The sequence below is a fragment of the Anolis carolinensis genome, chromosome 2 (assembly GCF_035594765.1).
Source record: "Anolis carolinensis isolate JA03-04 chromosome 2, rAnoCar3.1.pri, whole genome shotgun sequence".
In the NCBI taxonomy this organism is placed as follows: domain Eukaryota; kingdom Metazoa; phylum Chordata; class Lepidosauria; order Squamata; family Dactyloidae; genus Anolis; species Anolis carolinensis.
Window position 1 is genome coordinate 88,351,135 of NC_085842.1, and position 144,179 is coordinate 88,495,313.

General features: G+C 41.7%; 1 protein-coding gene across 12 annotated transcripts; it reads right to left on the reverse strand.

Annotated features, from left to right (window-relative positions):
* Positions 1–383: 383 nt before the first annotated feature.
* nsd1 (nuclear receptor binding SET domain protein 1) lies at positions 384–71,463 on the reverse strand. Of its 12 annotated transcripts, none has more exons than XM_062970184.1 (24): positions 69,557–69,894; positions 67,961–68,880; positions 45,030–45,165; positions 43,854–44,026; positions 41,611–43,222; positions 34,181–34,290; positions 32,817–33,162; positions 31,529–31,635; positions 30,088–30,163; positions 26,414–26,535; positions 19,573–19,716; positions 18,576–18,699; positions 18,102–18,302; positions 17,740–17,919; positions 16,817–16,973; positions 16,330–16,535; positions 14,563–14,675; positions 13,234–13,503; positions 12,091–12,207; positions 11,859–12,000; positions 10,808–10,914; positions 9,725–9,926; positions 7,881–8,072; positions 384–4,529 (listed from the first exon to the last, which is right to left on the reverse strand). In XM_062970184.1, exons 2-24 carry the CDS (start codon positions 68,858–68,860, stop codon positions 4,456–4,458), a joined length of 5,811 nt encoding a protein of 1,936 aa, XP_062826254.1. In that variant the 5' UTR covers positions 68,861–68,880; positions 69,557–69,894; the 3' UTR covers positions 384–4,455. The 12 variants fall into 12 exon arrangements, with proteins under 12 accessions (XP_062826254.1, XP_008103151.3, XP_016847031.2 ...); XM_008104944.3 differs by having other exon boundaries at positions 384–8,072; positions 67,961–68,530; positions 68,750–68,880; positions 69,557–69,890; XM_016991542.2 differs by having other exon boundaries at positions 384–8,072; positions 67,976–68,530; positions 68,750–68,880; positions 69,557–69,889.
* Between the last annotated feature and the right edge of the window lie 72,716 nt (positions 71,464–144,179).

The window sequence follows — 144,179 nt, forward strand, 5'->3', positions numbered from 1 at the left end:
TCAAACATCCTCCTACGTTTGCTGTGAGAGTTCCTTGTGTTGAGAGGAGTAGAGGAGTTGGAATAAAAGCAAAAAAGGGGGCGAGAAAGAGAAGGCACTCAGAGCAAGAGAAACAGAGAAAGACAGAGTCAGAAACACAGGCGTGTCTACAGCTACTTGAAGACACACAACCACAGCAAATAGATTTCCCCCCCAAATCGGGATCCAATCCACTGAATTCAAGGACTCAAAGTAAAATACTTTGAGCACCATTACCCCTTTAACTATTTGAAGAACTTTGTACTAATTTTTGCACAGGGACCATCTTTAACCCTTTGCCATGCGGGAATTCACCATCAAATGAGAACATGGTCTGCCTGGCTTCAGTGAGACAACAGACACAATCAAGAGTAAAGTTAAACTTTACTTTACAGTAATTGCTTTCTTTTATATACAAAGAATTACAGTACATAATCTGGGAACACTTGGGTAGGACCACCTTTTTTCCATTATTAAATCACTTTCACATACACAGTTTCATGTGTAAGGGGAACAAAAAGAAAATAATCCAAGCTCCAGAACTTCTCTTTTTCCAATGTAGTTATTGTAAACATTTCACTTGCTGATTACACAGTACATATTATGTTGACTTTTTTTTCATTATTGATGAAGAAACACAGCAATTAGGCACTGGAGAGTCAACTGTCAAACAAGAATTTTGTCTAGGATTTTTCATGTAACAGCTGTCAGTCACAACTCCCAATGAGGAACCATCACACTTGAAAAGAATATAGAAAAATGGGGAACTATAATCTTCCTCCTCTAGCACCTGTTAGCACTGACTCAGTGCTTATGTTCTCACCTGCCCCCCCCCTTTATTCTCAATTCGTATTCTTCTCCATTCTAAAGGAAAGCAAGAATTCTCCATTTCAAGCCCCTTTCCAATACCCTTCTGAACACACACAGGGTGAGACTACTAGCTTCTACAGAAATGCTTTTCTCCAAAGTATCATAGACTTCACAAATTTAAAAGCATCACACCACAAAATGTTTTGGTAAAATGTGATATACTTTTCAGACCTACTTTCTAGCTGCCTCTTTCCTTTTTGCTTGAACAGGTATAGAACAGGCCCAAAATATCTTGCTGCTTGAGGTAGAGCAACAAATGGCATCTCACATGATACAGAAAATCCTGCAAGTGCTTTTATCCTATCCTGGCAATAAAAACAAATAAAACAAAAAAGCAAAACAAAAGCCAGATATTAATAAAAACTACTCATTGTAGTGACAGCCCAAATATGCTGCCCTCTGACAGCTGCCCAATTATAGAAATGGTCTTGAGCAAGAGAGTGTATTTTGTGTTGCTGCCCAGATAGTGGTAAAAGAAAGCCAGAAGGAAATACAACTGCTTTCCCTCTAGAACTCACTTGTAAACTGCCTAAGGAAAAGTGGAACACCATCAGCTTTCATTTGCTAGGATGCCAGGCATTTCCAATATTGTGCTTCATGCAACTACAGAACCCTTATATGTGTAACTATGCAGAAGTTGACTTAGGTCTATATGTGTGAACACATGCTTTCAAAAAAACACCACTTCTTGAACTGTAAGAGTGCAATAAAAGCACTTTTGGAAAAGGACTGAAAATTCAAGAGATGAAAGTATGGCCACTACTAACATACATTTCTTTTTCTTACTCCTCTCAGTGGTCAAAATGTGTATTTTGAAATCTCTTGCTGTGAAATAGGAAGCTAAGCAGAGCCGATATCATGCAATGCTTGGTAAAATACTACTATATATTTCCAGGGTATTGCCTCTGACTGAGAAGAAATTCATTCTGCTGGTGAAATATGAAGGCATAAGTCAGACTTTTGCCATCACAACTCATTTTTGTCATTGCAGAAGCCAGAATTCACAACTGACTGCACAACCATCAAAATCTGTCCCCTCTTCTGACATTTTCTGAGCGGCTGCTTCCTCAATTTCCTGGTTGGTGAATAGTGAAGATAGCAGTAGATTGTTGTTTAACTGGTCTGCTAGTTACTCAAGGGGCAACAACATTATCTGCATGAATTCCAGAAGATCTCTGAAGTTCTTGAAAATACTTGTACCTGTGTGTCCAATTACAGAAAAATTGTGGCATGCTTGTATACTGCTCCCTGCAGCTCCCTAACAGGAAATATATGGGTGTTTGGGGATGAAGCTGAGAAAAAGTCAGTTTTGTGGGTTGGGTTGGACAGAAGATCGGCATAGCTACATCTCATAGCTGTGTCTTCTGATGAAGGATCATAACCAGCAATGTATCACATACTTAGCTTGGTACCAAATTCTGGTCATTATAAATGTCTGGCAGTAGCTAACAGATTATCCCCCAAACTATGGTCTTACATCAAGAGTTCAAGGACATTATCTGGTTCTGCTATATCCAGGGCTAAATACGTATCTTTCATAAGTCTGAAAAGTGTGAGACGTGGTATTGAAAAAAAACATTCGATATTCTGAGTTTCTCGATGTCAGTTTTTAAAAAGGTCATGACTACAGAGTGGAAGAGAATTACTGAACCAAGTGTTCAGCAGTTACAAGTTTCTCTTCCCTTTCCATAATTAAAAGCAAACAAACAAGAGAAACAGAGCAAGTTACAAAATCAATAGAATCATGCAAAACTATTTTTTTGCATGATTCTCGGGTCACACAAATCAGCTACTCTTGCAACAGAATTTGGCCTATCTTGGCAAAGACTTCCAAGCCCAGAAAGAACAAAGAAGAAAAATAGTACTAGGCACTAGGAGTAGAGCAGCCCATTTTCTGCACAAGATACAGAAATGGGATAGGAATTGCACACAAGAAGCTCATTACTGCACTCACAATCCTAGCAAAGTACCACATTAGCAGAAACGGTGTATATCAAAATGCCAAATACAATTCCAAGGCAAACCCAAATTTAGTTGCTGGTAGCCCAGCTCTTATTGTAATTCAGACTAGAGAAAAGGCAAACAACAGAAACACACTGTCTTCAAATACTACTTTGCTATCTTTCTACCCTGTGTTATTTTCATACTTGGGACTTCCCAAGAGCATCACAGATTCTGCTTGGTCAAAAGTCCTCCTAATGATATGGGTGTTCTGCCACACATGAAAGCAACCCTGCTCATTTCTCGAAAAGAAAGAACTCCTGGCTGGGGATGAGCAAAGGGCAAGGAATGTTTTGTTTCTCTGTAATACTTCTTGCCTTTATACCTTGTTTTTCTTAGTTACCTTAGTAAACTAAACACCCTCTCTCCAGACTTTGAGATATGCTTTCTGTCTTGGATAAAGTTGTGGAAAAGGATGGATGGGGAATCTTTGGCCACTGGCCAGATACAGTCCCAGCCCAGGTTTCCTGTTAAGTCTTGCAACTACAGCGTTTTAATGTACAGACTTACATGAACTTCTGTAATTTTTCCTGTTTGAATGCTTAGTTAAATCTGTGGGCTTCTTGTTCCCATGAAGTAAGTCCTTCAAGGAATGAATATAGAGGGGTTCTCATGGGAAAAAATAAGGACAGAGCAAGTTGCCAAGTAATCTATCTGAAATGCCATGCAATTTCTTTATTAAAAACTTGCTTCAACCAGGAGTTCCTCTCAGAAGTTCAGAAGTTGCTGTTTCATGAATCCCTTACTTACACAGTGCCATATACTTGCTCCCTAGAACCTGCTCTTCAGAGAATTCACCCAAAACAAAAATCCTTTGTTTCAAAGATTTAAAAACCTCCACCAAAAATATTCACAGTTTATTATTTTTTTCCATGAACAAACAGCTAGTTAAAACACATGACATTGCAGGAACAAAGTTGGACAAAGCAGTGCAGGAATCTTTCTTGTTACAGGTACAGCTGGCTGAGGGAGGCTGGCACAAAGGCAGTCCTAAACACACATTCTACATGATGAAGTCCAGCTCACGGGGAGGCCTAAACAGGTAAAATTTAGGGCTTTTTGTTTTCCACGCATGAGAAATACTTAATATGCTGAGCCTCATGAATGGGTTGGTTCGCTTACTTAAAAAGATGGCGGGTTTTTTTGTTCCATTAGAAATGTTTTAGTAAAATGCCTTCTGGCTTAGTGTTTATGTCTCAATCATTCAGAAGAACTGTCCTGTTTTCCCTTTGTTCAGGAGTCATAAAATATGTTTGCATTTCCCCATTTTCAGCAAAGAGCGGTGCTTGGCTTGCAGGTCTTCCAGGAAAACCAACATTAAGCACTAAGATTCCGTTTGCCACAACACTTTGCAAAGTCACTAGCTGCACTTGGAGGGGGCAAAATGGTTGAGAGGAGAAGATGAGATGCACAACTGTGTAGGGAATGTTGCGTAGTGCCGAGCAGGTACCGTCATTGTGGAAAGCCAACATCAGAAAAAAATAACAGATCAGAATCTGAACTGCCACTGTGTGGTACAAACTGCAATACTGGCAAATTTTCTACAGAACCTGAGTGACCCCAGTGTTATCTGTTCCAAGGTGAGAGGATCTGAGTTGGGATAGGACTAGAACTGCTGCTCTGCGCAGAAACCTGGAAATCTAAAAAGGACAAAATGGGAGCTGGTAAAAAGATTTAAGTTCTGTTTAAAGCTGCATGAACCCAATTGCCCAGACAAGTAAGAACATAAATGGAAGCAAACATTAGCCGTGAGTGAGGATGGGGTGTGTGTGTGGTCAAGCTGCTTCCTGACATCCTAGTGCTGAATTGAAATTACCACGTGAAGTACTTGCATGTGATGGGTTGCCTCTCTCCTACATCCAAGTTTAGCAGAAACACAGCCATATTTAGGCTCTGACAGGAATTTCTCTGATCTCCCAACTACAGTTCTACAGTGATCAGTACCATAGCAAATTTCATTTCTGTCTAAAAGAAACATTTCTACAATACATGTTTCCATCAGGTATAAAATGCTGCAGTGATTGGAGAATGGAGTTATAGGAAAAAATAGAGAGCCTTTCACATTCCAGTGTGAGAACTATGACTTTAACTATCACTTAAGAGATAGTTTAATTCAAGTCTCTTTTAGCATCATGTGCATACATATAATGTAATATGAGATATGTATTAAGCCAGAAGCCAGTCAGGGTAAGATTATTAAGATAATTTCCATCATGGATACAAGAATTCTCATAGGGGCTACCTTTTGAACTAGACTGTACTTTACACTTTGAAAAGGTTACTTTTTGGGATTACAATGGTGGACATGAAACCTGAAGGATTCCAAGTTGTATTCCAATAAAGAAACACTTCCAAGTTCTGCTTCAGCAGAGGCATAAAATGCTAAGCACGTTTGCTGTGTAAGAGATCAAAATCAGTTTCATTTGTCCACAATAGCCACAATTGTGACTTCAGAGACCAGAATAGTGAACAGCCATAATGCACTGCAGAACCTAGAGGAGAGTTTTATTGATTTTTCTGTTTTGAATTGCTCTTAGTGCTCAAAATTCTGTTTGTAGTGGGATTTTTGGCTACAATGCACTGAAGATGTTAAGCAAAAATGCTCCTAGACATTAACTTTACATTACTTTTCACCAGACCTCCCACTGCAGAACCTATGAGGGAACCTAGAGTGTTCACAGTGGAGTAAACTGTCCTGTCTAGAGCAACTGACATCTTAATAACATATCTTCTTCAAGAAAGGACCTATATTTGATAAATTTTGACCTGAAAGTGTATCTTCAAGCAACAAGCCCTAAAACAGAAGTGTGAGCGGGAAAAACAGGATGAAAAAGTTGTCAAATCTCTTACTTTCACTCCTTCCAATAACAGGTATATGTAAGGTACCAATGCTGGCTAACATATAAAGGAAACAGATTGAAGGAAACCTACTTCTTTGGAACTATGGAGGAATCTTCTGGGAAATACATCATTATTACAAGCCTATCACTCAGACATGCATGATCAGTAACTGGATTATTTCCATGGAATCAGAGATGTTATCCACAGTGGATTCCTGTATTCCAGATTTATTGTTTGCAAAAGGAAGAAGGAACAGACCATCTACATTCTTGCTCCTTGGCTGGGCATTGCTGAAATTTGGTAAATGTACCTGTATATGTTTGATGGGATGCTGTTGAAGATTAAGGATGAGGGGAGGTGATTTTTTTTTTTAAAAAAAACAAACAAACCAAAAAACAAAAACAAAATACCCCTCCCCTGTATAATTAAAAAACAAAACAGAGCAAATACATTGACCCGCCTGGACTCAAACTGGCTTCAGTTATGTTTTGACTCAGTAGGTTCATGGCCAGGAGTGTCCTGGTTCAGTACTAGCACCGCATTTTGTTCAGACAAAGGCAAAACATCCTGCCCCACAGGTGTTTGTGCTTTCCCAGAGAGCCAAGAGATCTGCTCAAATGTCTGAATGTTTCTGGGCAGCCATGAAGTTTGGCCAGAAGATAGTGGAGCTTCCCTTCCAGGCCAAGGGGGTTGTTCAAATGAACACAATCTTTCTGATGACCAAAATGTCTGCTCCATGGAGGGTGCAGATGCCCCTTCTTGACCCGAACAAAGACTTTGCTCAGGTGACTGCAGTTTTTCTGCTGTCCAAAGTGATTGTTCCATTGATGGCAATACTTTTGTACTAAGCCAAGGAGTCTTTTCATGGATTTGCAAGTTTTCTAGGGGGCATGTTGTCTGTCCCACGAATGGAGAAAATTTCCCTGTAGGCCTGCAAGATTGCTCCTCAGACACAGATGTCCGTTCTTTTTGCTGAGTATTCTGCTCCAGTGTCACAGAGGGTCTTTCTTTTGGCTGAGCATTCTGGTCAACAGGCCGGAGGGCCTTCTCTGAAAGCAAAGGTCTTGAATTTACTGGGGCAGGAAGCCTGTCGGACAGCTGAGATCTCAGGCCTGTAGTAGTAGAATCTTTATCTGATAGAACAGGCCAAGAATCCACCACAGCAGAAAGCCTATTTGGTGTCTGAGGCTGAGCTCCCTCAGGCGTGGCTGACTTTTCTGTTGGCTTAGACCTCAGAGCTATGGGGGTGACTGGCTTGACCACTGGCTGAGGTCTGAGGCTCAGTGAAGGAACAGGTCTGCCTGAACTCTGAGGCAGTGGGCCAACAGGAATGGCTCTATCCAGTGGCTGAGGCCGTGGAGACTCAGCTGCTACCACCTTCTCTAACATATGAACCTTTGGTATCTCTGTGGCAGGTGACTTCTCTAATATCGGAGATGTAGGTCTGTTAGCAGAAGGTGACACGTCTGATCGCTCAGGCCCTGGGTTTTCTGCTGTAGAATGTTTGTCTGTTGTCTGAGGTCCCGATGCCTCTGCAGCAAATGGTTCATCCTGAGATCCCGATGCCTCCATGGTGGTTGACTTCTCTGAGGGCTGTAATTCGTGAACCTCAGTGGAGGATAGCTTTTCTGAGGGCTGCAACTTCTGAGCAACAGTGGAGTCTACTTTTTCAGAGGGCTGTAACTTCAGGGCCACAGTGGAGGGCGATTTTTCTGAGGGATGCAACCTAAGAGCCACAGCAGAGAGTGGCTTGTCTGATGACTGCAACCTAAGGGCAAGGGCTGAGGATAATTTGTCTGAGGGTTTTAACCTCAGGGACAGAGTGGAGGGCAATTTGTCTGAGGGTTTTAAACTCAGGGCCAGGGTGGAAGGTAGTTTGTCTGATGGTTGTAGCTTCAATGCCATTGTGGAGGGTGATTTATCTGAGGACTGCAGCTTCAGAGCAACAGAGGAAGGAGGCTTATCTGAGGACTTTAGTCTCAGAGCCAAAGAGGAGGAAGGTGATTTATCTGAGGGTTGCAGCCTCAGAGCCACGGTCAGAGGTAACCTCTCTGATGGCTGTGATTTCAGGCCTGTAGCTGCAGGCTGCTGGTCTGATGGCTGAGTGTTTTGGCAGTCAGCTGCTGACTCTGTGGAAGGCGCATACTCACGAATCTCTCCTGGTTCTAGAGGGTTAGGTCCACAGGGATCATGTTCTGTACATGACAGGCGTCCGTCCAATTTAGAGATGAACAGCATGCCTTCTCGATGCTGCTTGCAGAAGGATCTGGGACACATCTCACAGAACGAAGCTGCTTCTTTCCTACAGACATCACACTGATGCCAAGGACATTCCCATTTCCCTGGAAAAAAGAAAAAGGGACAGCTAGAAAGTGTAAAGACAGGCTGGCTCTCTTCTCAGAGAAGTAAAGCACTAAAAAGATGGTTGATGCAAGGCTGATGAGGGAAATTTTACTAATTCCGTCTCAATTCTGTAGATGTCTAGTTGCTACTTGCTAGTAATAACAGTATGAAATAGCTATTTAAAATGTAGTACTGATATTGGTTTCATGAAGTTCTGGTCCCTACATTCAAACTGTTTTAGTTCAAGCTATGAAAATAGTAGAGTTGGCCCTTCATGTCCATGGATTCAACAATCCATGGCTTAAAAATATTTTTTTTAAATCCTCCCCCAAAAAATTCCTGAACTTTGATTTTGTTATTTTGTAGAAGGGACACCGTTTTACTACACCAGTGTATATAATGGGTCTTAAGCATCTATAGACTTTGGTATCCACAGAGCCAAATCCATACCAACACTACAAGCTCACGTTACTAATTCCAGTTCAATTTTCAAAGGCACTATATATGCATGTCTAAAAAAATTTTGCTATTTCCTGCACTGTATTTTGCCTTTTCTCCAAGTTTTAAAAATGATCTTCAAACTATGGTAGGAAACTGTAAATATGGAAAAGATAAGGATGCCTAAGCAAATAGAAGGAAATAATCACTAAAAGCATGTGAACAGGAGAAGATTTTGACATATCACATTAGGGGCGAGAACATGTCCATGATTGGCAGGCAAATTCAGCCCTTTCAGGTTGCATGCATCCCACAGGCTGCATGATTCCCATCCCAGCCCCAGAATAATCCAAGCTCAAGAAGAAGCAACTGGTATACACAGCTTCAGAAATGTGCTAGAGCTAGTCTAAAGACAAGGATCAGTGTTATTTCATATTGTATTGTTTGTCTCCCAGAGACTCTCTAGGCCTCCATTTCTCAATGCCACTGCTTGTGATATGTAATTTCCTAAATTCTCAATTCCCACATCTTTGGCTCTTCTTTTCAATCTGGTTCATTCTGAAAGCACACACAACTTTCAGTAGCAACTGTATGTCCATAGATCACAGTTAATTCATATCTAAAGAGACACTTAACAGGGATTCCTAAAATTGTATTTATCAACTGAATCACCATGAAATTGGGCAATTTGTATTATAAAGTACATTATACCTCTAACCTTTTAGTATTTAATCAAAGACAAAAGTGTGAACCCAAGGGACCTTCTACTTGCCCTAGTTTCATCTTTCTTGGGCCCTTATTAGGAGAAAGCTGGGAATCAATTCAATCAATTCAACAATAGATATTCATCTTTAAATTTAGTTTGTAAAGACAGGAGCTACATTTCTAGAAAGCTATCTTATGTTTCAGCCAATAAACCAAAACATAGCTATGAGGAAAAAATAGCATCAAGTAAACACAATAGAAGTTAAAGACAGTTATGGGAGGTTGACATGTAGGTGACAAAATACACTTGCAATATTAAAAATCAACCCCAGACCAACTGGTAATTATCTGGTCTCCTGTCTCTCTCACCAAGTATGTATTCCTTGAGTAAGTTACCTAGTACAGAAAACCCTCCTAGCTTAGGACAGCATCTTTTCTTTCTCAAAATGCAGTTCCATCAGCAGAGCTCTTATACTTTCTGTCTACAAATAGTAAATACATTACTGACCTGCGGGTCGCCTGGTCAAACTGAGGCAGTCAGCATGATACACTTTGGGACAGCCTGGCCTCTTGCAGGAAACCAGCTGTCCACCATCCCCACAACTGAAACATTCATCCTCTCGTTCCTTCAAGATTCCTGCTTGTGACTTGCGCTTCCCATGTCGTCTCTTGAACTTCTTGGATTTATCTTCTGAGGCAGGGGGCTGATTCTGGGTAAAAAAACAATCCCAACCAACAGCTATTCCAAAGGAAAGGCTCTTTGAAAAATATCTTTAGCTGACTTGAAGTACCACGAGGATAATGGCTAGTGACCACTTCAGATAGAAAGCAATCAAATCCTGACTAACCAATATACTGAGATCACATTTTCTTCACATCACAAACTAAAAGAAAGAGAGGTCTCATTTGATGTGAACTGCATTTCTATTATTGATCTACCAAAACTAGATTTGTGTTGGCTTACAGAAGGTAATGAAATAAAAGCATTACAGGAAAGCAGGCAAGAGCCATTATGGTTTCCCTTCTCTCCAGATTCTGTATTTTCGGTGGTTTAGTAAATGCAGGCTGAGCAATAACTTTTAAAAGTGTTACTTTTATTAACAACAGCAAGCTTTGCTAGCATCAGTAGTATCCTACAAAATATGATTACACCAACCTAACAAAAAACATACATTGAATAATAAGTGAGGACACTGCAACTAAACCAAGAACCAAAGAATTATAGAATCAGAGAGCTGGTCGGGGGGTCTAATAGATCATTGAGTCCAACCCTTTGCTCAGTGCAGGATCTCCAGCGAAAACATCCCCAACAGATAGCTGCCCGACCTCTTTTGAAGATGTCTACAGAAAGAGACCTCAGTACTTCTCTAGGTAAGTTTTCTGTAATGTTCAACTGAAATCTACTCTTCTATAACTTATAACCAATAGACATGCTCCTGCCCATGGGGCAACGGAAACATGGCTGCCCCTTCCCTTTGTGACAGCCCTTGAAATAGTGCAATGCCACCCCTTCACAGGGTTAAACATGTATTGCTCCTTAAACCTCTCCTCATATGTTTTGTTCTAAAAACCAAAGAGGGATTTGTTATACCTTTGGTCGTACACCAAGGAATCCACTGCAATTTGGAGCACCACACTTGCAAACTGTCTTCCCGTTCCCCAAACACTCCAGGTTATAGTTGAACGTCAACTCGGTCCCTGGTAATGGGAGAAATCAATCAGATCCAACTAGATTTCAACAGAGCTTTAAGCATGAAGCTCAAACTCTAGTTATGGAATAAAAAATAAAAATATTCAAGAGATTTGAAGGGAACCTGCTTTTTACTTTCCATTTGTTGAATGTGCACATACAAAATTTATTAGATTTATATTCCATCTGATTCTGCCTCTCAATGACATGTCAAGCAATAATGATAAAATCAAAGCAAAAGAAATACAATTGAAACATACAGATGAAAATGTGTTTTTCCTGATGATTATATAATCTAGTCCAGATTCGAGTGGAAGACAGCATTTAGACCTAGTATGGACACTATGAATATATGGTCATGTCCTTTGGGCTATGCAAAGCATCTGCAGTCAAGGTGCTTTCTGAACCATCTGACTTCAGAGAATCAGTTATGATAAACTTTAATTGTACCAGAAAATTGTACCCTGCTATCAGCTTCAGCCAACATCCTGGATGCAGCAGGCTAACCCTATTGATGTTTCTGAACACTTTAAAAAGGTGTCCATAAAATTCTAAGCCAGGACAGCATCAATGGCCCATGACTTACTGTAGTTTCATAACCCTGTTTTTTAAAGCCTCTTTGTAGAATGTGAAATTTCAACATGCAGAATGAAATTTGTGAATCTATTATGTATTTTCCTCAATGTGGCATTCACCATTTGCCTATGTGCCTGAGGGGATAGAAAGGTGCTGGCAGTCACATGGGATGAAATTAGGTTCCTGTAAATTAGTTCTTTGCAGGAAGTGCTGTATTAGTGGTTTCTGGGCAATATCAGCTTAATACTAGAGCTTCACATTGCAAACTATTTTGCTTCTTATCTACAGTGTGCTTTTAACCAATGTCTGTTTATAAGGCTTTATCAGCCAATACTCTCAAGTACATGGGACCAAAGCATCTAAGAGCACTACTTACCAGCTTTAACATTTGTAATGGCAAAAAGCCCAACCCGAGTATCACCATTCACTGACCACTTTTGAGTCTCACAGTTTGGCTGGCAACAATGGTTCATAAATCGAGCATAATTGCCTTTTGGTCCAGCATCAATTATTCGATCCTAAAACCAAAGGAAAGAACCTTTTCTCAGCTACATTCAGATACCCATACCAAGTGCCACAGGAAACTATATAAAACCTTTTTCACATACCTTATCTAAAGTTAGCATGTAAAAGTTAGTGATATCATGCTCTTGAGCATGGCGGATCCTGGCTCGGCATTCCTCCTCATCTATCAGTTCTCCCACATATTCATTCACAAATTCACCCTGAAAGTGTTTGATTAGGCAAAGGTGAAACAACAAGTACTTTAACATGAAAGTATCAACTGAAACAAATGCTTGGTAGGGAAAGAGAGAACTATAGAATAAAAGAAAAAAATATTCATAACTGAAAGGCATACTTTTCATGGAAGACAACATCTTAAGCACCCTGGAGGATAAATATGGGTGCACCTACTTTATTTTATGTTTAGATGTATTACTGAAAAATATTGTAGGGACATGACTATGGCCGTGGCTACACGAGGGTTTGAGCACTCTAAGTTTTCTACTGAAGGTTCAGTGGGTGCAGCATATAGGCAAAGGACTACCTGAGGACCCGGGCAGTTTGTACACATTGCAAACTCTGCACTGTTCACACTTGTTACCTATTCCCCTCAAGGGTTCGTCTTGAAGTGATCTGAAAATGTATACAATGGATCCTTGATTTAGGTTCCAGGATCCCATGTGGATACCAAAATCCATAGATGCTCAAATCCCATTATGTACAATGATATAATAATATAGCATTCCTTACATAAAATGGCAAAATAAAGTTTTGCTTCTTTTTGTGTGTGTGGCAGAGGACATTTTCAAATTCTGGATGGCTGAACACAGGGAAGTAGAATCCAGAGGGATTACTGTATTTGTTTCAGCTCCATATTTGTTTAAAGGTACACTCCAGCCTTTGAATACATGGATTCTTATAAACATATGAACTTATTTAACTGTGGGCATCAGAGGCTTCTGCTTTCTAGACTGATATTCAGAAGTTGATTCTGGTGGGGAACAAAGACAGGATGCCAGTAGTGGTGGTCCAGCATCTGCAGAACCCCCTCTCCTAAGAAATCCAGCAGATTAGGCATCGAAGGTAGACTTGTACTATAAAATGGTATAGTAAAGGCTGACATTTTCTTGAGGGGACTTTTAATAATCAACTCAAACTTAATTATATTTGAGATACCTTACTTAGAAAAACAAATTCTCAATTTAAAAAAATCAGTTTAAGAATATTTACAGCAAAGCAGGTCACACCTTTTTAATGTCTCTTTTGGCCTGCAGGCCCCAGCCTCGTGCAAGTGTACGGAAGATTTCTACTTCGGGATACTGCCTCTTGGTAAAACACTGGTTTTGGCAGCGATTTCCAGCTGGACAGACTGCAGGATGACACTCATACAGCAGCATGCGATTGATACATTCTGAGTCTAGGCCACAGGGGTTTTCATCTGCTGGCTTGCAGTTGCAACGTGGTATCTCAGACAAGTCTGCTGTGAAGATCTGCACTTTGCCAATAGGCCGGTTTACCTTTAAAACACAAATATATGATACAACAAGTCAATCAGTTGGTTTCAGGGGACCATTCAGGAATACTCTGAAACCTAACCTATGTACAAATAAATTAAACTATTTTACTACACCAATGGATGAGAAAACCCTGTTGGAATTGGTCAATATTGCATACCACAATATCTATACTGTTGATAACAGCTTCAGCTGAAACTCTTCTACCACCATCAGCACAAAGAGTATGTTGAGGATTGTAGAAATAAATAAATAAATAGAAGTAAATACAGTAGAGTCTCACTTATCCAACACTCGCTTATCCAACGTTCTGGATTATCCAACGCATTTTTGTAGTCAATGTTTTCAATATATCATGATATTTTGGTGCTAAATTCATAAATACTGTAATTACTACATAGCATTACTGCGTATTGAACTACTTTTTCTGCCAAATTTGTTGTCTAACATGATGGTTTGGTGCTTCATTTGTAAAATCAAAACCTAATTTGATGTTTAATAGACTTTTCCTTAATGCCTCCTTATTATCCAACATATTCGCTTATCCAACATTCTGCCGGCCCGTTTATGTTGGATAAATGAGACTCTACTGTAGAAGTAAATAGATTTCTGCAGTATAATAAAATGTCACTGAGGCTTGTGAAATAAGTAACAGTATCTTCACTTCAGTTCAAAAGTTCAAACAAGGCAACAATATATATAACAGTCTTTCTGAATTCACACAGAGAACATAGGAAATAATGGCTCTCAAAAGATGCAGACAGATGCCAGAAATAACATGCTCTTTTCCTCTGAAAAATTTCATATACCACAACATTACTGTGGGTCAACACTGACCTGAATTTAACTTACTCAACAAACTGTTTAAGAATCCTCTTAGATGGTTTAGCTAATGTAACTTGAATGAGATAAAATATACCACTGAATCAATTATAAAGTGTCAATTTCAGTGATACAGTTAGGTATGGAAACATTAAAGAGAGATGGCTCATCCATGTTGAAGGTCACTGGGAACAATGCACCAACTCAAACCCACCACTGGATGTCACTTGGCTTTCTCACCTTAATATGTTTATAAGGAGGGGGCTTTTTATCATTCCTTTTGTCCTCCTGAAGCTGTCTCAGTTCCTTCTGTGCCTTCAACTCTTCAAATCTTGTAGCAGCTTCCTGGAGAGCTATGTTAAGAACATGTTTACATTTTAATAGAACAGAAATCCAGCTATTTGCATATACCTCACTCGCAAGTAGTATTGTGGTCAGCAGATGTCTGCTGACCACAATACTACAAGTTTTACTACAAGTTTTATGTGAAGCTGCATATTTGGAAGCAGTAAGGGCAACAGTAGCCACACAGAATGTCATCTTTCTTCCCCAACCAAATCTGTGTTTCTAACAGTGGCAATAGAGAAGAGTTAAAAGTGGGAAGTTTGGTGAATGGTGTATGTTACTTGATTTCAGGAGAAAAAGACAAAAATATAAACAATGCCAATGAATACACTTACAGGTTTTTCTTTTTTAAAAGATACACTTAGCTGCTCCTGCTGCTTCACAATGAAGTTATACATAAGAAAAAAAAATCCAAAATCCACGTCCATACAATATCTTTAATAAAAGCATCCAATAAAGTGACTCTGAAGTGACTTATTGATATGTGTTTTAAACTGTTATATTTTGTCTCTGTTTGCGCTGTGCTCCATATTAGCCACCCTGAGTCCCTTCGGGGAGATGACAGCGGGATAGAAAAATAAAGTATTATTTTAAACTATTATTATTATTATTATTATTATTATTATTATTATTATTATTATTACATTTTATACATTATTGTGAAACAGCTGGAGTAGCTAAGCATATGTCTGTTTTTTTTAAAAAAAATCTGCTATCACAAAGGCAACATATAGAACAAGAGCATGTTCTAGTATACAACATGAAACATTGTATACTCTGTGGCAAAACTACAAATACTCTTGAGATTTCCACAGTCCTCTGCATACTTTTGTTCTAAGCTTGCAAAAGGTAAAATAAATGTTCTGAGCAATAGAAACAACTTAAAATTACTTGTACACTCTTCAGACACCTTTCTCTACAAAGGACAGGTTACTATTGTTGATTTACTGTCCCAAATAAGGTCTCATTTCAGAAAACACTTTAAACAATACAATGAATCAGAGCTGATATCACACCAAATAGTAGTCAGGCAAATCAAAACGAAGGGCTGCTTTACACTTCTCCTGTCTCTAGGTCCAGGAGCTTATGAAGCTGGAGAATCAGCTGTAACAGTTTTATAATACAACAAAAAATGATTTGCAAACTCACTTCAAACCATTCCTAATTCTTGTTTGTCTGCCAATCCCCTACTACGGTTTATTATTTTAGATCTTGTGCCAAGCCACAATAAAGCTTTGCCATTCACAATTTGTTTTGGTATGTGGATTTAGTCACTTTCTCTCTTATAATCTTCTCTAAAACAGGGTTTCCATTGTGATTTGATTTTCTTAGGGTGAAAAGGAAGCAATGTCTTTTTAATTTAAATTTTGATTCAAATCCAAATCAAAAGCAGATAAAATACTGTATTTTTCATTTATTCATCCACTCATCCATTCATTCCACTATATTCCACCTTTCCCCCAATATTGGATCCATACTGGAAGAACATTCAAACTAATACTTTAAATGAGGCCAAAATGACTACAGAATTCTAGTCTGGACTACTGCTGAAGTATAAGAACACTGAAAACTTTATTTAAAAACAGTATCTTGAGACTGCATAGATACAAGGCAATGACTGTTCCCTAATGGATCTAGTTGTTAGAACAGAAGGAAATTTACCTTTCTTGTATATGCCATCAACCCCCTTTGCCATTTTGTCTTTGCTGCTTACATCTCCTTCCATATAGGGAAAGACTCGAGCCTGATGGGTCCAAAGGTAATCATTTGATCCAAAAAACAGCACAGGGAATTCACCAATGACATGCTTCATTTTCTGAATGTTGACAGGGATGGTTTTTGGGTGGCATATCTCAGCTGGCCACCACCTGGTGAGCAAGAAAGCCTAGATTAGGTCTTCTGGAAGCGTACCATGTCTTTGGCTAACACAAATATGTCCTAACAGATCTTTCAGTGGCAGAGTATTTTACACCGGAATGGCAGCCATGACAGGAAGCACATATAAAGAATTAGGTGTGCTATTCGCATTCATTAAAATGTTATTTCAAACAGATATTATCACAGCACAAATGAGCAGGCTCAAGTTTTCATAAAGGGCTATGGCTGGAACCTGAAGTAAAATAGAGAATTGGCTTTCCTTCATGCTCACCTGTAACGTCCCACTTTCACCCAGACCACTTCTTTATAGTGTGGTTTCTTGCCAGCCTTACAGTCATTACAGTACCAGCTCCCCTCAGGCATGTCAATGTTCAGGCATTCCCGGTGGAACGCAGCAGGGCAGGATTCACAGCACAAAAGGCTTCCGCCTGCAAAAAAACAAAGACAATGTTGCAAACATAGGGCAATGGAGTAGCAATTCTCACCCCTTCACTCTGTATCTTATCTCACATTTATTTATTTTTATTCCACATTTTTCCCAACATGGGATCTAGGTTGGCTTGCAAAAAAGTAAAACAAAGTACAGCTGGAATCTTATTGGTGAAGAGGTTTAAAAAACAAATACAAGGCAATTAAAACATGAAATTACAAGTGTTTAAAACACACTGAAAATGTAGTAAAGATGGTAACAGCATAGCACAGCACACTGAAAGACCCTTAAAGCTTTATTGCTAGTGATTAGCTTTATTACAGTCACCATTTCTCAACCTAACTTAATTCACAAGTGTTTGGAATGATTTTTAAAGGCTGTGACCTGAGCTCTATGCAAAAAGAGAAAAATGTTATAGTTCTGTCAACAAGAAAACATCTGATTGTGGCAAACTCTAACAAGTTGAATGTATTATATGTTAAGATTTACTTATAGCATGTTTCAAGTATGGATAGGATTTAATATACTTTTGCTCTGATTTTGGAAAAGTGATTCTTTTGGTCTACAATTCACTGCCCACTCCTAGAGTCATAGCCCAGGGAAGCAATTTTTCCATGCTCTGCCTTTGCTGTTGTTTTTCTTGTATTGAGAAACTCAAACACCTTCTGAAATCACTCTCTTCTAAATGAACGTTCCCATTACTCATACACATTTAGTAGTATGATATTACCTAATTGTACACTGGCTGTGTGTAGATACCTTACCTTCTGAACAGACGAAGCACCAGCTGACATTTACATGTTCATGGTTTCTACAGCCCCTTCGAGCAGTAAAGTGATTAGGGCAGATCATGCTGTTGGAAGCAAGGATCACTGTCCCAGCAGCAAGGCAAAAATCATTGGAGTGGTAAGCCACAGGACATCGGACGCAACGCATCAAGCGGCCTAGGAGCAAAACAAATTAGAATTGCCTTGGAAAGCCATTTATGGAGACTCACGTTATAATGGGAAATGGTGGTGTCAACTCTGCCTTTTAAAATATCTAAAAGAAATCCCAAAGAAGACTGGTAAAGTTCAACTGAATGCAGAAGTTAAAGTTCCCTTATGGGCATATTAAATGATCTCACCTTTAGATGCAGAGACATTTGTTGGGTTAGCTGCATGGCAAGTCATACAGATGTGCAGTGAGCATCTGAAGCCCTTGTTCTGTATGACTGTGGGGGGATACTTCTGTATACACTCTTCATGATAGTACTTCCCACATAATGGAAGCAAGCAACGTTTCACGTTTTCTCCGCTATTCTTGCATACAAAGCATGTGTGGACCCCTAGAAAAGAGGGCATCTAATCAACAAAAGTAACAAGGAAAGTATGGGGAGCAGGGGGGAGGAAGAAGAGCCCTGTAAAGTACAGAAGGAACAAGTTGTAACAAGTGGCCACTCTGGCAAATGTCAGCAGTGACATACAAGATCTGGATAATTCTAAATTGGCTGAGAGCAGGGCCTCCTGCTTCACTTGCCCTTCAACAAGCGCAAGATGCTTCAAAGCAACAGAGCACAATCCCAGTGAGTGAGCTTTATCTACCCATCCCAGTATGGTACCTGTGGAGCACTCGGTGCAGATAAACTTGCCCTTGGGCATTTCGGAGAGCCCAAGACACTCCAGGTGGAAAGCACCACAGCACTGAGCTTCACACAGCAATAATTCACCTGGCTTTTCACAGATCTGGGGTGGGATAGGAGGAAAGAATGCAATACAGCATTATCAAAGAACAAAAGTTAATGTATTTCATATATTTAGAGTATTTCTACCCCTATCACCAAACACAGGGCCAAGACATGATGGAGTTGTGCCTGGCTGCTTTTCTGTTCCTCAGAAGCCACAGTTGTGGCAGATGGAATAATAAAGCAATGAGTACAACAAAAAGCCCCTATTGCACATACATAGAAAACCCCAGCCAAAACATTTCCCTCAACAACTCCTTTTTTAAAAAATGAAACCTTTTTCTAGAGACATTATGAGGTATTTTGGATATTATTTTAGGTTTAATGAGCATTTTTATTTACATTTTATTTATATGGCTGCCATGGAAATATAACTTGCAGAATATCCCAGACAGCAGGGCCACTGAATGGGGAGAATCCTGGAAGTTGCAGTCTGCAAAGTAACTTTTTCAAATTTTGGTTCTTTCCTAAGTACATAGGTAAAATTTCTATAGGGCTCAAACTATTACAGCCCCTCAAGCCTTTCAGAATCCCCACCCATGTCTCCCCTGTGAGTCATCTTTAAGTACTATAAGCTCATCCATCCCACTTCCTATCTACCCAAAATGCAGCAGGATAAAATAAATAATAACTAATGCAGACAGAAAATATTAGCAACCATGTTAATAAAACATGGGAAGTCCTGTTTATGCAAGTTCATTTCAAGGGAAAAGATGAAGACAAGGCAAAAGATCATTGCAAGTAGGTACTACAAGAGTTGGAGTAAATGTACACCGGCTTTTGTTAGGATAACTCCCATCCCCAGGTATTCCAGTTGCTTTGAGCCATTTTCACCAGTCATCAACATGCAGAAAAAAGCCTCCCAGAGACCTACCTGACACACATTTTCTTTGAGGGCAGCTCCTCCTCCTCGTTCCCCCTGCATCCTTTTTGATGAAGGCACTCCAGGGTAATTTTCAGATCCTTCCTCAGTAATCTCCTTGGGACTTCCAGTTGTTCCATTAGCTGCCCTATCCCTCTTTAAAAGGGGGGGGGATTACATATTTGGACATTTAGATTCTGTCCATAATTGACCACCCTTTCCTGGGCTGCAGTTAGTTTGGCTATAAAGCCTTCAGATATTCCTCCAACCTGCTTGCTGAGCTGCATGCAACGCCTCTAACCCTAATCACACTGCCTGCAGAAGATGCCTCATGCTGTGCTGCTAACTCTTTTCACACTCCTCCACTTTAAGTTTTCACTGAGAAAAAGAAAATTCTGGACTTTAATATAGCAAAAGATATATCCTGTCATTTTGCAGTAAACCTTAATAAAACAGTTATGCTGGAGATACTCATAATAAACAGTGGCATACCTTGGTATTTTGCCACACAATACAAATCTATAGAAAAGAAGCCTATTCCAAGAAATGGGGTATGTTCTTACATTTGTATTAGCACTTTGATCTAAGAACTCCCAGAGAAAGAAAGGCAGGGTATGAATGTGACCACAAAATAAATACTTGAAACCTTGACTTACAGCAGAGATTTGCAACTGTGTTTGGCCAATCCCCCAAAAGATCATTTCCCATAACCTATACCTCCACAGCATATCTAAATATTTGATTTTCATTTTTTCCTCAAAAAATCACAGTCATATACCTGGTCTTGAGAATTAATTGTCAGAACCCTGCTACTAGAGCCTGGATGTGGCTCTGAGTTTCAGGGTCACTGACATTGATAAGACACCTGCGTCTCAGGACTCGGAGAAGAAACGGCTGCTGGACTTGGCGGGGAATCTGTGCAGGGTTTTGCTGAGCGGGAAGAGACTTTTCAAATGAGGGGGAGGGTATATAAAGGATGGTTGGCCGGAGCCTCCCATTCTTGGCTTTTCTGATGTCTATGTTTCCTGCAGTAAAGTTTCTGGTGATACCACAGAGAGTCTCGTGTGTTCATTCAGGAGCGGCTGTAGTGAGCTGACACTAAGCCAAGAATACGGACACCATCCCGCTGTAGCGGTGAGGTGCAACATGCAAGTGGAGGATGAAGAGCTCTTGGGCGCAGGAGGAGGAAGGTCGGGAAGGGCCACTCCCGAGCCGGACGCTGAGTTCCACCAGCTGGCGGCCCTGGCGTCATCCACTGCTTATGCCCAGCCGAATGGGGTAACCCAGAGGGAGCAGGGAGACAGCACCGGAGGAGAGGAAGATTTACCTTCCCCAGCCCCACAAAGGATGGTGTTTCTGGAGGAGAGGATGTCGGCGATGGAGACCACCCTGGCAGTAATGTCGAGGGCGATGGAGCGCCTGGCGTTTTTGGCAGAACCAGAGAGAGGAAGGGAACTTCGGGCTGGCTCAATGTGGGACATGAGCGTGGGAAGCAGCCAGGGCTTTGCAGACCTCCCAGCACCGAAGGGAAGGGGAATGCGAAAGGAGCCCGGCGCCCGACCCAAGACCCAAACAAGCCTGACGCGGGTGGAGGAGAGTGACGACGAAGGGGAAAAGCCTCCGAGAATCCCGGCTACGCTCCCAGCTGAGACCCTAGTGCCCCTGGCGAATGCCGGGCGTGGCACAGGGCCAAGAGAAACAGCAGCGGGGCCCACTGGTCCGCAAGGGGGCTTGCGACGGGCGGAGGATTGGGGATTGCCACCACAGGGACTCCTACCGAGACAAGAGGAACTAAGGATCGAGTTTGGGGGAGAGTCCTCTGAACTGGATTTTTTCCTTACCACGGTGAGGGGCTATATGGAGGACAATGCTCACACTTTTAGAACGGAATCCAGCCGGATCCGGGCCATTGGTGCAGTGTTGAAGAGGGGAGCGGCTAGCTGGTACGTTCAGCTGCACGCGCGGCGCAACCCATGTCTGGGGTCAGTCCGACGCTTTATGGGGGCCCTGGAGACCCGTTTCTGAGATCCATTGGAGCAAATCCGGGCGAGGGAGAAGTTGAAGACCGTCTCCCAGGGGCAGAGGTCGGTATCTGAGTATGCGGAGGAATTCCAATGCCTCGCCGAAAAGGTGCCGGAATGGTCTGCAGTGACAAAGATGGAACTCTTCAAAGAGGGGCTCAGGCGGGAGATCCTCTCCTGGGCGGTGCACCGTGATGAGCCTGACACACTGCACGGATGGATTCAGCTGGCGGGGCGCGTAGAGACATCGCTGGCCCAGGCGAGGAGGCACTGAGGAGGGCTACAGCAACGGCCGCAGATGAAAGAGGGGAGCCGGAAGGAGGGATCAACCCCAGCCGGGAGGAGAGCGGAGCCGAGAGGGAACGTGAGCGCCAGCAGGAGTGGCTGCTTCGTGTGCGGCCGGTTGGGCCACAGGGCTGCCGAGTGCTGGCAGAGAAAAGGGGAAGGCGGAGGCCCGCCCAAACCAAGAGCCGTGGCAGGAAAACGCGCTGAGGAAGAACCACCGATGAGGGACCATTCGGGGGGGTTGGTAAGTCAGGACAAAGCTATGATAGTGGTCCCCATTCAGCTTGAAAATGGCAGCAAACAAGCAACATGCAAAGCGTTTGTGGATTGTGGATGTTCCAGGAACATCATTTCCCCTGAATTAGCCGGGGGATTGGGATGCGAAAGAACGAGCCTAGAATCCCCAATAGCATTTTCGCAGTTGGACGGATCCACAGCATCAGGATCGTTAGCTAGGCACAGTGCCGAAGATGTAAAGTGTAAGATAGGGAGTTGGGAAGGAAAGGTGTCATTTGTGATATCACAAATAGCCAACTATAATGTTATACTAGGCATGCCGTGGCCGGGGCAGGCCAACCCGCAAATCAACTGGGAGGATAAGAGCATGATTTTCGGGATGAGTTTGGAAGAAGGGAGCCAGGAAGTCGAGAGGGAGCCAGGGAAAAGGGGGGAGGAAGACTATCAGAATAGCAGAACTGGCAGATAAATTACCCCCAGAGTATCATGATTTTGTGGACGTGTTTGACGAGAAGGAAGCAGACAATTTCCCACCGAAGCGGAGGGTTGAAGTGAAAATAGAGCTAGTCCCAGGAGCAGAGCTTCCCAAGGCAAAGATATACCCGACGTCGGCTAGGGAAAAGGAGGAACTGAGAAAGTACATTGATAAAAACCTAGCGAGGGGTTTCATAGAACCTTCGAATTCCCCTTTAGGGGCACCTGTGTTGTTTAGGCGGAAAAAGGACCAAACGCTGAGGCTCTGCATTGACTACAGAGGCCTGAATGCAATCAGTACTGTAAATAAATACCCTCTACCCTTAGTGAAGGACTTGATCGCCCAGTTATCGGAGGGGCAGATATTCACTAAATTGGATTTAATTGAGGCTTACCATAAATTGCAGATCAACCCAGAGGACAGGTGGAAGACGGCCTTCTCCTCCGCCTTCGGATTATTCAATTATTGTGTGCTCCCATTCGGTTTATGCGGGGGAGGGGCCGCGTTCATGCAATTAATCAACGAAGTGTTGCATCCATTATTGTACAAGGGAGTTTTTATTTTTTTAGATGATATATTGATAATGTCTCGGACCAAGGAGCAACACGTAGAACTAGTCAGGGAAGTCCTACAAAAGTTGAGGGAAGCGAAACTGTATGCGAAACTTGCCAAGTGCGAGTTCAATAAAGACCAGATAGACTTTCTGGGGTATAGGATTTCCTCCCAGGGAGTGGCGATGGACCCTGCGAAGGTGGAAGACGTAAGGGGGTGGGAAGCCCCCAGAACACGGAAGCAGCTGCAATCCTTCCTGGGGTTCGCAAACTTCTATAGAACATTTATCAAGGACTTTGCGCGCCTCACTTTGCCATTAACTGATTTGTTAAAGACTAAAGGCAGGGGAGAAACAGCCAAAGTGAAGGCCCCTGGGGCCAAACTGACCTGGACAATAGAATGCCAGGAAGCTTTCGAAGCCCTAAAAAAGCGTTTTACTGAGGAGCCTGTCCTACAGCACCCTGATATGTCTAAGACCTTTGTAATACATTGCGATGCGTCAGACCGGGCATATGGGGCAGTCCTGCTGCAGAAAGACGAGGGGGGGAACCTGAAGCCATGTGGCTATCTGTCGAAAAGGTTTAGCGATACAGAAAAAAACTGGCCGATTTGGGTGAGGGAAGCCTTAGCGATTCTGAAAGCACTAGAGTGCTAGAGACACTTTCTGGAAGGGAGTGGAATACCGTTTGAGGTGTGGTCTATTCATAAAAATTTACAATATCTGAGATCCCCTCGCAAACTATCAGCGAAGCAGATTAGATGGGCCCAATATTTCAGCCGTTTTGATTTCAGACTCAAGTTCTTCCAGGGGAAACACAACATACTCGCTGACGCTCTCTCTCGGATGCCTCAGCACGGGGGAGGAATTCAGGAATCTGAGGGGAGCCTTTTCCTAGATAAGCAATGGGGCCTGGCAGTACTGACTCGAGCACAAGCGGCCAAAGAAAACAAACGTACTGCCATTTCCACGGGGGGAGGAGAAATATGGGAGGAAGAGTTGAAGCGAGCATATGGAATGGACGAATGGTTACAAACGAACAAAGAACAGGGAGAACTGTGTGGGGATTTGGTGTTTGTTAATAAGAAATTGTATATTCCTGAATGTTTGAGACAAGAAATGTTAAGGAAATGCCATGATAACAAGGGTGCAGGTCATCTAGGCCCTACCAGGACTATTAAACTGTTGGCCAAACAATGCTGGTGGCCCGGAATGAGGAAAGACGCCAGGGGGTACGTCACGCAGTGTGAATTATGTGCAGAGGGCAAAACACCACCTGGGAAGCCCCAGGGGCTATTGCAGAAGGTGGTGGAGCCCATGAGGCCATGGGAATGCGTGGCAATGGATTTTGTAGGCGAACTACCCCCCAGCAGAGGCCACAGATACATTTGGACAATATTGGACCTATTCTCAAAACAGGCGCACTTTGTGGCCCTGCCAAAACTCCCCTCGGCTGAAAAGCTCGCGGATTTGTATGTAAAGCATGTATATCGCCTACATGGGTACCCCAACAAAATAATTAGCGACCGGGGAGTCCAATTCACTGCAAAATTTTGGGGAAAATTCTTACAGCTGTTAGGAGCAGAAAGGAACCTGAGCTCGGCCTTTCATCCCGCGACCAACGGGGGGGGGGGGGGGTCGAACGTACCCAACAAACACTGTGCCAATTCTTGAGGATGTACACCAATTATAGACAGGACGATTGGTCAGACCTTCTGCCGTTTGCTGAGATGGCATTTAACGGGGCCATACATCCGGCCACAGGTCGTGCCCCATTCGAAATAGTATACGGAAAGGAGGTGGCACCTTTCCCCAGGCTACCCGAGTGGAAGGAAGGAGAGGGCCAGACCGACAAGGAATGGCCGGCTAAAATTAAGCGAGGGTGGCAGAACGTGGTGGAGGCATTGCGGGAAACGCAAAAGAAGTACAAGCTCTTTGCAGATCGTAGGCGCCGAGAGGGAGACAAATTGGGCGAAGGAGATCTGGTTTGGCTGAGCACAAAAAACCCGAAATTGGGGTTTCCATCTAAGAAATTGGCTCCACGCTATATAGGGCCGTTCAGGGTGGCGAAAAGAATAAACGAAGTGACCTATCAGCTGAGGCTACCCAAGGACCTAGGAAAGGTACACCCGGTATTCCATTGCAGCCTGTTAAAAAAGTATAAAGGAACTCTGGACAGCGGAGAACAATAGTTGTGTTAAATCTTTTCCTTCCAGGACGAAGGGGAGGAGGACGCCATGTCAGAACCCTGCTACTAGAGCCTGGATGTGGCTCTGAGTTTCAGGGTCACTGACATTGATAAGACACCTGCGTCTCAGGACTCGGAGAAGAAACGGCTGCTGGACTTGGCGGGGAATCTGCGTGGGGTTTTGCTGAGCGGGAAGAGACTTTTCAAATGAGGGGGAGGGTATATAAAGGATGGTTGGCCGGAGCCTCCCATTCTTGGCTTTTCTGATGTCTATGTTTCCTGCAGTAAAGTTTCTGGTGATACCACAGAGAGTCTCGTGTGTTCATTCAGGAGCGGCTGTAGTGAGCTGACATTAATATCTTATTCAACCAAGTACATCATTCCATATTCTAGCATGAGACATTGGGGCTTGTCATCTTGGGTTTGTTGACTAATCAGAATAGAAAATCTAGTCTATACTTCTGGAGAAACAAATACCTGTGTGTAAATAGGGACAGGGAGAATAAAAGATATCTGCTTTTCAGGCTAAATGCAACATTGTGCTGGCATTGTCGCATCAGTGGCATTCTTTCTCTCCCCACCCAGGCCTCAGGTCTGCAGAAAACCCGATTCCTGAGGGTTTCTTTCCCTCTCATGTGGTTTTCTGAGATGCAAAGGATGCTGCAAAAGGAAGGGGAAATCATCCCCTCCACACACACAGACACATACCTACTGGATTCTGTTTTACTACCAGCAGAAGTCTAGTACTGACTCCACTCTTTCCACATCAAAATGGAATAGTACACAAGAGTTAAAAGACATATCCTTACATCCTTTCCAACATCTCAAATGAAGTTCGGCATACTGAGGTCTAAATGGGAGTTTAAGAGTGATAATGGTGCAATAATATCCCTAGCGATCAAGCTTATAGCACTCTTTTAAAAAAGAGCAACCAGTTTAGACAATACCCCTTATCAAAAATCTCCCATATTTGCTGTGCTGTCTCTTATATTTTGCGTTTGTTGCTGAAACATTGTCAACTATTTCAGACCTTCTGAAAATAAAAGTAGCAAAATATACCATTTTATACAGAAAAAAATCCCAAGGTTTAGCAGTACCTGAAAACTGTGTGTTTCGCCCACTACGCCTTTACTCCTTTCTTTTTTATGTGGTGCTGCAGTAAAGGGGCGCCGCTGACGCTTTCGCCTTCGTTGTTTCACAGGAACTTTCTCAGGAGCTGCTGTGGAAAGAGCAAAGTCCATGACAGTCCTGGCATCTCTGTCCCTCAGGCTTCAAACTCCAGAATTCAACAGTTTTCACCTTGCACAATACAGCAAAGTAACTACAGTCAACTTTATTTCTTTGTTCCACTCAGAGTAAATGGCTGCAATCCTTTCACAGGAACGTAAAGCGTATATAATGAATTCATGTTGTATTCATCATATTTGTACTCAAGCAAAGCACTTCTTGTTCTTACTATCTTCCAAATAGCAACAGTTGGAAGAAAAGACCATTTTATTTATATGAACAGGACAGATCAGAAATTTGTATTAATGTCACTCAGTGAAAGAGCTGGTGTTTAAAAAACCACCTACATTAATAGGAAGTTTCATCAGCATGATCATGAAAAAAAGATCTAGACAGCATCAGCTGAAAATTCAGAAAGTCAAGTCAGAGGACATGCTGGGGTTTTGTATAGTAACATGTTCCTCTCCTATTGTTTGACCTGTCTTTTTGCCAGTCCATCCCTTGGAAATGCTCGAATCCATCACTATCATTGGAATTCCAGTAGTAATGTTGGCAAGACTTTGTTCAAACTAATAAGACAAAGACACAGCTCCTTCTTTTTGATTTGGACCTAGATAATTAAGGATGTGTTTTATACCAACTTATTTTATAGAATTACAGAAGTGGAAGGAATCACAAGAGCCATGTGGTCCAACTTTCTGCCATGTAGGAATATTTACATCTTACTTATTATCATACTAGCTTTGCCCAGCCACGCGTTGCTGTGGCTTATGAGAATCCTTTGTTGGCCAGGTGTAATAAAAAGCCTGGCTGTTTTCTTCTTATGGGAATCCTTGTTTGGTGAGCTGGAATGCAACGGAATAGGCTTGCTGCTTGGAAGGCTGGGTACTTGCATTCTAAGGGAATGGTTTTTTGGGCTGCTAGAATTGCAACGAATAGCCTCACTGCTTCAAAGCCTGGTTGCTTGCTACCTAGCAGAATCTTTGGTTGGCCACCTTCAATAGTACAGAGTAGTATCACTGCTTCAAAGCCTGGCCGCTTTCTACCAAGGTTAATCCTTTGTTGGTCTGGTCGAATTGCACTGAATAGCCTTGCAGCTTCAATGCCTGGCTGTGTTATAACTACTGGAATCCCTGTTTGGCGTGTTGGAGGAACACCTTCAATCAAAGAGCCGCTTTGAAGCCTGGCTTCTTCCTTTGTAGGGGAATCATTGTTTGGCCAGCTTGAATTACACTGAATAGTCTTGCAGCTTAAAAGCCTGGCTGCTTTCTACATAGGACATCCTTGTAAGTAAAGTAAGTAACTTTATTTTTCTACCCCACCACCATTTCCCAGCAGGAACTTGGGCCGGCTACACGGGACACAGGCCCGAAGATACGGAACAAGTAGATCAGTTAAAACATATTGCAATAAAAACACAGTAAAAACAGCATTTATACAAAACAGTTACTTTAAATAAAACAATACATTAAACCATCAAACTCAGTTAACATATAAATCAGTTAAAAATAAAGTAGGATAAAATGGACCACCAGGTGGTGGAGGAAATGGCATGGAGGGGCCACTTAAACTAAGGTGCAATAATACAGTTCTAAACTGCTTTGGGGCCAAAGGACAAAGTGTAAACATTTCTGGACTGAAGGGGTGGGAGACGGGCAGCTAATTTGTTATGAGAAGAGGGACCTGTGCGAAAGAAGGTGTATTAATCTGACTTTTGGTCATGGGGACTCAGTTATTCAAATGCGCAGCGAAAAAGCCAAGTTTTTAGCTACTTTTTAAAAGAAGCATGGGTGGAGGCCTGCCTGATCTCCCCCGGGAGGGAGTTCCAGATCCGCGGGGCGACTACTGAGAAGGCCCCCTCCCTTGTCCCCACCAACTAAGCCAGCAATGGTGGTGGGAGCGAGAGAAGGGCCTCTCTGGATGAAGGAAGAGATCGTGCAGGTTCATAGGGGGAAATCTGGTCACAAAGGTAGGCAGGTCCCAAACCATTTAGGGCTTTATAGGTAAGAACCTGCACCTTGAATTGGGACCAGAAAATAATCGGCAGCCAGTGGAGCTCCTTAAGCAGGGGAGTAGATCTCTCCCTGTAATTTGCTCCCGTTAACAACTTGGCTGCCGAATGTTGGACTAATTGTAGTTTCCAGGTCGTCTTCAAGGGCAACCCCACATAGAGTGCATTGCAATAATCCAATCTAGAGGTGACCACCGTGGCCAAGTCAGACTTCATGAGGTACGGTCGCAGCTGGTGCACAAGTTTTAGTTGTGCAAAGGCCCTCCCAGCCACCAATGACACCTGAGCATCAAGTGTCAGCGCCGAATCCAGGAGGACCCCCAAGCCTTCAGAGGGAGTGCGACCCCGTCAAGCACAGGTTGCCACCTTATGCCCCAATCCTTGCTAGGCCAGGTTGAATGGGATGGAGTCGCCTCGTGGCTTCAAAGCCTGGGGGTTTCTCACCTAGGGGAAATCTTGGTTGGCAGGTTGAATAGCACTGAACAGCCTTGCTGGTTGCAAGCCTAGCCACTTTCTACCTTGCGGAATCCTTGGTTGAACAGCAATTAATAGTCTCAGTGTGGCAGGTATGAATGCTGCAATTAATAAAGGCATTTAATGGCCTTGCAGTTTCAAAGCCTGTCTGCTTCCTGCCTGGGGGAATGCTTTGTTGGGAGAGTTAGCTGGCCCTGATTGTTTCCTTTCTGGAATTCCCAATTTCCCTGCTTTCAGAGTGTTGCTCTTTATTTACTGTCCTGGTTTTAGAGATTATATTGTTCTGTATTATTATACCACAGTAATTATTACATATTATATTTATCATCTTATATTATTTGCTTAGAACTGGATTATATGAGGCCCCTCCTACACAGCTGTATAAAATCCACACTGAACTGGACTATATGGCAGTGTGAACTCTAGATAATCCAGTTCAAAGGAGATACTGTGGATTATCCTGCCTTGGCAATCTGGGTTAGATAGCTGTGTGGAAGGGCCTTGAGTTTACACTGCCATATAATCCAGTTCAAATCAGATAATCTGTATTTTATAGGCTGTGTCGAAGAGGCCTAACTGCCTGTGACCTGGGTGTCATCTTGGCTGAGGGAGTTGCTAGGACATGAAGAGGGCGGGGCCTAAAGGCAGCGCCGGGGGGGGGGGGGGGTAAAGGCAGCAGAACCTACTTTTCTAACTGGCATTTAAGGGGGGAAAAGCTCTTCCTCATCCTCTGTAATTTAGACTATTTTTCTAGGTTTTTTTTTTTAATTGAAAGACATATTTGGAAGACTATGTCTTTTGTGGCCAAATTTGGTGTGATTGGGTTCAGTGGTTTTGTTGTTTACTCCATAATAAATTTAGACTATTTTTCTAGTTTTTTTTTTAATTGAAAGACATATTTTGGAAGACTATGTCTTTTGTGGCCAAATTTGGTGTGATTGGGTTCAGTGGTTTTGTTGTTTACTCCATAGTAAAATGAATATTACATTTATATATATTGTATATAAATTTAGTAGCAAAACAGAATAGTACATTCTAAAGCACACAAGCACTTCCTACCTTCAGCAACATCCAGAACTTGAGTTGTGGGGTAAAACTCAGGTATTTCAGTATCCAAAGGACCAGCCTCAGAACACTGTGAACAAGCAATATGCACAATTTACCAAACAAATTCAAATACCTACAAGAAGGTTCATTTCCTTGAATTAATCTCAACTGCAATTAATCTCAACTGCAAAAAATAACAATTACAAGTAACGTATGTTTCAAACAATAACAATTTAAAATAGCTATTATTAGGATAGCAAAGGAAGCTCCCAATATCTCCCACTAGATGGCAACAATTCTGAGAAGGATCATATTTGCTTAACCACTAATCATAAAAAACTCGCTTATCCAACGTAAACGGGATAAGCAAATATGTTGGATAATAAGGAGAGATTAAGGAAAAGCCTATTAAACATCAAATTAGGTTATGATTTTACAAATTAAGCACCAAAACATCATGTTATATAAAAAAAATTGACAGAAAAAGTAGTTCAATATGCAGTAATGCTATGTAGTAATTACTGTATTTACGAATTTAGCACCAAAATATCAAGATGTATTGAAAACATTGACTACAAAAATGCGTTGGATAATCCAGAATGTTGGATAAGCGAGTGTTGGATAAGTGAGACTCTACTGTAATTAAATAAGCTTTCTTTCTAGCTGAAGAAGACAAAAACATTAATAAACAATAAGATACTAATTAATTGGGAAGAGATCTTCAACTAATGCAATAGAAATATTACGCTGTCTCAAATCTAGTGTCTTAAACATATGGCATTTTAAAACTTTATAAAATATAATACTGAGAACAAACACTGAACAAAAGGGTAAGCAAGTCTGCCATTCCAAGTGTTTTGGGACTATAGCTTCCATGGTTCCAGTTTAGGGTCAATGGAAGTGGCAGTCAGCAAAAACTAGATGGCCACAGCAGCTTACCCTTGCTACAAAATGTAACTGAAGGGAAACTGCTTGGGATTAAGGTATCCCAAGGGCCACCTTTCTGTATTATTATTATTATTATTATTATTATTATTATTATTATTATTATTATTATTTTGCTCAGGTAGATCCCTTTGACACCTGGGCCCTGTAGCAAGCCCCCTCTTATCTGAAGTAGTCAAGAGGCATGCAAGGCAGTCACTGTGGCACAGCAATATTTTTGGAAATAATTCTGCTTTTAAGTTCTGAGGATATTATTACTATTACAGATTTTATATGTCACAGGTTTTACCTCTACATAAAAACCAAATTGTTTGCATTTATAAGGAAAATGTACTGGGAACTTGATTTATCATGTTCCATGTTATTTTCGCATAATTTGACTGATTACCATGCTTTCATCAAATGAATACTATTAAAAGATCCCCAAATATGTAATTATTTTACTTACAGGGGCTTATTAAATCTTTATATTCTAGGTAACATTTTGACCCTGCAGGAAGGAGCATACCTTCTTTATGGAAGTCCATTCTCTCTTTGGTATAAAGGTGGTATCCAAATCATTGGATTCCAGGAGCTTTTTAGTTGGTTTCCTTTTGCGCTTAGTCCCAAAACGCCCTGCAACAAAGATGTACATGCAGCATTTTCTTCCATTACATGCAAACTACTAGTAAGAAATGACAATCTGAATACTAACTGTGACATCATTTGTTAAATCTTCACTTTACAAAGTCATCTGCAATTTATAAAGTATAGGCCGTGCCTCCTGAAAGGCCCTTGCTTTCTACAGATTTGCAATGTGTGCAACTTCATATCCAGTTGCAACCTTTAGATAATAAATGTCTGCCCAAAGTCTGAGCATTCAATGTCTCAAATACTGACTACAATATTTAACTGTACTTATGAAATTAAACCTGGGGCAAGCAGAAATTGGTATGGCATTGTGTGTGCCATCTATGTCTTAAAAATGCATGGCTCTATTTAGAGATGCAAATGGGTAAACAGCCAGTATGGATATTTTTAACAAGAAACTATCTTCTTTTAAATCTTTCTAGTTCTTTATTCGTTCTCTTAAATCTCATATAAAAATATTCAGAAAGCAAATCTTAGGAAACATTTGGAGATTTGCCTTACGAATGGTACTTAAAAGGGGCTGAATACATACCTGAAAATAAATGCATTCAAAAGCAAGAAAATTATGAACAGGTTAATATGCAAATTGATTTTATAGCACCTTTGAGAGTCAGAGAAAGATGTTGGTAGCATAAGCTTTCATAGACATAAATCTACCTCATCAGCGCATGAAGTGCCTAGGAACAGATATTTAGACTTATGAATGAGCAGGTTGCGTGAATGAATGACAACAGAAATGCAGATATGGTGATGAAGTGACAGGTTGTTTTAATAATGGTCACTGGAGAAAAAAGTTGGAGGAAAGCTACAAGTTGAGTATCCCCTACCCAAAATGCCTGCGACTAGAAGGGCTTTGGTTTTGAAATACCTGTATTTGCATATACGAGTATGTGAATAAAGATTTATAAAGGGTCTTCCCCAACAATCAGTCTCTTTGCATCACTCTTTGGTGACATCGCTGCCACCGGTCCTTCCACATCTAGTTAACAGTCTACAAATGCTTATGCTATCTTCTTTCTCCCAGTTTCAAATGCTCTAAAAATCCCCTTGCATACTGATCCAGACTAACATCTTTGAATTATGCAAAAATTAAGTCAGATATGCATAATATGTTGACAAATATCTGCAGTTATTTCAAATGATGGTGCAAATAATATGCTTCTTACCTGACTTCATTAACTGTCCCCCTGTCTGTGGATGAAGAACAGGGAGAAGAACTGGAGGAGCAGCAGAAGTTTCTTCTTCTCCCTCTTCATCTTCTTTCTCCAAAGCGTTTGGTGAAGACAACGTCAAAACTGGCATTTCAGATCTTGGTTCCATAGAATGGGAATCAGGTTCATCTGAGAGAGAACGCTCAGCCTCCAGGACTGGAGGAGACTCTTTAGATGAAGAAGCAGATGGTGAAGAAGCAGATGAAACTGAATCCAAGGGCTTCTTTTCTAGATGCTTTTTACGAGCCTTCTTGCCAGTGCTGTCCTTCTGTTTGCCCTCAGATCTCTCTAGAGAACTTGCCTATTAGCGGTCATATACAAAAAAAAACAAACATTTAAAACACTGGTCAAAACTGTATGGACAACGAACACTAGCAAGGACTATAATGAGTCAGAAATAAGGGTAACGTTTCTGCTGCAGCTGAAAATCTAAGGAAATAAAACTTTGGAAATATTTAATGGTTTGTTATTGTTTTATATACTTATTCCAACAAATTATCTCCACCTCAAAGTATTAAATTACTGCCAAATTTCTTCACTTTCTTGACACATTAATGATAGTACCAGCCTAAACGTGTGATATTAAAGAAGCGTTCCTCTTTCTGTCTCTCCATATTAACTGATATTCATACCAAATAATACTGGTACCAAATGACAACTCTGAACAGATGTTTCATTTAGCCCAGTGATTCTCAACCTGTGGGTCCCCAGATGTTTTGGATTTAAACTCTTAGAAATCCTAACAGCTGGCAAACTGGCTGGGATTTCTGGGAGTTGTAGGTCAAAACACCTGGGGACCCACAGGCTGAGAAGCACTTAGCCATAACACATATGACCTTTCCCCAATAATATGGTTAAACATTTTCCAAAACTGCCTAGCAGGGGATATAAGTGATTTCCCTCCCTTCCCTGGGGATGTTTCTCTATTCCTATATGGTTGAATGGTTCCCATGTTAGACAATCACAGTAGTACTTAACCATTCTAATCAGACATTTTTTTCTTGAATATACAATATTGATTTGTCAATTTATACAAAGCCAACTTTCCATTCTTTAAGATAGAAATACTGATGCCACCTTTGTCCAACTTCACTAAAGAAAAGGAAAAGAATCCACATACATACAGGAAAAGGAATTTTCTTTTCCTCCTCACTATAATTTTCTGAATAAAAGAGACAACATGAGGGTGGGGAAAGAAGGTAAATGTAAATCAGGATCCTGGGCAGCCTTTCTTGTTTGTAACAATCTTAAAAAGACAAATGTTTCCCCAATTTTTCACAAGTTTCAAATCCAAGTCAACAGTGCATGGTGACACCCACCTTCCGAAATGGTTCCCGGCTCCTCTTTTTTTTCTTAGGTGGAAATATATGATCATATTCTTCTGCATATTCCAGAAGCCTCTTACTTGGCTTCCTAAGGCGTTTCTTCTCTGAATGTGCAGTAGAGAAAAACAAGGAACAGCCATGGTTAGTCTTCTTAGAACAGAAAAAAGGGCTGGGATGAAAATATCTGTTATGATCTAGTTCAACAGTAGTTTTATCAATAGCATTTTAGAATTTTCACCAACATTATAAAGTTTTCTTATACTGACTCAAGAATAAGCTTTTATTAGGTTTAAGCAGGTATCCACCAGCATATAAACTAATATTTCGAACGTACATATCTTTTACTCCCAAATTTGTAATTCTCTTTCTCTTCTAAAGGTAGATTTTGCCTTTCTTAAGTGGAAATTATGAAGGGATTCTAACTCAGATCTGTAACAGTATAACTAATGCATCGGGTGCAATGTAACCACCTCTGCTTTCAATAATTGTAATTCTCACCATAGTTAATACATTCTAGTGTTTTTTTTTTCTTATGTGGGAAGTGAAGACAATATATATTTTGCCAGGTTTTCCGTAGGTTTAATTTGTTTGTTAATTGCGTTCTCTTTTGTTTGTTTGTATGATCTCATTTTTCTTTCTTGTATTTTGTGTTAATGTCATATAAGCCACCTTGACTGCACTTAAGGAAAAGGTGCTCAAAGGCAGTATGTAAATGTCTTTATAAATAAAAACGGAAATAAGAAGCCCAATTTAAAACATATACTAAAAGATAAAACACAGTTTAAAAACAGTTAAATAAACATAGCAAAGCACCCTGTAAAGCCCTCTCTTTAAAAAATGAATTAAATATCACCTGTAAAAAAAGAAAGAGGCCTTTATTATTTTGGGGGGGGGGGGGAAGGGATTCAAATCTTCTGAAAACATTTTGCCTCTCTCCCTGCATTATTCAACAGAAATTCACCTAATATGGAACACCACAATTCCCACCTCACTCAGGAGATGAGTTTATGCTGATCTCATCGCTACTCAAATCTAGAAGAAATGGAACTGAAGTGAATGCTGACTGCAAATAACTAAGCCTCAATACTGCAAATCAAATACTGTGACACATTTTCCAATTCCAATCCCAGGTCCCTCCTGTATTACTGAAGCTGGCAGAAGGAGAACTGCTTTACTTTTCAACAAATGCCAAGATTGTAAAAGGATTACCTATACAAGGGTGAGACAACAGGAAGTGAGAGAAATCTACCCATCGGAAAAGAAATTTACTCTCAAAATAGTTATCATGGCAAAAAGGTGGCTCCACTGAAGCTTTATCACCAATCCTGGTTTCCACAAGCAAAATTTTTCGAAATCCAATAATGACAGGGACAGAAAGTGAGGTGAAATCTTCTGAACAGATAGCAAAACAAATACCATAGAGGAGTTAACCTTTCTGTATGTTATCCAAAGCTAATATCTATATATTTTTGGCAGGGGTTACACTTAAAAATATACCTGTTTCAACTTACAAACTAATTCAACTTAAAAACAAACCTACAGTTCTTAACTTGTCTGTATTTACTGGAGGATAATGCACTATCAATAATGTGCACCTCAATTTTGAAGGTGCGCATAGCAAAAAATAAAAATAAATCTGCTGTTGAATATAATATGTGGCTTCCTCTTTCCTGTTTCCTGCCCTGGAACGGCCAACAGGCAAGAGGAAGCGGTGCCCCTCCATCAGGCTGCACCAGTATCACCCTAATGGCACTTCCCAACTAAGGCCTCATTTATGCGGCCTTCAAAACTGATGGGAGGCTTTTAAGTCCTTGCGAATGAGGCCAGTTAGAACACTGTGCCACTCTGTTAGGCTGAGGCTGCAAGTTCACAAATCTCGGCCTGACAGATGGGCGTAGGGTGCTTATGTGTGTTATTCTAATGCACCATTGAACCAAGTGTGCGCCTCACTTTTGGCTATGTAATAGCGGAGTATACATAACCAACAACAAAACAACAACAAAAACAGATTTGAGTAATTATGGTAATATGCTAAAGTGCAGGCTTATCTATGGCCTTCAGCCATTATCATGGAGAAATCTAATAAACTTATAATTTATTAACACAAACAATTCTAGCAATGTCAAACAGAGGTGGACTAGGGCATGAAGTGTCCACATTTCAAGAGAAAAAGCTCAGAAACCTTTTAAATGTACCACAATGTGATTTGTGTGCTTTAAAAGTAAAACATACACATCATGGTTTGGATTCAGAATGCCCTCCCCGCAATGTTTGTAGTAGATGATATTCTGCTGGTGCTTCAGGGGGAAAAGAATATTTTGAACCATTTCCCCTTCAGCAACCAGTAGCATCTTCCGCATCATTCCAGGGGATCCCTCAACCCTCCAAAGTAGATTTTAGGGCAGGGGTCCCCAAACTAAGGCCCATGGGCCAGATGCAGCCCTCCATGGACATTTACCTGGACCCCACCTAAACTTTAGATTTAGGGTAACCTTAAGTCTGGAACAACTTGAGGGCATGCAACAACAATCCTTATTAATTTGACTATCTCATCAGCCAAAAGCAGGCCCACACTTCTCATCGAAATACTTGCAAGTTTATGTTGGCTAAGACTGTAATTAATTTAAGTATTGTATTGTTATTGCATGGTTTTTTGCACTACAAATAAGATATGTGCAGAAATCTATTCATATTTTTTTTTCAAACAATAGTCTGGCCCCACAAGTCTGAGGAACCGGCCTTCGGCTTAAAAAGTTTAAGGACTCCCTGGTTTAGGGGGTATCAAGGACTACAGGTAGAAGTATAATTAAGGTCATTTTCTCCTTCTTCCAGTAGGAGCATCCCAAAGCTCTGGAGCCAAGCCAAGATGCAGAATGCAGGAGTGTAATTTTATAAGGTAATATATCAAACCTAATGTGTTACCACATATACTCATGTATAAGCCAAGTTTCCGTCCCTTTTTAGGGCTGAAAAGGCCCCTTTCGGCTTATACTCGAGTGAGGGTCTTGGCCAGTTTATATTCAGGTTAGCTTATACTCGAGTATATATGCAATCAGAGTTGGACAGTCTTATCTTATAAAAGTCTTATTATCTTAAATTACAGTTTTATCTAAATATTCAAAAGCATTTAACCTACTGATGCCTTAATTAATGTAATTTTGTTGGTATCTATTTTTATTTTTTAAATTTACCAATAACTGCTGCATTTCCCTCTCTCATCTTATACTCAAGTCAATAAGTTATCCCAATTTTAAAATTAGGTGCCTCAGCTAATATTTGGGTCAGCTTATACTTGAGTATATATGGTATCTGCACCAACCCCCCTCCCCACAAAGCCAAACAAAAAAGGGATGGAAATGCAACACATACAGGAGATGATTTATTGGAATGGAGATATCATGGCCAGACTATGTTATGTTCTTATATTGGGAAGTAGGGCAGCTCTCCCTTTGTCAGCTTTCGTAATACAGGAGGGACCTGGTGCTGGAATTGGAATGTGTCCCAGTATCTGATTTGCAGTATTGAGGTTTAGTTATTTTCAGTAAGCATTGGTTTACAGTTCCATTTCTTCCAGAAGTGAATGGCTATGAGGGCAGCATGAACAAATTTCCTGAGTGAGGTGGGAATTATTAAGTGAATTTCTGTTGAAGTAGTCACAGAAATCGTGGCATACCAAGTTTTACTCTTATACCACTGCTTTGCTCAAGCCAGAGCAAACTATTTTCGAATTAGAGTTTTCGAGCAACAACAGAGCGGGTAAATTTCAACAAATTTGGATTCAACACATGTAAATCTCAATCCAGAAAAATCCATTTGGGTCCATGGAAAAAGTTACAAATGATTGCAAATAAGTAGAAGGAAACCCTTGACATTTATCTGAATAAGTCACAAATACATTAAGATACAAACATGGGGTGCAATATTCCAACCTAAAGTGTCAATAACACAAAGCAGTAGTTAACTGTTGAAAGGGAAGCTGTTAATGACATAAACCAACAGAAAAAATACAGGAAGTGCCCTAAACAACGTCCTCTCTAAAAACACAGGAAGTAACTTCCAAAAAATACAGGAAGTACCCACAAGATATTACATGTGAAGTGACTTGATACAACACTAACAGTGCTTTTTCTACCAATTAGGAAGTGAAGTGGCAACTAAGTATCAGATTTTTCAACTTTAGGTTGGAGAGGAGTATTGCACAAAATAACCACAATAAAAAAGCAGCAGCATCTCAACATGCCAGCATTTTGGGATAGGAAGCTTGTTTCAGCATATTACAAGTAGCCTCTATCTCTACTTTTTAACTGTGAAATTAGGAGGAGCCGCAAGATGGGAATTTAGCTGCAGGGAACCTAGCATATGAGTTAGATGTGAGAATGCCTGCTGTTGAATTCCCATCCCAAAATTCTGTGGAACTTCACAGATTGACACTGTCAGATGCCCCCACCTTTAGAACAGCTACTGGGGATGAAGGACACCTTTCATGTATGCATGGCTGATCGCACAGCACTTTGGACCCCAGCACAAAATGGTGTCTTTTCCAAAGCAATCTTCTACCCCCTTATTTTTCTCATACAATATTGAATTAAGAAGTACACTATAATTCTCAGTTTGCGACATTCCTTATGCTTAGTACAATATACTAATTTTATCAAAGACCTTGATCAAATATGCCTATTCTCCAAAGCATGCTACTAAGTCTTACTTCCACATTACTATACAGACTAGTAGATGTCAAATCCAGGAAACAATTTACTATGAGTGTGATTGAGTTACATTTCACAAGGGGCTATCACCCTGTATTTCAAAATACAGTAGAGTCTCATTTATCCAACATAAACGGGCCGGCAGAACGTTGGATAAGCGAATACGTTGGATAACAAGGAGAGATCAAGGAGAAGCCTACTAAACATCAAATTAGGTTATGATTTTACAAATTAAGCACCAAAACATAATGCTATACAACAAATTTGACAGAAAAAGTAGTTCAATAGGCAGAAATGTTACGTAGTAATTACTGTATTTATGAATTTAGCACCAAAATATCATGATGTATTGAAAACATTGACTACAAAAATGCGTTGGATAATCCAGAACGTTGGATAAGCGAATGTTGGATAAGTGAGACTCTACTGTAGTAGACCCATATAGTGTGAACCAAACCTCCCCCTTTTGCAAGACAGTGAAAATTGCAACCCAAACTACACAATCTGTGTAAAGTGTGATTCGTGTTTTATGAGAGTAAACTCCTGTACCCAAATTATCTTATTCATGTCTTCAATTTAACGTACTAGCTATTTCCCATCAGGAGAAACCAATTAACATTTCCAGCACTACTGAACTCTATCTACCCTTCAGCTTGTAATTTTGCAGAAATAGGCCTGGTCTGCACATACTACAAAATGACAATAAAAACCTGAGATGTAAACATGAATTGTACAATTACAGACTTCTGAGTTAGATGTCATTTTTGAATACTCCTCCAAATAAAAACAAGAACAAATCAATACATGAAGGGAAACCCGTCACACCCCATTATTCTGTATTTCTTTAACTGTAAGACTGAATTGATTGTAAGACGTGCCCAAATTACAGTAACAGTACCACCAAAAATACATAAGATATATCGGAAAACTAAGATACACGTCATTTTTAGAGATGTTTATATAGGGAAAAATGTATCTTAAAATTGAAGAAATACAACAGTTCTCTACATACTTTTTCACATAAGCAAGTATAGAATGACCCTCATATCTATGGAGGGTATGTTACAAGATGTCATATGGATACATGAAACTACAGGTTAATCCTATTGAATGACTTCCAGGAGAAACCTACCATAGTTGCACTGGAGAATCTAGGAAATGCCTACACTTCACACTACAACTGTAGACCCGTACTCTAGTGAATATTCCTTTATAACAGTAAATACGGTTAATACCCTAAATATCAGAATCCCGTTGTCAGGAAGCTGAGTTCTAACCCAGCCTTCTCCAGTTTTCTGTTCTAGAATCTTTCCTTTTTTTTAAATGGAGAGTATCTTCAGATGAATTTGACCCTACAATCTGATGATGTATTACACTCTAGAGACCCCTTAGTTCATACAGATAGTTCAAATTTGAAAGATTGCTAAATTCCGATTCATTCTCTGTTTCATGTGTTCTACACAAAGAAAAGCCAAATAAAATGTGTGATGCTTATAGTTCTAGCATTCTAGAGCCCCTCTGAATGCCTTTGAAAGACCTCACTTAGTTTCAATCAATAGTGATCAAAGGAACCAGAACTGTTCTGTTTCTCTAGCGCTGTTGATATGCTTACCAGCTTTAAACTGTTTTGATTTAAATACTCCCATTTCTTTTGGGATGTTACGAGGGTTACATCATCCAAACAGCATTCTCTATTCAGTTTTGAACAGTGACTCAAGGCATTCTCCAATTTCAGAGGATCGGCAACTCTCATGATTTTTATCAGATTGTGACTTCATTCCCACATGAACTAAACTGATATCACAGGGCTTTTCATAACTTTTACCAGGAGAATGTCCCACCAGATTTTTTCCTCACAGTACTGTAATTTACATCATGATAGTTGTGCCCCCCCCCTTTTGCCCTCCCCATCAGTATTTTTGCTTTCATCACATAATGGTTGCAGCCTTGCAGTTGCATCGCCACAATGTCTTGCTGGCAGATGACCAGTATACATTGTAGGTAGCAGAGGAAGGCAGCCTCCCCACTGTAAACTGTCCAGTTAGGCCTCCCTCTTCACATGTCTTGCTGCACTACACAAGCAACAGCTTCTCCCATCTGCCTCCTTTCAGCTACAGCACTTCATTTTATTGAGTCTAAAAGCTCTGGCTTAGAGAGAGTGACAATACCAGCTCTCTTCAATCTAGTGATTTCGGGCTCAGTTAAGGCCCTTTCCACACAACGGAATAAAATCCCACATTTTTTGCTTTGAACTGGAATATATGGAAGTGTGCACTCAGATAACCCAGTTCAAAGCAGATATTGTGGGATTTTATGCCTTGATATTCTTATATCAAGGGTTATATGACTGTATGGAAGGGCCCTGAGTGAAGCCCACCAGCTGAAAGAAGGAACATTCATTTTCATGGTATAATAGTTGCACACTTCTTTTTTCCACTTCAAAAAAGGGATAAAAACTACATGGTGAAATATGGTATCTTTCTTTGCATTGCCTAGCAAGCTAGCAATGATACTTGGATAGATCTATGTTGGTGGGCCAAACTCTTTTGCTGCAGTGAAAAACTGGTTTAGTAATTTGTCCTTTAATGCTGCACAAACTACTAATGTGTTCAGTTTTGAACAGCGGCATCCTGCTTTACAATTTGTATTGGAGAGTTCCCTTTTAGTAGCACCAGGATCAATAGATTTGATTGTGATACTGTGTGAAAGAGGACTGACCTTCTTTGGGTTTCTGACACTCTGCTTCTTGCTTTTTTTCTAATTTAGGAGCAGTTCCTGTTGTAGGCAAAGATGTCAAATCACTCAGAGTGTTATTTCCAGAACTACCACTGCCGTTAGGACTCCTGTAGGCGACTATGTTCTGAGTAGTCATTAGCTGCTTTTCTTTTGTCTTACTGTCATGTATATCTTTCAACATCATTAATAAGGTGCTGAATTTATAATCAGGCTCAACAGGCAGATGATTCTGCCCAGGGATAGATGAAAAGAGTAAGGGCACTGTGGTCTTAGGTGGCCCACTATCTTTAGCTTCATCATTCAAGGACCTATATGACAGCTCCTTCAGTTCTGAAAGCACGTGTTTCACAACTGCCGTCTCTATTTCAGCAGAATCACGGGAATTCTCATGTGCGCTGTTCAGCGGCTTGGGGCCATCCACGTTCCCACTTTTGGTAGAGGCATCTAAGTGAGACCCAAGAGAACCTTTGGTAGCAGAAAAGCAGCTGTCAGAGCTACATTCATCTTCCTTAAGAAAGGATTCTGTCCTGGCAGTAGCTCCTTTATGTTTGCATTTGATATTTCTGAACTGAAGCTGCTTTGTATCCATTTGACTTGTGAACCCCTTACTTTGGAGTGTAGTGTGCTTATCTGCAAAGGTAAGATTGTCATTCCTGTAAGCCAAAGCCACCTCCTCTGCAAAAGATGGCTCATGGAATTCCACCCTTCCTGCTTCCATGTGGGCATTTCTATCAAGAGATCCTTGGAGAGTTTTGCGACGTCTGCTGTTGCTTTTTGGGACACGTGCAGAATATTTATTTTTTTGCCTTGAAGACCGTTCCTTTCTTTTTTTATTTACAGAGTCACCATTTTTCAGGACACTATATGTGGATGCTGCTGCTATGCTTTGGTCAAGGGAGAGGAAATTGAAGGTGTCTGATGAATCAGAGTCTACCTGTTTTCTCTCAACTCCAGCATCTGTTGTAGAATAATGCTGCTGTAGTTTTGAAGTGTATATTAAACCTGTCAGATTTTTCTTTTTCTTCACACTGACTTTGGGTCTCTCCTGCTGGCTGTTTCTATGAGAGAACTCATGCTCTGGTTTCTTAGTTTTATTTTCAAATTGTCTTTCTCCAAAAGAAGAGAGCAAATAATTTTCCACAGTTCCTTTGGACCCCATCAGGCTCTTTGCTATTCTGCAAAGTTCATGAGATGCCTGCTTATCTGGCACATTTGTAGCAACCATGTCTTTAACATTGTCCACTGGTACTTTCTCACCATACTCTTTCTTGGATGTCTCAAGTTTGGTACTACTTTTTCTTACTCTGTTCCTCTTCCTGGTGTCAGAACTCTTCTTTGTTCGTGATTTAGTGACAATCTTCTCCTTATCATGGGCAAAATGTTTGGAATCCAGTGCAAATGATTTCAAACATCCATTCAGTTGCATGTTCTGTTCATTCAATGAGACCTTTTCATGAGATCCCATTAAACGTGTTTCCTTCTCACTGTCCATTTTGCTAGAAGTCTGGATGCATTTCTGGGTACCATTCTGTTTAAGATATTCACTTGTAAGACCAACACTGATCTCCCACTTAGCCATAAACCTCTTGGGAACCTTAGGTAAAAGAAAGGACAAGAAGAAATTAAGATAATAATTGTTTTATGTGCAAAAGGGACCTATCACAAAGGTTTATCAGTGCACATTCCTTAAAAGATGGGAACCAACATGTCCTTTAAGTATGTGGTGGGAGGAAGGGGGGGACAAGAAAGGAATTTGTAAGTGTTCAGCTCTAAAATTTGTGTGATGCAAAAAGAACATAATGATGGACAGACTCCTTATGATGACAGCCATTAAGGTTAGGACAATCTTAAAAGAACAGTTCATATTTTATGATAGTAATCTGGAACTGGAAATATTAATGTAGAGTTAGGATCTAAAAATAACATTGAATACTGGCTCCAACAAAAATTCTAACTATTTTCCAACTGATTCTCCAATCTAAGATATATGTATAAGGTAATGCATAAGGCATTATTTTATTAGCAAGCTCAGAGTGCCAAATGCCATTAATCATTCTTAGAACTTTAAAATCCAACCCAAACTACATGTTTTGATACCACACTGATTTCAGTAGGATAATAACTTATGTCCTTAAATTTCTTTGAGTAGACTGTGCCTTATCATTATATTTTGTACTTGGATAAGGCTAACAATGGAACAAAATATGCAAGAACAAAAACTGTACCTTGTGCCTGTAGTCCTTCTCTTTTTGCTTCCCTTTTCTCCGAAGGACAGGGAGTTCTTCAAACTGATGTCTTCCTTCAAAAACTACAATAGCTTTTCCTACAACCCAGGCCCTTTCAGATGGGTCTCCCAAGGTTTCCACACAGTACTGCCGATGTGGTCTGCGATTGGAAACTATTGCAATAAGATTTAATGTAATTAGCCTTTGGGTATCAAACTGTAGGAACAAAAGTACATCATTTCAGCTTACACTATAAATATAAACATTCTTGTAATTATAACTCAATAAATGGGAACTGCAAAATAACTTTAGAATTTCATTCCTGTTTCCTAAAAAGAAGGGGCTTGGTTCAGGGATCAATCCAGCCCTCCTCTGAGACATTATAAGTTCTAAAGAGCCTTGCACACTCGTTTGATGTTTTGAATGTTATAGTTTTGTTTGAAAAAAAATATTCTGTTTTTACACATCTCAAGATCCCTCAAACTATTCTAATGCTGCCTTCATTTTTCTTTAGTAGATGCATTTGGACTCAATTTTTTTAAACATTCACCATAACTTGAGCTCACTGTTATAGAACAAGATAGTACAAATTAAGCCTGCCTTTCTTAGCCCTTTCCTCTGCACATAAAAACCCTGAAAATTGCTCAAAGCATGCTATCAAAAAAGAAAGAAAAACTCAAAAAAGCCCCACTGATTTCAATAGGACGTAATTCCAAATGCAGCCTGGGTGTCTCTTATCTGAAATGCTTTGGAGATGAAATGTTTTGGATTTCAGATTCTTTGGTATTTTTGTATGGCATATACATACATAACAAGATACACTGAAGATGGGGTCCAAGTCAAAACATGAAAATCATTTTTGTTTCATATACACCTTCTATACACAATGTTTTAAATAATTTTATGCATGAAATGAAATTTGTGTACATCAGAAAGTAAAGGTGTCACTAAGCCACCCATGTGTATAATTTTGGCGCATTTCAGATTTCTGTATAAGGGATCTTCAACCTGTATATCACTTTAAGAGCGAGCCTTGTTATTCTTATGGTAATTTTCCCCTTGCGAATGGTTATTCTGACCAATACCCAATAAACACAGATATATGCAAAAAAAAAAAAAAAGACAACTATGACCAACAATACAGAATGCTAATTTTCTTATCACAAAATATACTACCTTTCATTTTTGAATGAGTATCTAAGATGGGATCATGACAAATTTTACAGGGCCACCATGGACGTCGGTTGAACTTTGCCCAAACGAGATCTCCAGCTTCATACTTCACTGGAGCAGGTTTCTTCTTATTTTGACCCTTGGAAATAAAAAGAAACTAAACTGAGACATGTGAACCTCTAATTGACATAGAATGAGCAAATAAGACTGCAACCTGTAACAGACTAAGTTCCAATGATGAAAGGGTAGGAACCAAAACAGGAGCATTTACTTTAATTATTTTTGGTTCTGATATGCTGCAGTTATTTTGTACTCTTTTTTTGGAAATTCAGAAAAGCATCAATAATAATAATAATAATAATAATTTTATTTTTGTACCCCGCCTCAATCTCCTCGAAGGGACTTGATGCAACTCACATGTGACACAAAGTGCCTAAAACAACGCATAAAACACACACACACACACACACACACAGTACAACACGGACAAACTGTATACAAAAACAAGGGAATGAGCTAGTGCAAGTTGTAGCTAAGGAACAAGGGCATGGGATGAAAGTGCAGTGCTGTCATTAATTGCGGACCATTGGGGCTAGGCATTCTCAAAGGCTTGTTTAAACATCAAAGTCTTCAAATTCTCAATATTAAGATTTTGATTCATTACATGTTAAAAATTTGTATCACTTTTTAAAACTATGTATTTTTAACCTGGTCATAAACTTACAGTCTATTTATGTGCAGGCCCAGACTTTATTCTTTATCAAATCAAACAATAAACCAAGTGCAAAGTATTTCACTATATCCTACAGAGATTAACTGAACACTACAACTACCTCCTTCAAAGAAGAACAAATCTGTGTAGCTCATCATACATATACTTACTAAATTTCCCTGTTTAAGGATGCAGGGACCCAACATTTTTGGCAACTCAAGATCCTAGTTTCATGCTAAGAACATTTTAAACACTTAGGCTAAAATCCTATGCAGTACTGCCTGAAAATAAATCCTATTTTGGAGTAAACATGCTTAGGATTGCATTGCATGTGCCCACATTTCATTTCAGCAATGTAGAGACATAAAAGAAGTTGTACCACATGCTTTCCCCCAATGTATAGACTGCTCAGGGGTTCACAAATTATGGCTGCACTTGGCAGTAAAGCATTATTTTTACCAGCAGCTATGAAACCCAGTACTATCAGAAAAGCATTACCATATTATTATTATTATTATTATTATTATTATTATTATTATTATTATTATTATTATTATTATTTCAACACAGTTATGTTATCCTGGTATTACTGAAACTGCTTTTTAATTTTTTTAGTTTAAACCTGAAATTAATTCAATTGCTTCTAAATGGGTTTTATTTATTTATTTCCAGTTTTAAATACTGTTTTTTCTACACACAAAAACGTATGTTCAAATAAATATTCTATTAAGGTATTTTTGAAAGCCATTGCAGTTTTTAGTACAACTACATAATATTGACAATGTATGGAGCCTGGCCATCAAGATATTCATCCTTCTGTCATTGGAGATTTCCTTATGCTAATACAAGAAGGTAGGACTGGGGAGTCAGTTGCATGCTTAAGGGCTACACTTCATTTGTAGCATGAGTTTTCAAAGCCTATTAAGTAGTGTGCAAATGTATTTCACCTCAATCTGGATCACTAAACTCTCAGCCAACAGAATTTTCAAAGACTGCATTGGGGTTTGTTTATTTTTAATCAGAATTTATGAGAGAAACCAACCTATTCACATATAATCTCCATCATTTAAGTATCTCAGGTTATCATAGCCTCTGCTCTTCTCTCAAAGCCTAATGAGAAAATCCAAAATTTGGCAAGAAGCAAGAAACCAATTTATAAAAGTATCCAGAGTCAGTTAACATTCCAATAATCCTTAAAAATGTATTTTAAAATCAGGTAAAGGTCACTGTTGGGGGAGAGAAACTTTACAATAAACATTTTGCTCTATTCCAGTTCTTCCTAAATTTCAACTATTCCTACTTACACAATTTTGATTTTAGTCAGTTATCCCATGCATGCTCCATCAGGACTAAGCTGTACTGTGTTTATTTCTTGCTAAATATGCATAAATGCAAATTGTACAATTTGTTGAGCATTTGGTTAATAAAGTTCCTTCTTTAGCTTTTAATTAGAACTGACAATAATTACAAATTACTCTGCTAGAATGAAATAGAAATTCCAAGAGAGAGAGAGAGAGAGAGAGAGAGAGAGAGAGAGAGAAGGGGGGAGGATTTTTTTTTGAGTTGGAGAAACCCAGGAAGTATTGTTTTCAAATCTTAACTTTCTACTGACATTTTTTCAGAGGCTACAAGAGGCTGCAGACTGCAGGCTGAAGAGAGAACCAAGTTCCATCTTTCAAATCCTTCTTTTGCCAGTTAATTAGCCCACTTAAGATATGAACAAGCTTTATCAGGAAGTAGGAAACCTTTGGTCTTCCAGAAGTTGCGCCGTCCTCTCCTATAATAGCTCATCCAGCCATGGCAAATGTGTGGCTGTCAAGATGCAGCCCAAATCCGTCTGGAGAGCCAGAAAGGCCATTCATACTCTGTAGCCCACTATAACCGCATTGTATCATATCACAAACATTAAATAAAAAGGCCGCATTATTTATTCAATTGCTGGCCAGAACATGGGAGAGCCTATTACAACAAACTGCTTTAGATTTGTCAAAGCCTGATATTGTTCAGAGCCCATTTTGTACTATATTCCAACATACACTACTAGTTATTACCTTCTGCTATTGACCTTGGCTACTTGGATATACCTTATGGTTACCTTTCAACTCTTGTGACACTCAGTCCCACCAGCCTTTCTTCCTGCTTATTTATCTGTACCTATATACCTAAATTCTTCCAGTTCTTTGAGGCTTTCAGCAAAAACAAGGCATTTTGCCTTGGGTGAGAGGGGGAAATCTCTGTCTGATTCCACCGCCTGACCTGCTCTCCTCCCGATACTTGGACTGCAGCAGTTTGCAATGGCAGAGTTTATAAGGAACAACAACCACACAGACCCCAAAGACATCTGACTCAAAAGAAATTTCATTAAGTCACTCCATTTCATTTGTAGAACAATTGGTTTTTTTCTTCAGTACTTGGATGCAAGTAATTTTGGGAAATAAATAAGTCATTTAAAGCCTCTGCCACAAGACATCCCACACTTTTTCGTGCTCCAATTAATCTGTGAAACTGGGTCAAATAGGAACATTCAAAATTGAGAATCCGCACAATTTGCAAGTTCATCATACAAATGGTTGAATCCACCAAGCAGAATTAAAACCTAAAGACATTTTAGGAGATCTGTTTTATCTTATTGGAAGAACAGAAAACTTGACCGTAATTTATAAGCAATTACAAAATGTCAACCTGGAAGTTCAAGTTGAACTCTTAGCACCTGAACAAAATTTGCATATATTGTTCAATTTTCCATTACACAAAACACAAGGGAAGGGAGAGACTGCATTACTGGATATAATACATAATTGCAGTTGGAAAGAGTTAAGTGCCCATATAATTAATTTAGAATTCAAACATGATAAATGGAAGAAGGTCCTAAAAATAGACTTTTTAATCATTCTATCATAAATCCATAACCACAGTTCTGCAAATATGTATATTTTCTAGTTCCACATATTCAATAGAATTTTGATCTAGTTTTGGACCAAAGTCATATTGAGAAATGTTTGGCACTTAAGGTGTAACCCTTATATTTAAATTACAGCCATCAGAAAAGCTATTGCAGTTGGAAGAAGCCCCGATAACCAAGAATAATACAAGATACACCAGCATTGTAACATATAACCCACTAGCACGCCTTGTTGGTGGGCCTCTTCTACTGGTGAAGAGGCATAAGTAGAAAAATTAAAACTCAGTGGAGTTCATGCAGCAAAGGGCAGGCACACACTCACACTATATCCTGTAATCCTGCAAGACTATAATCTTGCCAATGATGGAGCTGTGGGTGACTCCTGGTTTTGTATTTGTGACTCAATTTACTAAAGCGGAAAGGTATGCAGGCCAACCTATGTCAATTACTATTTTGCCCATGTTGTCAGAACTGGATATGAGACAGTTCAGCACACCACTAGTATATAAATTCCACACAAGAAGACCCATAGGTCAGGTGATAGGGTGGGTGATTGATTGATTGATTAATTGATTATAGCACTCTGCCCCCAGGCTGTGTCCACTTATGACTTTGTAACTTATTTACTTATATTCTTTCTTTCTCCTGGCCAGGGATCTAAGTCATCTCTCAAATGTTAAAACAAGACTTCACAACATAATCAACATCAAATTGAGACCATTGTAATACTTGCCTTCCTAGAACTGCAATAAGAAGCATTGTCAACTTGCTTTCCTTTGCCCCACCCAGAAGCATGATAAAGCTTGCTACAGGAAGACAGTGATAGATACATGCTTGATAAGAGACTAAGGACTTTATTGCATAGAGTTGGGAAACTGGCACAGTATGAGAGAAAACCAGAGAAGCTGTCCTATTAAGGATGTCATGTGATACCAGTTACCAGCTCCCTCCATGCAATGAAGCCATCAGGAGCCACTGAGAGGCAAAGCTTGTCAATGACCTTTGATCATGTCACAGTCCCAGGGCATACATTTTGCAGTGAGTCTGGATGCTTCTTTTCGCCATACACTTTGCAATTGTGAAAAAAAAAACAATTAAAAAGGAGGGGAAGCAGCACAGCAGGAGGGTTGACTTTTGCCATTCATCTGGAAGTGCAGCTTTGCACAGTTGAGGCATCGCAATTGTGAAACACTAGTGGCAGGGAAAAGCCTCCCATCACCTTAAGAGTATGTTGCTACTATACCTTACTGTGGGAATGGTGCAGGATAGTGACAAGCATGCAGTAATGTCCTGATAGCAAAACTGCATACATGTAATAATTATGGAGAATCCCATCTGCCTTTGAGGAACAGTGATTTATTATGTACTACACATAATGCATACTTGGTTGTATATCAGAATTTATTCTGTTCTGTGTTTACATCTAAGCTAGCTGCAATAGGTTGGTTTAATGCTAATTGCTTTATACAAAATGGTACGAACTGATAGAAATCTTTTTTTTATTTTGCACAACATGATATTCCAGGAAACCAGGCATGTTGTGAATGAGAAGAATACTAATAAATGCTGTTTAACTGGTCCAACTAGCAGGATGAGCCAAGAAAACTAGGAAACTCTAGATTCTTTCTGAGTTTACTGTGTGGGAACAAATCAGAGAAGCTGCCCAATGCTAGACAACAAAATAAACCACCCATTGAGCAAAGCTTCATTTTTTTTTTGTTTAGCTGATCCGATTAAGTAGCAAGGAGCCCATTTATGAGACTTGGCTTGACATGTGATACAAATGCATCCATTGATGCTATGGTTATTTATAATTGTCCCTCCTGTAGGTTGCCATTGTTGTTCTTCATGTGATATGGGAACTTCTTTGGATACTTTTTGGTAAGTGAGAGATGTAGATGATGATCCCAAGTAGGTATCTTTGAACACAGTACCAACCCCTACTCTACTCAATTGTATGTGTGTGGGTGAGCATCCCATACTGGTAAGCAAGAAAAAGGAGGTGGCCAACCACAATGTGTATCAGCTGCAAATGCCTTCTGCCTCCCTGCCCTTCCACACACATTTTTGCTTCAGATGAACACTGTGCCCTGAATGAATGGTATTGGTTCTCTCTCTTTGCATCCCATTCATCGTCAACCATGGGAAGCAGTTTTCCCTACTTGTATTCAAGTCATTTCTGACTTATGGCAACCCTAAGATGACTATCACAGGGATGGTTTTTTGGGAGGACAGTGAGAAAACTTATCCTTCATCCAAGATAACCCAGTAAGCTTACATGACCAAGTGGGAAATCAAATCCTGGTCCCCAAAACATCAGTCCAAGGCTCAAACCATTATAGTATCCTGGCTTTCTTTTACCCAAAAACAGGGGATGAACTCACCTTTCCACACAGTATCAAGGTCTCTGCCAGGCAAAAGCCAGGCACTCCACTCATGAGCACTTGTGCCACACAGAATTATAGCCCAGAAGCAGAAAAAGAGGCATTGAGAGCATACCCTGCTTCATTGTAACTCTGAAGTGCTCACATGGCCACCACAATCTCCCCCTCTGCCCAGGAGAAAGCTGCAATACAAGCACCATCTAAGGCAGGCCTGCACAACATGTGGCCCTCCAGCTGTATTGGCCTTCAACTCCCAGAACTTCTGGTCATTGGGCAAGCTGACTAGGGATTCTGGGAGTTAGAGGCAAAAACAGCTGGGGGACCGCAGGTTGTGTAGGCCCAGTCTAAGGTCACAAGTGGTATTTATTCCTTTCTCCCTCACATCTACTTACAAAAACTGCTGCATGTTAAGCAAATATGTATACCACCTGCTTGTATATATTACTCTTTATATTCCCTTCAAATGCAAGGGCCATTCTACTCTTCGATTTGCACAGGCCATAAGGGAGGACCTATTGTGCCTGCTTATCCTGAGTATACACAGTAAGTGTTCCATAGCGGGGGAACCTTTCTGGGGCAATCACTGGGTAATCTGCTCCATCTTAGATGCTGTTCAATGTAGACTGCAGTTTTTACCATTTGTGTTGTTTCCCCAATTGAAAGACAGAGATTCCAAGTGATCCGTCTACCTTCTGATGGCCTTCCACATCACAACTGGAGAAACTAGTGAAAGCATACCTCCATTAATGAAGCCTCTAACAAAATCTTTAAAGCCCATTTAGTCCCCCATTTTCTCTTACCCTCTTTCTAGCAAAAGGTTTTAAGCATCATTGATACTAGGAGCATGATGAAGTAGACCAGAGAAACTCAAATTGTCACTTTCATGTTGCAGCGGTATGTTTGCAGTATACAATGAAATGAACCTTAAGGCAGGGAAAAAGTGGGATTTTGCTCATTCTACCATAGCTGCGGGATTTTGCTCTAGCTAATCCTGTCTTCGTTTACGTTGCCTGCTTGTAACAGGCAAAGTAAACAGCAACATCCTCCAAAATCTTTTCCTAAGCATGCATAAAATGTAAAAGGTAGGTAACACATAAGCATGTCATACAAGTTCCCTCCAGAGTTTTTTGGAAAGAGCAAAGTTATAGACATTTCGTCACAAAAATGTAAATTGCAATATCCCTGAATGCATATTGGAAGAAGCCTTCTAGAGAATTGAAAATGATTCTATTTACTTTACGTGATTTTCCTGACCTGGTTGCTTCACTTCACATGTGCCTATTGAAATTTGAATCAAAAGTTTACAGAAATGTATTGCTCTTCTTCTTTTTTGTAATGTAGGAACCTACCCTTATTCTTTCCATTATTTTTGCCTCTGTTACCAAAGTTTAAGAAGTAATACCCAGGAATACTATGTGGTTAACTGAGATAAACCTATAGTTAGGACTACTCTAATGGCTACTATTTAAATCCCCTTTTCATTATCAGTAATAGTTAGGCTCCAGAAGACTGTATCAAAGAAATAGGGTTTTTTTGTTTGTGCAGAAAATGCCACTTCACAAAATACTGCAAAATAATATGAGTTGTACTAAACATGAATACGCTACTCGTTATTTGATAAGGATGATGTTATTTTCCTTCAGTTGCTTATGTAGCATATTAACTACAGTACTTTCTTTTAACAAACACATTTTAAAGTAGCAAAACAGGAGTGGAAGACTCTTGCGTAACTCATAAGATCCATGCACTCAATTACATCACAGTTATTTAAGAAAGCTGTCCAGTATTATAATATGCTTATGCTCAGGAATTAGCAAAACGGTTTAATGTAATGCAACATATACCATTATATATCATATTTACACAACACCACTCTTTTCTCAGAAAATATCCGCATGGTGTAGTGGTTTGAGCGTTGAAGTACGACTCGGAGACCAGGGTTCAATTCCCTGCTTAGCCATGGAAATCCTCTGAGTGACCTTGGCGAATCACATTCATCAACCTCAGAGGAAGGCAAATAGTGCCAAGAAAATCCCATGACAGGTTCCTCCTAGCGTCGCTGTATGTTGGAAATGACTTGAAGGCACACAACAACAATCCTCTTACTATTTACTGGAACCATGTGGAATTTAGGCTCCCCCCAAAAAAAGTAGAAATGGGAAAAAATCAAATACCCGAATAGTATCATTTTATTTAGCATGTTTAGTTCAAATATTATATTCAGAGACGCTCAAAGCTTTATACGGAAATTAATTTACTGGAAAGTTTGTAATGTGTAAAGAAAATAGCATACTATTCCTTTTTATTTAACAAAAATTACTACATCTGAAAGAGCCCTATATTAAGGTCACATACCTATATAAAGCTGTACTAGATATATCAATAGTTTAACTTTCTTTTATTCAGGTATAACTATTGTACCTTCAGATTTACTCACTCCACCTTTTCTATTACTTATCAAATCCATTTCAAGTTGAAAAAAAATATTGAGTACAAGTAGTTGAACATTTTATTTCACTAAAGGATGTGGAAAAGGAAGATTGTCACATTTACCTTAGTGACTTGTGCTTGTGAACAACAAGCAAGAGATATATGAAATAAAAAACAAGCTTAGCAGAGTGTTCCTTTATCAGTCTATTCCTCTGTGCACTAGGGTTTGTTGATGATTTGTTCCATACAGTAACTAAAAATTCATATCCTACATTCAGACAAGACAACTATGGATATACAGTGTTCCCTCAATACTTCGCGGATCACTTTTTGCGGATTCGCTGTTTTTCAATAAACTCCAAAAAGACTATTAAAAATAATTTAAAAATACAATTTACAGCTTAAGGAAAAGAAGGAGAATCCAAAGGGAGAGAAAAGGAGCCCAAGTGGCAACAGGAGAAGGAGGCGATTTATCGACACACAATTGGTTGATAAAGACTTAAAATAGTGTATAACTACTAAAACAATGTATAAATATTAAAATATAGTGTCCTGACTTTGTGGATTTTCACTTATTGCGGGTGGTCCTGGAACCTAACCTGCGCGATAAGTGAGGGAACACTGTATTTGAAAAAATTGACTGAAAAAATAAAACATCAAAATTTGAATCAAGAATTTTCCACCCCACATCTCTGATACCAGCATATATTCATTTTAATATCCAACATATACAACAGGTGCAATTCTAATTTTTCTGGTTCTAAGACTCTCTGTGTGATACATAATACTAATTAAAGAAATAGAAATATCAAATCATTTTTTTTAAAAAACTCTAGAATACAATCATAGAGTCATAGCAGATAAAGACTACAGCTGGTTAAAAAGAAGTCTTTCTGAAATAAGCAAATATCAATATTCATAATTATTGCACATTTCTGAAACTATCTTAAACTGGTTTTTAACCCCACTAATCCCACTAGAAACAGCAGACTAGATCAAATCTGCCCAAATTAACACTTTGTGATATTGTTGGTGGGAATATTACATTTGCAGTTTGTGTCTCATGTGATTTTCTTGGTTCAATGAAAAAATGAGGCATTTTCTAGCCTCTTTTAACAAGAATAATTTTAGTCATGATACCATCTCTTCTCTGCAAGACTTTCACAGAAAGAAAAGCATGCTTGTGTATATTTAAAAAACAGAACTACAGCGAGTCTGCCAAATCTCGGTTCTGGGATCCACCATAGATACAAAAATACAGACAATCATACCACATATTTGAAATGGTGGCAATGTCAGCACTTCAGCATGTCCACAGTCATGTCTCCTCAGTTTACCAATATGGGATGCAACAATCTGCAACTGCTGCAAATCACAGATCTACGTAAGGGCACACCATATAACCAATCAACACAGTAGCAATAGAATTTTCAGAGAGCTTTCAATTATTTCGTTACTTCTTCCACACATTGGACTGGAACTATCATCAGTCTTTTTGTGGAAATAAGGGAATCCAAGGAGGAAATCACATTTGTAGAATGGAGGCACTAATCTGTCGTTTCTGACATCCAGTGCCCCCTATGTCATCTGAAAATATGCTTTGAGGAACTGGAAGATGGGAAAGAAATTCCCTTTCCACTAGTGGGATTCTCTTTTGAGTGGAATACCACTGCAGGGGTATGGTCCAAGTGAATGTTAGCATCTAATAATGTATTTAATAAAATACTACTAAGTATCATGCCAAAATGTTGTAGTCATATAAATTATCAAAGCTGTGGCTCTGAAGCATGACAAAGCATCACAGATAGCAAAAAGGTGCTCATGGTGTTGAGTAACACCATCTACTAGCTGGAGCAGAATTAATTCAAGTCACAGTACAAACAGGACACACCAGTTGCTGAAGAAGTTCCTTTAGAACTGGTTCTCAACCTTTGGGTCCCCAAGGTGTTTTGGCCTACAACTCCCAGAAATCCCAGCCAGTTTACTAACTGTGAGGATTTCTGGGAGTTGAAGGCCAAAACATCTGGGGACCCACAGGTTGAGAACCACTGCCTTAGAACAAGGGTGGGCACCTACAGCTCTCCAGATGTTTTTCAGTCTATATCTCCCCTCAGCCCTAGCCATCACAGCCCAATCGCATGCCCTAATAGTATCATTTACATATACAATACATTACAAAATAATTTGGAGGGTCATAGTGGCTCATGCTTTAGGCAGAACATTTGAATAACATGTTACTGAGGAGACAGTCCATTTAATTATTAATTTAAAATATTTCTGTACCAACAGGCTTAGCTTCTACAAAATAGTTAGTAAAGTGAAAACTGAAAACAGTATTATACATAACACAGGTAATCAAAATATCTCAAAACATTTAACTTTATCATTTGGCCATATTCACTGGGGCTGACAGAATTTATAGTCCAGAAAATATGGAGGGCATCAGCTCTAGGGAGGCTGGGCGAAATATATCAGTATTCTGACCTGTAAAGGTCAGCTCAGTATTGCTATCATATGGTTTGATTAATATAGCTAGGCAAAGTATTTTTCAGTGCTCTGTAGTTTTAGTTCTACAGCACTCTTAATATACAATCTTATATTTTCAATGATGCAAAGTACTATTTTTGCGGTTTTTCAAAAGTAAAACCACTGGTCTGCTGAACTGTTGACAAACTTTTTTAATGCAGCATTTCACTGATACATAAAAAGTGAGAAACTCCAAAATGTGGAACTTGGTATCAACTCATATTTTAGTCTACCCAGGACACATGAAAAACTACAAAACAGAAAAGCTATTCATACAATAGCTTCACTGTGAGGAGCTAGCCTTATAATAAGTAGATATTTCTTTACTTAAATCTTTCAGATTTAGAACCCTCTTTCTACGATTTAATTAACATCTCTGCTGATGTTTTAAAACCACTAAGCACAGTGAACCTCCCATCATAGCATTCCCAGCTCCGAGAAACTATGGCACAGTCACGTCTTTTCTCTCTGTCGCTACAACAAAATGGAGGAGACAACATTCAGCAGTACCAACTTTGCTCTGATCTAAAGCCTGGACAGGATAACATGTGACTGGACTTCCAGCATCTGGATCCCACAACTCATTCCTGCTCATTATGCTGGCTAAGGCTAATGGGGCAGGTATTCATGAAACTTTTTGAGGGTCACATATTCCCCATCCCTGTTCTTCACAGCTCCCATTTTTATATCCATGGTGCTTAAGATCACCAGCTAGACCAGAGAAATGTAAGAGTAAACCCAATTATATGGAGACTTGGACATGAGATCAAGGTGGGGAATTGTTCTCTAACAACAGCACACAGGCTCACAGCCTCAGAACCCATGCACATCTGCACAAGTTTAGGATAGAGGCGGAGGTATTTTCATTCTATAGATAGGCAATGTTCACTCCCAAGGGTGAGAGAGAAAAGAGACAGAAAAAGATCAATGAAAAAACTATTTTGAAACACACACTCACACTCACACATTGCCATCCCCTTTTCCTTTTATGCCCTTTCTTAACTAAATTATAAGCCTGAAGGCAGGGAACTGGTTTGTTGTTCTTTTACTTGTAAAATGACATTTATTTTGCAGTGATGGCACTATATAATAAATAAATCATGATGATCATGATGATCAATCATCATCATTATTATTTTTTCTCCCGTTTTCCAGAAAATGTGTAGGATTCACTTTGAAAATAGCATTTTAGTTCCTGATATCTCCCATCCTTCATTTGAATGTCCCCTTCCCAAAACAGAAACTGCATTTTTCAAATTTCAGTAAAAACATGGAAAGATGGATTACATCATGATGAATAAAAATGAATACCATCTTCCCTATTTTCACCAGTTGACATATTTATTAACATATTCTTGTCATAAGAGATACATTAAAAACTGCTACATCCAAAGGCTTAGGAACGTGTGTTCAAGTTACATCTTTCACACGGATCTTGTACAAGTGTCTTTGTCTTGTTTTCAGTAACTGTATATAAGCCATCCTGGAAATCTTTTACCAGGAAGACCTAGTAACAATGTTTTAAATGCTTAACATTGTATCATTAAGGAATGCATTCTCCCGTAACAAGTGCAAACAGCCACAGGAAAAATAAAAGATTGCCTAAAAGGACAATCAAGGTTATTTGTCAAAAAAAGAAAAGTATAAGAGGAACACTATGCCTTGGGAAAAGAACAGTAATAAAAACAAGAAGCAAACACAACCTAGAGACCATAACATTGGGTTCTTCCAGACTTGGCAAATGAGTCAAGAGGTAGCAGTATTCGTTGCTGGAGCTCTCTCTCTCTCTCTCTCTCTCTCTCTCTCTCTCTCTCTCTCTCTGTTTAATATTGAAAGTTTTTGCCCTCCTATATTATTTTCTTAACATTCCTGTTATCATCTACAGCAGGCATGGGAAAACTCTGCCCCTCCTGGTGTTTTGGACTTTCAACCACCACAATTCCTAACAGATGGTAAGCTGGCTGGAATTTCTAGGAGTTGAAGTCCAAAACACCTGGAAGGCCAAAGTTTGCCCATGCCTGCTATACAGTTATCATTTTATTCCCACATTCAAGTGGGTCCTCTCTTAATTGAACGGCATTAACAGAACAAAGAAGTCTTCTCGTCCCTTCCTTTCTCCCCCAGTCCTATCTTAGATTTCTACTGCTATAGTGCGTGAATGCAATGACAGCTTTGCATGATAGTACAATAACCAAAACATGTAAAAAAGAAGAAAAAGAGGCCATTTGTCATTCAATCCATAGGAATCACTATGCCTCTCATTAAAAATGTATACTTTGGATCAGGTTTCCCATTAAAAAGGGAACTTGGAAGAGTCCTACTGCAGATCCAAAAAACCACTATAAACAACTCCCCAAAAGAATGAAAAAAAGTGGATATAAAGGCAACAATAACGCCCAAACTCAAGGAGATATATTGTGAGAACTCATGCTTCTTTATACCAATCTGGAAGAGCCTTATACTATAACCTTTGGTTCTTTGGTTTTTAAGCATCAAAAAGTCTCTCAGACAGCACCTGGGCAGTGTTACAAAAACACTGTCCAAAATGCATAGGTACAGTAAGGGTTACAGGGCCATGAACATTGTCATGATGGGCAAGTGACAAATAAAAGTAATCTGTTAGGAGAACGCTCCTCTGCAAGTTCCCAAGCTGCTCATAAATCAATAGAGTAGCTTTCTTTTACTATAGAACATACTTTATGTTGCCATGTAGGAACATTACAAAAGCATACATCAACCAAAAGGATTCCAGCTAACCCTGGTGGATACAAAGCTTGGAAACGTTTTTTTGTGTGATAAACACTCCCAATAATCACTGCTGTCTAAGGTTTTTCAGAATATAGCCCCCAAAAGTAACTTTCTTAATTCTTGGGTGAATCACTAAAAGTTATCAAGTACAGTTCAGTGCAGACAGAATCTATGTCCCTATCAAATCCCATTAGTTGTATTCTGACATAGACAAATATATAGCTGAAGAACTATGCTAACCGTGGTGGCCTTCAAAGTCTATAAACTGCTCAGTAATATTAAAATATATATACACATACACTAAGTGTATAAACTTCTCAGTTATATTTAGAAAGTTCTCTCTATCTCATTATTTTCAAACCAGCATAAGAAAATCACAGCCAGATTATATGTATGCTAATACATCTCTGGTATTTTATCTTAGTTTTCTCTCAATTTTGAAGATGGGCAGCTTCTGCTTGTTTTTGAAAAAAGCATTAGCTTGGTTCAATATTTGTTCAAACTATAACAAAATACAATCTCACTGCACTTACTGGTTCATTATATAGGGAATTAGAAAATCACATCTACAGTACAGTCTCACTTATCCAACATTCGCTTATCCAACGTTCTGGATTATCCAACGCAGTCTGCCTTTTAGTAGTCAACTAGCTATGCCCGGCCACGCGTTGCTGTGGCGTTGTCTGATGGTGTTGGTGAGAACTTGTTGAGGTAGTGGTGGTATTGAATGTCTGTTGTATGGTTGTCCTTATGTTTAGTATGCATTTGGTTGTTTGTGTACTGTGAAAGTGGTGAGGGTAGAGGGGGTCTATGTCCCTGTGTAGTATAGTTTTTATACATTGTCCATGTGTTGTGAATGCTTGGATTGTGTCCTGCTGCATAGTAGAAAGGGTTGGGCTGGATGGCCCTTAGGGGTCTCTCCAAACTCTTGTGCCTGTCCCCTGGGCTGAGTGGGTTGCTAGGAGACCAAGTGGGTGGAACGTAGCCCTCTGAACTGGCAGCAATTGGATAAAAACAATTATTCCTCTCCCTGTAATTAGGACTTTATTTTTCTTTTCTTTTTGTTGTATCAACCTAGAGCCGTGGATGATGGGTTGTGTTGTCAAATTTCGAGGTTGGGGGACCTGTAGTTTTGTCGTTTTGTCCGCTGCCCTGATACCATCACTCTTTTATATATATAGATGTTTTCAATATATTGTGATGTTTTGGTACTAAATTCGTAAATACAGTAATTACTACGTACCATTACTGCATATTGAACTACTTTTTCTGTCAAATTGGTTGTATAACATGTTTTGGTGCTTAATTTGTAAAATGATAACCTAATTTGATGTTTAATAGGCTTTTCCTTAATCCCTCCTTATTATCCAACATATTCGCTTATCCAATGTTCTGCCGGCCCATTTATGTTGGATAAGTGAGACTCTACTGTACTACTTAATAAGCCTTTTTATCCAAATGTGTGAATTTTACAACTGCATGAGATAAAGTTTGAACTAAAAATCCACAATAATTATCATATAAATTCAGAGTTCATCAAGCAGAACTTGTAATCTAGTTAGTGTGTGACCTTGTCATATGTCACAATGATCCAATTATGGGATCACAGCCCATAAAATTAGAAACCCCAGTTCAGAATTCACAAGAGAAAGCCAAAATAATGGGCTGAATCCTACAGTGTCCCTTTGTTTCCAGCACATGGAGGAGCCTGGAGAAATATTTTTTAAGAATAAACAGAATTCAGAGCACAATCTTACGACTGCTCAATTACAGACGGCCACACTGTCATTGTATTTCCTGTCCTTACAAGTAATTTTAAACTCTCAACAGAACAGTTTTTCATATTCCTACTGAAGATCATAAATGCTCAGCAGCGAGTTAGCAAAATCTCCAGACTAAATCTACAAAGCCTACAAGGAGAGAAAAGGGGCACCCCACTTCATGTGTTAAAGTACTCTTGCATAACATAACAGAATATAAATGTGTATATGTGTCAGTGCAATCAAGCTGCCTGTGAACTCATGGTGACCACATTGATTTTGTAGTGTTTTCTATATCAATACTAAAAATAAAGCATGTTTCCCTTTCCACAAAAAGCAGTCACATGAAAAAAAGTTTATCTAACTAAAATGGAAATAATGCATTGCAACTGTCTGTTCAAATACATATTTGACAATTACTTATATTATGTGCATTTTGAAAAAAAATGAATTATTTTCAAAATCAAACAAAGAAGAAAATAAAGAGCTTCAAATGGTGTGGGGCCAGGAAATGTCAAAGACTAGCTCCTCCCATATGAGGTTTTGAAATCTAAGATACATCAATCCTCTTACATGTCCCATCACTCAATGATGTTGGGCTAGAAGGTAGATATGACAGTGCTTTCTCTGCAACAGCACCCTGTTGTGAAACCTCCTGCCAAATGAGAAGGTCTAACTGGATCCGTCCCTTCTGAGTTTCAGGTGGGCAATGAAGAATGAGCTACTTCAGTTGGCGTTTGGATCTCAAAAATAAAGGTGTCTGATCAGGTTGTCTTAAAGAGTCATTTTTCAAGAGAAGTCTTGAGTGTTTTAATTACTTACTTACTGAATGTTTTAGGTGTGTTTTTACCTATTGCCTATCACTTCAGGGACTCCAATAATCCGAATAGAGATAAATAAACACCATAAATCAATCAATCAATCAAAATGCAACCTGCTCTCTCTTTTCATTATGATCTTTACCAATTTACATAAGAATTATCCTAGGTATTGTAACACTGTCAGAACTTTCCAAGGAACGCAAGGTAAATTTCATAAATAAAAAGAATCCACAAACACTCATTCTTTTGTAATTATACTAATTTGATTAAAAAACAGTCACATGTTTTTAAGCTGTACCAATACTAATTTAAAGCACATTACAACCCACAAATAATATTCCCATCACAACAACCACTATAAAATACAAGATTGAGTAACCGTTATCCAAAATGCATTCTCCTTGGGACCAAAAGTGTTTTGAGTGTGTTATTTATTTTGGAATGCCTCTACTTGCATATACATACCTAATAAGGTATCTTGGGAAATGGGATCCAGGTCTAAACACAAAAGTCATTTATGTTGTATGTATATCTTATTCCCCTAAATGTCATTCTATACACAATATTTTTGATAATTTTGTGCATGAACCATCAAAAAGCAAACGTGTCAATACCTCAGCCATCCATGTAAACAATTGTGGAGTTTTTTTGGATTTCACAGCTCCATATAAGGGAGCTGTACTATTAGTGGTTATGCCAGCTAGAATCAAATCTATTGTCACATGTTTATGTGATAATGAGAAAGTCAGTGGAAAGAAATGTATTTCACTATTTCTACTCCCTTACTCCTGTACGTTTACCATTAATTACATTTCTAGCATGAAATAAGATTTGTTTTTAAGCACCATCATTCTTAGATGATTTCAGAATTAAGGATGGTAAAAATTATTTGGCAGGAAGCTATACTGTCTGAGACCATACACCAACAACTTTATTACAAATGCATAACTAAATATAGTATCCTGGCCTGACTCCCCAAACCTACTTTAATAGTCAGCAGCCATTGCTAGTGATGGAGGTCTTCTCTTCTGCAGGCATTTGGAAAACTGCAGGATGATGCTTCCAGAACCCTCCTGACAATAAGTAATGTAATGAAGAATAAGAGCACTGCTTCTGGTTTTTTTAGCCCTGTTCACTGGTCAGATGGGTCTGGAAACTATCTTCACTCCGAATGGCTCCCTGGAGTTTAAGGTGGGATTCAGAAGGCATTTTTTATTGTGAGGATAGGACCATGATCATGAATATGTAGTATGGCTGAATATTGAGTAGTTACAGCTGGGTTACACATCTGTAACTCTAATATAGGAAGTCAACCATTATCTCTTCAAACACAAAGCCTAAACAAGCTGCTTTCCCAGAAACAGTACGATAAGAGTTATGCCAATGCCACCCTAAAAATAAACACTCCTAAAGGAAAAACAGTCTCTAGTCTGTCTATCTATCTCAAGTACATCCAGATTTGCTCAGACCTCATGTTACAGTTCATGGTCATATATAATTTCAAAATTTCACATATACTTATCGAAAGCATCAGAAGACCTTCTCTAAATCAGACTACATGGTCTTTCAATTGGTTGTTAACACCATATATCCTGAATAATGAGCTAGTAATTAATTCTGCTAGTAGACTACTTAGAGGTGATGGCTAGATCCTATCCCATCCCCATTGTTGCAGCCACAACATCCTTCATATACAGTCAAGCTGGAGAGGCAGATATACATATTTACAGAGACATATTTGGCCCTGAAAGTGCAAATTTGATTATCCATATTCTAAAAGATTATGATTCAGAGTACTGAACTCTATTATGGAAAAGACAAACATTCCCTTACAACCAAAGCAAAGTCTGAAATGGACAAATAGACTCTCATTCACATATTTATATTCTAAGTTATGAATTTCTCCACTTTAGAAGCACAACTCTCCCGAATCTTCACCCTAAAAAGTCTTGTATGAATTAACTATTTTAAGACTACATTCAGAATAGCTCAGGTTCAATTCTTGATACTTTCAGGTTGGTCTGATAAAGGTTGTCTTGAATCATGTGAGCTAATCAGCAAAGGAACTAGATTGGTTGAGGAAGACAGCATCTACAGTTTAACACATTTGGTGGACACACTAGGATTGGGGAAGGCTGGTATAGATATTATAAAGCAAAGTTTTGTCATCTCCATTCATTTTGCACATAAGAACTGTAGCTATCACACTACAGTCAGGTTGTCTGAAACATTCTGCTAAAAACGGGATGTCACAGAAAAAATATATTTCATTACACGTCAAGGGTAAATTCATTTAAACCATGAGTGCAACTACAGTGCACCCAGGGGCCAATTTTTGCTCCTGAAACCCACTGAGAGTACTGACAAAAACACCCCCAAAATAAAATGAACAAAATCAAAAGTGACCACAAATCCTCTTTGAAAATAAGTTATTTTTTTAATGTTAAACAGTATAGTGGTCCTGCTATTTGCACTGCTAAATCCCTTACTTTTAAATCAAGGTAAAGATCTTATCTGATCTTGAAAGCAAAGCAAAGTCAGTTCTGGTTAACACTTGAAGTCCAAACTGCCAACTGAATACCAGGTGCTGTAGGCTATATTTAAGAGGATGGAACTGGTAAAACCACCTCTGAGCATGACTTGTCTTTAAAACAAGTGGAATTCATAAGTTGACAGGCGACTTGAACACACATAGCCACTTAAGAAAATGCATTTAAATCTATTAAATCTATATCTCCCACTGAATCTTCATACATTTTCTAAATAATAGTGCAGACTCACTCATTAATCCCACCATCGCAGCATGTTGATTTATAACTAGTTAAGAAGGCATCTGTGTATATGTGCCTTCAGGCCATCTGTCAACTTATGGCAACTCCATAAATTTCTTACAGTTTTCTTGACAAAGGTATACTTTACATAATTATCTTGAATTTATTTTTTTTTAACTGATTTTAGAAATTATTTTAAATAACCTCACACATACTATAAGTCAAAAGAATGGGTAGCCAGGGGTAGCATAGTTGATTTTCTTAAGATGAAAATAAATCTCCTTGGTTGTTTATCAAGTAAATATTAATCATCTGAGCAGAGCAAACTGCAGAGATTAGGTGGTTGAATAGAGAAACCAGAGTATATTAGATGGCTCAAGTGGGCACATTGAAAGAAATATCTTCCTAGCAACATGCAATATTGCATTTCTTCTAGCCAAGGACCAGCTGTGACAGACTGCAATGATATCCCCAATATCAAGTTTGTCAATAATATATAAAATTAAATACAGTTAGCCCTCCAGATTTGTGGGTTTAATTTTGATTATTCCTGAGTCTGAGTAACATGTTCTTTTAGAAATCTCTATCTAGGTTCTCCAGTAGTATTCTATGATCACTTTCCATCAAAAGTGGACCATAGAGTTGCCCCAGAGGATCCAGATATTCCTAGATAGGTGTTCTCTCAGGAAAATAAAACGTGTTTTTAAATCAGGTGTTTTCCACTTTCACAGGGTTCCTTTGCCCTTAAGACCAATGAAAGTGGAGGGCTTAGAATAATGACATACTGAATAATAATGAACCTAGAAGAAAAAAAGAAGTATTTTCCGTGTTTCCTAGACTATACATACCAATAGCTTCTAATGCAATGCACTTTACAGAGTGACAGTGATTCCATTTTGAGCTAATGGCAGCAGTCAAGATTCCACAATAGAACTTGAGCTGCCGTTTGTAAATGCTACATAGCAAACTTAAGGTTTTTCTCCAACTCCTCTGTCCTTCCTCACTCAAATGTGAAAGGATGTAAAACTTCTGCTTGCAGCTTGGAACAAACTAGAATTTTTAAATTTCTCCAGGTACATGTTGCTGTTTTACATACATCATACTCAGATTATGAACTACAGTTCAATCCTAGTTTGCAACTTCTTGCGGTTGCACCTTACACCACACATAGTTTGCAATTATATCAGATTAAATGGAAAGCTACAGCTCATTCTAAATTGTGAACAGAAACTTCAAATCTCCTTACAGCTTGGAAGAAGGGAAGAAAAACACAAGGCCAAGGGTTGGCCACTACACCACATTCTTGTCACAATGAACTACGGTTTATTACAATATCTGTCAACGGGACACCGATAGTACTTTTGGACTTAATCACTAAGATACAAAAAGCATTGTGTTTATAGCCACAGTTACTTAAATTTATTCCTGCACACAAAGTGAGAAGTCATCAATTAATCTTCAATTAATCTATTATTTCCAAATTAGGATGCTAAATACAGTCGCTTCAGAGAATGCTAGAATATTAAGCCATGTAGTGAATGATGTACAGACTAAAATTCTAAACTTGCTAAAGTCTTGATTTTAGCCCTGACATTAAAACAGCAACAATAAATCGCAAAATTAGAAGTTAATTTGAGTCAAGTAACTAAAATTATAGGATTCCCTAGGCTTAAACAAGTGCCATAATTAGTATATCTGGTTTTTCTATAAAAAAAATTCAGAGACTGGGTAATTCTTAAAATAGAGGTGCTGCTGGATTATTAACAATTTGGAAATGAGAACAATTTGGATACAAAGTCACATCAGCAGTGACTTGAGTGTATAGCTGCCCTGATTCTTTTACTCCTTGTCCTTTTGGTGTCATTTTTTAAACACACACAAACATACAATGAGCTAAAACTATGCCACAGACTAATAATATGACTGCTCCTGTAAAAAAATAGCTTCAACAGAAATAATTACACAAGTGACAGGTGGCAAGTGGTAAAGAGGCCTTCTACTGTTCAAAGGAGGAAATGCCCCTTTCAATATGGTGCCTTCTCCAATCTATGCAAGCATTACGCAAAAAGAACAGGTGCTTTGTTGCAAAACAATCTATTTTAACCCATGTGTAAACTTAATTCATATAATTAATCAAGATTTAATTGTGCTTTCTCTAACTAAATGACAACTTTTGTGACCATTGTATCTTTTTCTTAAAAATCATCATCTCTTTAGATTAGCAACATTATATCCACTTCACACGAGATATAATAGACTGCCATAACTCTGCCATAACTTCTCTTCTAGAATTAACAGATACCTTGCTCTTCAGTATCCACTAGGATTTTGTTCTAGGACTGCCATGGATACCAAAACCCATGGATGCTGAAGTGCCGTAATATACAATGGCATAGTTGTATATAGGGAATACCAGAATGGCAAAATCAAGGGAATTATTCAAAAATATTTTCAGGCCATAGATGGTTGAATCCATTAATATGGAGGGCCGAGTGTATGAACAATGTAGCTGAGCCAGTTCAGGTATAAAGTCCTCTATCACATCCAAATCAGTCTTAATATAATGAAATAAAACAATGACATACCATAAAAATGAACACACATCTTTTCAATTTAGCCTTTTAAACTGTTCTGATGCTGATTTATTGTATTTATTTTAATGGTTAATGTTTAATTTGTTTTAGTAATGTTATTAGCCACCTTGAGTGCTATTTTTACATGGGAACACAAATTTACAATAATATAAATAAAATTTACACAATAGTTTGTGTATGTCATTACGTAGTACAAAAGTGTCCAACCAGCTTCCTCGCAGAAATAATTGTAGAGTAATCTCATGCTTATTTACTCAAGACAACATCTCCACTGTCTTCACTGAGGTTTGTAGCTCAACCAAAAGTTACCTTTGGATTACAAATCCCAGAATCCCAATTCCAGAATGGCTTGGGGATGTGAGAAGCTATATTCCCAAGACCTTTTCTGAGCTCTGCTTTTATAGGGTTGAATCTGTATACATTACTTACATGCTACGTAAATCTACAAATTTCAAAGTGACCCTGCCACTGCTACTCACAGTCAACACGTACCCCAGTTCTTCTGTTATAGTCAACCATTCTTAAGAATGCAACCACACATTTGAAATATGCATGACTTAATCTGCAAAAGAAAAAGCAATGGAAGCTAGACTAGAAGCTGAAAACCTGGATTTTCACATGAAACTTTTCTACTAGTATCATTTTACTAGTAGAACTTATTCTCCAACCAGAGCCACTTCACACATGACATTTCGCCTATAGGACACACATTTTGAAAGAGGAAATTAAAACACCTTTTTACATTACATTAGTTTACACCATAACACATGTGCATTATGAATCTGTACTGACAACTGGAAGGAACTGTCTGAAGTATGCAACAAGTGAGAAGTCATAGATAACTGATGTAACTTAAAACACTATGTATTAAGCAGTCCTATCAATCTTCCAAATCCAAAAACCTAGAAGGACAGGGATTTTTAAAGCACCAAAAATAATCATGTTACTTTAATTTTAAAATCTTAACTCAAAATTTGCTTAACGCGAGCAACAGAATATTTTCTGTCCCAATCGTAATTTGGATTTCTAGCAGGGCCGATTTTTAAACATCCCCAATTTAATAATCAAAACTAAAAAAGAAAATTTTCAGAGTGCTAAATTGTTGTACTTTTAAGTCTTGCCTAAGTTAACTTCACTTCTGGTTTGCAAACTGAAACCTATCCAAGTGACCCCTGCAACCTATTAACTCCTCCCTTGCATGCTTCTCCACACCAGTAAGAGGCCAGAAGAACACCACATCAAACTTATTTCCCCATAAATAAATTGTGAGAGATCTTAATGTATACCCCAAGACTGCTTACAGCTGGCATTCTTGTTGCTGGTGATTTTGACGTAACGGATGCTTCAAGTCTTTCTATCAAGTTTCCAAGTGTGGCGGGACTCTGGCCTGGATCTTCCTTCTCAGATACCTTTGTCACATTGCATGGCTTTTCTTTCTTCCGTTCTGTATTTCCAGGCAAATACATGGGGTACATGCATACTTTCTCATGTCTACTTCCTACAGCAGAGTTACTCTGTATTCGCTCTGGAAGGACAGGGGTTGGAAACAGGCCCGAAACCATCTCATTGTGCCTCATCTTTACAGGAGCCCTTTGCTGGGTCTCCTGAATGCGTTCTGCCCTGCTCTGGGGCTCTGCCTTCGTGTTGCAGATGGCCGCTGCTCGCTTTTCCATCAGGAACTTAATGTCCTCCCCCGGATGTTCTTCTGCTGCTGAGAAGAAAGATGCCTCGGAATCCATCTCTCCTTCGCCTTCATCCAAACAAGGAGTGAGGCTGTTGAAATCCAGGAGCCGTGCTGAGTCGTGGCTGGTGAAATTGTCGTCCTCCTCCGACGAACTGCTTCTGCCTTCCGGTTCCTGCAAACAATCAGAGCCATCTTTTGAGCCATTCAGATACTCAGCACTGATCATGGAGGCCAGGTCCTGCAGCCTGCGCAAGGGGATGTAGCAAGGGGAGGAGGGGTCCAGGCCCTCGCAGGCCGCCAAAGGCACTGCTGTGGGGGGCAAGTGCGGCAGGCTGCGGCCACGGCTGGGCCGGGGGCTACTAGGGCTGCGACCCTCCCCCCCACTCCTCGCCTCCTCCTCCTCCTCCTCCTCCTCCTCTGCCTCCTGCGGTGCCTCTAATGCCAAAGGGCGGGCGAAGGCGGGCAGGCAGCCCCTCCTGCTCACTTCGCAGGCCTGATCCATCCTGCAGGGCGGGCATCAACCTGTGAAGCAAACACAGCAACAATGGGGTCAGGCAGAGCCTCCAGGGCCTTGGTCTCCAAAATGGCAGCCACTGCTACTAGTGCTGCTGGGGCTGCTGCTCCTGCTCCTCCTCCACAGCGGCAGCACACGGTTCCTGGCCCAGAGAGGCCGCACGCAGCCTGCCACTAGCAGTATGCTTTACTGAGGAGAGAACAGCGCCTCCTCCTCTCCACCTTCCTCCCCCCAAAACCCCAGCGTTACAACCGACCTACCCTACCTTCAAGCTAAGGTTGCCCTCACAATAGCGCAGCCTTCATCCTGCCGAGCAAGAGCAGGCCTGGCCTGGGCGCCTTGGCTCGGCTCCTGCTCCTTCCCCGCCTCGCCTGGCCTCGCCTCTCTCTCTCTCTCTCTCCCGAAAGCCGCAGCTGCTTCAAGCAAAGGCTTCTGGACCTTTCACCCCCTCCCTCCCTCCCCGCTTGCCTCCGCCCGGCCTCCGCACTAGGCCCCACTGCACTGCTTGACAAGGGGACCCCCACCCTATTTCCTGCGGGGAGGAGGACGACGGCGACGAGGAGGTGCTTTGCAGGCGTCCTATGCAAAGGCCGGGTGGAACCTGAAGAGCAATTTTTTTCCAGCGGGGAAGGGTTTTGTTGTTATTTCTTTTTTAAAGGAAAAAAAGTCTGGCCTGCAGGTTACCTGCCCCTTTTCCTTTCCCTTCCCTTCCCTTGCCGGCGCCAAACTGAGACAAGAAGGAGCCGACCTGGCTCCTCAGGCCCCCCTTCTTCCAGCTCCTTCTCCAGCCGATTGCTCGTTCCTTTTTTTTTTCCCCTTCGCGCGCGCGGCCCCGCTGCGCGCGCCAGAAAGGAGCGAGAGCGCCTCCGCGACTTGGCGCGTGCGTGCCGTGTGTGCGCGCGCGCTCCCTGAATGACTGGCTGACTCTTGGGGTTCAGCTGCAGCAGCCTCTGCAGCTGCAGCCAACCCTTCGCTGTCCAATCAGCGCGTCCTCGCGCACCGACTCGTCTCCCCCCTCTCCTTCCCTCCACTCCATCCCCCCTGTGCTCTCCGCTGCCCCCCAGCGGTTGCGGCATCTCCCTGCAAGTGCTGCCCAACATAAGGGCCTTCCTTCCAAGGGCCGGCTGGTGGAGAAGGCCTTTCCCTCTCCCTCTCGCCTTCCCTGCCTGCCTTGACCCACACGCAGCACATGGCGCCGCGGCTCCCTGGCCCTCCCGTGCCTTTTCCTCGCCCCGGCCTCTTCCCTTCCCTGCGCCCTCCCCACGCAGGCGCTCCAAACACGGTCGCTCCCTACCAAGGGCTCCCCCAGCGAGGCCAGGCCTAGTCGGGCTCCCTCAGCCAGCGCTGCAAGGAGCAAGGAGCAGGAGCGAGCCAAGATGGTGGCTGTGGGGCTCGCCCACCCGCGGACCCACCCGCCCGGAAGGCTTCCCTGCGGCTGCTGGGCTGGGAGAGACGCAGGCCGCCCCCATCTTCCCGCCCAAACCGGGGAGGAGGGGGGCGCACAAAAGAGGTCACCTTGCCCCCTGATCCCCCATCCGACAGCGAGGGCCGCCTCCCTCCCTCCCTCCGCTCGCCCGCCCCCTCCCTTCTCCCCCGCCTGTTATTCAGGGGAGGGGGCACCGACGTCTCCTAAGACAAATGGCCGGATTATGGCGCCCTGGAAGGGAGGCCAAGCCTTATTTTCCTGGCCCAGGAGGAGCAGGCCGCTCCCAGAAGCCCTGCTGCAAGGACGGGGAAAGTGGAGGGATCCATCCAGGCCCCTTTTCTTGGGGGCCTGGGCTGGAAAGGGAGCGCTTTATGGCCTGAGAGGCTCCTAAGACGGAGCGAGACTCGCTTGGCTTGGAGAGAGATTCCCTCGCTCGCTCTTTCAGAGCTGCTCCACAAACCCAAAAGGGAAGGAAGAGGCTGGTCTCCTTTGGGGCCCTAAAGACCGGCGCCCCGCTTCGAGGCCCACCAAGAAAGACACCCCTCCCTTTGCTTTTTATTTGGGGGGGGGGGTTGTGGCTGCTTCTTATCTCTGTGCGCGCTTCCGATTGCAAAGGAGGGGGAGGCGAGTGCGCCTGCGAGAGGGCAGCCCCAGCCGGCGCTTTCACAACTTGGCGTCAGAGCAGCCCCCCCTCTCCGTCCCCCTTTCCGCGGCCCAGGCCTCTTCCCCCTCCTTTCCGCCCCCCTTTTGCCGCTACTTCTCCCCGGGAGGCGCAAGGAGGGCTGTATTGACACGGGGCAGGAGCAGCAGGCCTCTCTCCCTCTCTCCCTCCCTCCCGCGGCTCCTTCTTCGCTCGTGAATGCAACCGGCCCTGTTGCCCGCCTCCCCCCTTCTCCGTATCTCCGCGCTGCAACCTGCAATGCAAGCGGCCATTTAAGAGCTGCCAGCTGAGCCGAGCCAACGGGGGCAACAGCTCCCCCAACTCAGTCGCCTTTCTCTGCAAAGCACCCCCTTCTCCCGCCCGTCTCGGCCTGTTTCCCTCTACCTTGAGATCCCCGCAGCCAGACCTCCGTGTGCAGCCTGCAGTGCTGAGGAGCCCGGGATCGCCTATGCCCCCCCCCCAATAATATAAATACTGTATCTATATTTTAAAATGGCCTCATCCTCAGCAAAACTCTTCCTCCTCGTTGAGTGTGTGCACCCAGGTGCTAATGGTAGACAGGCCAGGGTGGGAGGTGGCCCAAGGCCATTATAAGCACGTTTGTTTGCAGAAAATGGTTGCCACTCGCAGGCTTTCTGGGAGAAGGAAGCGCCCTGCCGGGTGGAGTAGAGCAAGGGGTGGGTGGGCAGCACACTCTGGGGCAAGGCAGGTTGAAGCGCTCATTAATGGTGAAATGGGGAAAGTGTGCCTAAGTGTGCCACTGACTTCCTAAGCAAGCCTGGACGCCTCACTCCTGTTCTGACTCAGTTTTGAACTTTTGTGTAGCAGTAGTGCCAATAGTAAAACTAAGGAAGAACTTCACTATGTTGAGCACCAATGAGACGGTAACTACCAATCACTTTTCACAACATTTCAGACTTCCAGATCTGCTGGATCACAAGTCCCATCAGGTCCAGCCAGGATGATGGGATGTCAAATCCAGTGCAGGCTGGGAAAGGCTGCTCTCTCACTTTTGGAATCAGAGATTCCTCGCTTCAGACAGCAGAGTCAGCCATCTCTGGCCCTCCCTGTGTTGTTAGAGGGCAAGTTTTATCATTTCTTACCACTGGTTATGCTGGCTGGGACCTATGGGTCCCCAGATGTTTTGGCATTCAACTCCCAGAAATCCTAACAGCTGGTAAACTGGCTGGGATTTCTGGGAGTTGTAGGCCCAAACACCTGGGGACCCACAGGCTGAGAACTACTACCATGAGCATACTTTCAATATGTTGTTGAAGGCTTTAATGGCCAGAATAACTGGGTTGCCGTGAGTTTTCTGGACTGTATGGCCATGTTCCAGAGGCATTCTCTCCTGACATTTCACCCACATCTATGACAAGCATCCTCAGAGGTGTGAGGTCTGTTGGAAACTAGGAAAGTGGGGTTTATATATCTGTGGAAAGTCCAGATCGGGAGAAAGAACTCTTTGTCTGAGGCAAGTGTGAATGTTGCAACTGATCACCTTGATTAGCATTTAATGGCCTTGCAGATTCAAAGCCTGGTTGCTTCTTGCCTGGGGGAATCCTTTGTTGGGAGGTGTTAGCTGACCCCGATTGTTTCATGTCTGGATTTCCTCTGTTTTCAGAGTGTTGTTCTTTATTAATCATCAAGGAACATGATAACTTTTGATAACTTTGACATGATGGCTGGAGAATTCTTGGAGCTTGTTATTCAAAAAGTTACTTCACCAAATGACTGAGATTTAATAAGGGTTGTAGTTAAGCATCATCTGGAAACCCCAATTTCCTTCTTCCTCAGTGCTTTGATTGTGTGTTCTTGCATGGCAGAATGGGGTTGGATGGGATGGCCCTTCTGGCCTCTTCCAACTCTAGGATTATATGATTATATTTCCTGGCTTGGTAAGGAAACAACTGTTGGACCTCTGATCACCACAGGCAATACCGAGAAGTCTTGGGTGTCAAGCAACTTGCTTTCATCACAAGTAGCATCAGCTATTAGCTTTGCCCAATTTCTCAGCCCCAAATTAATCTACCTAGACTTCTGCATTTAAGCTAATATTTTTTAGCACAAAGCCCTTTGAGGATGAGCCTCCAGTTGTGTTGGGCTTTAACTCTTTATCAGTCCTAGCCAGAGTTGCCATAGATTTATTTATTTATCATGTCAGAAGTGAACTGAAGGTACAGTTGTAATGTATTTAAAAACACATAGTTAAAAAACCTTGCCATTATATTAAATGTCCTTTGACCAGTAGCTGGCCACTTGGAGTGCCTCTGGGGCTGATGTAATGAAGGACCTCCATTGTGCATGTGGCAGGGCTCAGACTGCATTGTAATAGGTGATCTGTGGTTTGCTCTTCTCCACACTCGCATGTTGTGGACTCCACTTTGTGGTGCCATTTCTTAAAGTTGGCTCTGCATCTCGTGGTACCAGAGTGCAGTCTGTTCAGCACCTTCCAAGTTGCCTAGTCTTCTGTGTGCCCAGGAGGAGTCTCTCACTGGCGTCAGCCACTGATTGAGATTCTGGGTTTTAGCCTGCCACTTTTGGACTCTCGCTTGCTGAGGTGTTCCTGTAGATTTTAGAAAACTATTGATTTAAGGCATTGGCATGCTGGCGGATATCTGAACAGGGGATAGGCCAGAGATGTCACTGCTTTTGTCCTTTCATTGTTGGCTGCTATGCCCAGCGGATGTCAGGTGGTGCAATACCGGCTAAACAGTATAATTTCTCCAGTTGTGTGGGGCGTAGACATCCTGTGATAATGCGGCATTTCTCATTAAGAGCCACATCAATTGTTTTAACATAGTGAGATGTGTTCTACATTGAGCATGCGTATTCAGCAGCAGAGTAGCAAAGCGCAAGGGCAGATGTCTTCACTTTATCTAGTTGTGATCCCCAGGTTGTGCCAGTCAGCTTTCGTATGATATTATTTCTAGCGCCTACTTTTTGCTAATCAAGCAGTGCTTCCTGTAAGTCAGAGCACAGTCCAGGGTAACTCCCAAGTATGTTGGTGTGCTGCAATGCTTCAATGAGATTCCTTCCTAGGTAATCCTCAGAGCTCGAGATGCTTGTCTAGTCTTAAGGTGAAAAGCTGGTTTTCCTGTAATGGACCGTAAGAGCACCATAGCTATCTGCCCTTGATCTACATGGAAGGCAGTTGGATATATTCGTCACAGTATTTCTCTTGGCCAGTGTTCTTGTTTTCCTCAACCAAGGATCTAAACAAAAGAAATTCAGGAACTGGCTGTAGTTTTATGGAAGTTGCAGCTGAAGGTATCTGGAGGGCAAGAGGTTGAGGAAGCTGGCCTGTCTGGGTATGTGTCTTCAAGTTGCTTGCTGAATGAGGACAGCCTCATTAATTTCATAGGGTTTTCTTAGGCAAGGAATACTCAGATGCAGTTTTGCCAGTTTACTCATTTGCAGTCTCCATCTAATTAGTAACCAGCGCTAACTTTGCTTAGCTTCCAAGATAAATGGGATCTGGTACCTTGGGGACATTTAGGCCAAGACTGTCCTAGTAGGTGTGTGGCTGGACATCGCCAAATTCCAGTTAGCTTCAATGCTCACCAGGAAGCCCATGGGCAAAGGAATTGGGGAGGCCCACTTCACTATTAAGAAGGCTGTTTTCTAAAAGTGAATTGGCCTCCCAGTTTACTTGGTCATGGGCTTCCTGGTGTGTATTGAAGCTAACTGGATTTTGTCAATGGCCAGCTACACACCTACTTGTTATAGAGTGGAAAAATAAAAAGCCTCCTCCACCATTTAAAATCTTAGAGATTGAAACCTGCTGTTAAGATGCTAGGCCCAAATAATTGACAGTAAAGGATATTGTTCCTTATTTTTTATAGTGAGCCTATGGTTGCCGGGGAAATTAGGATGTTCACATTCTGCTTCCTGATAATACTACTAATATTTTGTATTTTATCATGTTCTTGAGTATTCCAAACTGCTTGAAAGCAACATCTTGGTAGCAAACTGTGAAAGAAGAGTATGGTTGTAACATCTCTACTAATACCTAAGGAATGCTGCTTCATAGTTTTGAAAATCTGTGCTGTTAATCATATTTACTGAAATGAAGCGGATCACTCAGCTGATCTCAGATCTTAATAGAAATATTTCACTCACGATGAGTCACCAAGTTCAGAGCATGATCAAGTCAAGTCCCTTCCGTCACTCTGTTGCCTTCTTGGTGCATTGGACTCAGAGGTTGAGAAGTTACTTGTTAAAAATGATTAGTTACAGTTATCGTTCTAGTGTTTTTTTTTCTATTGCTTACAAAGTTGCCATAAAAAGGCCAACTCTCTTTTTAAAAAGTAACTGTGCTTCCCCATTTCTTGAAATTAACTAACACAAGATACCTTTTTGTTACATTTTTAAAAAGATCTGGAAATGACACACCAGTGGCTTGTAGTGTAAAATATTTTTAAAAAATTATCTTGGCCACCTTGTATTGCCTGAATACTCACAAAACCACAGGACACAGTAGCACAGGCCTCCATTTCAACCATATTGTATTCCTTTAGCAACATGTAATGAATCCACACCATATAACCATACAAGCAACTTCAAAAAATACAATTAAACTGCAAAAAGATGAACACCATAATTGAGGAAGTTACCTAATTTCCTGTAAGTAGTTGGTTGTAACTAGCTATTTCTAAAGTCTGATTGAACCACAAACCCTATTAATCCTAAAGCCTGCTAGTAGGAGGGCACCAGGTTGGCAAAGACTGGCTTCTCAAATAAGTTGGGCCTCTCCAGATCCCTTAGCTATTAGGGCATGACAGGGCTTCACAGCTAAATACTAATCAGGGTAACAATACAATATAACACAACACGGTGAGGTCTGGCTTTATCCCCCCACTTCTCTGATTCCCTGCTACCAAGGCCTCCAAATTCCTTTCTAGGTAAATCTACCAACATTGTAGGCAGGGCTTCAGGGCTTGTAGCCTCCAGACATTTCACTTCTGCCCAATCACAGTCCCTGCCTTCCTCTCTTATGGGTCTGTGGGGTCAGTCCAAACTCACCTTTTACTTGTCTTAAAGAAACCACTGGCTCTGGTGAAAGCTTTGTCTAATATTTCAGAATGAAGATTTATCCAATAATATTGCAGCATCTCATCTGATAGTTGGATTCCAGCCAAGAGACAATGGTAAATTAGATGTTTGATATAAAATATTGTAATTAAAGAATAGCACCGGAATTATTTTTTTAAACCCACAATAATCTTGGGGTAATGAAGTGAAGTAACTATATTCTGGAACAATTCTGTGATCTTCTGCTCTCCTTGTTTCAATACTCTGCCTATTAAATAAACAGAATAGCCATATGCTGGCAGTTGCCAGGAGATTGTATTAATTGTCATGGAGCTGGGAGCTGATCCTGCTGAACCAGTGTCATCCACATTGGGCCCAGATAGAGCATTTCTATTTTAGCACCTCGCTCAGAAGCAAGACCTTGACAATAATTTGGAGCAAAATCAGAATATAAAGTCATCTAAATAGTTTGCTGATACAGCTTGGCACCCTTCTTAGCTATAGGGCATGGACAAACACATGGACGCACAAACTAGTGTGGGTAAGATATAAGTGTACAGTTTCCTCCATTAATACAATTGGTCACTGCAGATCTGTCAATTGGTTTGCATCTCTTTTTCCTTATTTCCCACACTGCACTTGGACCCAGGCAGGCCAGGTATATACTGACACTGCACAATTATAACCATCTTGATATCACCACATACATGCTACAAGTTTCAGAGATTAAGGCCAGGATACCTGTGGCCAAGCAATATCAGGGTGTGGTCAGGAAGGCAAATGCTTTAATGAGAAATATCACACAAACTAAATAAGGCTGCAGCAGTGTGTTTTTGCCAGAACCTACTGAAAAGGGCAGGTTCTACCTCTCTTATCCCTCCAGCTACATTCACTAAATTAAAATGTCCTTTTTACTTTGAACTCAGTTCAGTGGGTAAAGGAGAAAAACACAGACCCCGCCCCCCGGGTTAAAATATTTAAGTTACCAAGATGGCACTGCGGCAGAGCATTCCACAGATGGCGGTAGCCTGAAGTTCAGTCAATCAGTTATGCAAATGTTCGCAGGACTGGAAGAGCCCAGCAGCAGCTATCAGCGATACATCTAGCAACTATCTTTCCCTTTTTTATTAGTTTATTTCAAAGTAACCCCTTAATAAAGATGCACCTCTGTGTGTTACCCTCTATGCCTGCTTCTATGTCTCTTTTTGACTCTTTTGGCTTTCTCTTCCCCTCTTGCGTTTTGGCAGCTAGCCCCGGTAACCCCATGGCCCTCCAGGCCCTTCCAAAGAGGCTTCCCTCTTTCCTTAGTTCCCTTCCTTCACCCCATATGTAAGCATTTTCATCCCAATCTTCCCCATGGATACCCATGCCCCCAGAGTCTTGGGTCCCCCTCAGTACCAGGGATCCCTTCTGTATGTACACCCTTGTCCTGCATATACCAGGCCTCCAGAGTCATTGAGTCCCCCTCGGTATCTGTGGACCCCTCTTGTGTATGTAATGTCTTATCTAATGTTTAATATAAAACTTTGGAGAATGAAGCCACCCAGCATGACTTTGGTGACCTTTCATCAGCACCTCTTGCCCTCGAAGTCCCCTCTAGCACTTCCTGGTCTTCGGCACAAAGGACTCACAGGCCCATGAACTCTGGGTCCAATATATCTCTATTGGCCCCATAAACCCAGCTGTACAGAGAACAACAGGATCCTGATGCCAGACCACTTGTCTTTTGTGCAGCTACTTGGACATGACAATATCACCTGGCATTTTCTTCCCTGATCCTGGGATGTCTTGCCTCATTTTCCACAATGACATTTCCCCTTTCCCAGGACTGGATTTGCTAATCCTATCACTTTGAACAATATACAGTATGGACTACAATGGATATGGACAACGGATCTATCCATGACCATTTAAATTGCTCTATTTTAGGTTGACAGGATGAATTGGGACTGTCCATACCAAATTGTGACAGATGGAGTGTATGCCGCTTTTATAAATCATTCTGAACCTATACCTGTTCTATGATGAAGTATCTGTTGATATCCGCAGCAGGGCCTTCTCAGCGATTGCCCCTTGGATATGGAACTCCCTCTCTGGTGAAATTAGATCAGCCCCCTCCCTCCTGTCCTTTAGAAAGATGGCAAAGACCTGGCTGTGGGACCAAGCCTTTGGGGTAGTGCAATGAGGCAATAAGAGGAAACCTATTCTGCTGACCGGAGCCAGCATAGTGTCCTGAGTTGGTTTAAACAGCTGATTTTAAAGCAGATATAACTGATTTTAATGTTTAATGTTTTTAATGTTTTAATGTTTGTGTATATTTATAATTATTTTATGTCCCGGCATAGAATGCTTGCCATATATATGTTGTGCTCCACCCTGAATCCCCTTCGGGGTGAGAAGGGCGGAATATAAATGTTTTAAATAAATAAATTTAGCTCTTGCACCTAAAACAGCCTAGTGGTGTAACTGCCCCATGGCCTCCAGGAGGTGCAGGTAGGGCCCCTAGCAGCGAATGTGTTCTTGGTGGTATTTTTTTGGTCAGGTTTCCCAGTAAGAGCAAACCAGCAAAAATCTTTCCTCAAATGTGCTTTGTTGGAAGTTTCACATTTGCAAGGGTTGTGGACAACACAATGAACATGAAATATATATTTTGATAAGGATTACATTAAAATATAATGACATTCTGTACTTAATATATAATTAGTACTTTTCCAGTTGATTGGGGTCTATAATTTGCTGCTAACCGATTTTATATATTATTATATCTTTCAAATTCACTGGTTTTACAGTGGACGACAAAAACAAGAAACAAATACCGAGAAAGACAAATACATTTGCAGCCTCATCAAGCCCTGGGCCCACCTCTGTACTGCCATGCCCTAGTTATTTGTATTGCTTCTCCTTCCCTCCCGCTGCTTGTCAGCCATGGTTCATGGGGCCATATCTACGATATGGAGATGCATCCCTGCTGCATTAGTCTGATTGAAACAGTTGATTTTGTCTGTACTGGATTATTCTGGCTTCATATATTTCAGTTTTTCTGGCTGTTGCTGTAATTTATTCTTTCACAGTTTCCAAAGCTTCTTCAATTTTTCTGGTGTTCAGCCAGTACTTTCTGATCAGGTATTGCTTGATTTTGTCATTCTTCAGTTTCTTCTCCTTCATATTTTTCAGGTTACTTGCATCTGATCATAGATTTTTGATATTCAACTCCAACCTGACCTTCCATTTTGGTTTTCCAGTTGATTTTCTTTGAGGCTGCATTGGTTGTAGGAGCCCAGGCTCTTCTCTTACTATCACTGCTGTACTGTAGGAAAACTGGTTTGTTTGTTCAATGGATGTTATTCGGACAATAGAAAGTAATGTATTCACATCTTTCGTGAGAGGTGCCAGATGTCTCTTGGTGTCACGACCCAGGCTACAGAGCACCAATAACCATACGCAGAGGCCAGATTCTATCTAATATCTTTATTAAGGAAATATATAAAGTTAGTAAAAGCAAATGTAAAAGTTAGTCCAGAAGCAGACCTTTCAGGAAAGGTCAAATTTAGTCCAAAGAAACAATGTCCAATATGAAATATTAAGGTCCAAAGTTGTAATCCAATAACCGAAACACTCACTTTGCCAGGCAAAGTGAGGGGAGATGACAAGGTCCTTTAGTCCATGAACTTGAGCAAGGCTAGGAAATAACTTGATACTTGAAACAAGGCTTGAAACGTGGAACAAGGTAACGAGGAACAAGAACAAGGTCCGTGGAATAACTTGGTAAAATCCGTGAAACAAGGCAAGGTTTAGTCCTGGGAAACAAGGCAAGGTCCGTTGGTAAACAAAGGCTGGGAAACAGGAGCGAAGGCTGGAAACAAGGCTAGGCTTGAGCAGGGACGAGGCTTGAATCGGAGCGCGCTGTCCAGACACAACTCGCTCCGGAGGCTGACGAATTGACTCCGCGAAGTTACTACGCGGGTAAAACACCTATATAGAGTCTAACTTTCCCGCCGAAGCAGTTCTCTGGGAACCAGAAACGAAAGCTAAACTCTGAGACCAGATGTTTGACTCCTTAAAGGTTCTCACGAAAACAGACTTAATTGGGTACATTCTTAGCTGCTATCCTCGCACTCCTGCGCGAAGCTGCTTCCAAACCCCTCTGTTGTTTACAAAACTCATGGCGAGAGAACACGGGAGATGTAGGCTCAGGGTTTGTTTGACATACTTCTGGGACACAACTTTCTTGCAGGTGCAAGGTTCCCAGATCTGCCTGGGAAAGATCTGGCTGAGAAGATTCCAGTTCTGACTGGGAAGGTAAAAAACCCAAGTTTTCTTCTTCATCAGGCATTACAATGTCATGAGCAGGACTACAAGGCCCATGAGTCATCACACTATCCCCCTCCTCAAGGCCCCTCCCAAACTGGGACTCTCTCCCCGAGGCGCGAGGTCGTGGTTTGGCGGGATAGGTCTGATGAAAGCGACGGGTTAGATCAGGAGCATGGACTGTGGAGGCGTCTTCCCAAGAGCGTTCCTCAGGGCCAAAACCCACCCAGTCAATGAGATATTGCAGGCGGCGGCGGTGAAAGCGAGAATCCAAAATGTCCTGAACCTCGAACTCGTCCTCCCCATCCACCAAAATAGGGACGGGGGCCGGCCGGTCTACATCTGGCCGCACACCATCCGCCGGAAGGAGCAGGGAGCGGTGAAACACTGGGTGAATGCGCATTGAACGCGGAAGTTGGAGTTTGAAAGTCACGGGGTTTAATTGCGCCACCACTGGATAGGGGCCAATGAAACGGGCATCTAACTTCCGGCAAGGGCGATGGGAGGGCAAAAAGCGAGTGGACAGAAAAACCCGATCTCCTACCTTGATTTCGGGGCCCGGCTGGCGATGTTTGTCCGCGTGACGTTTATAGTCCTCCTTGGCTTGTTCCAGTTGCTGGAGCAAAAGTTGTTGCACCGCTGTGAGTTCCTGCAGCCAATCTTCTGCTGCGGGAACTTCTGAAGTTTCAATGACAGGGGGAAAGAAACGTGGATGGAAGCCGTAGTTTGCAAAGAACGGCGTTTCTTTTGTAGAAGCCTGGACTCCATTGTTGTAGGCAAATTCCGACAGTGGTAACAGAGAAGCCCAATTGTCCTGTTGGTAGTTTACATAACAGCGAAGGTACTGTTCCAAAGTGGCGTTGGTGCGCTCCGTTTGCCCATCCGTTTGGGGATGATGAGCTGAAGATAAACGAGAGTCTATGCCCAATAGTTTTTGTAGTGCCTTCCAGAAACGAGAGGTGAATTGGGATCCACGGTCTGTGACCAAACTCTTGGGCAATCCATGTAGTCTGAAAACATGTTGGAGGAATAAATCTGCAGTCTCTTGGGCCGTGGGAAGACCTTCACAGGGAATGAAATGGGCTAACTTGGTGAAAAGGTCCACCACCACTAGGATCGTGGTGAATCCACAGGAAGGTGGTAAGTCAGTGATAAAATCCGCAGAAATTATTTCCCATGGGCGAGATGGGTTAGGAAGGGGGTGTAGAAGCCCTGAGGGCTTCTCCCTTCTTATCTTGGAGCGCTGGCATACTGGGCAGGTGTTAACATATTTTTCCACATCCTTGCGGATCTTGGGCCACCAGAAATCTCTTAGGATCAAATGCATGGTTTTAAATAGTCCGAAATGCCCTGCTGGTTTGCAGTCATGACACAGACGAAGTGCTTTTTCCCTGCCCGGTCCGGGTGGGATATAAACATGATTTCTATAGCAAAGCAGTCCATCTTTAAGCGAAAAGGGAAAATGCAGACCTTGACGAAGTTGGTCCTGCGCCCAGGCATCTGCTTGCTGACTAGCCCTGATTTCTTGAGCACAGATGGGCCCTGGAGTAGAGGGAGTTGAATCAATGGGAGTGGATTTGGTGTTCCCCACTGTGAGCGTGGCAAAGTTCTCGGGTTGTAGTAGTTGGGATTCAAAGGTCTCCTTGCGTCCTGCAGCGTATTCCGGTTTACGTGACAGGGCGTCTGCTTGCTTGGTTTGGGCTGGGGTCACATAATGAATCTGGAAGTTGAAACGTTCAAAGAATAAAGCCCAACGTTGCTGCCTTTGATTTAGCTTGCGGGCAGTTCTTAGATGTTCTAGATTCCGATGATCAGTGTGGACTTCAATGGGAAATTTGGCCCCTTCTAGCCAATGTCTCCAAGTTTCAAAAGCTGCCTTTATGGCTAATAGTTCTTTTTCCCAAATGGTATAGTTCCTCTCTGGTGCGGTTAGTTGACGAGAATAATAGGCACAAGGATGAAGGTGATCTCCCACCGGTTGTAGGAGCACAGCTCCAATTGCCACATCAGAGGCGTCCGCTTGCACCACAAAAAGGGTTTCAGGATCTGGATGCTGAAGGATTGGCTGGGATGTGAATAATTTCTTTAGTTGCTGGAACCCTTTCTCTGCTTGATCAGTCCAGCGGAAGGGCTGTTTTCCACGGATGCAGCTAGTGATTGGGTCAGACCAGCGGGCAAAATCTGGAATGAACTTGCGGTAATAGTTCGCGAACCCCAAGAATCGCTGCACCTCCTTCTTGTTAGTTGGCGCCCGCCATTCCAATACTGCTGAAACCTTGGCTGGATCCATGGAGAGCCCTAGAGGCGAGATACGGTATCCAAGGAAATCTACCTCTTGTAGATCAAAAGCGCATTTTTCCAGCTTGGCATAAAGTCCATGATCCCGCAATCGTTGTAACACCATTTTGACGTGGTTCTCATGTTCTGATTGTGATCTAGAAAACACCAAAAAATCGTCCAGGTAGATTATCAAGAACCTATCTAGATAGTCCTGGAAAATGTCATTGACAAAATGCTGGAACGTTGCGGGAGCTCCGCATAATCCATAATTCATAACTCGGGACTCGAATAATCCGAATTTGGTCTGGAAGGCGGTCTTCCACTCGTCCCCTTCTCTGATGCGAACTAAGTTGTAAGCTCCCCGAAGATCCAGCTTGGTGTAAACCTTGGCTCCTCGAAGTCGGTCTAGTAGATCCGAGATTAAGGGCAGGGGATAGCTGTTCCGCTTGGTGATATTATTCAATGCTCTGTAGTCCACCACCAAGCGTAATTCCCCTGACTTCTTCTTCACAAACATCACTGGGGAGGCGGCTGAGGATTGAGAGGGTCTGATGAATCCCTTGCGAAGGTTTGTCTCTATGAATTCCCTGAGAGCTTCTTGCTCTGGTTCAGTCAGGGAGTAGAGATGTCCTCGCGGGATCGGGGCCCCCTCCACCAAGTCAATGGCACAGTCATAAGGTCTATGTGGGGGTAACTTTTCGGCTTCTTTTTCATTGAATACATCCCAATACTCGGAGTACTTCTTTGGCAAGGTGATAATGGGCTCGGTGTCTGTGGCATGGCAGACCTTGGCTACGAGGCAATGGTTTTGGCAGTACTTTGAAGCAAACTGCAGTTCTCTGTTGGACCAGGAGATGCTTGGGTCGTGAAGCGTCAGCCATGGAATCCCCAAAATCACAGGGAAATGGGGAACCTCAGTAACAAAGAAGGAAATCTCTTCCATATGTTCCCTTATCCACATCCTGGTGGGTTCCGACCACTGGCTTACGGGGCCCGTCTTGAGAGGGCGGCCATCGATGGCTTGCACCACACGGGCATTCTTGAAGTCATGATATTGTAATCCCAGAGAGTCGGCATACTCTCTATCAATGAAATTGTTGGTAGCTCCTGAGTCTATCATGGCGTGGATCATGACGGGTCCCTTTTTTGCTGACCATAAGGTGACCACTAGAAGGAACAGGACCCCGGTTGGCGGCTCTTGAACGGGTTTCTTGACCGGGTTGGCGAGCCTCTCTACGCCCGGTCGTTGGCTTCCCCCGCCGGCTGTGTGCCAGCCGCCTCAGACGCCTTCGTCTCCGTGGAGGACGCCGCCGCAAGACGGGCAGCGGGCTTCCCTTTGGCTGGGCACTCTCTGGCGAAGTGGCCCCCATTCCCGCAATACCAGCAGAGATTTAGGCGTTGGCGGCGGGCCTTCTCGGCGGCATCTAATCTGGGACGCACATTGCCCAACTGCATCGGCACCTCCTCGCTCCCTCTGGGGTATGGGGATGGTGGTGGGGGTCTCCACACTGGACGCGGCTGAACGCTGGCGGGAGCGGGAGGTTTTGCCCCAGCTCTACCGCTCTGGCCTCGTACCCACTGTTTTCTGTTGGCAATCATGACTTCAGCCCGTAAACATTGATCGATGAGTGCTTCCAGCGTTTGGGGAGGATCCACCTTGGAGATTTCCTCCAGCATTTCAATGTTGAGACCCTCCCGAAATTGTCCTCTGAGGGCAACATCGTTCCAGCCGGTGTTGTGGGCCAGCACTCGGAACTCGGCTATGTACTGAGACATGGGTCTGTCTCCTTGGAAGAGGCGGCGGAGTTTGTGCCCGGCGGCCTCCAAATTGTCCTCGATTCCCCAGGTCGCCTTAAGGTGGTCCAAGAAGTGTTGCGCTGACCTTAGATGTGGGGAGGCTTGGTCGAACAGAGCCGTCGCCCAGTTAGCCGCTGGCCCGTCTAGGAGACTGTAAATCCACGCCACCTTGATGTCTTCCTGGGGAAACTCGGCATCACGGGCCTCTAGATAAGCTTGGCATTGGCGACGGAAAACATGAACCTTAGAAGCTTCTCCAGTAAACTTGGTTGGCAACGCCATGGCCGGAAGACGGATTCCGCGTTCCTTCAAACCCTTTATTTCCCCATCCTGTGCATTGAGCTTATCACGGATTCGGTCCACCTCATCCTTGTCGATGGTGTAGGTAATCGGCTGGCCGCTCGGCCCAGGTACGGTTCCGGTAGACATTCTGGCCGAGGTTAATTGGTGCTTAGGGTGGCGGAGTCAAACTGTCACGACCCAGGCTACAGAGCACCAATAACCATACGCAGAGGCCAGATTCTATCTAATATCTTTATTAAGGAAATATATAAAGTTAGTAAAAGCAAATGTAAAAGTTAGTCCAGAAGCAGACCTTTCAGGAAAGGTCAAATTTAGTCCAAAGAAACAATGTCCAATATGAAATATTAAGGTCCAAAGTTGTAATCCAATAACCGAAACACTCACTTTGCCAGGCAAAGTGAGGGGAGATGACAAGGTCCTTTAGTCCATGAACTTGAGCAAGGCTAGGAAATAACTTGATACTTGAAACAAGGCTTGAAACGTGGAACAAGGTAACGAGGAACAAGAACAAGGTCCGTGGAATAACTTGGTAAAATCCGTGAAACAAGGCAAGGTTTAGTCCTGGGAAACAAGGCAAGGTCCGTTGGTAAACAAAGGCTGGGAAACAGGAGCGAAGGCTGGAAACAAGGCTAGGCTTGAGCAGGGACGAGGCTTGAATCGGAGCGCGCTGTCCAGACACAACTCGCTCCGGAGGCTGACGAATTGACTCCGCGAAGTTACTACGCGGGTAAAACACCTATATAGAGTCTAACTTTCCCGCCGAAGCAGTTCTCTGGGAACCAGAAACGAAAGCTAAACTCTGAGACCAGATGTTTGACTCCTTAAAGGTTCTCACGAAAACAGACTTAATTGGGTACATTCTTAGCTGCTATCCTCGCACTCCTGCGCGAAGCTGCTTCCAAACCCCTCTGTTGTTTACAAAACTCATGGCGAGAGAACACGGGAGATGTAGGCTCAGGGTTTGTTTGACATACTTCTGGGACACAACTTTCTTGCAGGTGCAAGGTTCCCAGATCTGCCTGGGAAAGATCTGGCTGAGAAGATTCCAGTTCTGACTGGGAAGGTAAAAAACCCAAGTTTTCTTCTTCATCAGGCATTACAATGTCATGAGCAGGACTACAAGGCCCATGAGTCATCACACTTGGGCACTGTTTTTAAAGTTGGGAATCACTTTCTTACTGCATTTGCTGCAGCATGGCTCATGATTTTATTCTTGAGCTCTTGTTGTCTTGCTGTCAATGTTCCTGGTGGTTCAACAAGTGCTTCAAGTGCTGGTTCTTTAAATTCTTGCAAAAAGAGCTCCACACTTTCTTCTGGTTCAGTCTGTTCCACTGTTCCAATTGTTGCTGGAGTCTCTGCTACTGTCTGTACTGTGGCCTGATGGTAATTTACTTTGCAGATTTTCTGAATTTCTTTGAGTTCAACTTCACTAAACACTTTGTTTCTGATTATGAATCTTCATTGATCAGCCAGGCGGGGTTCTGTTATCTGTGAGTTCAGGGTACTCTTGTTTCCACAGTTGATGCATCCTTTTTTGGTAGCCACGCTTCTGAGGTTCTGATTTGTAGTAACATTTCATAACTGTGCGGTTTTCTGGCATTGTATATTTCTGCCACTTTTGTGACTGTTCATTGTAGCCCACTTGTTGATGGATATCCAGAATCAGCAGCATCCATCACGGTCCCTTTTATCCTGGGTGACGACCAAGCCAGTATAGACTTTGTTTTGGTTTGTTTCTCCATAATGCTAATGGGTTAGGTGCTCTTAGTTCCACTCCTCAACTGTGACCTCTCTGGCTTGGTTGGACCTGCCGGTAGTTATACAGTTTCTTTGTATTGGTAGTTACACTACTGCCAGCACAGCTCTCAGCATCCTTGGAACCACTAAGACCCCCCCACCACAGCAAGGTGGCACCCATCGAGGGGGATTCTTCTTCTTATTATTATTATACTACTCTGCTTTGTTCCTAGAACTTGGACTCATGATACTCCTAAATTCAAATTCAAAACCTTAGCTAAAATACAAAAGAGTGATATTAACATTAATTCTATTGTTAACAACTATCATAAAAAAGTGAACAATTGGTTCCGTGCAGGATTTCATGGGCATAAAACTGACCCCAAAACCTTCTGCAGTTGTTCTAGATTTACCTAATCTAGATCAACTTTTTCCCACCTTGGTCTATGTTTAACATGGTCAAATATAACCTTGGCTTAAATGCAGGATTATGGCTTGAATACCATCATTTTCTCCTCAGATGGCTTCTGATTTTAAAATGACTTGAGTCTATGAATGTCTATGAATTTATTTAATGCCTCTTGATAAAAATATACTTGATTTTTGACAGAGTTTGCAGTGTTCAGTTCTAAATACAGGCAGAAATATTTACACTGTCACCTTTGCAAAGTTGTAGTGGTTAGGAAGATAGTTGCCACATTTCTGTTTTCCTTGGCAGGTCTTCTGTGTCTCTCAAAGCAGTCTCCGTGGCAAAAGATACTGTCTCTGTCTGCTGAGGAAAGCTGTAGCTCTCACACTAATAATGTGCATGAAACAACGCTTTTGTACATTGAACCATCAGAAAGCAAGGGTTTCATTGCCCAGGTGGACAATTTAGGATTTTGGAGAATTTTGGATTTTGGGATAAGAGACGCTTAAGCTGTATTTCCTTGGGATTTACCAGAACAGAAGTCAGATTCAGAAATTACACTGATCAAAAGAATGAATGAATGATATTTTGGTCTCATGCAGAAGCAAAGGAAGGAGGACATCCTGGGTTTTGTGACAGCTCTTTAGAGTGTCTTGTTTTTCAGATACTGGAACACGCATCACACGATTTTCTAGAGTGCATTTTAGTCCCTAGTACTAGTGCCCTCTAGTGTTTCGTAGCAGAACATCAACTTCTGCAAATCAATAAAGCTTTGTCTCTGTTGGATCTTGTTTTTGGGCTAGGCATGTGTGCTTGACAGAGCCCGATCCTGGGACTTGATCCCAAAAACCTAGTGAAAGATTTGGATATTGTCTTAGAATAACATTCTGATCCTATTTGGATCAGGCTTGGAAGGAGGTCACCCATAGAAGGAGACGCAGGACCAGGCAGCCTCCGCAGAACTCCTCTGCTCAGCTGCATTTACACAACAGATTTGAAATTCTTACATCATTAACATACAATCAGGAAACACATCTTGTGGAGGACCACAGTTTCTTAGATACCACTCAGTGGACCACCCTGGATCAATGCGCAGGGGATAGCCCTGACGGGGACAGTGCATCACCACAGTCACACTTATGTAATCATGCAAATGCTCCATCCCCAATCATAGACCAGGAGCAACAGGAACATCCTTGGGAGAGTAATGGGCTCTCGGATGTATCTCAATGGATTGTCATTGATGAATGCACTGGGGATGTTGAGGAGGAGGACAACACTTTACACCTACATGATTCACTTCAACAGGAACACTCTTCAGGGGACATACACACTGTCTTGCACAAAAGGGACCCTGTCAATCCTCAAAGGAAACAGGTCTTGGTAGTAGGTGACTCCCTCCTTAGAGGAACGGAAGCCATCATTTCCAGACCGGATGGGATGGCTCGAGAAACATGCTGCCTCCCGGGGGCAAAAATACACCATTTCACTCAGAGGCTCAGCAGGCTCCTAAAGCCCCATCACCCTCCCCACCTTATGTTGATTCATGTAGGTACCAATGACACCGCTAGGCATACTTTTCAAAAGATCACAAATGATTTTCGAGCTCTGGGAACAAAGCTAAAACTGTATAATGTACATGTGATCTTTTCATCACTCCTCCCCGTTGTAGGACACGGCTCTACAAGGGCCGGAAAAATAGTACAGGTCAATAACTGGCTCAGAAAATGGTGTCAAGAGGAGCATTTTGGCTTCCTTGACCATGGTCTACTCTTCCAAGAGGATGGACTACTGGCAAGCGATGGGGTGCATCTCACACAAGTAGGAAAACATCTTTTTGCACACAGACTCACAAACCTCATCAGGCGCACTTTAAACTAGATCCACTGAGGGAGGGGAACAACAGCCTGGCGAACACTATATTACCCACGACCACAGGGAACCGCCAAAAGGCTAAACGGAGGGCTGCACAAACACAGCAAGGACCAAGTACAGAGAGCACAATAATCCCAAATAAACAGTTCGAGGGGAGGTCACAGGGGCTTACATGTCTTTACACTAATGCTCAGAGCATGGGAAATAAGCAAGACGAACTCCAACTTCTAGCACAGCACCACACATACGATGTCATAGGCATCACTGAAACCTGGTGGGATGACTCCCATCACTGGAATTTAACCATTGAGGGCTATAACCTCTTTCACAGAAATAGAACAAAGGGGAGAGGAGGGGGAGTAGCTTTATATGTCAAAAACAGTTACGTTGCAGAAGAAATGCAAGACTGTAATCCGGGAAACCAGCTTGAAAGCATCTGGATAAGAATCAAGGGAACTGGGACTCAAAAAGATCTTGTTGTGGGTGTCTACTACAGACCTCCGAGTCAGGATGAAGGACTTGATGAAGCCTTCTGTCAACAGCTGACCAAACAGGCACAAAGAAGAGATATAGTAGCCATGGGCGATTTCAATTATCCCAATATCTGCTGGAAAACAAACTCAGCCAAGAGTACAAAGTCCAACAAATTCCTCACTTGCCTTGCAGATAATTTTATGGTCCAGAAAGTAGAAGAGGCAACAAGGGGATCAGCAACTCTTGATCTAATCTTAACAAATGTGGAAGACCTGATCAATACAGTTGAAGTGGTTGGATCCTTAGGGGCAAGTGACCATGTGCTCCTGCAGTTTGCAATACAAAGGAATGCTGAAACTAAGACAAGTCAAACACGCATTCTGGACTTTAAGAGAGCTGACTTCCAAAAAATGAAGGAATTACTGAGCGGCATTCCATGGACGCCGATATTAAAAAACAAGGGAGTTAAGGATGGATGGGAGTTTTTCAAAAGTGAAATACTCAAGGCGCAAATGCAAACAGTGCCAACAAAGAAGAAAAATAAGACAAGTGCAAAGAAACCAGAATGGATGTCCAAAGAACTTCTAACCGAGCTAAAGCTCAAAAGTGACATGCACAAGAAGTGGAAAAGGGGAGAAATCACCAAAGAAGAATTCAAACGTATAGCCAACACCTGTAGGGAAAAGGTTCGCAAGGCTAAAGCGCAAAATGAGCTCAGGCTTGCCAGGGACATAAAAAACAACAAAAAAGGCTTTTTTGCTTACGTTGGTAGAAAAAGGAAGAAAAAGGAGGCGATAGGGCCATTGCAAAGAGAAGATGGGGTGATGGTGACAGGGGACAGGGAAAAGGCAGAACTACTTAATGCCTTCTTTGCCACAGTCTTCTCACAAAAAGAAAGCCATCTTCAACCTCAGAAACATGGAATGGACGAAGGATTGGGGGAAATCCAACCCCAAATAGGGAAACAAGTTGTCCAGGAACACCTGGCCACTCTAAACAAATTCAAGTCCCCAGGGCCAGATCAGCTACATCCAAGAGTACTGAAGGAACTAGCGGAAGTTATTTCAGAACCACTGGCAATTATCTTCGAGAGTTCTTGGAGAACGGGAGAAGTCCCAGCAGATTGGAGGAGGGCGAATGTGGTCCCTATCTTCAAGAAGGGAAAAAAGAACGACCCAAACAATTACCGTCCGGTCAGCCTCACATCAATACCAGGCAAAATTCTGGAAAAGATCATTAAGGAAGTGGTCTGCGAACACTTAGAAACAAATGCGGTCATTGCTAATAGTCAACACGGATTTACCAAAAACAAGTCATGCCAGACTAATCTGATCTCTTTTTTCGATAGAGTTACGAGTTGGGTCGATACAGGGAATGCTGTGGATGTAGCATACCTGGATTTCAGTAAGGCCTTCGACAAAGTCCCCCACGACCTTCTGGCAAACAAACTAGTAAAATGTGGGCTAGACAAAACTACGGTTAGGTGGATCTGTAATTGGCTAAGCGAACGAACCCAAAGGGTGCTCACCAATGCGTCGTCTTCATCATGGAAAGAAGTGACAAGTGGAGTGCCGCAGGGCTCCGTCCTGGGCCCGGTTCTGTTCAACATCTTTATTAACGACTTAGACGAAGGGTTAGAAGGCACGATCATCAAGTTTGCAGACGACACAAAACTGGGAGGGATAGCTAACACTCCAGAAGACAGGAGCAGAATTCAAAACGATCTTGACAGACTAGAGAGATGGGCCAAAACTAACAAAATGAAGTTCAACAGGGACAAATGCAAGATACTTCACTTCGGCAGAAAAAATGGAAATCAAAGATACAGAATGGGGGATGCCTGGCTTGACAGCAGTGTGTGCGAAAAAGACCTTGGAGTCCTCGTGGACAACAAGTTAAACATGAGCCAACAATGTGATGCGGCTGCTAAAAAAGCCAATGGGATTCTGGCCTGCATCAATAGGGGAATAGGGTCTAGATCCAGGGAAGTTATGCTCCCCCTCTATTCTGCCTTGGTCAGACCACACCTGGAATACTGTGTCCAATTTTGGGCACCACAGTTGAAGGGAGATGTTGACAAGCTGGAAAGCGTCCAGAGGAGGGCGACTAAAATGATTAAGGGTCTGGAGAACAAGCCCTATGAGGAGCGGCTTAAAGAGCTGGGCATGTTTAGCCTGCAGAAGAGAAGGCTGAGAGGAGACATGATAGCCATGTACAAATACGTGAAGGGAAGTCATAGGGAGGAGGGAGCAAGCTTGTTTTCTGCTGCCCTGCAGACTAGGACACGGAACAATGGCTTCAAACTACAGGAAAGGAGATTCCACCTGAACATCAGGAAGAACTTCCTCACTGTGAGAGCTGTTCGACAGTGGAACTCTCTCCCCGGGGCCGTGGTGGAGGCTCCTTCTTTGGAGGCTTTTAAGCAGAGGATGGATGGCCATCTGTCGGGGCTGCTTTGAATGCGATTTCCTGCTTCTTAGCAGGGGGTTGGACTGGATGGCCCATGTGGTCTCTTCCAACTCTACTATTCTATGATTCTATGATTCTATTTTTTAAGACTCTCCACTCTCAATGTACACAATAGAAATATTTATCAACCAGATTGATTTAAATGTTAAGCTGGTCCCCCCCCCCCCCAAGATATAACGGTGGTGCTACATAAGGCTGAAGATACCAGTCACAGATGCAGGCAAAACGTCAGGAGAAAATGCTGTTTGAGCACAACCATACAGCCCGGAAAACACACAGCACCCCAGTGATTTCGGCCATGAAATTCTTCTACAATAATTTAAGGGAGATTTAGTTGTGATAAATTTTGTGCATTTTTAGTGGCATGGCATCAATTTAGCAAATGTTCATATAATGGGTAATATTAAGCAAATTAACTTATTTCTTATTATTTTTCAGTGAAACTATTTTTCAACAAAGGCTGCCCAGTAGTACCACTTCACTCTCCCTCCTTGTCCACTGCCTAGCTGCATGTCTGTTTGTATTTTAGCAGCATCAGCATCCGGACAATTGTGATGAAGAGCTGGAGAAACACAGACTTTCAGTGTCAGGCCCCTTCTACACTGCCATATAATCCAGTTTATCGAATCAAATAATCCACATTATCTGCTTTGGGTTATCTGAGGCCCCTTCTGTACTGCCTTATAAATCCAGATTATCTGCTTGGAACTGGATTATATGGCAGTATAGACTCATATAATCCAGTTCAAAGAAGATAAAGTGGATTATTTTTTGATAATCTGGATTATATGGCAATGTAGAAGGGGCCTGAGTCTACACTGCCATATAATCCAGATTATCAAATCAGATAATCCACATTATCTGCTTTGAACTGGATTATCTGAGTCTACACTGTCATATAATCCAGTTCAAAGCAGATAATCTGGATTTTATATTGCAGTGTAGAAGAGGCCTCAGTTTCCTCCTTCTCCTTGGTGGCTTCTCTCTTTCTCCACCAGCCTCTCCATAACATCCCCTCCCAAAGCACCTCCCCAGTCTTTCCTCTGCCACACTGGTGAATTTAAGGGAGAAATGCAAGGGAGCCCAAATTTGCTGAAACACTGCAGATCCTGGAAATACTGGAGAGTTGGTTACTCTAGGGCAAACATGCACCACCTGTGGCCTTCCAGGGGTTTCTGACTTCACCTTCCAGAATTCCTGACCACTGAATAACCGGGCAAGGGCTTCTGGGAGTTGGAGGCCCAAACACCTGGAGGGCCACAGGTTGTGTAGGCCTATGATTCCACTTTAATTGCCATGGGATTTATAATTAGTCAGGCGAATAACGCGAGAATTCTCTTCCTAAACTCCTAGGATGTCACAGAAGCTGAAACTGAAGTCAAGATCAAAGATTTAGGGGTCTTGCTAGAAGCACATGGCCTCAAAGGAGGGTTGCGCAACACCTGGCGAGCTCCCGAGAAGCAAAATAAAGATTTCCCTATTTCCCAATAAAAGTCTCACCAAGTTTGAAGCAGAGGCCACTGAGTTTATTTCTGGTCTAGCTGGAGCAGGATGACGGTAGCAAGAGGATGCAAGAAAAACCGGCATACCTGTTAGGGATTCCTCTTCTTCAGAAGAGGAAGGGGAGCAGGAAAGTGTTAATGAATCTGAGGGTGAGTTGGAATCTGAGGAGGAGATTTTGCAAGTACCCACATTTCAGGAGAGATGAAAGGAAACCGAACAGAGATGTCTTTCAGCTAGAATAGCTGCCAGAAATGCAGTTGAGTAATTAGCAGCTGGGAGGGGACTCAGGGCTATAAAGCAGAAACGGGTGCAGCCAACAATTGGTGTTAACAAACTGACTCTTCACTCCCCTTGTGTCTGCTTCAAGTCTGCATCTGGGAAACTGCTACTAAGGATTTATTGCTGTTTCTTTGTCTGAAGTAAGACTGCTATTTGATTTGGGAATTTAACAGAGACTAAGAACTGTGTTTACCCTAAGACTTCCTTGCTTCCTTTTGCATTATTCCACTGAGTGTGCTGTACTTTATGTTTTGCTGAAGTAAAGCAGTTTTCATTTACTTACCACAGTGTTTTAAGGCTGTTCTTGAAAGACAAAACAGGACAATACCAATACACAAAAGAAACCGCATTTTATACACTTTTCAGTTTGAATTTCCCGCTCCCACCCACCCGACTGGCTTCAAGATAATTGGTCAGGGGAATCCTTGATTTCAGAGGTCAGGAGGAGCGGTCTGGGGGCTCGTGCGCCTCAGCCAATGAGAGTGCGGGCCTCACCTGTGACATTTCTCCCCAGCTAGCCAATGAGGAGGATGGAGATGTGGCAGCAGGGAAAACAAAAGGGATTATATTTTTATGAATGGATTATGAGTGACCCTATCCTGGGTCTATTATCAAGTGGCCAGGCAAGAGCCTTCAGGCCCTACAAGCCGGACCTGTCCTATTGATGAGAAGATTGAAATAACAAGTCTCTTAACTGGGGTCTGACACCTCGATGCCAGTTTCATTGTTCCAAATTCAGCAGTATTGGTGTTCTTGATGAGATTAGGTGATTCAGGATCCGGGAAAGGAAGGTGATATTGTCTTGGAACAGCTGTGGTGTACCTGCTTTTCTACAGAGGAGATAAGCCATTCATGAAAGGTGATTAAAATGTCCAAAGGTTGCTCAATTCTTAAGTGGCCTGGCTTGTCCTCCGAGGCTTAAGAATGAGTCCATTGAGTTATTTCCTATGGTGATCGTGATGAGTCCATTAGGCAAGAATGTGGACCTGGGGTTGGCTGGTGGTACCCAGGTCAAAAGGAATGCTGGCCGAGTTCACAATGGGGTCACTTGCTTCACTTTATAAGAAATCATTAAAACATAATCAAATATAATAAATTGATAGAAGACACATATAAGGTTCATAATGGAGGAGAAAGGGTATTCAGCATCTCCATCATGGAGGGAAACAGATGCAGGTTTCATCCAAGGTGCAACAGGGAGTTTTGATCTCCCCTGTGCTTCCCCTGGGGGGCAAAGTAAGGGTTCCCCCAGAACTGGGAGATGGTGCAAGGAAACAAGGGGTTGATGCAGGAGGGGAAAAGGGGTCCCTGATGTTGGGAATCATTCTGGACTACTCAAATCTAGATGTAGTTAGATAGATGATAGAGTTAGATTGAAGGAATCCTTTCCCTGTTTCTAAAGCATGCCTAGATAGGCTTTACTGTGTTTCACTCTATCATGTTTACGTCACATCCCTTACTTTGAAGTTAGTAGAAATGTAAATCTCCAGGGATACTAACTTCTCATTGGTCAGAATGTTTTATGGCCCCAATAAACTGCACCATGAGGTTGGAACCATTTTGGTTCATTCTTCTCCCTTTGTTCTTCTAGCTAACAAGAAGCATCTTGCTGTCTCTCCTGGCAAGATGTAACTATTTAGATGTTTGTTATTTTTCCTTAGAAACCAGTCTAGAGTAGACTAGACAGCTCCCAAGCCTTTCTATCTACAACTGAGTTCTTTTTACCTGAATAAATACTTTTTGAACTTTTACTGAGACTCTGCAGTCCATTGCAATCCTAAATGGTCAAAGGCTTCTCTTGCTCACCCTGTGTAAGTAACTGCTGCATTTAAAAACTTTGCTTTTGCTACTCTGCTGATTTTTGGTGGAATCTTCTCCAGAGAGGGTTAAACTGAGTCTAACCACTCAGAGATTACCACAACACCTGATACCTTGGGAGTTCATAAGGGGCATAAGGAGATTGTTTGAATCGCGTTGCCCATGCTCACTCATAAAAAGAGGTTCATGCATGGAAGGGGAATCAATTCATCTTGAGGGAGGGGAACTGGGGATTTTGCGGCAAAAAGCGAGATAGCAGTTTGTCTTTAAAAGTATCTAAGAGTGAAATGGCGTTGGTCTGGTGCAAATCTGTGAGACGCGGATACGGGTTTTTTGTGGGTTTCCGTATCCACGGTTGGCGAGACTGTAGTCCCTCGTTCCCGAGGTGGTCCTGAACTGCCTTGGCCAAGCTGGCGGGGATCTGTGGCTTGGAAATGTTGTTTTTTTTAAAGTTGCAAGGGAATGGTGTAGGAGAGGGCTTTTTGCAGGCTGTGAGAGTGAAAGCGAGAAGCAGATGTATACAATGTAGCCCTGATTGAAAGTGGCTGCATGTGGTTTCTAAGCTGCTGCAGCTAATCTGAAGTGGAAATACAGTGTTTCTTTGAGCCTGGGGAACTCCTGGCAGTGATCAGCTGGGTGTCAAAGCAATGTGAGTGTGGGGGCTTGCGTGTTCGACATCAAAACCATAACATAAATGAGACAAACAACCAAGAGTTTTGGCAAGAATATTTCCCAATCAATTTAAATACAACATGTAGGCTGGATCTACTCTTCCAAATAATGCAGCTTGAACTGCACTATATGGTCTGTGTAGACCCATATCATGCAGCTCAATGCTGTTCATTATGTGAGTCTGCACTGACCATATAATCCATTTCAAACTGCATTTGGCAATGTAGATCTAATTGTCGTCACTAAGCATTATCACTGCTAATTTCTCTGCTATTGCTCCTAGCATCCCTAATTTATACATGACCAGTTGTGATGACTCATGGGCCATGTAGTCCCGTTCCTAACGCTGTTGTGACAGATGAAGAGGAAAACTTGGGTTTTCCACCATTTCAGCCAGAATTGGAACTTTCCCAGCCTGAATTGGAGCCCTTGCACCTGCAAGAGGTTTGCCTTCCAGAAATCTGCCAAACAAGCCCTGAGTCAGAATCTCCCCCATTTTCTCGCCGTAGTTATTATCAACAACAAAAAGGAGTTCAGCAGGCTAATCGCAGAAGCCTGAGAATCGCAGCCAGGCATTCGGCTGATTAAGACTGCTTCCATGAGAAATTCTAGGGAGTCATGCATCTGGACACAGAGATTGACTTTCGGTTCTGATTCCCCAGAGAAGTGTTCTTTGGTGGGAAAACGAGACCCTATTTAGGTTCCTTGCCCCGAAGGAATCTTGCGGAGTCAATTCGTCAGCTACTGGAGTAGGTTGTGTGTGGACAGCGCTACTCCCGTTTCCAAGCCTCGTTCCTGTTTCCAAGCCTTCGTTCACGTTCCCAGCCTTGTTTGCTTCACGGACCTTGCCTTGTTTCCTAGGACTCAGCCTTGCCTTCCAGGACCTTGCCTTGCTTCCCGGACCTTGTCAAGAATTTACCACGGATCTTGTCCCTGTTCCTCGTTCCTTGTTGCCTTGAATCAAGCTTTGTGTACCAAGAATCAAGCTATTTCCTTGCCTTGCCTAAGTTTCATGGATTAAAGGACCTTGTCATCTCCCCTCACTCTGCTTGGCAAAGTGAGTGTTTCGGTTACTGGATTACAACTTTGGACCTTACTATTTCATATTGGACATTGTTTTCCTGGACTATATTTGACCTTTCCTGAAAGGACATCTTCTGAACTATATTCTACACTTATTTTTATTGCCTTTACTTATTTCCTTAATAAAGATATTAGATAGATTCTGGCCTCTGTGTATGGTTATTGGTGCTCTGCAGCCTGGGTCGTGACACCAGTCTGGAAGTGATTTATATTCTTAATTCTGGTATAAATCTATATCATTCTTCTTTAAATTATGTGAATTCTACATTGATGACATATTAATAATTTTTGTCATGTAGCTTTAATAAAGAAGTTTTAAAATAATAATAATAATAATAATAATAATAATAATAATACACAGTTTCTATCGATCTGCATGTTAAATTTACTTGTCACGATCATCGTACAGCAATTGTCATTCTAGAAATTCTGGTTTATAGCCCATATTTGTATTCAGAATTACCATAAACCTGCTAATAGAAATTCAGCCTTGCATTTTTATTGCTGTCATTCTTATCATTTGAAGAAGAACATACCTTTTGAAAAATAATTTACCTTTATACATTTGTAAAGAAATAGTACTATCCATACTAATTAATAGATGAGAATCTGAACATTTTGCTCAAGCACCTATGAATGGAGTCTTTCCACATTACATTCTTCACAACTCCAGAACTGAGGCAGATGAAATTGGCAGACTTTTTTTTTACTACAATCATCTGCAAAGTGATCGTCAGAGTGGATTGTTTGATCACTTCCTTTCAGTCATAGAATCATAGAGTTGGAAAACACCACAAGGGCCATCCAGTCCAATTGCAGGAACATGTGACGTAATCAGGGGCGGCTCAAGCGGTAAGCGCTTTGGTGAGGGAAATGCCACTTGCTTCCTCTCCAAAGCACCGCCCGCCTTCCTTGCTGCAAGGAAGGAGGCCAGTGCTTTGGCGAGTGGGCTGCCGCTTCCCTCCTCCCCAAAGCGCCGGCCCCCTTCCTTGCTGCAAGGGAGGAGGCCAGGGGCTTAACGAAGAGAGAAGCCGCAAGTGATTGGTTGCGCCGGGGGGGGGGGGGGCGCCAAAAATTCTGCTTGCTTACACTTGAAAATTGCCTAGGGCCAGCTCTGGATGTAATGAAAAATAAAAATGTATAGTCCACGCACTGCTTTGCCAGAGAAAGAAGATACGTGCCAAGCAGGTGAACAATAAAGAACAAATGGTTTATTCTTCTTAAGCCCAGAACGACATATGTACAATATGCTCAGTTGCACCAACTCAAATAATGTCCTTTTATGAGAGATATAAAATAGTCTTCCCTTTGTCCATGTTGATAAATTCCTTCCAGCAGCTCATGAAGCAAGAGCACACTTTAAACTTTATGTCTCTTTCCCTCTGCTTCTCTCTTCAAGCGGACTCTGCACTTGCACAGCTCAAGCCTGAACAAAATTGTAACAGTATCAACAACTCCCAGGCTTAACAGTTCTCCAGACATGGCTCAACCAATCAACTTCATGCATCTTATTTTGCAGTTGAAACACACACATTAACTGATTTCTTACATATTGTAACAGAACACACAATCAAAGCACCCTCAACAAAGGTTCAAAACTTAATGGTATAATTTTCAAATATCGGCAGCTTGTACAGAATATTCCAAGATGCAATAAAGAAAAAGTTTATGTCATACACAAACTTACAAGACAAATTAGTACATACCCATTTCTTTTTCCATATAATTAGATAACCAAGTATCAAGTATTGTTCATCTTGCACACAAAGTTTACATGTAAAGCAGGTTTGTCCAACCTGTGGCTCAGGATGCCTATGAACACAATACAAAATGTAAATGTAATTAAAACATTATGAATTGTTTCTGACTTTTTTGGTAACTCAATTGTGTGGTTTTTGAATGAAAACTTGGTGGGCGACAACAGAATGGAATTGAATAATCAGAATATGTTACATCCACAAATATTGGAGTATTCTGTAATTCACATTATAATTGCAAACAGAAGACCAGAAGACCTGCTCAACTATTTTTAAACACTCTCCAAACTGGACAGCCCATAATTAGGATTATTATGCAATAATTTTTTTTTGCTTATCATTGGTGGTGGATATCACAAAAATTATACAATTTTCTTGTCAAATTTTGTGTTGCTATCATTAGTGTTAGTGTATTTTATGTGTGGCCCAAGACCTTCTTCTTCTTCCAATGTGGCCCAGGAAGCCAAAAGATTGGACACCGTAGATATAAAGGATTTAATTAATCCAGTCACCCAATAGAAAATCAGTTTAAGACCTTTTAGTAAGTATTATTCTGATTTTGTCATTTATGTTATCCCCTGCCCACGCCCAAAGATCTACGTAGGTCAAACCACAAGACCACTGAAATACTGTAACTTAACATAAAAGGATAATTCAGAATGAAAATTTGGAAGCCTCATTATTTCAGCATTTCATTTCCTATCAACATGGTCCTGAACCATTCATATTTTTTTGAAGTGGAATGCATTGAATCCCATCCTTTTCAACATAAGTCTTCAAAAGAAGTGATGTTGCAAAGATAAATCTTTTTTGCTTTACACATTGAATCCATGTGCTCCTGCAGGCTTGGATGACAGATTAGATCTAACATGTATTTATAATTGTTTTCCTTTTGTGATTTTAATTTACAACCTGATTTCAGGTTTTCTGTAGGCCATTCACACTATATCACATTCCTGTTTCCCCATTAAGCAAGATATATATTCCAGCTGTATAGTAACTGAGTGAGACAGTGGGGAGTTATGACTCTTTAAATTTATGGTTTCTAGATTTCCTTTTAGCTATATAAACTGCCCAGTGTTGCAGCCAGCAGATGCTGCATATCGAGGAATGTTGTTACAGCAGATAATGGTTTGTTTAAAATGAATTTGTGGAGCGAGTTGTTAGTCATATATTATAGGTTTGGGATATTTATGCAATTTTTTTGATAGATGGGATCTTGTGCATTTTTTTAGTGTTGTAGTTTTGTTTATAACCAGTAATTTGGGCACATAGAGTTTGGAAAAGCTGAAAATTGCATCTGAGGAACATCTGGTCTAAAATTGTTGTAGAAGCCTGAGAACCACTGCCTGGGTTGCTCATTATTTACAGCTTGCCATCCACTGGATTGCCTACCAGTAATTGCTTGTTGGAAACCCCATGAATTAGATTTTCCATACCTTGGCTCAGACATTAATCAGAATCAAGACCAAAGTCAAGAAATCAAAAGAAGGTTAGGAATTGGAAGAGAAGCAATGAAACAACTAGACAAGATCTGACCTGAACCATTGAGATATATCATTGAATACTGAAGTTAGGATTGCCTATGCCAGGCCTGTACAACTTGTCAGAAGTAAGGGATCAAAATTAAAATAGGCCAAACCTCTTTGGACCACAAATAGGTTTTTAGCACCTTACTTAGGGTTTATGAGACGGTCCCTTTCCCTAGAGAAAGCAGCAGAATAGTCTCGATTTCACCGCTTCCCCTCAGCATTGGTGTCAGGTTGCAGTCCTTTTCTGAGGAAAAGAAGAAGTGCCTTGGGTCTTGAATTTGCTGCTCTTCTTTTCTCTTTGCCTCTGGGTTGCCTCTTTCATCTCTTCCTCCAGAGAGAAAAACCACCAAGTCTGCACTGATTGCTTGTGAGAGAGAAACTTAGCTTTGCCATGAAGATGCCGCAGCAACTTCATGGTTTAGCCTAGTTTCTCCCTCAGAAAATAAGGAAATGGACAACATGGAGTGATGGTTTTGCCGCTGGATGAGAAGGAGATGACAGAGGCAACCCAGAGACAAAGAAAGGCAAGAACTGAGGCATTTCTTTACCACTTCCCTCTCAAACGACCAATCTAATGTTACATTTTACAGCAACCTGTAAACCGAGATTCCCCACTACTTTAACCTGAGTCCAGCAATCTTCCCTTAGTTTATAACCAAAATCAGGTCTTCCAGTATCCTGATCGGTGATGCCCCTTTTGTCACAGGTTAGTTTGGTACCTTTGGTGCATAGAGAAAGGACACAAATAGAGGTAAAACACTTGGAAGGAGGAATGACAGGTTCCAATTGCTACTCTGCTGTAGTGTTTGAAATGTGGTGCTGGAGAAGAGTTCTCTGGATACTGCAGACCACTAAAAAGACAAATAAATGGCTCCTAGAGCAAATCAAACCTGAACTCTCCCTGGAAGTCAAAACCACTAAAACTATTGTATTTAGAATGTACTGTATCTTGAGAAGACATGACTCACTATAAATAACAACTAGCTGTGCCCGTCCACGCGTTGCTGTGGCGAAGTATGGTGGTATGGGAAATAAAGTATTGAGGAATTGGTGGTAGTTAAGGTAAAGGGTAAAGGTTTTCCCCTGACATTAAGTCCATTATAAATGGGTTATATAGCTGTGTGGAAGGGCCTTGAGTCTACACTGCCATATAATCCAGTTAAAATAAAATAATCTGTATTTTATAGGCAGTGTGGAAGAGGCCTAAGTGAGGCCTAACTCTGCCTGTCCCCTGGGCTGAGTGGGTTGCTAGGAGACCAAGGGGGTGGAGCTTAGCTTTCTAACTGGCAGCAATTGGATAAAAACAATTATTCCTCTCCCTCTAATTAGGACTTTAATTTTCTTTTCTTTTTGTTGTATGAACGTAAAGGCATGGATGAGGCGTTGTGCTGGCAAGTTTAGTGTTTCTGGGATGTGTAGTTTTGTTGTTTTGTCCTAGGCCAAAATTTCATTACCCTTTTATATATATAGATAATGCTTGGTAAGTAGAACGTTGTACAAAAAGAGAAACACTGCTTTCCAGATTGATAGATTTAGTCAAGGAAGCCATGGCCCTGAGCCTGCCACACTTAAGAGAGCTTTTGATGATAGAATGCCATATGCCAATTTTTAAATGATGTTTTTTTAACTGATGTTTTAATTATCGGTTTTTCATTGTATTGTTTTTATAATTGTTTGCTTTTGGCATCTAATGACTGCCGGTTGTGAAGCCACCCTGAGTCCTCCCCCAGGGGTGAGAAGGATGGGATACAAATGTATGAAATAAATAAATAAATAAATAAATAAATAATATGCTGAGATCAGAGTGATGGCAGAGTCTTAAGGAATACCTGGTACCTGATCAGAAGTCTCATTTTCAAGGTCCTTGAAGGAGATCCATAAAAACAAAATTAATTTCTGTTCCAAGCATATTAAAATGTGTAGCATAAACATGTCTGAATTTTCCTCTTGGTTGAGGCTACAATTCCTGACCCCTCCTCTGATAAATGGGCATTTACCTAAATCACAGTTCTCATAAGCCAGTAGATTAGATGTTCAGAAAAAAAAGAAGCAGATATCAGAAGTGTAACATTTTCAAATCTCTGGTTTGAGCTTCATTCCCTAGCAGCTTTCATCAACTATGTTCTGAACGATGTTCTTCAATGTCTGATTGAGCCTGATAGCATTATACAGAAAATATTGTAAAACTGAACAGCTTTCAGCAGAGGGCAGAGTTTCGCCACTGTGTCCATCAACAGGCCCAAGAGAAGGAAGGCTCATGCTGAAAGCAGGGGATGAATCTGATGAGAAGGGCTAGAGAACTCATGCTGTAAGAAATGTGTTTGTGTTTCCAGTATCCTCAAGCTCTGTTATTGCTATTGTTTTCATTCATCTCCTTTCTTTGAAATTTTCTTGCAAGTTTGCAATACAGTCTTGTGGTACCTGGAGCTTTTTATACTATGTAATTATAGTACTGTAACTCCCCTTTTAACTGCTATTATGGTATCTTATGGTATCCTGGGATTTGCAATTTGGTGAGTGCCCTAAGAAGCACTAGCTGGTTCTATACATTTGAGGATACTCAGGCCTTGCATTTCAGGATGAGCCATTAAGCAGAGAGAGATTGTTGCCTTAGGGAAGCTGACCTGGGATGTCATCATGGGTGGTGAGCAACTGTTATTTCCAGAGCAATCCTATGGTTCACAGATAGATGAGTAAACCAGTTACTTCTGCTTAGGTAAATTCTTTTCATCAGTCCAAAACTGCATTCTCTACTTTTGCAAAGAGATTTGGTTTTCTATGTGCAAATTATGGCTTGAGGGCTCACCTGATGATGTCCAAACAATATACAGATTTCCTTGAGGAAATTAGTATGTGCCTTCCACATAGTTTTCCGTGGCAAATCATGTGGGGAAATGTAAACCTGCACCACATATATGAGAGTAGTCCTGGCAGAGCTGGCTCTAGGTATTTTTCAAGTGTAGGCGAACAGAATTTTGCCCCCCCCCCCCCAAACCAATCACTGAAAAATAAAAGCGTTGGATAAGCGTTGGATAATAAGGAGGGATTAAGGAAAAGCCTATTAAACATCAAATTACATTAAGATTTTACAAATTAAGCACCAAAACATCATGTTTTACAAGAAATCAAGTCTCGACTGCACCCCCATAAGTTTTGCACTCCAAGCGACCGCTTAATTCGCCTCATTGTTGGACCGACTCTGAGTCCTGGACAGGTGATGGCGAATGAAGGACCAGAAAATTCATAGTGTAAAGACAAAGGACTGATTCACCCCAGAAACTTACTAAATGAACCTACAGTTGATTTGGTAATTCAGTCAGCTTTCATTTTGTCTTGATGTGTAGGCATACCTGGCTGTAGCCACCTGCCATTTCATAGATCCTCTCCAGCACTTCTTTAAGTGGTTTGCCTTTTACGGTGAAGGATGTCATTTTACTTTGCCATTCTATATAACAAGACACTGATTTTGGTATCCATGGTTGGTCCTGGAACTAAACCCCAATGAATAACAAGGGTTTGCTGCATAATAGATATACAGTCAGCCCTCCGCATTTGTGGTTTTCACTTTTGCAGATTTGAGTGTTCACAGATTAAATTAGTATCTAATTCTGTTGGAATATCTAGGTCCTTCAAGGTGTTTCTGTGGTCACTTTCCCCCAGTGAATGTGGAGATTGAATGTATTGTACAGCATGTTGTAGTTGTAAAATAACTGCACAGACCATGGATGACATTAGTTAGGGCTCGGGGTTTGGCGCAGGCTGGAGAGCAGCTGCAATGAATCACTGCAATGAATCACTCTGACCAGGAGGTCATGAGTTCGAGGCCCGCTCGGAGCCTATGTTTGTCTTGTCTTTGTTCTATGTTAAAAGGCATTGAATGTTTGCCTTTATGTGTAATGTGATCCGCCCTGAGTCCCCTTCGGGGTAAGAAGGGCGGAATATAAATGCTGTAAATAAATAAATAAATAAATTGGTGCGTGTGAGCATAAAAACAAACCAAACTACAGTTTGGGTCTCCATATCTGAAATACATGGGACAAGAAGTGCTTTGGACTTCAGAATTTGGAAATTTTGCATATACATAATATATTGAAGGTGGAACCAAGTTTAAATAGATAAACCATTTATGATTCGCATGCACCCTTTTTCACATAGGCTGAAGGTCATTTTACATACACTATTTTAATAATGTTGAGCATGAAACAATAGTTTGTCTACATTTATCCATTAGAAAACAAAGATATTTCAGTTACCCAATTTCTTTGAGCATTTCGGAATTCCAGATAGGAAATGCTCAAAATTACAATTTACAGCCTAAGGAAGGGAGGAAGGAGAAGCTGAAGGGAGAGAAAAGGAGTCCAAGCGGCAACGGGAGGAGAAGGAGGCGATTTATCAACACACGACTGGTTGATGAAGACTTAAAATAGTGTATAACTACTAAAATAATGTATAAATATTAAAATAAATATAGCGTCCCTACTTTGCGAATTTTCACTTATTGCGGATGGTCCTGGAACCTAACCCCAGTGATAAGTGAGAGAACACTGTTCTTTAAAAATGTTAACAATGATTTTTTTTCTAATCAAAATAGATAGCTTATAAATTTATGTGACATATGTCAATTTCAGCAGACAGTCCTCATTTGTTAGAATTATAGTATTTCTGTGCATAAAAGGTCTTGATGCCATGGTAAAATATCGTAGTAGTCTTCAATATTTCTTCTCTGTTTTATTGTCCATCAATCCCAAATGCAAACAGTTCAGGTTTCAGTTAACTTCCAATGCATTTGATTCCAAGATTTCTTAGCCTTCCTAAAACTCCACTACATATTATAAAATGTCCCAACCTGCTGATCACACTTCCAACATACATTAGAACACTCTGTGCATTTTCTCTCATTTTTCTGAAGTCAAATGCCAGCAATACATTATTTTATAAAAATTCTCTTTCAATAGGTAAAGGTAAAGGCTTCCCCATCACATTAAGTCTAGTCAAGTCCGACTCTGGGGGTTGGTGCTCATCTCAACTTCTAAGCTGAAGAGCTGGCTTTGTCTGTAGATGCATCCTAGGTCATATGGCCAGCATGACTGCATGAAGTGCTGCTACCTTCCCGCCAGAACGGTACCTATTGATCTACTCACATTTGCATATTTTTGAACTGCTAGGTTGGCAGAAGCTGGGGCTAATAACAGGAGCTCACCTCATCCCATGGATCCAAACCACTGACCTTCCAGTCAGCATGTTCTGCAGCTTAGCTGTTTAACCCCCTGCGCCATTGCGGCCCTTATAAAGTTATAGCACAATGTCAATTTCCCTCGTTTTGATCACATTTCCTCATTGTTCTACCTGTATATTATATCCAAATTTCTGGGCCCACTTTATTATACAGTCTTTCACTTGCTTAATTTTAACAGGAATTCATGCATCTTATGAATCAAATGTTCATCATCGTTACCTAACTGGATCTCAAATTCAAATTTGCTCTGTTCAAAACTTTGTCATACATTTTTATACAATTTAAATATTTCAAATATTTGTCTATAAGACTACCTTTGAGAACTATAACACTCTGTAAATAATTCTTCATTTGAGTTAATTCTGCATTATTCTTGCTCAAATTCCAAAGGATCTTGGTAAGTGACTCACTTTTCTTTTGCTGTTTCTTGTGTGGGGACCCACAAAAGCTGAACATAGTGTGAATGTAGTCCTTCTTACATAGCAGAAACATGAAACATTATAGATTCCTGTGTGGTTGGTCTCCTTAATTTAATATTGAGAGTTGGCTGTTGTGGATTATAAAGCATACTTTATATGCAGAAGGATCCTTTGTATGCAAAGGAATATTCATATTACATTAATGCTGCTGTTTCAGACTGCACTTTGAAAGGATATGCTGGGTAAAAGCAGTAACTCTGCAGTACAGCTATCCCCCTGTTAATGAAGCAAATGTGTTTCTGGCCATTATTTATTTAACAAAAATTTTGGTATCAGAAACAGTAACATGGAAAAAATAAGGACACACACAGCAGATTTGTTAAAAAAAAGGATCAGAAGATTTGTAAAGACTTCTGTCAAAATGAACTGAGGGTTATTCTTTCTGTCACCACTTCATATTTTTTCAATGATTTCCATTTTGTTGGCCAAAGGTATATATAGATCAATGCTTTTTCAACATGCTGGGGATAACTGGTGAGGTAGGCTTATGTGCTCATCGCTTTTCTGTTGGCTTTGGTGTTTATATAAGCTTAGTATGGCATTCTGGAGACAGCTGTGGCTTACTTTGCCTGTTGCAGGCCGGTACAATAGCTACCATGGGATCCGGTGGATCAGAATCTTGTTTTTCCCAGGTCAATTTGTATTGCATTGCTTACTGCAAGCATACTGCTGTAACCTGATGCTGAACATCTGGGTTTCTCCAGCCCTCCTTCTCAGTGCTTCTCAATAACTTCCAGTGGGGCTGGATCTATACTGCCATATAATGCAGTTTCAGAATGCAGATTAACTGCATTGGACTAGATTATATGAGTCTACATTACCATATAATCCAGTTCAATGCAGTTATATTGCATTCTAAAACTGCATTATATGACAGTGTAGATTCAGCCTTAGACAAAAGGAAAAGAAGAAAAGGGAGAAAAGTGGGGGTGTAAAAGGACAGTTAATGGGAGTTTCTTTGTCATAAGCTGAGTTGATTGACGTATGCCTGCAATTCATATTGCAAAAAGAGCCAAATGTAATCCCTGTCATCTTCAGGGAGGGCAGAAAAGGTTTAGAAAACCTGAAGGCACACTGTCAATTCTAGTAAACAGCTGTGAGTTAAGGTGCATCTATACTGCAGCATTAATGCAGTTTGTCTCCACTTTAACTGCTATGGCTCAATGGTAAAGGAATCATGGGGACTGGAGTTGTACAAGCCTTTAGACTTCTCTGCTAAAGGGTTCTGGTGTTGCAGGATTCCATAGCATTGAGACATGGCAGTTAAAGTAGCATCAAACTGCATTAATTCTAAAATAGATGCACCCTTTAAAAGACCAACAGTAACTTGATAGAAGGCACCTATGTGTGTTATGATGATCTATATCTATTAGGGAGAGGTGGTGTGTTGCACAGGTCAATGAAAATGCCAGGAGATAGTGAAAAACCTTTTTCTCCTAGGCTCCTTTTACATAGGCCTTAAATTCTGGAAGAAAGTGGGATAAAGGGGTGCGTGTGTCTAGATGACACATACCGAAAGTATGTGCTGGATCGCAGGATAGCATGAAAAACACGTGATAAAAAGGTTCACTGCTATGGAGAACTGTATATCCCTTCACTTTAAAAAACAACAACACGAGAGTACCTTGCAATACACTGGTGCAGACTGCCCCAGCGCTTATCCTTATTTTATAATCCCAAAACAGCTAATGAGAGATGTAAACAGATGGAGCCAAATAGAAGCATGAGAGGAAAGCAATTCCAATGAGCACTCTCTCCAATCATTCCTTTGTTCTCATATTTCTGCAATTAAACAGAGCTTGAATTTACACAGTGGGCACCAGCATGGCAGGCAAGTGACCCCAAAGGGAAACCGGGTTCAAGGAAGCAAACTTAAAGGCATCAGGAGAGTGAGGAGGGATGATGATAGGAAATCTGCTTGAGTGCACTTTGTTATATCTGCATCAGCATTTATGAAGTGCAGCGCATCTGGGGGAGTTAATAAGAAATGAATAAATAAAACTTCCAGGGCATGTCCCATACCTTTTGTGGTTCCCTTTAATCTACATTGTCCAAACCTCTCTGGATGCCATGAGACCATTTCCTGAAATTAATGGTTCTATGTGAGGACTCTCCTTAAGGTACTGTGGTTTTTAATCCCACTTTCTTACTCTGGATTAAGCGCCTGTCTGGAAGGGCCCTTAGTCTGTGGCACTGCTGTTTGCTGTGGGAGAGACAATGGCAGATGTCACTGGCCATTAATTCGGTGGCAAGCACTTTCCCTGACCAGGCTCTGGATGCAGGAAGTTATTATTTGTAGCCCTGACCTCATTGACCCCATGCACCAAGTTCACTTCTTGTTTTTATTTCTGTTTCCGTTCACCACGTTGCTAGGTTTTGACTTTTGACCCTTTAAATCAACAGATGGCAAAGCCATTGAGGGGTATCACCCTCTCAACACCCCTCCACCTCTGACACTGAAGAAGGGACAGGAAATGTTTCCATTTTGGAAAGGGAGTGCTACTGTGCCACAAAGCAGGATGTGAGCTTGCTAAGGAAAAAGGAGGAAAACATTCAACAGAAAGCTTACGCTACTCAGAGGAATGAACAGAGAAGGTCCCTAGAGAAGGAGGCCCATATTTATAGTCACACAATATTCATTACCTGTATCCCTAGGAGTTCATCTCAGTTTCCTTCTAAACAGTTGATTAAATTACAGAGCCAGGGCAGCAATGCTCCAACACCATGTCCTCAAACATTTTACAGATGAAAACTAGCCAGGCAAAATTGGAACATGATCAAGATGGCAAAAAGAAGGAATGAGGAAGATTGCACAATCTAGGAGAGGCAGCAGCAGTTTGCTTTTACTTGAGTCTATCAGGAAGGGGGAAATTCCCTCCCACCACCTCACTGCAGAGTTGAGTGCAAAGTACTTGTGTACTTTGAAGGACATTTGCAGCACTTGAAATAAACTAAAGATAAAAGGGGAGCAGAAAAAAATTGAACATTTTGAAAGCGTCTGAAAGGGTGGGACAAGAGAAGAATAATCAGGACTGTCTCTACAAAATCACAACATGCTATCCCCTTTGCTGTGAAAAACAGAAGAATACATGCCCCAGTTTAAACATGCTGAAATTCATACTGAGCTTCAGTGCCCTTCTATCCTTGCCCTATATCTCAGGATTTGATCCCAGATTATCTGTTTATCCCAGATTATTTGGCAGTGGAGATGCATATAATCCAGTTCAAAGCAGATAACATGGGATCAGAGCCTGAGATATAGGGTATTTAGTATAGAAGGGGCCTAAGGAGAAAGGGTAGACCCTGGTAATCTGCATGTTTCTTTTACTCTCTGAAGTGTACTAGTGAATAATCACAGGAAGTGATGTTAAGCGGCAGAAGAGGATTTGGGTGTGTGTGTGTGTCAGGAGCAACTTGAGGAACTGCAAGTAGCTTCTGGTGTGAGAGAATTGGCCATCTGCAAGAACGTTGCCCAGGGGACGTCCAAATATTTTGATGTTTTTATCATTCTGGTGGAGGCTTCTCTCATGTCCCTGCATGGAGCTGGATCTGATAGAGGGAGCACATCCACACTCCCCCTGGGTTGGATTCGAACAAGCAACCTCTAGGCCAGCAACCCAACCTTCACGCCATCAGTCCTTCCAGCACAAGGGTGTAACCCACTGCACCACCACGGTCTCCTTAGGCAGAAGAGGATAACAAGATATGAGAACTCTACCGCTTTTGATGACCGTCACCCCGGCTTTCAAATTGATTTGAACCCGCAGCGGAGAGTTCCGCAGATCCATCACCAAAAGGAACGGAGCGGGACCGCAGCAGACTATTGTTAAAAGATCTTTTTTTTCTTCACTTTCCCCTTCCCTGAACTATGTAACCAATCCCCCAATAAAAGTAGCATTTATTTTAACAGTAACACTCTCTATCTGGTTATTTTGTGTCTTTCTCTGACTCCTTCCTTTGCATGCAATTTCTCTCTCTCTCTCTCTCTCTCACTGACCCGTCTGATCTTTAAACCCTGGCGGAGGCTTCCCCGCCATAGGTTAATACAGCGGACGATACAAATTGGCTCATATCTTTATCAAAATTACCCCTAGCACGCTCTTCTTTTAGTCCTAATCCTTTCTAAGGCTCCTGACTCAAGGACCACCAGCGGAACCAAAATCGGTCCAGTTCTTGGCACCTCATCAGCTGACTGTCAAACGGAACCGACTGCTCCTTTCAAGCCAGACTGCTCTCTTCCAGCCTTATCCCGGACTTTCCTCTCCCCGCGACCCGCGGGATGGTTTTAGGAGATCCCTGGTCCCTTTCTGTGAACTGGGGATGGGGGGATCGCTCTCCCGCTGGGGAGACATAGTTCTCCAAGGACCTTCACCCTCTCTACAGCCTGCCAGGAGGGTGCCTGGACGGGCGCCCTCCACGTTTCATTCATACCTTCATAATTTTATGAAGGAGAAGAACACTCTTCCCCAGACCTATCCCTGAACTTATGAAATCTTATACTTCCAAAGACTGCAACCCACATGTGCCTCTTCCCCATGCCATCTCTATGAATTCCTTCCACCACAGATGAACTCTTTTCCTCATGTATCCGTGAATTTTCATATTCTATGTACCTGGACACCCTCATGAATCACTGTTGTATGAATTTCTAATCGTTGGGCTAACTTCATGAATTGTGAAATCATGCTGCTAAAACTCCACTTTTATGAATTTCCATATTGGGTTCCCCAGATGTTGTGAACTTCGTTCTGATCAAATGTTTTCAAATTGTTTATATCATTCATGATTCCCCTTTATGCAATGTAACCCACCTCTATGGATTCTCCCTTACTTCCTTGAAATCTATCTATCTGCCTATATGTATTTATACTCTTTGGGATCCCCGGAAAATATGTATTTTTCCCAGCTGGGTTTATACTCCAACTTTATTTTATTTTTCATTTTATTTCATATAATTGCCAAGTCATGAAATCAAATAGGGAATATTTCGAACTCAACTTGAACCCCAGAACCTGCCCCATTTTCTATGACCCAGGCTTCCCTTCCCAAAAACAAAAGGTTAATCCGCTGCCGCTTAACCTAATCAGATTCAGATTGCATGGACAATATAGGGCTTGAGTCGCCGAATTCGGAGTATTTGACCTAAAGGTGATTCGCCCTCAAGGCAAACATTGTCATATCTCCTCCAAAAAGGAAATCCAGGACACCTCAGGAAGGCGCCCTGCTGAGCCCATCACCACCCATCCCTACTTCCACCTCTGACACCCCAAGGCAGATCTGAAATCTGTGTACGTGACAGGAACCCTTGATTGCTGTCATTAATCCCTTTAGAATTCGGCCGGGCAGGAATTAATCTGATCCTTCCTGCTCAGTCACTTCATTGTTCCAATAACTCCCGCCTTCTCCTCTCTGATTGGCCCGAGTGGGGACAAAAAGCAGCTCCCTATTGGGCCAGCAGAGCAAGGCGGGAAACGAAAGCCCGCCTCGTTCAACACTCTAGCCTATCCGCGATCAGATGGGCGGGGGAGCGGGGCGGGAAATTCAAGGGGCTGTCAGACTGAAACATTGTATAAATATGGCTTTATTTTGGTTATATGGTACGCTAGTAGACTGAATGATCACTACTAGAGTCCTTTTCAGCTGAATCGCTCAATAAAGACTCCTTGGCGGATTTTCCTTCAACTTTGGCGGACCTTCTTCATTTCGGCTTCAGGTTGTATTGCGGCTCATATTTTCCTATTGGCTCCGCCAAGGTCCGTTCTCTCAGGACTGGATCGGCTCTCTCCTTAAGGGGCCCGATCCCCCTAAAACGCGGTCGACAACACTTTTTCAAAGGCCTTCCTCAGCCTTTCCCAAACTTGGGTTACCAGATGATGCTGGAATACAAATTCCATAGTACACAAGCATGGTGGCCAGGGCCGTAACCAGAAAAATTTTTCAGGAGGGGGTTTGAAAATTTGGGGGGGGGGGGTTGAACCCCTAACACCCCCCCTCCCCCCCCCCCCCCACAGGCCTGATGGTGGCCTATTGTTGGGCTGATGGGAGGCGGGCTCCAACTTACCCTCTGGGTTCAAAGTGAGAATGCTTCAGACAGTGCTTTGGTCAAGTTTACTAAAACCTACCATGTCTGGCTTGTAATAGGTGAGAACAACAGTGGAGACAGAATGAATCTGGGGAGGCCTAAAGCTGAAAATCTGGAGGAAATACAATGATGGGAGGGAGCCCAAAAGACACATACTGTACTGCAATTTGTGAAAAGTAAAGGTCTAGCCATGTTGAGGCCTTTCTCCTTTTATTTGCTTTGGTTCAGATTTCTACCAGCAGATGGCAACATTTCCTAACTGTGCAATGAACAAGAAACACACTTTGAATGTTACCTCTATGGAGCTTAGGGCAGAACCCAGGGCTTTACCAGCCCATAAGGGACCTGAAAATCTACACATTTATTTGGCCTCTTTTAGAAAAATCTGCAACAGATAGACAATGCTACTTGGAGTCTACTTTCATGAAAGCTGGCCTCACAGTTACAAACCAGCCATGACCAGTTTTCATGAGGAGAGGCAGTGGAGTTTCCGTTGTTTACAAACTCTTCCAGCAAACTGCTCAGATGTGTTCTCCCAGCTAAGGAACTGGGCTCATGAAGGCAAGAGGCGTCTCTGTAATAAACTCCCTCTTGTATGTGTATAGGGGCCTCCGGTGGCTCAGTGTGTTAAGGCGCTGAGCTGCTGAACTTGCGGACCAAAAGGTCGCAGGTTCGAATCCGGGGAGTGGAATGAGCGCCCGCTGTCAGCCCCAGCTCCTGCCAACCTAATAGTTCAAAAACATGCAAATGTGAGTAGATCAATAGGTACTGCTCCGGCGGGAAGGTAACGGCGCTCCATGCAGTCATGCCAGCCACATGACCTTGGAGGTGTCTATGGACAACACCGGCTCTTCGGCTTAGAAATGGAGATGAGCACCAACCCCCAGAGTCAGACATGACTGGACTTAACATCAGGGGAAAACCTTTACCTTTACCTACCTGTATGTGCATAAAACATAGCATTCGCGCATAGCCTAATCTCGAATCATATAGGCAGCCTCTGCGACTGAACGTTTTTGTAAAAAGAGAGAAGAAAATAATTACTGTCTGTACAGCAAGCCGAGCTTGACCTGCCTCCTATCTCTGCAGAGAAAGAAAACAATTACAGTAAGCCAAGCTTGAGTGGCTTGCTAAGTCTGCAAAGCCAGTTATCACCAAGCCTGCGTTTGCCAAGGTAACAGGAGCTGGTAGAGAGGAATGGCAGAGTCAACTCCTTCCACACCTGTCTATTGCAAATTGTCTTCAAGTATTTTCCCCTTGTAAGACAAGCTTAGTTCTAGTTTGGCTGCTCGATGACAGGAGAGGGATTTAAAAGGCCAGAGAAGTATTTTCAGTATTTTCTAGGCTGAACCATCTGAGTCTATATACCCTGAAGGTGCCAAATCCCATCTGATCTTGGAAACTGAGCTGGGCCAGGCCTTGTTAGTACCTGGATAAGACACCATCTGAGAATGCCAGGTGCTGTAGGCTATATTTTAGAGAAAGGCAATAGCAATCCTTAAATATTCCTTGCCTAAAATGAAACCTATGAAATTTATGGGATCACCATAAGTCAGCAAATGACTTGAAGGCACATACACACATAGAACACCACCCTTGCATCCTGTCTCTGCCCAAACATACATACATACATACATACATTACATACATAACATGGTGGGGATTAAAAAAAACTGCCCCCTTTCCTGCATTATGGTAAGGTATACTCTTTTCCTTGCAGAAATGCCAAACACATCATATCTTTTAAATCCTAGCCCAATGTGAAATTTCCATTTTTATGTGAATAGTTCATTTTGAGTCATGATTTATAGATGACTTCAGGTACCCCCCCCCCTCCCCAGAACCAGATACATTTGAGAGTGGTATTTCTTGACGTAAATTATTCATTCCCTAGAACGTGTCCTGCAGACTGATGGAGGCACATGACAGACCTTCCCTCAAAAGATACTAACTCATGTCTCAAGGTACTCTGTCCAGACTTTTTTATTTGTTTATTTACCACATTTATAACCCGCCCTTCTCACCCTGTAGGGGACTCAGAGCTGCTCACATAAATAAGCAACAATTTGATGCCACATAAATGCACATCCAACAAAATAAACATATACATTAAAAACATCCACTAAAACATATCAATATTAAAACTATTAATTTAAAATCATGCAGTCTAATACCATCGTCCAAGGTCATTCCAGTTGTCATTGCACTATTCCGAGTTTACATATTGGACTAGTAAATTACTAGCTGAAAGCTTGGTCCCACAACCACGTTTTTAGATTTTTCTTGAAGGTCAGGAGGGAGAGGGCTGATCTAATTTCACTGGGGGGGGGGGAGTTCCACAGCTGGGTGGTCACCACTGAGAAGGTCCTGTCTCTTGTCTCCACCAACGATGCCTGCAAAGGAGTTGGGACTGAGAACAGAGCCTACCCATATGATTTTGACTTCCGTGATGGTTCATAGAGAGAATGTTTCCTGCAAGTGATCCCTCAATCCGAAATTCAGTGGGTAGCCAAGAAAGAGGCCTTGCTGATAGGTTCCAGGCTAGCTCATGCTGTTACTTTTTCAGTGCTGCACTTCAGCTATTTTTGTTTTGATTGCCTGGATCTTTTATTTTAGTTTGTTGATGGCTTTAGCTGATTGACGACTTATTGATTTTAACTTTTGTGAGTGGTGTTTTTTAAGCCATGCTGGTATTTGTGCATCTAGGTCTTTTGATAGATTGTAAAGATACAGGGTGAGATCCTCTTCAACAGATCATAATTTTGTACACATTAAGCTATTTTTTTTATCATGTCAGAAGCAACTTGAGAATATACTGCAAGTTGCTTCTGGTGTGAGAGAATTGGCTGTCTATAGAGACGTTGCCCAGGGGATGCTCGGATGTGTTGCCATCCTTCTGGGAGGCTTCCCTCATGTCTCCGCAATCTAGAGCTGACACACAGGAGCTCACCTTTTTCATTGATGAAGCTATGCGGGAGTTAAATTGAATGTTAGCATTGTATAACAGAGTTCAACTGCTATGTGAGGATGTGCTTTCTCCCCACATCTCAAGTAAAATGGAGAAGCCTGGCAGCATCCTAGAAAGTATATTTGTTTTCATACCACTGTTATCACAATTGTGATACCTCCCATTTGCAACTTCTTGGGTAGTACAATTTGCATTATGCAAGTACAGTATAAGTAATCAGTAGGATTCTGTCTTTATGGTCAGATTTTTCTGGTATTATTATTATGTTTCTAAATGAATTGGTATGCTATCTTAAGAACTTAATCTTTAGGCATCTAAGAAATACAACAGAACAAATAAACAACATTATTAGGTAATATCTCCCATATTGCATAGATGGTTAGCCATAGTACTACCAGCCAAGCCATACTATCTCCCATATACAAGCTGGCATTTGAAAAGCTACGTACACATATGACTAGATCAATATCCTCCAACAATGAGTTCTATAAGTTCATGAAATGTTGTGCAGAGACATTCTTCTTTATCCTTCCTCCAATTTGTCTTAAATTCCTTTATTTCAGTATTTTTCATAATTGTGCAGGATTTGAGCTATGACTTCCTTGGATAGGGATACTATATGCTTATTGATGCAGCCAAGAATCACATTAGCTTTTTAAACTGCCACATCATACTCATGTTCGGCTTGTAGTCTACTAAGACTCCTAAATCCTTTTCACATGATTGTTTTCAAGCCAGAGAATTGTTGGTCAAAGGCCTCCTATCTGCTTTCAGGCCACATTTGTCACATATTTGAGAAATTGACATATTTATTTATTATTTCATGCATATCCTGCTTTTTCCCCTAGCACAAGGCCCAAGGATAGAGGAAATGTGCATTAAACCACATGTAATCTGCCCTAAGCATGCATGAATGTGTAATAATAGCTTTGAATTATGTTTATGAGAATTGCCATTCCCTTGGTCAGCATTGTAAGAAGGCAGTGATTTTCTTGCTGGGAGGAATGTTGTGTTTTATCAGGAGACGTCCAATAAACTGCTGTGGAGGGGACAATAGAAACAGTGGCACATTCTTATTTTATTACAAATCGGGTCCCAAAGTAGAGACTTTCCTCCTGTGAACATTGTGACTGATTGATGGGAGTTGACTGCCTTCAGGAATTACAATTCTGTCAAGTCTAGTGCCCCCTGGTGCAAAGTCTTTAAAAGGCAACAAGATTTCAATAGCTCTTTTGGGGGGTGGGGGGAGGGGGAGATTTGAATGAGCTATTGAGGATATTTGGACAAACAAACCAGGAATGTGCTTGCAACACGGGCTGCTTCCGGATGCAGCCACCCGAGAAACTTCCCTTTCCTCGTCTCCTCTGTTTCTTTTCTGTTGATGAAGCAACCTTCTATACTGACTCTCCGTTCGGCACTTGCTTCCCAAAGCTCCAGTGAGATGGGAATAATTAAACATTAAACTGAGTCCCATAATTGGGACTGCTTTATTAAACATGTCTTTAAACAGTACTGTTTTTTCTTCTTTCTTTCTTTTTTTTAAAACCTGTTTTCTAATCTCTTTTATGACTGCCTCCCTAGGGAACTGTGTTTCCCCACCCCAGGGCATTTATGCCCCTCTCTATGCTGATCATGGATCGTAATAAAGTCTTGATTGATTGAGTGAACTGAGAGTTTAACACACATAAGAGAATATGGGTGCCAGAAATGAAGAGGGGCTTTTCTGGTATTTGAAGCTGTTTGGTAATCTGCTCATCGGACTCTCTCATCCATTTTTACCACCAATGTTAATTGTATTCCTATATTAATTAATTAATTGATGATTGATTGATTAATTAATTCATACATTTGAATCCCATCCTTTTCACCTCCGAAGGGGGACTCAGGGTGGCCACACAACCGGCAGTGATTAGATGCCAAAAACAAAACAGTTATAAAACAATTACAATTTAAAAAGATAATTAAAACAGCCATTATAAAAACATCAATTTAAAATTACACAAGTTCAAGTCATCATCCAGAGTCTGTCCATTATCAGTCACATAAATTGTTCTTACTATCATTGCTGCGTCGGCTGCTCGAATGCCTGGTCCCACAACCATGTTTTAAGTTTTTTCCCGAAAGGACAGGAGGGAGGGGGCCGACCTAATTTCATTAGGGAGGGAGTTCCACAGATGGGGGCCACCACTGAGAAGGCCCTGTCTCTCGTCCCCACCAATCATGCTTGTGAGGGTGGTGGGATTGAGAGCAGGGCCTCCCCCAACAGTCTTAACCTATTAGGTGGATCGTAGAGGGAGATATGTTCAGACAAGGAAGTATATTGCCCCTACTTGATTTAACTACTATGCAGGCTTAAGAGTCAGCCTTGTGTAGTGGTGTGAGCATTGGACTAGGACGTTGGAGAAGAGGATTCAAATCCCCATAAGGCCAGTAAAGGCCATTGGATATCCCTGGGCAAGTTGCACATTCATAGCCACCAAAATCTCAGGAATAGAGTCGGTTTAAGGTTGCCATAAGTTGGAAATGAATTGAAGGCAACAACAAAGCTTTGCAAGTTTACCCAGAGGTAAGTCCAGCTATTGCATCCGAAAAAGCCTTGTTGCCAAGAAAGGTGTGCACAGGTGGTACTCTTAGATTAGGAGCAGGCAGACTGAAACTCATCAGATCTACATTGCCTTTTTACTTAGAACCCCCTAGGAACCACCCATCTGGTGCAGGGTAAAAAATGGTGGCTCTGGTCGGAGGCTTAATGATGAGGTCTAAGAAATGGGGTGCCCCTGCAGATTGTGAGTCACCAGCACTGGAATTTTTCATCAGGAAGAGAAGCAAGTTCACAATCCACTTCTAGTTCTACCCAAGCATTTTCCCCACCAACTGAATTTAGAAAGGTTTTTTTTTGTGTCAGGAGTGACTTGCGAAACTGCAAATCACTTTTGGTGTGAGAGAATTGGCTGTCTGCAAGGACGTTGCTCAGGGGACGCCTGAATGTTTTACTATCCTGTGGGAGGCTTCTCTCATGTCCCTGTATGGGAAGCTGGAACTGACAGACGGGAGCTCACCTTGCTCCCCGGATTCGAACCGCCGACCTTTCAGTCAGCACTCCTGCTGGCACAAGGGTTTAACCCACTGTGCCACTGGTGATGAGCTTATTAGAAGGTGATGAGCTTATTAGCTATTGCTTTTGGGAGCAATAATCTCTATTGATCTGCAGATCCTCCAGAGATCAGTCGTGATCACCCTTCTACTTACTCTAGTTTTTCCCCTCTCTAAGATTATTTTCTCATCTTTCTTGCTGGCAATCCGTTAGTGATGCTATTTATGCAGGGCAAATTGCTCACAATACTCATACAGTGGATGCATTCTGCTCACTGTGGCAGAAGTGGATTTGTACATGCAACAATATTGTGTATTTCACATCGCCGTTATGCAATATGCATTGCAATGGTGCATTGTGGTTGTGCATTGCATATAAAAAAATTCTAAATCATTGATGCGTGTTGTGCAATGTTGCTATTTTGCTTGGCAGTTGCACTGGGCTGGAATAACATCTCTCTGAATGTGACTATTTATACTATTTACACTGAAGGGATGCTGTATTCCAACCATTATATGTTAATTGCTACTGGGATGCAATAAACAGTGTGCTCTTTGTCAGTTTGTCAGAAAATGTGTTAATTTTATTGAAATTGCTTATTCGGCTCTTTCCTGAAATTTCAGTTCAGCCATCTCTCTTACTGACAACTTTAGTGATGAGAACGTTGTTGAAAGGAAAGCAACAAAGAGAAAAAGAAAATTCATCCCAACGAATCCTGGCTTTTCATTTTCACAGCGACTAACAGGCAATGTTAGCAGACTGAATATTGTTATTATTCATTATTGTGATGTCCCATGGACCCTTGGGCCGTGAACCTGACTCCATTGTGGACAACAGTGATGAGGAAACAGGTTTAGTGCCAATTCAGCAAGACTCTGCCCCATTCCAGATGTTCCCTATTGACAATTCTAGTTCAGTGCTCATTAAAAAGGGGCTTGAAATGGAGTCTTCTCTTCCCAGTTCCCCTCCCTTTGATAGAAGGATGTTTGTGGAAACTAATAGACAGGAGAAAGCTGGCAGGAGACGAAGCGCGCGATTAGCAGCAAGGGAATCTGCTGATTAACCTATTTTCCCCTGAGAATTCTAAGGGAGGATTGCATCTGGTCAAGATGTTGTTCTAGTTGAGACACCTGTTCCGAGGGAAGATTCGAAGTTCTTAAAAGTTCTGTGCGCTGGCTAGCCAGCGCGGAGTCAACGTGTCAGTTTGGAGGATTAACTTCACTTCCAGCCAAGTGTGGACTACGTTTAAGTCCACTACCTTCCAGCCTTGCCATGCCTTGCCTGGCCGTGTTCCTTGTCTTGTCCTGCCGTGATTCCAGCCTTGCCTTGTCGTGCCGTGTATCCAGCCTTGTTTTCAACTCCTTGCCTTGGATTTGCTTTGAACTCTAGTAAAAGACTTGGACGTTTCCCCACTCAAACTGCTTGGAAGTTTGAGTGTGTTTCGGTTTTGGATTACAAACTTTGAACTCTAATATTATACATTGGACAATATATTACTGGACTATATTTGACCTTTCCTGAAAGGTCTATTGATGAACTATACCTTCTGCTTGTTTTCGTTTTAATTTCTTAATTCCTTAAGATATTAGATTGTTTATTGGCCTCGGTGTATTGGTTTCCAGTGCTCTTGCAGCCAGGGGCGTCACAATTATACATGAAAAACCACATAAATGCTTTAAAAAGAGGCATATTTGTTGTGTTGCATTTGAAGTAAACATTCGTATTTGTCTTGTTTGTCTTGTTTAAAATGTTTACATCCTTTCTAAAACTGATTGGAAGTCAATTCTGTGAAAGAAATCTTGTGAAGTTGCTTCTTTTTCCATGAATCCTCTCCTGGAAGGATGCTGTCCTGTAGGAATAAGCAGCACCTATGAAACCAGTGGAATCTACTTCATTTGAAATCACAAAACCTGTTATAATTCTTGTTTTGTTCTCAGAGAGATGCTTGTTAGCGAAAAAGGTTGCAATGTTTTGAAGCTAGGTATTCAATAGTGGTTCAAATCTGTAGAAATCTGTCAGGTTAAAATGTTTCCTCATCTGATCATTCTCTTGATCAAACCACTATTTTATCTATCAAAGCTTGGAAAACCTGTTTTTTTTTTTACAACTCCCTGAATACTTCCAGCTTGCATAAAAGTTTACCTTTTCCACACTCAGCTGTGTATCTACCTATTCAGTTTGTTAGATTGCTCTGTCTCTTACTCTTATTTGCTAGGATCATCTTTGTCCACCACTTGATCTTGTCAATTAGTCGTTAATCTGATTATTCTTATATTTCAACCCTTTGTTTTATTTATTGTTTTTTTCTTGTTTATTTGTAAATTAAGTGTGAAGAAGTTTGAATGTTGGGCTACAACTCTGGAGAACCGGCAATCTTGAACAAATTACATACTCCAGATGGCTAAATGGAAGCACTCTTGGAAAGCAATTCCCATGAGAACTCTCTCCAACCATTCCTTTGTTCTCTTATTTATGAAATTAAACAGAGCTTGAATTTACACAGTGGGCACCAGCATGGCAGGGAAGCAGGATTTAAGAGGGCAAACTTAAAGGCATCAGGAGGGTGAGGAGAGATGATGACAGGAAATCTGCTTGTGTACACTTTGTTATATCCACATCAGCACTTATGAGATTCAGCGCATATTGGAGGGTCAATAAAAAAAATTAAAAGAAAACTCTGGTGGATGTCTTGCATCCATTTTGTAGATTTCTAAAATCCGCTACAAACAAAACCTTTTGGGATTCCAGAGGACTATTATATTTACTTGATTCTAATGCTCACCTTCTTTGACTAAATTGCCTTCCCAAAATTAGGGTGCACATTACATTTGCATAATATGGTAAATACTTTTTGGGAGCTTAGGGGTTTTGAAAATTGAGGTGCACATTAGATTCAATGGCGCATTAGGCTCAAGTAAATATGGGTATTTGCCGGGACTGACAGCTCTGTGTTTGGATTTGATTTCAGGTACTGCGATTTTTGTCCCACTTCTTTGTACCAGATTATGAGGCTATCTGGAAGGTCCCTTGGAAACAACTTGAAGGCCTGATGGCCATAAAGGCACACAGCAATAGCTTTGCATATTTCCTGCCTTGCCGTCAGTCCCAGGAATGATCGTGGTATCCCAGGGAGTCACAATCAACTCAAAAAGAGAGGTTGTGTTGATGACATGGTTCAAATCAAACCACATTATGAGAATTTTAAAAATGTGATACACTTGCTATAGCATGAGAAGATATCTGCTAGCCCAAACAAAAGACTCATCTTAGCCAGAAACCTAGAGAGCTGTTATTCTGTACATATGGTTTTAAGTTGGAGACATGCTGGCCCAGATCTTGGTAGATATCCCTGAGATCACATTGCCTAGCAGTTATTGATCACTGTTTCAGTTTCTCTGATTAACTCATAATGTTTCCCTTAGGAATATCCCATATACCGTAGGTAGGTTTTGGGACCGAACCTCATTTTATTCCAGCATAGCAGTCACACACCCAAGTAGTGTCTGAATCTGCTTCCTCTATTTGTTTTGTCTCCTGGTGGGAGTCATGGGTGGTTCAACTTGTAGGCAAATTAAGCAGTTGCTGAAGGTGCTATCCTCTGAGGGGCACAGTTGAGGTGCCTCCAAGTGCCCTAAGGCTAATGAGCAGCTTCTTTTTTGTCTTTTTTCCCTCCCTTCTGGGAGGGGGCATGCCCTCTGGGAGCGCCTCACCTTCCCCCTCCCACGTGCGTGCATGCGTGCATGCATGTGCGTGCACCCGCGCCTCCTCCTACCAGACTTGCTGTCGGAATCAGGCAGGAAGAGGGAAGCACGCCCGGAGGGAGAACAAGACAGAACAAGAACAAGATCATCGACTTCGAGGCTTTCAGCGTGGGCCAGAAGGGCTCATGCACCCCATGCAGCGGCAGCCGCCACGACTTGCTGGACGGCGCTGGTGGGGACAACGGCAGTGAAGCTCCCAGCGATGCCAATGAGATCCCGGGCTCCGTCGTCAGCTCATCTGGTGCCATGCATGAACACCGGGGGATGCCCGGCGTTGCCATCCGCTGCCCCCCTGGCACGGACAATGGCAAGGTAGGGATGTGGCTGGCATGAGGAGGAGGGGGAAGAGGAGGAGGAGGGGGTGGGGCCGGATGGGAGTGCGCAGCGCCAGGCCAGTAGGCCCCTATGGTGGCCCAGCAGCAGCCTTGGAAGACTTCATTTCACCCCTCTCAGGGCTGCTCCATAAATAAGAGTAATTCCCCGTATGGCTGCTGACACCCAGGGATAATGGCCTGGCGTTACTGCAGCAGATCTTTCCATCAAGGCTTAGAAACCACTTCTTGCCTGGATTTCCCCTGTTTTCAGAGTGTTGATCTTCATTTACTGTCCTGACCCTCAGTGCTCTTCCACACAGCCATATAACCCAGAATATCAAAGCAGAATAACCCACAATATCTGCTTTGAACTGGGTTATCTGAGTCAACACTGCCCTATATCCCAGTCCAATGTTTGGTGCTAAATTCGCAAATATAGTAATTCCTACATAACATTACCATGTATTGAACTGCTTTTTCTGTTAATTTGTTGTAAAACATGATGTTTTGATGCTTAATTTGTAAAATCATAATGTAATTTGATGTTTAATAGGCTTTTATTTAATCCTTCCTTATTATCCAACATTTTCGCTTATCCAACTCTTTTATTTTTCAGTGATTGGTTTTTTTTGGGGGGGGGGCACCAAAATTCTGTTTGCTTACACTTGAAAATTACTTAGGGCCAGCCCTGGTGGCAGTGCACTGAGAGGTGATGAGCAGGGTGGCCACAGACGCAGTCTTCATTCTTCTTGATAAACAGCTGTTCTCTTGTTCAGGACATTGTATGACTCTTTTTATCACATTTAGTGTTTTAGAAAGTGTATGCTTCAAAGCACTGCCTTATATGTTCTTTTAGTTTGAAAGTGCAGGAGACAGAACTTAAGATCTGTAGATCCTCTAAATCTTGTCAACTTGTCAACATTCCAGTTTTCTTACCTCTTGATGTGAAAGGGTGACCAGTCCCACACCATCTCCTTCCTTCTTAGAGCTCTCTTACTGTGGTGTGTGTGGATGCCCTGGGCTCACTGCTGAGTGTGTGCCGAAGACTGCTGCTCTAGTGACAGCCAACACTTGATGGGATCTAGGTGCATGCAAGAAGCAAACCAGCTGGCTTGGTTTCCAAGGCTAAAGGCAGGTCCCCTGCTGAAGCCCCCATCTCATTTTGACTTTTGTGTACACAAAGGAAGTCAGAATGGTCCATTGATTTTGCATTTCCCACTATACTGTCATGAATTGAATATACTGGCACAATCAAAAGCCATGGGAGCTGCATGATAAATGGCTTTTGAAATATGGTGCAAGTCAATATGTGGTAATTAATATAGCAACAAATCAGTACATGCATTTCCTCAGGAAATACATGAAACTATAAACCTTTAAGCAATTATGTAGATAGATTTTACTTCACTTATTTTAAACTGGCTTAAAGAAGGCCTTCTGAGGCTTGTAGTCAATATGTAGAGGGTGGGATGACGATGTACATCTCTACTGCTAATGGTTGCTTAACTATATTTGCTGGAGGCAGGGAGACTTCCCTCTGCTTCCTCAGCCCAACTTATGTCAGCAGTCACTACATTTGTAGCGTTGGTGGCAGCAGCCCCTCTCCCCTCTTAAAACAAGATACAGTGTGCACTCCCGTGCACCTTCTTTTTAGAACTATCACTCAAGTCTGCTCTGAGATCTACAGCTCTCTGTCTTGACAATGGAGAATCATTAGGTTCTGAATTTTCTCTTTCTCTGCTTTTATATGTCATTCTATAGCCTTGTTGATTGCTTGGCTTCCTTTGGTGTTGTTAAATGACAACAAGTCTTTATGGCAGCTCTGTGATGTACATGATCCTGACTTCAATGGTAAGTGTTTGCACTTGGGGATTTTACATAACTCCTTCTGAGTCTGGCCTTTTGTGCTTACTTTTCCTTAGAACAACAACAACAACTCTTTATTGATTAGTCAATTTTGACCATATCAAAACATGTGAAATTTTCCTTAGAAGATGGGCTTGCTCTATCCTAGTAAAGATAACTGATCTGTTCTGACCTGTCACAATAATTCCCAGCGATCAGCCTGGGAATTACTGTCTAAAAAAGCAATTTACTTGTGACTCCCCACTCTGCTTGATGCTCCACCTCCCCATCCCCTGGTGCCATGGGTCTCATTCTTGCATTTTGAAACGTCTACCTCAAGAAATGCCCTTTGAATTTATATTTTAAAATTATTGCCTGAATATGTTTTTGCAAATTTACCTGAGACAGCAGGCAGGCAGAATACACACTAATAATCCTTTTGTTTGCCTTTCTCTGCTCCTGTAAGAATTCAATTTTATTCACTGGCCAACACACATTTTGGTGCCTCAAATGTTAGACCTGTTTTGGGGAATATTTGATCATCTGATTCCAAAAATAGCACCAGTTTCCGCCTATCGGCTCTAGTTCTTGAGATACAGAACATATGCCATCTATCCATTGCCTTCTGTTTGTCCATTGAAAACCATGATAACCATATATAAGAAACTAGAGCTGATACAGTCTATCCAATGCAATGTTCTGAATCAGCACCCCAGATAACCCCAGGAACAGACCTAAAAACCAAGATACCAAGGAAAAAGTGTTTTTGTTTGGGCTATGTAATGTAATACAGTAGAGTCTCACTTATCCAACACTCGCTTATCCAACGTTCTGGATTATCCAACACATTTTTGTAGTCAATGTTTTCAATACATCATGATATTTTGGTGCTAAATTTGTAAATACAGTAATTACTACATAGCATTACTGTGTATTGAACTACTTTTTCTGTCAAATTTGTTGTATTACATAATGTTGTGGTGCTTAATTTGTAAAATCATAACCTAATTTGATGTTTAATAGGCTTTTCCTTAATCTCTCCTTATTATCCAACATATTCGCTTATCCAACATTCTGCCGGCCCGTTTACGTTGGATAAGTGAGACTCTACTGTATGTATGTCTATAAACTAAATACTATACACTCTTACAAGTTCTTGGGTCACTACCATCCAAACATAGTGTTTTGTTACTTTTTAACTTCTCAGTGATGCATTGTGTCAAATTCAATCAGTTACTTGGGTTGTCTGCCTTCTTTTTCTACCTATATGTTGTTTAAAAAGAAATTAGCACTAGATGAGTAATCTAGAATGATAGAGAAATTCCTGGGGACAATGATGGTATGTCTGGGGAAGGACTGAAACCTACCAAGAGGCACCACTTTCACACTACACAATTACAGTGCTATGATTTCACTTTAATGGCCTTGATTCTATCCCAGGCATGGGCAAACTTTGGCCCTCCAACTCCAACTGGTCTTCAACTCCCACAATTCATGACATCCTACTGGCTGTAAGGAATTGTGGGAGTTGGAGTTCAAAACACCTGGAGGGCTGAAGTTTGCCCAAGCCTGTTCTATCCTACAGAATTCTGGAATTTACCCTTTAGAGAAAGGCATTTAGAATTACCGTATATACTCGAGTATAAGCCAAACCGAATATAAGCCGAGGCACCTAATTTTACCACAAAAAAACTGGGAAAACATTGACTCCAGTATAAGCCGAGGGTGGTAAATTTCAGATATAAAAATAGATACCAATAAAATTACATTAACTGAGGCATCAGTAGATTAAATGTTTTTGAATATTTACATAAAGCTCAAATTTAAGATAAGACTGTCCAACTCTGATCAAATCATTATTCTCATCTTCTTCAATGTAAATGTGCTTATGTATCCTTTTAATAATAATAGAGTAAAATAATACATGTAATAATAATAATAATAATAAATACAGGAAAATAATACATGTAATAATAAATAGAGTAAAATAATAAATGCAATAATAATAATAATAATATCAGAGTGAAATAATAAATGTATTAATAATAATAATAATAAAAATAGAGTAAAATAAATGTAATAGTAGCAACAATAATCAAGAAAAATAATAAATGTAATCATACCAATAATAATAGAGAAAATAATAAATGTACCATATATTCTTGAGTATAAGCTGACCCAAATATAAGCCAACCAGGACCCTCACCCGAGTATAAGCCGAAGGGGGCTTTTTCAGTCTTAAAAAAAGGGCTGGAAAACTAGGCTTATACTGGAGTATATACAGTATTCTTGTATATTGAGACAGTGACCAACCGTGGGCAGAGCCAGCCAATCACAGCTCTTGGGGTGCTGTGAGTATAGCTATGGGGAAAAAGATACAACTAGAGGCACATCTGTTAAATCGGGGGTATTAAACTCATTTTCATTGAAGGCCGCACTAGCCTGATAGTTCCCTTCAAAGGGCCATTGAATCCATGGGTGGAGAATCTATGGATACTGAGGGCCAACTATAATTTCTTTACATAGTGGTTGGTGTTCTTTAGTTTTTACCCAGTTTGGGTCCCTGGGTGTTATTGAACAACAAGTTCCATCACTTTTTATTATTCACCATGTGAACTGGGGATAATGGGCATTTCAACCTAACAGCATTTGTGGCTCTGAGGTTGGGGAAATGTTCAATGATGTTTTACAGCCAGACATCATATCCACAAGCCTTGTATCTCAATTGAAACTCCACTATCAGAACAAACTACAGCCTCCCAAATGCTATTGCAGCACAACTCCCACCAGCTCTCATCAAGATGTCTAATGATGACAAATACAGGAGTTGTAGTCCAGCATGCAGAGGGCCATATAAAATGACATAGAATCATAGAATCATAGAATCATAGAATAGTAGAGTTGGAAGAGACCTCATGGGCCATCCAGTCCAACCCCCTGCCAAGAAGCAGGAAATCGCATTCATAGCACCCCCGACAGATGGTCATCCAGCCTCTGTTTAAAAGCCTCCAAAGAAGGAGCCTCCACCACAGTCCGGGGCAGAGAGTTCCACTGCCGAACAGCCCTCACTGTGAGGAAGTTCTTCCTGATGTTCAGGTGGGATCTCCTTTCCTGTAGTTTGAAGCCATTGTTCCGTGTCCTAGTCTGCAGGGCAGCAGAAAACAAGCTTGCTCCCTCCTCCCTATGACTTCCCCTCACATATGTGTACATGGCTATCATGTCTCCTCTCAGCCTTCTCTTCTGCAGGCTAAACATGCCCAGTTCTTTAAGCCTCTCCTCATAGGGCTTGTTCTCCAGACCTTTGATCATTTTAGTTGCCCTCCTCTGGACGCTTTCCAGCTTGTCAACATGATGGATCAGATTAGGCCTGCAGTCCTTGAGTGTGACACATGTGTGTCAAACAATCAGATAGGTCCAGCTATAAACAGAGTTGTGTGGGAATAGAAATAGAGAGAAACTGATTAAATTTTGAGATGATCAGATGAGATTGGGCCAGCTAGGAAGAGAAGAATGGATGGAATTTAAATAAAGTTTTGGGTTGATTGGATCTGAGAGTGTGGAAAAAGTTCTGGGAGTTCATTCTTTAATTTACTTGTTATGTAATCAATAATTCTTTACTGGTTTTATTTTGTACATCTCTGTCTGGATGTTTTGGTTTAATAATTAACAAGGAAGACAGGTCATGCTTTAACACAATGAACCCAATGGCCTACACATCCACTTGCCCACTTGAGATCTGAGTATCAGATCCAAGGAGGGATTGTAAAGGTAAAAGGCAAGGTGGGTGATAGGAGCCAATGGGCTGGAACTGCAAGCCAAGCCTGGATATGAGGTCCATTATAGAACTCCAGTTCTGACCAAACTACAATCCCCAGGATTCCTTACAGTGTTACCATGGCAGTTACAGAAAAATTATACAGCTATAATTGTGTAGTATGAAAAGGATCAAGGTTCTTCTTTGGGGTCCAAAAACATTACCAGATCTTGATAAATATGTCAAGACAGAGATAAAAGCAGGAGTAATAAATATTTTATTTAGGGAGAAAAAACTGTCCTGTAAAATTCTTTGAAGTGAGTATTGGTATTATACTCAGCTATTTCAGCTGTACTGCTTATGGTTAAATGTGCTTCCACTTCATTTGCTCACCTTTTACAATTGACTGAGTGACATATTGTGGAAAGGACATGAAAGTGGTACTAGAAAATCTGTTTCCTCACTTTCTAAATCAGGCTGTATACCAGTTGCCTTGGGAACATGCTACCAGTTGAAAAGCAGAATCATATTTAAAAGATGCAAATAATATTGATACTTCTGGAGTGTGGCACTATAGTTTAGCTAATGTTTCTTTCTTGGACTTGGTACTCTGCCCATCCTCTATGTGTTATTCTAGCCATGGGCCGCTGAATGATTTAAAAAAATTGAGCATGAAAGGTTGATCTTGAAGTAGAAACTATGGACCTGGAGGCAATGTTTTATTGCCTTGGGGTGAGGGCACTGCCATGCAAAAGATGGAGGTAGGTTTTCTGCTGCTCCACAGACTAGAACAAGAATCAGTGGATTCCAATTACAAGAAAAGAGATCCCCACCTAAACACCAGGAAGAATGTCTTGGCTGTTTGACAGTGTAAAAGATTGCGTAGGAGGTTAATGGACTACCCTTCTTTGGAGATCTTGAAACAGAGTTTGGATGGTCGTCCTCCATGTTGCTCTGACTGTGTATTCCTACAAGGAAGGGAGTTTGACTAGATGACCCTTCTGGTCCCTTCCAGCTCTATGATTCAGTGATTCCAAGTAACCGAGACAAGCCAAGAGGGAGTGGGTGGGAGAAGGACTTTCTAGTCAACAATCCCATTCAATGGATTGTCACCTTGCCATGGTGAGGGGGCTTGCGTGTTCCAATGAACCTGTGGGCACAACCACTGGAGTGATGCACTCCCAGAAGGGGCCACAGGGGAGGATCCAGACCAAGAATAATCCGAAGACCCTAAGACCTCAATGGCAGAGCAGGCGGAGGATAACATGGTACATGTTACAACGGCTGTGAAGGCAGAAGAAGGCTGCAACAGACTGAGAAGCCACCGTCGTCGTGTTAATCACACCACTGCTGGGACTTCACTCTGTAAAGACTGTGTGTAGACTGGCCGTGCACTGACCTCCACACATTAAAAAAAATCACGTACAGGCGTCTTCCAAGAAAAATAAAAAATAAACCAACAAAAGTCCCATGGCGATCAGCGAGTGGTGACGGGGGCAGGACTGTGAAATCTGGAAGCCCCTAGTCACAGACTGGCACATGCACGGTGGATATGGACTCAGTCGTTCTACTTCAAGGACCGAGGCAGTTGAGTAGTCCAGCAGCTGTATCCATGACTGAGCAGCCCTTTTTAGGATCCGCTCTGCTCACCTCACATGGGGAAGGGGCTAGAAAAGGTGCCCTAAACATAGTCTGCCTCTCTTATTCCTGACTGGACTGCTGTGTCCAGAGGGGTCACCACTCTGCGGCCAAAAAAGAAAAATGAACTTTGGAACATGGAACGTACAGACACTGTTGGATAACACTGACAGTGAATGCCCTGAATGCAGGACTGCTATCATTGCAAGGGAGCTGGGACGCTTCGACATCGACATAGCAGCCCTTCAGGAGACACGGAGAGCAGGAGAGGGACAGCTGAAGGAAGAAAAAGGAGGCTACACCTTCTTCTGGAAGGGACTGCTTGAAGAAGAGCAAAGAATACACAAAGTTGGCTTTGCTATCAGAAATGACCTGGTGAAGCACCTGACTGAGGCACCCATTGGCATTAATGAACGGCTCTCAACCCTCTGAATTAACCTTGCCAAAAACCAATAGGCAACCATCATATGTGCCTATGCACCAACACTAGATGCTGATGAAGACATCAAGGAAAAATTTTATTGTCAGCTGGACACCGTCCTATCGGAGATACCTAAGGAGGACAAAATCATCCTCCTGGGGGATTTTAATGCAAGAGTCAGACGGGACTCCGACCTGTGGCCAGGGATCATAGGAAAAGACGGGGTCTGAAACAGCAACTCAAATGGCATCTTGCTTCTCATCAAATGCGGAGAACACAACCTTGTCATCACCAACATGCTCTTCCGCCAGAAAAACAAGCTCAAGACATCATGGAAGCACCACCAGTCAAAACACTGGCACCTCTTGGACTATGTAATTATACGTGCCAGAGACCACTGCGGTGTGCTTCTCACAAGAGCTGATGATTGTTGGACAGACAACAGGTTAATCCAATCCACAATGGATATCAAGATTGCCCCCAAATGCAGACTCCAAGGAAGAAAAATAAGGCGCAAAATGAACATCCAAGCCCTTCAGGAGCCCTCCAAACGAGCCCTTCTCCAAACAACACTCAAGGATCATCTACCCACAGAACACCCTGAAAATGATGAGGAACATTGGAACAAACTGAAGACCTCCATCATCACAGCCTGTGAAGAAACCATTGGATATCAAACTAAGAAACATCAAGACTGGTTTGACGATAATGACAAAGAGATCCAACAGTTAATTGATAACAAAAGGAAAGCCTTCCAAACATGGCAGAGAGACACCAACTGTGCTGCTAAGAAAAAGATCTATGCTAGTGCAAAAGCTAGTGCAACACTTTGCAGATACCCATGATGCTCAGGGATTTTTCAAAGCCACAAAGATAATCTACGGACCAAGAAACCATGGCATACAGCCTCTATGCTCACCAGATGGAACCAAACTTCTGAAGGACAAAACATCAATTGCACTACGTTGGAAAGAGCACTACCAGAACCTTCTGAATCGCAGCTCCAATGTGGCCGAAGAGGCCCTCTCACAAATCCCGCAACAACAAACCAGGGATGAGCTTGCAGCACTGCCTAATTTGGAAGAAGTCAGCAATGCCATCAGCCAACAAAAAAATAATGAAGCCAGCTGACCTGATGGGATCCCTGCTGAAATCTTCAAAGAGGGTGGACCTGAGCTGATACAACAACTCCACCAGCTCATTGAAAAAGTGTGGGTGACGGAGAAAATCCCAGCGGACTTCAAGGATGCCACCATCATCACCCTTTTCAAAAAAGGGGATAAAACTATCGTGGTATCTCCCTTCTAACCTCCGCTGGGAAAATCCTTGCAAGAATCCTTTCAAACCGCCTTCTCCCTGTCTCAGAAGACACCCTCCCAGAATCCCAGAATGGCTTCCGCCCCTCCAGAGGAACAGTGGACATGATCTTCACTGCACGACAGCCCCAAGAAAAATGCAGAGAACAAAATCAACCTCTGTACATGGCATTCATTGACCTTGCAAAGGCATTTGACACAGTGAATCACAGTGCTCTCTGGACCATCCTTCAAAAAATCGGGTGCCCTGACAAATTTGTGAACATCCTGCGGCTCCTTCATGATGACATGATGGCAACAGTCTTGGACAGCAATGGCTCCCAAAGTGACCCATTTAAGATGGAATCAGGAGTCAAACAGGGATGTGTCATTGCCCCTACCTTATTTTCCATCTTCATCGCTATGATACTTCACCTTGTTGATGGGAAGCTTCCCACCAGAGTGGAAATCATCTATCGGACAGATGGCAAGCTATTTAACCTCAGCAAACTGAAAGCCAAAACCAAAGTCACCACAACATCTATTATAAGGTCAGAGCCGGCCCCAGGTATTTTTCAAGTGTAGGCGAACAGAATTTTGGCACCCCCCCCCCCCCAAAACCAATCACTGAAAAATAAAAGCGTTGGATAAGTGAAAATGTTGGATAATAAGGAAGGATTAAGGAAAAGCCTATTAAACATCAAATTACATTATGATTTTACAAATTAAGCACCAAAACATCATGTTTTACAACAAATCAATAGAAAAAGCAGTTCAATACATGGTAATGTTATGTAGGAATTACTATATTTGCGAATTTAGCACTAAACATTGAACAGGGATATAGGGCAGTGTGGACTTAGATAACCCAGATAACACTCAGTATTAAAAAAACCCCTCTAAAATCAGGACAATAAATAAAGAACAACACTCTGAAAACAGAAGAAATCCAGACAGTAAACAATCAGGGACAGCTAACACCTCCCAAAGAAAGATTCTCCCAGACAAGAAGAAGTCAGGCCTTGAAGCCACAGGGCCATTAAATGCTAATCAAGGTGATTAATTACAACATTCACACCTGCTTCAAAGAAGAGTTCTTTCTCTTATCTTCTACAGATATATAAACCCCACATACCTAGCTTCCAAGTTCCCACAAACCTCACAATCTCTGAAGGCCCCAAAGGTGGGCTCGCATGGTGCGAAGGCGGGCCTGCGCCGGCTGGAAGGCCCAGCGTGGGCACTGGGAGGCCCGAAGGAGAAGGAGGCAGAGATTGGCGCCCTCCTCCCAGGACGATGGCGCCCCCAGGACAATGGCGCCACCGGCAAATGCCTAGTTTGCCTTATGGTTGGACCGCCTCTGTATAAGGTAAAGGTAAAGGTTTCCCCTGATGTTAAGTGCAGTCATGTCTGATTCTGGAGGTTGGTGCTCACCTCCATTTCTAAGCCGAAGAGCCGGCATTGTCCGTAGACACCTCCAAGGTCATGTGGCCAGCATGACTGCATGGAGTGCTGTTACCTTCCTGCTGGAGAGGTACCTATTGATCTACTCACATTTGCATGTTTTCGAACTGCTAGGTTGGCAGGAGCTGGAGCTAACAGCAGGCGCTCAAGCCGCTACCGGGATTTGAACCTGGGACCTTTCGGTCTGCAAGTTCAGCAGCTCAGTGCCTAACATCTATTATTGAACTCCAATATGCCAATGACAACATAGTCTGTGCGCATTCAGAAGACCTACAAGCCACTCTAAGCACTTTTGCAGAAGCATACGAGAAGCTCAGCCTCTCATTGAACATTGAGAAAACCAAAGTGCTCTTCCAACAGGCACCAGCTAATCCCTCTTCAATGCCAGGAATACAGCTTAATGGTGAAAACATTAGAAAACGTTGACCATTTCCGCTACCTTGGCAGCCACCTCTCCACAAAAGTCAACATCAACACTGAAATACATCCCCACTTGAGCTCTGTGAGTGCAGCATTTTTCCGAATGAAGCAGAGTGTTTGATGATCGGGACATCCGTAGAGATACCAATGTGCTTGTTTATAAAGCCATTGTCCTCCCAACCTTGCTCTACGCCTGTGAAACGTAGACGGTCTACAGACGTCACACTCAACTCCTGGAGTGTTTCTATCAGCGCTGCCTCAGAAAAATCCTGCAAATCTCTTGGGAAGACAGGCAGACAAATGCCAGCGTGCTGGAAGAAGCAAAGACCACCAGCACTGAAGCAATGCTCCTACACCATCAACTCTGCTGGACTGGCCACGTTGTCCGAATGCCCGATCACCGTCTCCCAAAGCAGTTACTCTACTCCCAACTCAAGAATGGAAAACGGAATGTTGGTGGGCAGGAAAAGAGATTTAAAGATGGGCTTAAAGCCAACCTTAAAAACTGTGGCATAGACACTGAGAACTGGGAAGCCCTGGCCCTTGAGCACTCTAATTGGAGGTCAGCTGTGACCAGCAGTGCTGCGGAGTTTGAATAGGCATGAAGGAGGGCTTAAGGGCGAAATGTGCCAAGAGGAAGGCGCATCAAGCCAACCCTGACCGGGACCGCCTTCCACCTGGAAACCGATGTCCTCACTGCGGGAGAACATGCGGGTCAAGAATAGGTCTCTTCAGCCACCTACAGACCCACCCCCAGGACACCAGAAATGGAAGACCATCATCCTCGGCCCACGAGGGATCATGGAAGAAGAAGAAAAGAAGAAGAAGAAGAAGAAGAAGAAGAAGAAGAAGAAGAAGAAGAAGAAGAAGACGACGACGATGACAAGGAAAGGAGTTGGACTAGATGACCCTTTCGGCCCCTTCCAGCTCTATGATTCAGTGATTCCAAGAAACTGAGACAAGCCAAGAGGGAGTGGGTGGGAGAAGGACTTTCTAGTCAATGTAGCTCCAGCCCCTCCAGCTATGAAAACAAAAATGTCAGAAACTGCTATGTTTTGACTGGGGGGTGAGTCCTGGGAATTGGGCTGGGGTTACCTGCCCAAGAGAGGTCAGCAAGCTCTCACTCAGATTTCAGAATTTAATTATTTAATAGCCACTCTCTCTCCTCCCTGTTGGACACTGGGGCAGGATTAACTAAAGGCTCTTTGGCCGAAAAGGAGGAGGGGTGTCAGAGGCATAACTGAAGCAATCAACAGCCTGTTGTCCCAGGTGCTGCCTGAGTTCAAATTTCTGCACTGGGAAAATAAAGAAATATTTCCTCAGATTAATGGCCCTGTTTCTCTACACCCCCCTCCCCTCAGTGCCAGCATTCCCAAAGAGAACAACACAACTGCAGGGGCCCCTCCTTTGCAATTGAGATTCCTTGGGATTCTGTTTAATTCCCCTCCGGCAGATGTAGGAGTCCTTTATGGCTCACTGCCTGAGTATCCGCTACAAGGCATCTACAAAAGCTGTGCCAAGGCAAAATATTGGGGGATGGTGATAGGAAGGAGCCTGCTTTGGGCACATGCAGGTGGGAATTGCCAGAGAGGGCAGAAAGTGTAAAGCAGGGGAGAAGCCCATTTGTAGGGTCTGAACAGATATATCCAACCTATCTTTTGACCTACCTGCTTGAGAACTATGCTCTTTTCAGAGGCAGGCAGCTGTGGTGATTGAAACCAAGAAGTCAAATGGTGAAATGGGGTGGATTGCAGTTATTTATCAATGGTTTAATTGCAATAGCAAAGCCATTTGAGTTGGTGAAGAAGGAATACAGTGCTCCCAAAGTTTCAGTGAGACATATGAAATGCTCTTAGGGAGTTCAGCAAAAGTTACAATATTTGCCAAATAGAGTACTGAGAAATTAAAAAATAAGTGAGTCAAAGAAAGGATGCAACTAGGCTGGAATTTCTGGTATTTGTTGACAGGTTAGGTTAGGAGCAAGGTTATGCCAGGTTTTATTTGCATATATATTGTCCAGGAAAGTTTGGAGACACCTACTGAAAAGTGTTCAGAGTGAGGATTGTCAGAGTTTTACTGTTAGAACCAACCCAGTTTTGTTCAACATGAGTGATGAGTTTAGAGCCAACAAGCAGAACTATTATTGATGCCAGGACTGTTTTTTTTTTTTTTGCAAGGGGTGACTTGAAATTTTTCATGAATTAGATTTGCAGGTAGAATTTGGTGCTATTACTAACTCTCAGTAGCTTTCTCCACCACAACTGGTGACCTTAACCAGTGCATCAAATAGGTCATGGAAAAGAAACTTGTTGAGGAAGAGCTACTGAAGTATGAAGATGGCCTAATGCCCTATCACAAAACCTCACTATATATCTTAACAGTGTTTTCCTGTTATAGCTCCCTGTCCCCCAGAAGGAGGACCTGAGGGAAAAAACTTTTAATTGGTGATAATGTTTTTCTCTGTTTGAATGATAGCAGTGAGCATAATTCTACTCTAAAATGGCTGTATTCTCCCAGTATTAGCTTGTATAATGGAGTGGTGGAGGGAAAGGATAAATGTATGCTGAAAAATAGTTGAGACAATGGACTCATTCAGTGGCTGCAGGAGGTGGCAGGGTTGTATTTGTACAGCTAGGTGACTGCAAACAGACCTCCATTGACTGTGGCACCTCTTCCCCATCCCAATTCCTTTTTAGCTCATACATTTTAACACGTAGATTATAGAGGGCTATAGAGGACTGAATACTACTGAGAGAACTGCACATCCAAAGATCAAGGCAAAATGTGTTTTGTGACTCTACTATTATACTATGTAAGCACAAAAAGAGTTCTTTCTTCTCTTTCTCTTTCTTTCCTTCTTAAAATCAGAGGAGGAGGAAAACAGGGAAAGAGAAGACAGAAAAGAAGGTGGACACTTATGATATATATGTGTCTATATTTATATGATGTAAGAACCTATATTTCTAGCTGATTTCATGTTCCTTTTATTCCTTAAGAAACCTAAAGACAATGATTTGGGTTCTCTTTCCTCACTCAAAATAGCTTGTTGCCCTGTTGTGTTGTCTGTTTAAGATACAGGACCCAAAAACCTCTGCACTAACAAGACATACTACTTTTTAGATGCAGGTAGAAGATTGGATTTGGAATCTGCATTGCCTTCTCAAGGAACAGGATAATTCTCTCCCTATTTGAATAAACTACATTTTTCTTGCATTTTAGAGCATTTTAATAAACAAAGGTTGGTGAAAACATTTATAAGTGTTATTTCCCATATTCAGTATTTGTTTGCATGTATGTTTGTATGCAATTTGTTTTTGTTAATTGTTGTCAAATTGGCTTGGGATGAATGAGAGAGTTCTGCTCAAGTTCTGCAAATGTAGGGCCTTTTCAATTGATCCAACCCACCTGGAATGTGTCTTCCTCTTTTCTCACATTACCAAGCATTTAACTTTTTGTAATAAGTCAGGTGATTTTATGATATGGCCAAAGTACAACAGTCTCAGTTTGATTATTAGAGTGCAGGCTTGTTTTGCCCTGGAGACCATTGATTGGTCTTTTTGGCAATGCATGATAGTTACAGACCTCTCCAGCAGTACTACATTAAAAAAGTGTTTTTTTGGCAGCTGTCTTCACTATTCAACTTTCAAAATCAAGATTACAATGGTAAGAACAATTCTGATTTTAAGATTTAATTATACATCTTTATACTTGTGGATTTTATCTATTTCCAAGCATATGTCATGCATATATGTTAGTGCAGAATTTGAACTTGGAGGCTATTCTAATAGCATCGCGACAGTCATTGTTCTCGGATCCTTAGGGGCAAGCGACCAAGTGCTCCTGCAGTTTGCAATACGAAGAAAGGCCAAAACTAAGACAAGTCAAACCTGCATTCTGGACTTTAGGAGAGCTAACTTCCAAAAAATGAAGGAAATACTGAGCAGCATTCAGTGGATGCCAATACTAAAAGACAAGGGAGTTCAGGATGGATGAGAGTTTTTCAAAAGTGAATTATTCAAGGTGCAAATGCAAACAATGCCAACAAAGAATAAAAGTAAGACAAGGGCGAAGAAGCCAGAATGGATGTTCAAAGAACTTCTAACTGGGCTAAGACTCAAAAGAGACATGCACAAAAAGTGGAAAAGGGGAGAAATCACCAAAGAAGAATTCAAACGAATAGCCAACTCCTGTAGGGAAAACGTTCACAAGGCTAAAGTGCAAAATGAGCTCAGGCTTGCCAGAGACATTAAAAACAATAAAAAGGGCTTCTTTGCTTACGTCGGTAGGAAAAGGAAGAACAAGGAGGTGATAGGGCCTCTGCGAGGAGAAGATGGGGAAATTCTGACAGGGGATAGGGAAAACGCAGAACTACTTAACGCCTTCTTTGCCTCAGTCTTCTCACAAAAAGAAAGCCAGCCTCAACCTCAGCAACATGGAATGGATGAAGGATTAGGGGAAATCCAATCCCAAATAGGGAAACAAGTCGTCCGGGAACACCTGGCCACTCTAAACGAATTCAGGTCTCCAGGGCCAGATCAACTACACCCAAGAGTATTGAAGAAACTAGCAGAAGTTATTTAAGAACCACTGGCAATCATCTTTGAGAATTCCTGGAGAACGGGAGAAATCCCAGCAGATTGGAGGAGGGTGAATGTGGTCCCTATCTTCAAGAAGGAAAAAAAGGACGACCCAAATAATTATCGTCCGGTCAGCCTCATGTCGATGTCAGGCAAGATTCTGGAAAAGATCGTTAAGGAACTGGTCTGCAAACACTTAGAAACCAATGCGGTCATTGCTAATAATCAACATGGATTTATCAAAAACAAATCATGCCGGACTAATCTGATCTCTTTTATCAATAGTTTCAAGCTGGGTAGATGCGGGGAATGCCGTGGATGTAGCCTATCTGGATTTCAGTAAGGCCTTTGACAAAGTCCCCCATGACTTTCTGACAAACAAGCTAGTCAAATGTGGGCTAGGCAAAACTACAGTTAGGTGGATCTGTAATTGGCTAAGCGAACGAACCCAAAGGGTGCTCACCAATGCATCATCTTCATCTTGGAAAGAAGTCACGAGTGGAGTGCCGCAGGGTTCTGTCCTGGGCCCGGTTCTGTTCAATATCTTTATTAATGACTTAGACGAAGGGTTAGAAGGCACGATCATCAAGTTTGCAGACAACACCAAACTGGGAGGGATAGCTAACACTCCAGAAGACAGGAGCAGAATTCAAAACAATCTTAACAGATTAGAGAGATGGGCCGAAATTAACAAAATGAAGTTCAATAGAGATAAATGCAAGATAGTTCACTTAGGCAGAAAAAATGGAATGCAAAGATACAGAATGGGGGGTGCCTGGCTCAACAGTAGTACATGTGAAAAAGATCTTGGAGTCCTTGTGGACAACAAGTTAAACATGAGCCTACAATGTGATGTGGCAGCGAAAAAAGCCAATGGGATTTTGGCCTGCATAATTAGGAGTATAGTGTCAAGATCCAATGAAGTAATGCTCTCCCTCTACTCTGCCTTGGTCAGACCACACCTGGAATACTGTGTCCAATTCTGGGCACTGCAGTTGAAGGGAGATGTTGACAAGCTGGAAAGCGTCCAGAGGAGGGCAACTAAAATGATCAAGGGTCTGGAGAACAAGCCCCTATGAGGAGCGGCTTAAAGAGCTGGGCATGTTTAGCCTGTAGAAGAGAAGGCTGAAAGGAGACATGATAGCCATGTATAAATATGTGAGGGGAAGTCATAGGGAGGAGGGAGCAAACTTGTTTTCTGCCACCCTGGAGACTAGGACGTGGAACAATGGCTTCAAACTACAGGAAAAGAGATTCCACCTGAACATTAGAAAGAACTTCCTAACTTTGAGAGCTGTTTGGCAGTGGAACTCTCTGTCCCGGAGTGTGGTGGAGGCTCCTTCTTTGGAGGCTTTTAAACAGAGGCTGGATGGCCATCTGTCAGGGGTGGTTTGAGTGTGATTTTCCTGCTTCTTGACAGGGGGTTGGACTGGATGGCCCATGAGGTCTCTTCCAACTTTATGATTCTATGATTCTCTGCGCAGTTTTTTCAACATACTGTTTTATTTGTGCATTTTACTATCTTTTCAATGTTGTTCTAGAAGCCCCACTGAAAGATGGAATAATACACATTTTAAGTGAAATAAATCTAGACAAGAGAATGCGCCTACTCCTGTCAAAGTGCATTGTAATACTTGGAAGAATGCTAAGATCTGGAGTGACCCTTACATCCATTTCTGTGGGTAAGAAAAGGCTGTGAGTCACTTAGCAGTTTAAGAATTTTTAGTCTTAACAATGGCCTTTCTGGGAACCTGATATTTCACATATTTTTCATCAATACAGGTATGGTTTTTAACCAGTAAGATTTTCTCACATGACTTTCAGTATTCCTTGGGAGGACACGTTGTATGATGCTTACATTTTCTGTTGTATCTGTTCTGTGTATACAGAGGCTTCTGTGTGCTGCCTGACTATTTGCATTTGCAGTGCTTTGGAGCTTTGCCTGGGCACAGCTTGCTGCCAAGCATCTTGGTACAGTATTTTCTGCTGTCCAGGGGGCAAATCTGGCAGATCACCCACAGACAAGAATGAGCTAGGCAGCACTGATGCAAACTAGTAGGTCTCATACCAGTGTGTACTTTCCTCCCACTCCTATTCATCTTTCCATTTGGTAAAATTGTGCAAGCTTTGAAATTGTCAATCTTTTATGTGCAAATGTATTGTATTAAAAGGATCCAAAATGGTTGCTCTGCCTACTAGCAGCTATTTTTCCTGAGTAGCAGCAGTGTCAACAAGAAAGCAGTTGCTTCTGGGAAGAACAGATGTGAGAAGCCTCAACTGAAACACTGGAGAAGAAAGAATACATAGCAAAGCAGCCCCTACCCCAAATTAGAAAAGGAGCTTGCAGTGGGACCCCTCTCCCCACTCCAAGAGGATGTGAATGGGAGCGAAGGGCATGGGACGGCAGTAGAGGGCATCCCCATACCCCATATCGTGGGCAGGACCTGGCAGCTGGGAGAGTGTGTGTGGGAACCCCAACTCAGGAAACTAGCTGGATTTACTGGGCTACGCTCTAAATCCCTCCACACAAAAGATGCCTGTTCAGTGGGAACAGGATGCCGAGGATTCAGCTGCATTTGTTTGGCCAGCAGAGCCTGGTGGATTAGGGACAATTGGTTCAGCCCTGACAGAAAATATCAGGAATGTTAAACAATAAAACGGCCTCCAGTTGTTGTGGGCTGGAAGGGGCCCTCCCCCTCCCGGACAGGCCCCACATGTGCCTCTCCTTTGAATGTAGGTCTCTCTATTAGAATAATAGGATCATGTTTGCTCTTTTTGGTTTATTGATTGCTAGGTGGGGTAGCAGTACAGGATATGTTGTGTGGCTCCAAGTAGTTTCCAAAATATGGCAAGGGTTTGAATTCCCGCTCAGCAATGAAAGACACTGTGATAAGTTACGCTTTCTTGGCATCAGATATTGCAGTGACCCCAATGTCTACCTAATCAGTGTAGCCTTTTGCTGAAGAGCTCAGGACAGCCAGGAACTAGAGAGAAGTCTTGTTCAGACACCAGATTTAGAGATGCACACTAGAGCTTTTCTTTCTTAATTGGGAATTTTGTTAGTATTGTAATGAACTGGAAGACAGAAAGAAGTCTTATCTGTTATTTCTAATAGCTAATGGTTGTTTTTTTTTTGTGTACCTTCAAATAATTCGTGACTTGGGGAAACTCTATCACAGAGTTTTCTTGGCAAGATTTGTTCAGAGTGGGTTTGCCTTTGCTGTCCTTTAAGGCTAAGAGAGAATGACTTGCCCAAGGTCACCCAATCATAGTCATGACTGAGTGGGGATTCGAAACCTAAACTCTAGAGTCATTGTCACTTAAACCACTACATCACATTTTCTTCTTTAGACAAGACTGAGGAAATAGTTTCATTAGCTGATGAAGGAATATATACTCATGTGTAAGTCAACCTCATTTATAGGTTTAGGGCATATTCTGTGAACATTATTATGGATTTTGATATGACTTTCAGATAACTTGAGAGGAAAGCACAAATGCTGTCACAGGGGGCCAGTCATCCCTGGCTCAGGCATTCAAAAAGGCCAAAAGTGGTGCTAGAGCAGAGAGAGTAAAAAGGATTGGTAAAAGGCTTCTTTTAGGATAGACTAAGGATAGACTAAAGATAGACTAAGCTCTTGCCTGGCTCAATATGGTTCAACAACAACAACAACAACAACAACAACAACAACAACATAATAATAATAATAATAATAATATTCTGGTTTATCTCTCTAAAAATAGACCCAAAGTGATTTAAAAATAAAAATACTGACTCAAGTTTTTGGAGTTGATTATTTTGACTAAAGGCCCTTCTACACATGCCCTAAAATGAGGAATAAACTAAATGGGGCGGCAGCTAAATGATGTTTCACAAAATGTGCACTGATTTGGATTAATAGCTGGAAAGCATGTGATAAAAACTGCACTTAAAACCCAAATTTGGCCAAAAAATGTCCATATTCACATGACTGTATATCCCCACAGTCAAGGAAAACACGTGATTTCATTTGTGTACCCTGGTGTGGACTGCTGCAGTGCATGTGTGCATTTTAAAGTCCCTCAACAGCTGCTCTCAGCTTTAAGCAAATGGAACCACAGACACATAGGTGGCTAAATGGAAGCACAATTGGAAAGCAATTACAATGACAACTCTCTGAAGCCATTCCTTTGTTCTGATCTTTTTGAAATGAAAGAGAGCTTGAATTTACAGTAGGGTGGGGAGAGATGAGAAATCTGCTTGTGTATACATTTAGATATCCACATGAGCGCATATGAGGTCCAGCGCATCTCAGAGAGTCGGTTTTTTTTTAAAGTAAATTTCCACTAGATGTTCCCTGTCCATCTTGTGGATTTCTAAATTCTGCTACAAATGATAGCATCAGGATAGTGGATGACCATTTACTGGGATCAACAGGTCTGTGTTTGGACTTACTATCAGGTCTTACTATCAATTTTTTTGCTCACTTATTTGTCCCGCATTTTGATGCTGTCTGGAAGCGCCCTAAGATTTCTAGACTTATACACTATATATGCATATACCTTTGTTTTATGTTAGATCAAAGCTGTTATATTTGTATCATACCTTTCTTCTGATAGCTAGTATCTTGTAGGGGTTGAGTGATGGACTAGGAATCCAGAAAACTAGGATTCTCACTCACTGGGTGATCTTAAACAAGTCACACTTTCTCTGCCTCAGAGGAAGGCAATGATAAACTTTATTTCAATAAAGCTTGTGAAAAAAAGTCCCATGATAGGATTACCATCTATCAGAGGCAGAGATCAACAATTACAACTTTTTCCTAGTCACAGAAGTGGCATTAATGAATTCTTAATAATTCTTAAGTCTATTTCTATCTTAAGAATATAACTCTTAAGAACTGGGGACTGTTCAAGGGTCATCCAGCAAGCTTCACTGCCAAGCAGGGATCTGATCCCCGGTTTCCTAACTTCCAGCCCAAATTTTGTTGACATAGTCAATAATGAATCTGGTGACTTGTATAATTTTAGAAAGGTACATTTAGTTTAGCTTAGTTTGATGGTTAGTTCTTACCCACTCAAAAACAAATGCTCTTATTCAAACACTATACATTTATACATTCTATGATGTATCTCATTCCTCTATTGGAAATATTAAAATGTTTAATATTTTGAAATCTAGGGAATGCTATTCAAGAGGTCTTATTGCCTTTTATGATTTGAGTATAAACATAATGAGAAAAGTTGAGGTTATGTGATAGATCTCATACTATCAGCAAAATAGGTAGAATGATTGCTGTTTGTTACCAGTTCAACACCTATGAACAGTGTATTAAAACTGGTTATTAAATAACCAGAGAATATTACAGATTATTTGAACTTCCTGATATATGTGGTCTGTGGGAGTGTTTGCTCAAATAGGTGCAAATAGCCTCATTTCCAGTTCCGAGGAAGAGAAACTCTCAGAAACTTCCTTTTAACATTATAGTCATAAACTGCCTCTGTTACCTTGTGTATAAGTTCTGTGTGTGGCTGTTTAACTGACTAACCACAGACCTGCCCACAATGAAAGGGACAGAGCAGAACATGGTCGGACACAGTCAGAAATGCCTGAGTTTGAATTAAGAGTTACAGAAGATATTATACTTCACTGAGAAACTGTGCCAACATCAAAAGAGGAGGCTTAACTCCATGAAGAGAGGCAGCATGAGTGTTGACTAGGACCCTGGTCATCCATGGCAATCCATTGGGTACCCTTGGAAAAATTACATCTTCTCAGTCTTGGGTGAAGGTAATAGAAAGCCTCCTCCAAATAAGTCTTGCCAAGAAAACTCTATAATGGGATCACTGTAAATTGGGGTTGATTTGAAGACACATAATAATGGCATTAACTCCATGGAATATCGGAATTGTGATACCGAATATGTTGACTGAGAATAGAATGTGTATAAATTCTATAGTATTTGTCTGGTGCCAAAATCTCAGCTTTATTTATCAAAGATAACATGAACCTATAACTGTGATTGGACAAATTCAAGGAGGGTAAATCTGCAGTGGCTATGTTCAACTCCCAGTTAGTATGCCTCCATCGGAAGTATACCATAGAATCTCACTGGAGGAGCTAGAAAGAACCTTTTTTATGTGGGTAAGTGAAATCACAGGTACCAGTCCTGTGGATACTGGGGTCTTACTGTAGTTTTCAGTCTGCATAGGCCAAAGATTTGGTCTGGATTCCTGAAGATGTGAGAACCATTGAGTCTGTGAGTTTTACAATGTTGCTCTTCCTTATTAAAAAGGTATCTGGGGGACTGTCTGAACAAGTGGATGGAATGGTCAACACCTCACTAATATAAGGCAGAATTTCAGTAACTTGAAAGGAGGCAAATAGAAGACCATTGTTGAAAAACCACTCCCTGAATCCCACCATACTGGAGAACAACCAACCAATTTCTAACAAAAATTCTGGTCAAAATACTGGAGTATATTGAGCCTTCCAGCTATAGGGTTCCTGGATGAGACAGATTGTCCAGCTCTGTTTCAAACTGGGACAGAGACAGCTGTGGTCA

Coding starts and splice junctions, on each gene's coding strand:
- nsd1 (XM_062970182.1), bottom strand. CDS start 68,860: ATGGATCAGGCCTGCGAAGTGAGCAGGAGGGGCTGCCTGCCCGCCTTC. Junction 18,303..18,575: donor CTGCACCGAGTGCTCCACAG/GTACCATACTGG, acceptor CCTCTTTTCTAG/GGGTCCACACATGCTTTGTA. Junction 17,920..18,101: donor AAATGTCTCTGCATCTAAAG/GTGAGATCATTT, acceptor TTTTGCTCCTAG/GCCGCTTGATGCGTTGCGTC.